Here is a 134633-nt window from a genome sequence, read left to right on the forward strand (position 1 = left end):
TCAGCGTTTGCAAAATTGGGCGAAGGAACGAGGAGTTGTATTGCGACGCTGCGCTCCGTACCATCCTGTGGGAAATGGCATGGCTGAAAGAATCATTCGGGATTTGAAGCAGTTCATTTCAATGTATCCAGGTTTTCAGGGTGGATGGAAGTGCTGCTTGGAGGCAGCTGTCGCTCATCACAATCGGTCGCACACTGCGAGAATCGGCTGTAGCCCATATTTTGCAGCTTTCGGAAAGGTACCAGGCTTCCTGCTGATCAAGAACTTTGCATTGCAGACCGCCTGCAATTGTGTGAAAAACGAAAAACTTCGGAAGCCTACCAGCGATACTGGGAAAGCATGAAGAGGAACTTTGACCGTCGCCACAACACGCGGATACCTCAGATACAACTGAACGATCTGGTGCTTGTCAGAAAAGGCCTTCCTGGCACAAAGCAGGTGTACATGGGACCTTATCGCGTGGTGCAGATCGCAGTGCAACATGGCGTTCTCAAAAGGGTCGGTTACACCAACGATGATGGTGTGCTGGAATTTGCGACCATTGGAAACGTTTTCATGTATCACCCCAGGAGGGATGAGTCTTCAAAGAGGGGGAGTGTACGTGGAGGTTAGGCAGGGTCGGAGGGAGACGAGGAAGAAGAAGAGGTTATAAATAAAGAAGATGGTCACGCTGGCACGCGCAGATTTCGATCAGCGACTGACGTTTGCCTGCTCTGAGGGTTTGGCCAAGAATTCAGTAGTTGTGATTGATTTTGGTTATTCTTTTTTTCGTAAGCATTTATATAGTGTCCTAATTGATTAGCGAGTGTATTTTCAGATAGTACGACCAGGCAGATGCCGTTTTTCTCACCTAGACCAGGGGCTTTCCTCTGGTCTGCTTCTCTTCCTTCGCAGGAATTGCCAGTGGACTTGTTCTTACGCAATGGTATCTTATCCGTTCCTGTGGCATTGGTCCCAAGCAACGATGGTATTATACGGATGAATAATCCAAAAATGATTCAGACGGAGTTGAGAGCCGCTACAACTCACTACCAAAGCATCACAGAGGTCAGGCAGTTCGGCAAGGGTGGCATTCTTTGCTTCTCGTCTGACCAGCTCTGTGTTCGAGACCTACTTAAATGCTCGGTATTCTCTACCAACCCGGTGAGCGCATTCATTCCACCTCACCTAGCTTGCGTCAAAGGCCTCGTTCGGGGTGTCGATGTCAACTTGACCCCAACTGAGATATTAGATATGTTTTCAGAAGCAGGTGTGATAGCTATCTATAGATGTAGTCGAGTTGTGGACAAGAACAAGGTCCCAACGGAGTCCGTCATCGCTACATTTGCCGGGTCGAATCGCCCAACCGAAATCAAAGCGTGGCATTTAATATACAGAGTGGAGCCACTATCACCTCGTCCCCTACAGTGTATTAAGTGTTGGCGTTATGGGCACACAGTGAAAGGGTGCAGGTCAGAACCTAGATGCAGAATTTGTGGTGAGACGCACAACTCAAACGACTGTAACAGTAATGAAGAAAAGTGCTGTCTTTGCCATGAAGCACACTGCGCTGATCAACTAGTTGGCGCTGATAACTGCTCAGCCAAAGCACGTGAAATCCAAATCCTTGAAATTGTAGACAGGAGGCGATGCTCCCGAAAGGATGCCATTGCTGAAATCCAAGCCCGAACTCAAGGGTATGCAGGAGCAGCTGCCCGCCATAACATAGCAATGGAAGCATCCTTTTCCCTATCAATTGCGGACATGATCAAGAAGGCTGTGGATAAGGCTATGCAACGCCTTGCTACCACCCTATGTGAGTCGCTGTCGCACATTGTGAATAACCAAATCGCGTAAGTCTATGGAGCACAGATAGATATAAGTACGGCTGTAAAAAACGCTGAGTCTGCACACCCGACAAGTGAGGCAGAATCTGAGATAACTCTACCGGATGCACAGTCTGCAGAGCCCTCTGGAGAAGGCGTTCAGAGGCAAAGCGAAGGTGCACAGGAAGCTTCTCAGGACACACAAGATATGGACATAGATCTCGAATCCCTAAAGCGTTCTAGATCCCCTGTATCGAAAAAACCTGGCTCGCCAAAACATGCAAAAAGCAAGAAATACCAGAAATACAACCTTTCAAAAACCGTTTTTCTAAAAGAAAGTATTTTAGATAAGGTGATTGCCGAAACCATTTTAACGAAATCATAGGGACTCTTAAAATTATACATTGGAATTGCCGATCTCTTCACTCAGCCATAACAGATCTGTTATACCTGTCTTCCAAATTCGATCCGGCTATTATTGCATTACAAGAAACTTGGCTATCCTCACATCATGTATTTCACCTACCCAACTTCCAAACCTTTCGTCTAGACCGTCCATCCAAAGGTGGAGGTTTAGCTTTCTTTATAAACAATAAAATTAGTTTAAAATTCAAAAACTCATACAAATGTATGTCTTCTGAATGCGAAATTTTCCGTTAGATATTACCTTGCCAGGATAGTTGCCTCTCTCGCTAATAAACGTCTACTTTTCTGTAGGCGTTCAAGACACGAGATTGTTAGATATGACTGCTAATTCAGGCTGTAAAGAAAAAATTACAGTTGGCGACTTCAACTCTCACCATACCTGCTGGGGTTTTAGAACAGATCAGTGTGGACAACGGTTGTGGGACTGGTCGATAGACAACAACTTATTGTGCCTTAACGCTAGAACTCCCACATTTATTCGAGGTCATTCACGCTCCGTCTTAAATTTAAGCTTTGTAAGCTCGGCCATTGCTAGTACATCGTGGACAGCCCTTGATTGCGCCTCAACAGTGACCACTTTCCAATAATGTTCGAGATCGCTTGCCCCGTCAAACCATCATGCTTCCATGCCCGAACCTATATAAATTATGCAAAATTTCAACACGACCTAAAAACTGCTTTAGACGCTCCTTCTCAGGATGGAGATGACACTAAAGCTATGAAAATAAGCGCAGTAATCAAAAGGGCATACAAAAACGCTGAATTTGTTGTTAAATCGGCGAAGAGAGTACCCTATAGCCCCTGGTGGAATTCCAACTGTTCACGAGATCACAGACGAAGACAGGCAGCTTGGAAGAAGCTAATACATAATCAATCCCCTAAGAACTGGTCAGATTATAAATTTCTTGCCGCTGTATTTAAACACATGGCGGCCCAAGCTAAAGAAGAATATGATAAAAGACATTTCGATTTTCTCTCGAAATCTAAAAATAAGAAAGCTTTATTTCAATACATGCGATCTCGCAAAATCCTGCCGTCTACATTAAATACTGATTATGAAAAACTGTCATTGGAAGAAACGAAGAACTCTTTAGAGTCAATTGGCAGAGGTCTAAAAATTAGATTTTTTTCAATTATGCCTTTCAACTGGCAAAAGTCTGGCATAAACACTGACTTCGAAAACGTAACGCTGTCTGAAGCATCAAAAGTCATTCGAGATCTACCATCGTCAGCTCCTGGTCCGGATGGGATCACAGTTCCTATCATTAAAATTTTATTCAAGCTATCCCCTGGCGACGTCCTCAATCTTATAAACTACTCTTTAAAGAATGCCTGGGTACCGTATGACTGAAAAATAGCTAAGGTAATCCCATTAATAAAAAAGCAAGGATTAGGTTTTACCATAGAAAATATCAGACCCATCTCGCTAACATCGAACATGGTGAAACTCATAGAGAGGGTTCTAAAGGGCCGAATAAACTTCTGGATGATGAATAAGGTCATATTGAAGCCAAATCAAATTGGTTTTCGTTGTGAATGCTCAATTTGGTGCGCCCATGCGGATTTAGAGAGTCGAATACAGCTTGCTCGTAAAAGGAAACAGTACGCCGCATTAGTAACTCTCGACATAGCTAAAGCGTACGACAGTGTCGAGCACTCTATTCTACTGACCACCTTGCAGAGTCTAAAGTTTCCTCAGTATATTACTGAGTGGATAGCAGAATTCCTAAAATCAAGGGAATTGTATTGCGTGAAAGATGGCTGTTGTTCGCATAAATTCAAACAGAAACGTGGTGTTCCCCAAGGGTCCGTCCTATCTCCAGCATTATTCAATATACTGATGAGCTCTATTCCAATTGTTCAGGATGTCAGTGTCTACATTTATGCAGATGATATCGCGTTCTTCGCTGCAGAGAGCGACATTTACTCACTACATCAAAAACTGCAAAGATTATTAAACACTAGAAATTTGGTTGCAATCCATTTCATTGTCATTGAACATCAGTAAAAGTGCGCTCTTGGTGTTTCCTATAGCAGATACAGTTTCAATTTCTGTATTGTATAATCGGGAACCTATTCCACAAGTTCATTCAGTCAAGCACTTAGGAATTATTTATAATGAAAAGCTAAATTGGAGCCCACACATTGAATATATAACAGCAAAGGCACAACGGGCGTTAGGTTTATTACGCAGGTTAAGCAACAGAAAATACGGGCTGCGCAGACACAAATGTTAATGATATATAAAATGTATGTGCGACCAATATTGGAATTTGGGTATGTATTATTCTCGGGCGCCGCTGGTTATAAAATTAAACCGCTAGTAATGTTAGAGCGAGAAGCCCTGCGAATATGCCTGGGACTTCCCAGGTTCGTGGCGAATAATATATTGTATCAAGAAGCGCGATTGCCAACACTCCTCTGTCGATTCCGCATTCTAACGGCTCAAACCTTCTTAAAGTTCTACAGTTTACCGGCGCGAAGATCAGAGTACGCATTTATCAGCGACCCTGACTCTTTCTTTCTTGCACATTGGCCTCGATTTCATACCCCTCAGATAATTTTTGTTAAAAAGAAACTGGACAGCATAAATGTAGACATTAGCACAGTAATTGAAACTAATTCCTCAGCCATCAACATTAGAATAGAGTACGATGAAATCTTCCCCCCACAAGCCAAGTTGCAATCTCTTAGATTTTTGACCACTACTTTAAACGATTACTTGGTACATGCAGAAACAAAAAATGTAATAGCTACAGATGCTTCTGTCAACAATGAAAAGGCAGGCATAGGAATTGCGTCTGATTTCCTCGGCTGGTCTTTTTCAGTCAGGCTTCCAGATTTCACTCCTATATTTGAAGCAAGCCGAGCTAATAGCTATTATTTTAGCTCTTCGTAAAATTCCTACGACCGAGACCAGTGCAATCATCCTAACAGACTCACTTTCGGTGTGTGCAGCTCTGACAACCTCTGAACAATCTCGTGCCCTAGCAGCGTTCCACACATTAGCACCGCCGCATTTAAAACTCCTCAAATTAGTGTGGGTCCCAGGTCACTGCGGATTACAATTAAATGAATTGGCAGATGCTTTGGCACGAGCATCACTCGATGGACCAGTAATTTCAGTACTTCCCGAGGTAGAATACTTATCAGGGGTTAGATATAGGAAATTCGCTATTTTTACAGATAGTTTAGAAAATATCACACAATGGACCGATTATCAGCACCTCAAATTTCCATGGAAAGCCCAGTGGAGTCCGTCCAAAAAACTTGAAATTATAATCTCCAGATTCCGGTGCCGCGTCCCCCCATTAAATTTTTATTTACACAGAGCTGGTCTGACACTTTCCCCCCTTTGTCCGTTCTGCGAAGAATCAGAAACTGTTGAACATTATTTTGGCTCATGTCGTAACTATGCATTAATTAGGAAACGACTTTTAGATATTCCATTTGCGAAGCTAGGTTTAAATTTAACCACAGAAAATGTTCTAAGTTTTGGTGCCTCTGTTTTGGGAAATTGCCACAGAGATGCATTCGATGCGGGGTGTAATTTTATTCAAGACTCTAAACGTTTTTCAACATAAAGCCCCCGTTAACAGATACTCAAAAAAAAATGGGTCGAAAAGTAATTTTCAATTCTGGATAAATCCGTGACATACCAAATTGACCGTGTTTGGCAAAACCAGCTGTCTGGTCGGCTCCAAAAATCAAGTTGTAGCTATTAGTGTCTTCTTTGTTGTTGATTCTTTTTTCTCACAATCTAAATCTTTGGTTCTTTCTTTTTTTTTTAATTAGTGTCTTCTTTGTTGTTGATTCTTTTTTCTCACAATCTAAATCTTTGGTTCTTTCTTTTTTTTTTAACAATTCACTATACAAACCCCCCCCCCCCGTTTTTTTTTTTTCATTGCAAGCTATAATGCAGTTACCGTCCATATGACACTATATACTCTCTTGGCCAATCCCCCAGAGTGGGTACGAGCCATGGATTAGAGGATACAAACAAACAAACAAACAAACAAACAAGAAGATGGCTGACACCCCAGCCTAGTACTGCGTATTATTACAACTCAATTCTTGGCCTCTCCCCCGCTGTGGACATGAGTCTCAAGAGAAGTTTAACACGAACAAGAAGAGAAGATAGAAAGGAGGGAGATTCATCTGGAGCGTAGCCAGGAGTGGCACACCGGGCTCATTCCACCTCCCCTCCTCCCAAATTTTTTTCGCCATGGCATACAGAGCGAAACGCCCTCTCCCCCCACCCCCAACCCTTCTCGAAAGGAAATTCTGCCTACGCCCAAGAGGGGCATGGCGAAATGCCGTCTTGTCTGCGCCGACGTCAACACCCGCGGTAGACGTTTGATGAGGGACTGATCGCATCTACGTGCGTGGATTTGCGTTAGTTGAAGGACAGCATTAGTTGAAGGTTGGGAGAAACTGGAGTATGTATCTTATTGAGAAACATTTAAATGAGCCCATGAATCAGCGTGTCTTGATAACGGTGTTATGCGCACGGTTTGTCTTTGGCGCGTGTTGGTCTAGTTGCAGCGCGCGCCGCCAATGTTGTGATGGCAGCACCGCCGCTACGAAGGCGTGCGCCATCTTGAGAGGATAAGGAGAACGCCGATGGCAGCAACGTTATGGCACCCAGCAGCTCTTTTCACCAGAAAAAAGGCTCGCTAGTGGTGACCAGCAACGAAAACCGCACCGCTCAGCGGATACATCCGCACCAAGAGTTCAACAATGGCATTGTTATGAGCGCTCAGCCTCTCCGGGATAATCAGCTGTTCGAAGTCAGGATCGACAAGAAGGTAAGCGCCCCCACCACCACCCTCGAGTAGAGTTACTGCACCGCACTTGATCGGCATCTCTGAAGGGTCAGCTTTCAGCTGATGCGCGTTTCGATTTCCGAAGCGCACGCGCACGCGATTTCCTGGTGGAAGTTTACCACCGAAGCTTCGACGAGCTGGTCATGTTATAGCTACCGGCGCTTGGAACGGTGTTTGCGGCGACTCCAGAAGGGGGCGAGAAAGTAAAAAACAAATCCCGGGTCGATCAGCTTTACACCTTCATCGGTGTGTAGTCGCACTTGTGGCTAGCTTTATTATCTACGCGTGCTTTGATTTCCACCAATATGGAAGACTGACTCCCACGACGGTGCCCACACTGCGCGCAATTTCCCGTTGACTGCGCCGAAGGCCAACCATTGCTTTTCGAAACTAATAAACGCTGATGACAGCGCACCCAGTGGGAAGAGGGAAAAGAATGTGTTTTCGAATAAACTGCACATCATTTGCATTTTAAATAAGCACTTGTTGACGTACATGGAGCGACGTGACGAAATGCCCTGCGCGCGACGCGTCTTGTGTTTCCGTCTAGGAATAATTTGTGGAGTCGGCGTCGGAAAGTTGTTCCACTGGCTCGCGGTGAAAGGCTCTTTTTCTCTGCTGCTGTGTTGTTTTCCTCGATCGTTGTATTTTATTTTGTTGCTCATTTATATTAGCCAAGGTATCTGTTTATTCTCACCCTGCAGATACTATTTGAATTTCATGTGGCTCCGCGCCTGAATCTGTCAGGGGTTTTTATTTTTGGGTGTTTCTCCCGGTAATGTGCCTCTCTACATATTGTAGTCATTAATTCCTGATCTTTTACGTTTTCTCCACGCTAACGTCCACCTACTGAAGCCCCTTTATGTGTGATAAAATTTATGAGCAGCACATTTCTTACCTAATGATTCCTGCTAATTAACACGTACGAGGTGTTTTCAAGGAGGAAGGAAGCAGCATTTTCTTCTTTTTTTTTATGAATTGCTGTACATGGCAGGCCATCGTAGTTCAACGTATAACAAGTACAACAGCCAGTGAAAAGTAACTTTTGGACCCCCTTTAAGGGAGAATAAAGAATGCAAGGTAAATAGCTGCATTCTATAACTTTAGTCACGTTTGTTTTACAGCATGTAGAGGGTTCAGAAGCATCTTAAAAACTGCAGTAGGTTCGAAAACTGAACAGATAAAATTTTCTTTGCAGTATGCACCCATATCGCTAAGGGAGAACAGCGGCGATATTGTTTGTACTGCATGAAAATGGCTGTGCCCCATATTTGCAGTGATGTCTATAAATTCTAGAAAAGGCAAAAGACATCTTATGTGATCCATTTAAGAAAATTCAATCTGCCTGGCTGTAAGGAATCTGTACTTGGAAGCAATATAACGCCGGAAAAGTGGCACACGCAGCATGGTAACGTAGCGTCTTGGGCATATTACTGTGTCATACTATCTGTGTCACGTCTTTCTCGGTCCTTGTGATTCTGTGCACTATAAAACATCAGTGCGGCACATACAGGCAGCAATATTAAGGAGTTACTTGGTGTAAAAATTTAGTTATGTGAGGGCCTGTGAATGTTGGCTGTAGAAGTGGCCTGGATTGTAGGGCACTAGTGGGTACACATGCCAACATAATAAGGGGCTTTAGATTGTGAACCAATTCTTATAGTGATCAGAATTTCGGGATTGTGATTGACTTTGTTCCGCTTCCTGTGCAAATGGGCAAACCACAATGACAAAACTTCATCATGATCAAAACTGCACCCTGCGGCATCGGTCAAAATAGCAGGAGGAAATGCAGGGCTCATGGTAAATATTGAACTTTTTGTTGGCTCAAGTGTGAAGCCAAAAATTGATTGGTGAACTCAGCAATTCGATGTTGGACATCACAGCTCTTAGTTTCATGTAGTGCCCAATGCAAATCATGAATACACTCAGCATGTGTACATGTGTGTATGGTGCCTGTGATCCAACAGTTTCTATGAAGGTTCATGAATTTTTCGCATATGACAACTGCAGAATGAAATAGAATGAATAGTCACTTCATAGGAGTTATTGAGCCAGTGTATCTTGTGCTTGCTGAGCTTTAAGTAAACTTTTCTCTTGATGAAATAGTTTCCTGATGTCTCAAAAATTTGGGGTGACGATGCAGGTAACTCCCTACCCCTTGTTTTATTGGGTGGTTTAGCACTTTGTATTCTGCGTCTTTGAAAGCGCACAGAAAGCACTGAATTTGGAAGATAGTCCCATCGCCACAGATATCTGTGAGCACCCAGTACGGAGAGCGAGTGCTTTGTTTTATGCTTGATAAACCATGGCCTGGTAGCTCTTTGTCAAGCATGACAGCCATGTGTTTCTACTTTATGGGGTCAACATTAAAACATAGAAAATCCACTGAGCATAGGGGGCAGGTATGCCATTGAAGAAGTAGGAATTCCTATTTTGGTGCCTCTGTGTCCACTTATGCAACTTGTCCCAGCCTTGTTCCAACAAAGGCAAATCATAAAAAATGCCTGCATATGAGCTGTTGGTGGTTCGTCACCCAAGCCTTAGTTGGCCAAAATTATATGCTACAGCGTCTAATGTAGGCCATATGTTGCTTCAGGAAGCCAGCACCTTCGATAACCAATCAGCGAAGCACATCATGCAGGTGCAGTGATGGAAGTGGTGCTCTAATTGCTCTAAACTGCTCCAAAAGAGAAATGCTGCTGGAACAATTTTTGTTAGATATTCCTTCAAACCTACTCCCAAATGGCACTGATCTAATGACAATTACAAATTTTTACTGTGTGACCGACTCACAAGTCCTACTAAAGAAACTGAAAAAGAATCTGTGTGCTATCATCCCAGTGTGCTACAAGCATTATTGGCCTTTTATTTTTTTTCAGCTAGACATGCTAGTGAAGTGAAATGTGAGAATGTGCAGGATTGTTTTTATCTCATACTGATTGTCTACTGCCTGTTTGCAACAGTTGTATGGGACTGTGGTTAATTCTAAAATGTGGCACTCAGCTTTACGGGTTTGATTTTATTTCTGCTACAAATACCAGCATTTTAAATGCGTAGCTTATTTCACAACACATTTTTGACAACCATTCATATTTTTAATCATTTGCTTCTTAAAATTTATTAAATTGGTGCATGGCAAATTTTTCATCTACTCATAAAACTATAGCTTCTCTAAACAAATACTTTTTTTCGCTTCGAAAACACTTATGGCTGCTCCAAAGGCATATTTTTCCTGCTCCAAAGTATGCTCCAAAAGCAAAAAGTCATTTCCGTCACTGCAGGTGTCAACATGGAGTGGTTCCATAGAAATCGGCGTGACGGCCCTGGACCCCGGCACACTCACATTTCCGTCGAGCGCCACCAACCTCCGCGAGGGCTCTTGGGTCATGTCCGGCACGGGCGTGCTACAGGACGGCAAGACGCTGATCGAGGAGTATGGCACCGACCTCGACCAGCTGGGCGAGGGCGACCGTGTTGGCGTCATGCGAACGTCAAGCGGCGAGCTGAAGTTCTTCGTCAATGGCCGTAGCCAAGGCGTGGCTGCAAGTCACATTCCACCGCATGTGTACGCTGTGGTCGACCTGTACGGGAAGTGTGCCCAGATATCAATCGTCGAGGATGGGGATTCTCGTGAGTTGACTTCATACCTTCTGTTTCTCATCATCATCTTTAGCTTGTGGAAATGTGACGTGCCAGGGCACGTTGAAATTGAGAAAAGTGCTGCGTGGCTTTTTGTACAGCCTAGCGAGAAAGGACTAGGTGCAGCAGTTCACGAACAAGTCTTATGTGTATCAACACACTGATATAACAACTCTGTGCGAATTTCTCATGCCCATTGCTTCACATTGGGTAGCGAAGACTAGTTTCGCACAACTTCTCTTTGTGAAATGCACTCACTGGTCATTGCCTAGTCAAACTAATATAAGCCAGTTTGCAAAACATGAAACTCGTTGAACAACATTTCTTTCTTGTGAGGATTATTTTTTTTCCCTTTAACTTGAGAAGTGTGTGCGCAAAGAGAGACACACTGGAAGTCCTGGAGGAGTTGTCACTCATAAAATGCTGTTATACGCTTAGAAGGTTTGAAAACTTTCGTGCAAGTCTGCTGCATTAGCAGTATGTTGGAAGATGATGGGAAACGAAGAACGCAAGTGCTAAAAAGATATCTTGAACATAAGAGGGGGACAGAGAAATTGACTTGAAGGGACACTGAAGTCAGCTATTAAGTCAACGTTGATTGTTGAAATGGCTTCCCAGAAACCACGTAGTGTTACTTTTGTGCCAAGGAAGGACCTATTCTGAAATAATAAAATCATGTTTTAGTGCTCCGCGTCGGGTTAGCGCACTTCAAGTTACCCGCCTCAAGAAGCGAACCGACCCGACCGCCTCGCATCACTGTTGCCGTGCTCAACGTTGCTTGGCTCTACTGCGCTAGTAGCAGCAGACCAAAAGCAGCGGGAGCCACAGCAGCAGCGGCCATTGATCAATTTGCCACCATTGGCTTCGAGATTGCTGACACTTTCGTTTCAACTGCCCCCCGCTAGATAACACCACCTGCCCGTGTAACCAAGCGAAAATAGAATTTTTTGAACCACTCGCGCCATAGTAGCGTCCAGCGGTTTTTTCTTTTTTTTTTTTCATGAATCAAACAGAAACGAACAAGCAGCATTTTATTGTGTCTCTTAATGCACGGAATGTTCTTTATTAAGTGCAGTTAGATCAATTACTAGTGAATAATTGTAGGCGGTTCGTCTGATGTCATCGGGATCATTTTGAAAATGTCCTACTGCAGCGCTTGTGTACTTGTGCATTTACTTTCATTTCTCGGTATGTAGGGCACTGTTGTTGATACTGTTGTCGTTTTAGATGTTGTCATACATTCAGATTTCACTCTGACGTAAATTATTCGACTTCAGTGTCCCTTTAAGGTTCACATCTTCTGTTACACACAGTATGAAGAAACTTAACAGATGACATTAATGAAGGTGTGGGGTAAATTATTTTCATGCTTCAACTGTAGGGTTGTAATTATGACACGGGTGGAGAATAATTGATGCTGATGAAAAATCGAGGTGCCGCTGGTAGGGACGTAACCTACAGCGTTCAGATAATGTCTCCGATGTGTTGTGGCTTTCGCCCTACTGGCAGCAAGCTCATTTTTCGGCCACTTCAATTCCTCTCCATTTGCGTCATGACTACTGCACTACAGTTAAAACACAGAAATAATGTTCCCTATATCTTTCTCAGTTTGTTTGTTTGTTTCATCAAAAGGTGTGTTGACTCACACCATGTTGTTGTTTTTTTTTTTTTTTTTTTTTTTTGCAGCACTGTCTGCAGGTGACAACATAAGCTGCGAGAATATTGTCACCTTGGGGGCAGCTGCCTGTGCAACCCCGTCTGACGATCCCCTGCGATTCCACACCCGGTGCGGTTCATTGGTCCAGCTTTCCAACGATAATCGTACCGCAGAGAGGCGGCGGCCTTCGGATGAATTTAACAACGGCGTCGTTATGACTCACAGGTCGTTGCGGGACGACGAGTGGTTTGAGGTGAGACTTGTCAAGGTTATTGTTATTTGCGCCTGCTATTCCCATCACTCAAAGTAGCTTGCTTTCTAAAAATGATTTCGGCTAGAATACACTCGCACCTTGATATAATGAACCCATATATAAAAAATTTTTGGTTATAATGAAATAAATTAAGAATATCTCTGTCATATATACCGTGCTGCAAATATACGTTTATAACGAATTTTCGGGTACGACGAAGTACTTTCGTGGCAGGTGCGACTTTGTTATAATCAGGTTTGAGTGTATTCCCTGAGTAAAAAGAGAAGGTGTGACGCAGCTGATGTTCGTATCTCGGGTCTGTCATTCGAATGTCTGCTCGTTTGAACAAGCTTTTTTGATTCAGTTTTATGGCAGTCTCTTACTTTAGATAACTGAATACAGCAAACTACATTCTGCACCGCTACTGTGGTCTAGTGGATACGGTGTTTGAGTGCTGACCCGCAGGTTGCAGGATCGAATCCCGGCCGAGGTGACCGTATTTCTATGTAGGCAAAATGTTAGAGGCCCATGTGCCTAAATTTAGATGCATGTTAAAGAACACCTGGTGATCGAAATTTACGGAGCACTCCGCTACGCCGTCTCTCATACATAGTCATGTTGTGGTTTCAAGGTGTCAAACCCCAACAATTATTTTTAGCACCATTCCATGAAGCTCATTCATCTAACAGTGTCCAGGGCAGCCATCCCCGCTGGCTCAAGCCCCGAATATCAGCTTTACCGCATCTGGTGTTTGTAATGCCCATGTTGCTGTTGGCATCATTACGCAGCTGTAGTAAACATGCGACTGTTTACAGTATGTGTGTGCATACAACATTTGTACATGTCTTTAGCTCGTTTCATAATGTTTCGCTCAATAAGAAAATTACAGCACAGCCACCTTCCCACTGCATGCTGCGCATAACGTGGATTTCCAAGATACGTGAGATCTGCCAAATTTTGCAGCGGTGCTCTGCGAAAGCTACACTGGTAGTGGAGTTTATAAAATTGATCCTTTTACACATTTTACAGTATTTATTCTGATTCAAAATGCTAAGGTATAGCATCCTCATACATTACACCTATATAATACTTAACCTATTGACTCTTTCGTTACCACGCCTATTCAAATCGATCACCGATGATCAACACTTTTGGACCATCTATTTTGGCATGTTAAACTTGTTTCTCGTACACCCAGCACTTTTTAGTAGTTAGTTCAGCCACTCAACTTTCAGAATCAATTTGAATTTTCCCATTTTGGCAACATTGTGATTTTTGACAGACCTTCACGCGAACCAATGTGCGTGTACTGTTGGAAAAGTGCACTAGGCTGGCGGACTTGACAGAAGTGCGGGCCCCTCGGGAATATGCGACAGTAACATCAAAGTTCGGTAAAGAAAATAACCTTTGCAAGCCAAATATCGAGTTAAAGTGTCAGCTTTACAATTCGACCATGTTGAGCAGTAATAATTGCCATAAATTTATGCCAGCTATTCAATAGACAGCTCTTCCAAGGAGTCAGGAAAAATTTGGTCGACAAATAATATTTACTAAGGTCCGCCTTGTGTTTAAAGTGTTAAGGTGGCCTTCTCAGCCAGTTTCCAGCAGCTTTGGTTTCGCTTGCATCGTTATATTAGACACAGGGTCCCATCTCATATTACTAGTCGCTGCTATGAAGCCGTCGTCACGCGCACAAGAGTGCGCACCATCGCTGCAAAACACATGCGCTGCTTGAAACTGCCTTCCAACCCCATCTGAATTGAGTGAAGACGAGCTTAGAGTTCGAGGATGACAGCACCTCAGCTTCAAGTTTTGCGGCAACGATGTTTTGCATCAGCCTGAGACATCCGCAGCCTTTCATGGGTTTGCTTTGTTTACATCCTCAAGTCATCTTCTCCGCCGCGAGTGCATATAGCTTCTGACATTTGTGCACAATCTTATAGCTACTGTAGTTACGTGCGAGATTCACAAGTCGCTGGGGTGCGGTGTGGTATGCGCCGGCTGCAGAGCTTTTTGCCATGGCAAGAAGGTCACCGGTACACATCTTGGCCCTAACTACAGAGCAGAGCGAAACATTTCAGGGCTGTGCGCGATATTGTTCTCTTCTTATTTCTTATTTACGATTAGCAAAAGTGCAAAGAAATATGCTTGGAGGCATATATTGGAACGCCAGCCTACGCAGAGTGAGGTGGCTCATGGAACGAGGTGACGCTAGGTGAAATAGTGAAGTTCATCGGACATCTCATTTATAGAGGGATTATTCACATCACGGGTATCCATCTATATTGGATTGCCTGGAGACTTTTATCACAAGACAAAAAAAATTTACTGAGAAAAGTGTACGAGTTTACTTGTGTCTCACGAAACACCATGCAATTCTTCACTGCATGGCACAAGCAACGAAGCAGCACTTGGGTTCTGAGTTTCTTTGTCTATGGGAAGAGAAACATTTTGTACAACATTCATTATTTTTTATAGTATTCCTGGGTCAATTATCTACAAAAGGTACATCTGGATTTTTTGTTTCGAATATTTTTTATATGTAGCCTTTTTTTATTGCACTGTTTACCATCCGGCGACAGAAAATTCCACACTTTTAACATTTTTATGCATTGTAGAATATTTTTGTTGCTCTACAACATATATTTTCGAAAAGAGCGTTTCATTGTGGGAAGTTTGGTATGCTGCAATGCGTGATGCAGTACTTTTGAAACTGTCAAAAACGACCTTCCCGAGACATATGAAAAATAACCATTTTCGTGCGGTAACGAAAGAGTTAAGCATGTCTGAATAGCAATGTTTCTGAATGTAGCAGAATTCAGTACTTCTAGAAAAAGGCAGTTGATCTGATTGGGGTCAACTTTTTGTTTTGGAACAAAAATGGAATACTAGTAAGATTGTTTAGAAGCTGGTTCTTAAAAGGCGGCACTTGTTTGTTTTGTTTGATACATATGCACGCAATGTCCTCAATGACAAGATGTTCAGTCAACAGAGGCACTTGTAAAAGAGAGCAATGCAGTCAATGCTGTGGAGGCTAGCAAGACTTCTAGCAGCAGATGTGCTAACACCTAGAAATAAGTTTCGTTTTTTAATGTGGAATAATAAATAAATCGGAAGTCTTGGTGGCTTAGATATAAACAACTCTGTTAGATGGATGTGAATACATTGTCCTGCATCCCGTTTTATTCTTTTTGCTTCCTTGCTTTTCACTTTGAAGCGTCGTGACGCTTGACGTGCATACTTTTTCCTTGCTCATATGAGCTCTTGCAGCAATAAAATGCAGCTATGGGACCCATGAATTTATAGTTTGCTGAGAGTTGTAGATTATATTGAACATATTCCATAGCCTGTTTTTCTATGCCTTTCATTGAGCAAGATATAAACGTATCCACTTTTAAATGTGTGGTTTGTCGTCGCTGTTTCTAGCAATTTTCTGTCTTCACAATTTATGTGGTGAGACTTCTTGCCGTGCGGTTGTCTTGAAGTACTCCCTATTTTTGGGAACCTGTTTGTCGGTGTGCAGCTTCGAATCGATGAACTGGTCAACAAGTGGTCTGGCTCCATCGAGCTAGGAGTGACGACTCACAATCCCGAGACCCTGGAGTTCCCGGCCACCATGACGAACATGCGCTCAGGTCAGTTTCGACATCGTTGTTAAATGAGAATTTGCCTGTTCACCTTAAATGCAAACGGAAAGAGTCACCGAAAAAAAAGCTCCAACTGGACTACCGCCAAGGACAGACTGCTTCTTTAAACAGACGGAAGTTCTGGGTCGCAGAGAGGTTGCAGAATGATTATGCCGTCATCTTAAAGAACAAAAAACAAAACATTGCCGATTTTGTTTCTTTGGGTGTGTTTTACGTCATTGAAAACTGTCAGGTGTTACCAACGTGCGGGAAAGAGTTAGCACTAGACAAGTATCACTCGGTGTTCTTCTTTATTGTACTATACATTAGTTACACTCTGCAGTTCACTGTTATGAGTGAACTATGCCAGGAACAAATTTTTTTTAGTATAAATTTTGTTTTCACGTCAATGCCCAATACCTATTTTAGTGAAAAGCTGCCCTCCTCTCTTCATTACCAGAGGCAAATTTACCCTCGACTCTTCTGCCAGGTACCATAATGATGAGTGGCTCTGGGATCCTCACGAATGGCAAAGGTAGCAGGCGGGAGTACGGCAACTACAACCTGGATGAACTTCATGTAAGTGGTGACTGGTGCAGTGTTCTTGTCTCAATAATCTGTTCAAGCCATTTAAACAATGGCTTGTTTTTTTTATTTATTTATTTTCTACTGGGGTAGCACTTGAGAATGTAGAACAAGAAAGCTGATTGGTATGTGGGGTATAACGTCCCAAAACTTCCATATGATTATGAGAGACGCCGTAGTGGAGGACTCCGGAAGTTTCGACCACCTGGGGTTCTTTAACGTGCACCCAAATTTGAGTACACGGGCCTACAACGTTTCCGCCTCCATCGGAAATGCAGCCGCCGCAGCCGAGTATCGGTGGGGCAACAAGAAAGCTGCACCATGGAGTGAATTTAATGGCATTACAGAGTTATTGTACAATCTGGTTCTAATCGCGGATCTATAGCACAATATTGGGCATACGGTGCAGTTTGTTGGGCATGCATCATGCAATGGTTGTTGAGTGTATTGCTTTAAAGTTAACCACTGACACAATGCTCGCACAGGGTGGAGCTGTCATTGCAGCAACCATTCTTGGCATTCCTCTCGGATGATGAGGCATTCATCTTTTTAGAGGATGATATGGAGAGGACGGTCTGGAGGCCACAGTTCACATTGTGGTAGTTGTCATCAGGTTGACACATTGTTACCAGCATCTCACTGTTGTGGTAGTACTGCTCTCAACACGCCATCATCTTGCACAGTTGTGAGAGCTTACGCAGGATCATGTTAATTTCACACTAAATTGATGGGGTGGGGGAGAACTCAGAAGAAGTGCCAGCACAATTAAGAAATTCGGAGCCGAGAAGAAATACAGAATCTGCTTTTGTCTTCTTTTTTTTTCTTAGCTTTATATCTTACTATATTAGGATGCAACCGAAGAAGTCCAGAGAGGCCTTGCTCATACAACGGAAACGTTGCAGAGATTGCCTCTGCGGCTAAGGAAATAGTGCCACGCGTGCACTCGGCGTTGTTCGCAGAGGGCCAGCTCATGACATCAGCCCAGAATGCACACCCGTTGGTGGACGCGTGTGTTTTTGAGGGGAAAATTCCGCAGACTTCTAACTTCTAAAGCTGTGTCCCACTACAATTCGCCTAACTTAAGTTATCTTTCGCTTGCTATGCCTGTGGCGCACTCTAGTTACACCACTCGCGAGACTACAGAGACTTGCCCCACCGTGCACTCCTGATGCAGGAGGGCGACAGGATAGGGGTGGTGCGCAAGTCCAACGGCAACCTCCACTACTACATCAATGGCATGGACCAGGGTGTGGCGTCCGGCAACGTCCCCAAAGTGGTGTACGGAGTGGTAGACCTTTATGGCATGACTGTCAAGGTCACTCTGTTGGACCACCACGAGAGCTCTCGCCGGCATGTGGCATCTCCCAGCGACGAAAGCAAGGCCATTAAAGGTCAGAGAGAGAGATAGAGCACTCCTGCTATGGTTCTGAAGCCAGCGTCTTGGCCTTGCTGTGTAGTACACCTTACGAGATCGGGAAAGTGAAAACGATTTTTTTTTTGCCTTTGTCGCTGTGCTGGTTGTAGTCATTGCTGCTTTACTAGTTGCTAGCTGGTTCAGAGGGCCTCTTTTGTAGTCAGCCAGGCACTAAAAAGAGTATGTATAACTAGCACAGTTAGCCACTTGCTTGAAAGACAAAGGTGCAATTACATATCTAGGAAATTAATGACATGGTGGTACTTTATGCCAGCATTCAGCTCCTGTATTGGCTGAGCTCAGCATTTGAAGTCAAGTTTTAAGCCAACAGACATCATTCACCTCTGCTAGTTACAAGTAACGAATTTGCAAAATTGAACTCAGTGTTGAATGTTATGATGTCTCTACTAGTTTTCAACAATTGCTTGACACAGACCAGGCCGAGTGCACAATAATTTGTTGTTTAACAAGAGTGGCGTCACTAGGGTTTATAACCTGGAAGTCGGTCAACACTCTTAAATGCATTCAGATAAGAAACGTCTCTGTTTTTTAAAATATGCCTGCCCATTTTCAAACAACTTGCTGCTATTTTGAGCCTATGGACAAGTAGAACATAACATCTTCGAAGGAAATATCACTCATGAACCACGTAACATTCTTTTTCTTTAAGGTTCCTCAAATTTCGCTCTGATCACAGACTTTGCAGTGCTTTGATGTCCTGGATCTGTAAAGTGCTGTCTTTTTGCAGATGACACAAATGACCGGGAGACTGAAAGGTTGCTGTTCCACCCACGCTGCGGTGGACGCGCTGTGGTTGTCAACGACGGCCGCACTGCCCGTAGGCCCAGGTCTGTTCCTTTGTAGCTTAAATAAATAACCGACTTTTGCACAGAAATATGTTTTCACAAGCCACCTTCTTTACTTATGGAAAGCTCATCCTACAAGGTGAAACGATATTGTTCTAACTGCGATATTTTAAAGCTAAGAATAAAAGCTCAGTAGGTTATACGCAGACAAATGATGTTGGTCTGATAGTTGGACTATATCCAAATGAGTCTTCTGCTTTTTTTACAGACCTTGAATCACCTTTTATCTTGAGGCATTCGTTTAAAGTAAAAATACAGTAAACTCTTAGTAAACGTAAATCTGTTAAATGGAACTGCTGCTTAAATGGAACAAGTGCTTCTGGCAGGATTTGTTTCGGGCTTGTATTGTGCACCCTTAATAATATCTCAGTAAATGAACTCCTGCTTAATGGAACACATATTCTTGATCTCTTCATGTTCTCTTTAATCAAAGTCTACTTTACAAGGAATGTCATACTAATGTGTCCTGTCTTTTGGGATTCAGATATTGTAGCATTGAGTTGGTGCACTTGTGCACAAACTCAATGAGTGGGTGCACTTGTGCACAAACTCAATGAGTGGGTGCACTTGTGCACAAACTCAAGTGAGCACAAAGTCCTCTGGAATTTTGAGTTCAGCCTGCTTGAGCATCTTGTATCTCGTGCAACAGAGCGTAAAGGAACAGCCATGCAAAGCGAGGATGATACACCACAGATTCAAGAACTGGGCATCTGCATCTTTGAAAGCAGTGCCTAACACCTCTTCTATAAAAAGTATTAGTTGTTGCAGCTTGGGCAGGTATTAGTCAGTGCAGTTTAGTTTACAGTCTATCTTCAATACCACGAAAATAGATGTCACAAATTATCGGTTTTGACAAGTTAGATTACAAATGACCTTGCCTTTATTATTGTGTTAATAAAATCATGTTTATAATGAATTTTTGGATATAGTAAGGTTATTTAATGTCAGATGCAACTTTGTTATAATGAGGTTTCACTGAATTGACAGCAGTGCTTTCATGAAAGGCCACAAGTGAGATTAAGAGTCATAAGTTGGTAAATTGGAGCCCATGCATTGTAACAGTCCAATCGCATTTGCCATCATTTTGCCATTCTCCATTTTCTTTGACATTTAGGTAACCATTGTTGACAGAATTGGAAACTGATAATAGTGTTACAACTTGCCATTGTCACTGTAGTCAAACAGAAATAGTCTCATAATGTGCATCTCTTTGATTAGAATGTGCTGTTAGGCTAGTTGGTAAGATGAGATGCAAGACTTTGAGTGCTGATGGCCTGTCTTTCTTTTGCCATCTTTGGTGGCTTCCATCGTTGCTAATGCACATTCTTAGTTAATTTTTCCACTGATGTTATATTTTTGGCTTCGGTCAGGTGCATTGTTGCATATATACATGCGATCCTTTGTGCAGAAGAAACAATTAATAGTGAGCGCCGTTTGTAGTGTGTGGTTGCGTGTGCGTGTGTGTGTGTGTGTGTGTGGAGGGGGGGGGGGAAATGAGGAAGAACCAAGTAGGGCCTAATGCTCAAGATGGCGGCTTTGTTCAGTGCCCTGGATGGCTTCAACAACGCCGTCGTCCTGACAAACCGTGCATTACGTCCGGATGAGCTGTTTGAGGTGGTCCTGGAGCAGCAGGTGTCCAAGTGGACGGGCTCCATCGACATCGGTGTGACCATGTTCCCACCGCACCTGCTTGAGTTCCCCACCACAATGACCAACGTACGGTCGGGCACCTGGGTGATGACTGGCTGCGGTGTCATGCACAATGGCACCGAGGTCATCAAGGACTACTGCCAGAACCTGGACACCTTGCAGGTACAGCACTGACCGCCATACACTTCAATGAAAAGAAAGATCCCTCAGATGTATGACATTTTGGGAATATATACATTGGACAGTAAAGCTGTGCTAGAGGCATGCATACCTGCCAACTTTCCTGATTTGGCCTGTGAGACTCCCGATTGTATGGGCATGGCAATAAATATCTTGAATAAAACTGCTAGCATTGTTTGGGAAATAATAATAATAATAAAATAAATTACTGAGAACATCAGCTCTGAAATTTTCTGATCTCTTTGGTCACTTTGGCTGCAGCACACTGATGTCATGCAGCAAGATTGCCAAGGGGCTACTAGATGACATGGGGCGCAGCAGATGATGTCTTTAAAATGTGATCACTGACGTGTACAAACTTTACTGGCAATCATTCGTATGTCGTTTCAGAGCTGAGGAACAGTAAATTAATACTTACTCACAGGTTTCTTTAGCTCTGTGTTCATCCCCTGCTTTACAATGTGGGGTCTCGGAATGTGAGCCCAGGCTCTCGGAGCGAACAGCGACAGCCGATGCAGTCAGACCAAACCAAACAACTCATTTGTTTAACGGCTTTTACAACTACGAGCTCGCCAGCAGAATCAAAATACATCAATAGTGATAAACACGCTAGAATAACCTTACACAATATTCCACAACAGTTAACAACATAACAAACACAAGGCGGTGGCGCCAACGCTCAACTCACCGCGAGGGCCCCCGGCAGACGACCCGCGGTGTCGTCTGCTGCGGACCCGCCGCAAGAGACGACTGCTCGCTCTCACAGCTACACGCCGAACAGACTCGCTCATTCATCATTCATGTGCCGCCACCGAGGCTTGCCGCCAGGCGTTGGTGGTGGCGCCATTGCGCTAACCTTGATGATAATGGTGGTAATGAACATTCACGAGCACAACACTACCTACTGCTCGATAGTTTTGAACGCTAAATGCGGCCTATGCGAGAAACATATGTGCGCCACGAGGTGCAAATGACTTTACAGATCTCTCGAACTTCAAGTTAGCCAGGTTGGCAGGTATGGGTTTGTTTGCTGGCTAAGACCTCGGCTAAACACAGCAGCACCCGCTGCTACATTCGAGCATGTTCTTCGCTTGAAAGCATACGTCATCCGCACAAAACTTTCTTACTGCGGCAGCAAAGAAGGTGCGTTGTAATGGGCCAATGTCGCGCTTTGAACGAATCATGTACTCAGGTTGGCGACAAAGTTGGTGTGAAACGGACATCGGAGGGAAATCTGCACTTCTACATCAATGGAGTGGACCAAGGCGTAGCTGCTCGCAATGTGCCCGCTCGAGTGTACGGGGTCATTGATCTTTACGGGCAAGCTGCCCAGGCATCGGTGGTGGACCACTCTGGTGAGCCGTCACATTGTATTCCCGTGTTTGCTTAGTGTAGTGGTTCTCAACAGGGGGTCCGTGGACCCTCTAGGGTCCGCAAAGCCATTTCTAAGATTTGCAAAGCCCTCACCCGCTTTTTTTTTACATTTTTTATTCTTTTAGATACGCAACTCTGTTTAAAAGTGATTGTGCCATGTATTGATGAACTGTCCAAAACGAAAGGGCACGCTTGTTTGATGTTTTTAGTAGCAATAAAAGACACCTGTTTCACGCTCCAGTTATGGTAATTTACCTACGCACCCCACCCTACCCCCCTCCAAGGGGTCCCCCATCACTTCAACCAGTCCACAAGAGGTCTCCGGCACATCCATGGCTGATAACCACTGGCTTAGTGTGTTAGGGACCTGCTGCAGACTGAGCTTGTTATTGCTGTTTATCAGCAAAATGTCATTGTAATTTGTTAGAATGAAGTTAGTGTAGTATTCACTGACATAATTATCATTTACTAAAATGTATCCACTAATGAAAAGTAAATCCTGTAGTATAGCAGGAGCACTATTCACTATGTGCTGTGCTTTAAAGTTCTGAGTTATCCAACTCTGTTATCCATGCATGGTAGCTTAATTAAAACCAGTAGACGCTTAAGCCAGGAAAACCATAGGGGAAGTTATTCGTAGTCTTCTGGCTGTTGTAATTATTAGGATTTAAATATGAAGAAATTAAAATAGACGAAAAGTCGACTTACCGTTGGCAGGAACAGATCCTGCAACCATCTCATAAAGCGTCCTATGCTCTATCAGTTGAGCTGCAGCTGTGTTCATTTTCCCTTTCACTCTACCCGCTATTTTTGTGCATGCGAATGTGGTAGTGTTAGCATCTCTCGTAGTCATGACAGCAAGCGTATGATAGCTGTATAGTATCTATGATAGCTGGGGCAACAACTCTCTAACTTTCCTAATGATCTTGATGTGGTAGGTGCACAAAAGTTTGCTATGTAGGACATTGAGTTGCTTTCTGCGAGTAATGACGTGCATCTCATACAATTTTCCAGGTCCAGAGGCAGCGCCTGTGCCGGAACTCCAGTTGTTGGTGCCATCACCGTCTCTGGCACTGACGGCCGGTGAGCCACTGGTCGCAGAGCTGCGCTTCAGCAAGAGGCATGGCCGCAACGCGCGGGTCCTTAACAAGGGGCTGACGGCAGTGCGCCCAAATGCGCATGGAGAGTTCAACTTTGCCATCGTCATCAGCGACCGGCCTCTCGCTGACAACCAGCTCTTCGAAGTGGTCATCGACCAGATGGTCGACCGATGGTCGGGATCCATCGAGGCTGGTGAGTCTGCAGCACGTAAAAAAAGAAAGATTGAATGGCAGAGCTAGGTTTCTGAATTTCAGATGCCTAGTCCTCGAAAATTTTGAAAGGAAGGCTTCTGAGAAACTGGCCTCTGCCACGTGTTTAGCTGGCGCTAATTTGCACATCTGAAGTGCGCGGTCTTTATAGGTGGAGGGCAGACTTAAGAAAGGGCAGTGAGCTTTCGCAGTGACATTCCTGCTAAAGCTCATGAATGTGCTGTAAAGTTCACGAACTGAAGCTCTGTGTGCAATATAATGTCAATGTTACAATTGTCTCAACATTGCAGGCGTCACGGCTATCAGACCCGAAGACCTCGAGTTTCCTAGCACAATGACAGACATCACTCATGATACGTGGATGTTGAGGTAGGCAGCCAGTGTATTATTATTATTATTATTATTATATATACTTTTTTTGCACTTGATGCATTCCAGTTTGATGATATTTTTGCTCAACACCATTGGGTATTTAAGCGTTGTACCATACGTTCAGGAAAGCATAGAGACATAGGGTGCCAGATTTGCTTAGAATTAAGTTTACACCGACATTTTTTTTACATTCGGTTCAGGGAATAAGGCACAAAAACCTATCTGAAAAGTACAGAGATACACCAGCCACTGATTTTTTTACAAGCACTTTGGAGATGTCCGATTATTTCAATCTGCTGGCACTAATGCTATCTTACCCTACAGCAAACATATAATGGCAGGATAAGTTTAGGTAATTTCTATTTGACTCGCTAACAAAACACTTTGCAAACATTCTTATCTTTATGCAGTCCTAATCACTGTTGCAGTGACTTTACAGCAAAGTGCCTGATTGTAGCGACACTACAAGTCCACAATTTCTCTTGTTTCAGAAAACATTTAGCATCTTAAATAGTGAATCATTAGCATAGTGTACTCAATTGATATGATGCACTTGGTGAACTAATGTAGGTTTATAGTGAGACACAGTGCGCAGAACACTGGACACAGGAAAACTGGACGCGAGATGTGTGCTGACACAGCACCTGTCCTGTGTTCTCTCAGCTGTGTCCAGTTTACTTTGTACTATGCCCGACTATGAGCTCGATTAACGCATGCGTATTTTTCAACAGGTTCTTTCAGCTACCGTTCTTGTTAAACCTTATAATCTGACTTAAATATTTGTTTCAACTTGCCCAGTGGCTCAGCCATCATGCGCAACGGCAACACTGTACGAAATGGCTACAAGTGCGACTTGGACCAGCTCGGTGTCGGAAGCCGCGTGGGAATGATGCGCGACTCCGACGGTTGCCTTCACTACTTCGTCAACGGAGAGGACCAGGGAGTTGCTTGCAGGAACATTCGATCACGTGAGCTGCATTTTCAAGGACTTTATTTTGCCTTCTCGAGTGAATCTCATTGGAACTGATAGTGAATCCTATGAAGGGGACAATAACACTCAGTGAAAAGTGTCACCGAGAATACCCGCAATCTCCGTAACTTTCACTTTCTTCTAACACCGAGAGACCCTGGATTTCACCAATGTAGTGCACCACATTTGCCGGTCTTACTTGCTGTTGTAGCTTGGTGGCCTAGGTGTTGCACTGCTAAGCTTGAGCACACGTGTTCGACTCCTGACCATGACAGCTGCATTTTGATAGGGTCAAAATGCTACATCTCCAGTGTAGTTTTAATTTGGGTGCATGTTAGTGTACTTCAGGCAGAGGTGTAGCCATCGGGTGGCACACCGGGCTCGTGCCTTCCACGAAAATTTTTTTCGCCATGTCATAGAGAGCGAAGAATGACCATTTCAAAGGGGTGCCCTCTTCCGAAAGACATTTTTGGCTATGTCCCTGACTTCAGTTGAACAAAATTAATGTATTGGTTCCCTGCTAAGGCGTGCCTCATAATTATGTTCGTGCTTAGGCCTATAGGAACCCGGAATTTGATTTTTTTTTATTATAAGTTTACCAGTCTTCATCACTTTCCCCACATGCCTTGGCTTGTGAGAATACTGAAAAGAATGCCACTGCGTGTCTTTAAATTGTAAGGGCAGGTTGGTGGTGGGATCTCATATTCTCCACCCTACTACTATTGTAGAAAAATTTCATTCTCACATCTATGCCTTTCGATGTCATAGGCTGAACAAATTTCCCATTTGAAAGACGCTATGTGCCCTTCATCCTACTGAGGACTGCAACTTCTAGCATAGTCGCAATTAGCCCGTGAGCTTGCGTATCACAACCCCACCGCAGTGACCTTGCAAGTGTCTAGAAAAAAAAAAAAAGAAAATGTGCCCGTTGGTCGTCTGTACAGGGATGTTACACAAGCACTGCATAATTCTTGTTACAAGCTCTGATAGTGGGAAGTTGACCTAAAATACACAATTAACGGGTGTGGCCTTACAAGGCTTCTTTGGCAAAAAAAAACTTTAAAATTTTTTCACCTTTCTTTACAGTTTATGAGATCCTACACTTTAAATCTGCTTCAAGAATCAGTAGATTGTAGCTTTCTTTGAATGCAACAAACTTTGCAGAATTTGGCTAAACAGCTGCTCAAGTAGAGCCATTCTTGAATTCAACCAGCCTGTCCAAGTAAAGAAGATTCCCCCTCAATTGAAATCGATGCCTCGATGCAGTGAAAGAACAGATGCCAATATGTTCTGGTGGAACTTGATTAATTTCTGTGCCCCCCTCCCCCCCTAATTTCAGCTGTATGGGCTGTGATAGACCTGTATGGCCAGTGCGCACAAGTGTCCATCGTGCCACAGCAACGGGTATCACCTCCGTCGGCCCCACCCGCCAAGGTGGCTAGTCCCGAGGTTACCAGAGCGAGCATCACGCCTGCGCACAGTGTGTGTACGTACAAGGGCCCAAGCCTTTTACCACAAACAGCTGTCTTTGCCATGTGGCATGTGCCTGCCTTGGCAGGCACAGGCACATCACGAGGGTGGACCTGCCATGTGGTATATCTCCATGAGATACACCACCAACTCTGTACCAGCCACATGGCATGTACAGAGTTGGTGATGCACGTTATGGTGACACAGATTCAGTTTAATCGCATGGCAGATACAGATTTGGTGATGTGATTCTGCAACGAGCACATCGTTTATTGTTATGGTTCTATGCTGGTCGGTGCATGACATTAAATTGCTAAATAAGCTCTCGTCAAATATTAGCAAAGCAACACAGTTTACCTTAATTTTGTGCCCGTTTTGTTGTGTTCATTCGTAGTGCACCTAACTTAATAACATAAAGAAATTAATAGCATAGAGCAATTTTAAGCCGCTCAACTCTGTCAAAGTTTGTAACAGTCTTAGGACAAGTTTCTGCACGCTCGAGTAGCCTTTGGGAAGAATATAGTATCAGCTAAAAATAGCATTTGGAAGTTCTTGAATATTTGTAGCGATTGGCTTTCAGCTCGTGCTTGTTCCTTATACGCAGTATAACAGCTAAAGCTTGTTCTTTCTTGAGACCACTCTCGGTGATGTGCTCATGACCGCGCACGTCTTTCACCGTGGCGCAGCTGTCAATCACCAGTTCAACACGTGCTGCGGGAAGAATGTGGTCCTTCGGAATAACAACAAGGTGGCGTGCCGCTCTGCTGGCTTCAACCATGCCCTTGTGTTCAGTGCTGCCCCGTTGGAACTGGAGGAACTTTTTGAGGTGCGTGTAGTGTCAGTGCAGAAATGGGAACATCATTCTGATTGTCGCTCTTGTTGGTCAGTTGTACTGACAGTTTAGAAGTGAAGTGATGGGTTGGCTTTGTTAAGTGGCACTTTGGGACCAAAATCAGCCAATATAGTATAGTGAGTTTTCGCTGACCATCTCTTCATGTTCCCGACATAAGTGTGCACCTATTTACAAGTTTTCGTAGCTGAGGGCTGTAAACTGCTATAATTTTCCTTTTTTCAATAATAAACAAGAACTGTGGATTCAGTCCTTTGAATTGAGGTTGAACTGTGAGCAATATTATGTGCCTTTGCTGCAATTGAGGAGCAATATTTTTTGTTCTACCTGAGTTATCAATGCTTTTTTTTTCTTCTAATGTAAAAAGACGAAATATGTCTTGAGGTAAATTCTGTTGTAATACTTTTATTAGAAAATGTTCTTTGGTAGAATTTTTGTTTCAAGTGTTAATGAGGGCATTTTTTAAGCTCGGTTCAACAACCTGCAACTTTAATTGGACATAGCTGAAAAAACAGCGATTTTTACATTACTGCATGCTACCAAGATTCCCAGTGTATTGTGTGGGTTGTACATTGCTGTGAAGGTCATATCATTGAGCTAATCAGGCCTTAAGTAAGGAAGGAGCTGTTTGGAATATCTTGCAAGCTATATGTTGTAGAAAAAAATCAACTGCACGTTTAAAATTAGCCACAATATACTTGAGTTCCAGCAAAATTTATCAAGAATTCAAAAAGAAGTTATGAACTTTCTAAGCCTCTTACTTTGACAGAAGCTAGAAGATTGGTTTACTGTGTCTGTCCTGTGGCACCATCATCACCATTATTGCTGTATCATAGCTATACTACCTTATCATCAGCTCCTTTCTTGACATATATATCGCTAAGAAAAAGGGAAGTCTGTCCACTATACTGCCCCTTCTTGGGACCTGGGCCTTGTAACCATTGCATCATTTGCACTTTGAAAATAGGGGACAGTTTACAGGAAGTCATGCGAACTTACAAAGAGCTATAGCATGTACGTCTTGGAAGCCACCGAAGACAATATGCTGTAGGAAGTGAAGGGATGCATATTCCAAAGTTGTTGAGTTGTTAGTGTCTGGCTATGGGAGCCCATTGTAATCAGTTGATTACAAGGGGCTTCGATACAACTTCATCTCTCTCTATGTTTTTTTTATGTGCTCTTGTGATGGATAATCTTAAATGTGCAATGGCACACTAAACAGCAAAAGGTAATGCTGTTGGCCTATTTGGTGTTGCATTGTCTGAAGTGAACGACAGTGCATACAACACTGACGAAGAGAGAATGACAACACGAGTAGTAACAACCTTTTTTCTTATTGTGCCAAGGCAGTCAAGAAAAACGTTGTTAGTCAGCACTGGTGTGCGTTGTTCTATGCAGAATTATTCAATCATATGAGTTGCAAAATTCTCCATAAGCTCCATGTATCGAAATCTGGACACGTCATGCCCCCCCCCCCCCCCCCTGTCAAGAGTGAGCAGATTGTCACGCCACCTGGTTATCTTCACGCCCACTATCAATCGCATTATTTGTGTTTTGTGTCGCCGCTCCCAGGTGCCACGAAGATCAGCTAATTATGCCAACTGCGTGTCCTGATTTTGGAACGCAGTTTCGCAACTCGTATAATTGAATAACTCTGTTTCTGTGTTCATCCATGTGGTATACACTATTATTCACTTCAGGCCACACTTAACACTTCTTATGTTCAGGCCACACTGAACACTTTTTTTTTATAAGATAGGTTGGGGCATCTTTACTGTATAGGTTTGGCTGTTTGATGTATGACGCTTTTTCGCTCGTGTCCTTCTCTGCAGCCACCTTGCAACTAATGAGTATGCCTGTTAAATCACTTCTGTGAAAAAATCCACACTTATCTAGTGTGAGCAAGCACTTTTGCAAGCTTTGAAGTTTGAAGAACATGCTCATTTTGGTGTTTGTTTCTGCTGTTAAAAAAATATGTTCTGCGATTCTCTGGTTTGTTTTTTTTTTCCTTACATGGTTAGGTTCAAGTGGAACAAGTGAGCACAGTCTGGGCCGGTGCACTGGTGCTGGGCCTGACGACGCTTGCACCCGAACCAGGTGTCCCGCTTCCCCCTACAGCCCTCCGTCTTCCAGGCCACCAGTCGTGGCTCCTGGTTGGCTCCCGCGTCTTCCACAATGGCACCCTTCTGAGGGACAACTACGGGCCATCCTTACATAGGCTGTCGGTTAGTTCTTGCCTCATTTTACTTAGAACTGTCCTTGCAAGCTGCTCCTGCAGTGTGTAACAACAGATGTCAAATGACGATGGTGTATCGTTGCCTAAGACTCTACTGTATTTTGCTCAATGATAGCCAGGACCATTTGTGGTACCATATTTATCTGTTTAGTCATAGGTGAGTCAAGTTAAGTACTTATGAGCCAGCTAAAGATGTTTTGCGTACGCATTATTCAAGCCTATAACACATCTTCCTAGGGCTACAAGTTAGTGTTAACACTTGGTGTAAGCTAAGTTAGTGTAAGCTAAGTCAAATTATTTAGAACATATTTGCACGCTCACTGTGCGACCATATGGTAACATCAACTGTGATGAAGCAGTGGCTTTTTTGTACATAGTACAGCAGCCAGTGGTATAGCAAAGAGGTGAGTTGTCATGCATGACGGTGCACAAAAAGTGCTTGCATCATATTCTCTTACTAGAAATTCTGTACATGTAGCTATCGACAGTGTACCAGCTAAAATGTTTTTTTGCCTCTTGTACAGGCTGGTGAACGAATTGGTGTCCAGCACTGCTTTGATGGGACGCTCCGTGTCCACCTCAACGGAGAGGACTTGGGACCGGCGGCTTCCAACTTGCCAAAGGTTTGTTCGGCTCTTATGTCTCCTGCCCCACTGTCATGTTTCTGCGTTTTTAAATACCTCTTTGCAGTCACAGTAAATTCTAGCTTAGACTCGGAGGTGGGCTTAGATTTGGGGATTCAAATTACATGCTCAGGTAATTCTGATAGGCTAGTTGGTTGTACGAGGTTGTCTACATTTAAGGTGAACACTGAGTTAGTATTCAGAGCCTCATAGAAGCTGATGCCTAAAACATTGCTTGAAAAATTATCGTGTTTATCTACTTTACAATAAGACATCATATAACAGACTTGTTATCGGGTTTATCTACACCATAATAAGACATCATATCACGAGCATTTCCACCATGAAATGCAGTAAACATTCTAGTTTTACTCACTTGAATACTAACGATGTGTTCTCCCTAGGTGTGGCAGACCCTGTACATGATGATTGAGAACAGCAGCATAAAAGTTTAGGAAAACATGAACAATGGTACATACAGACAATGTTGTGTGTGCAATTACTTGTGTTTCCCTAAAATCTTGCACTGCTGTTCCAAAGAAGAGATACAAATCATTACGGACTTGTACACCTGACAGACCTCCTTGGTGCAGGTCACTTAGCCTGCTAGCCACCATCTTATCCAGCGTATAATGAATGTTTCTTGGTCATGCAGGTTCTGTACGCAGTCCTAGACTTGTACGGAATGCTGGAATCGGTGTCTCTGTGCAGTAGCAGCATTGTCCCTGCCACACACTCGGCGGCCACCAATTATTTCGATTGTGCCGAGGTAGGGTGGCAAATCTCCTTGGAGATTGTCGACTATGTGTGCTCTTCTTAATCACGTCTTTTTACTTGTTGCTTTTGTGTGCAATTATGCACACTTATCAGCCGATCATGGTTCAAATAGGATCAGACATCTCAGAAATAATCCGAGGGAAAGGCCTGTGTGGTGTCTGTGCTTCCTGTCAACATTGCTTTTTTCCCCGACATTGCAGCCAAGCCAAGGCACGCCAAGCAAAGAGAGAGTGGGCCAGGAGTTTCATGAGCAGCACGGCCGCAATGTACGGCTGTGTGCAGGCAGCATGGGTGCATGCCGCACGACTGGCTACGGACACGGCCTCCTGCTCTCCACCAAGCCTCTTCCTCGGTGCCAGCTTTTTCAGGTGCAGTAGAAGCTTTTCTCAGAATACTTGGTTCATATAGAACAATGGACGTGCTGCTCAAACTCGAATAAGACAGCACACAGTGCTCCGTTCAGTCTTTTTAATGCTTTTTTATTGCGCTAGCTCATAGCTAGTTTCTAGTTGATGTGCAAAGGGCAAATTGATCATTTTAATAAACATAGTTGAAGGGTGATACATGCACATCAAAACTGCTCTAACGAGCACATTTGTTCGCTTTATGTGACCATAGGAAATTGTTTTGGTGGGAACATAGTGTGTAAGCTTAGGGCTTGTGGGCAACACGCTTTCCCCTCGCTTTGCTGCTTGCTAGCTTTGTGGTAACAAGTGCTATGCATGCCACTCACTTGGTGGCACACCAGACCCCTAAGCATGAGGGTGCCTCAGTGGCAGCGTTATGGATAGGGGGGTGACAGCATCCAGTGTTCGACACAACATCGAGCAACATCACACAACACAATAGTTCGACTCTTTGGCCCAGTATGGCAGCAATGCAGTCAATACAGTGCCACCACCCTGTGTGAAGGGATGCTGCCATTTAGACGCCTTACCTGTGTTCACGGTTAGACCGAATATAGAGCAACATCACCCAGCGTGATAGCTCCACTCTATGGTGGCGACGCGTTCAATAGGTTGCCACTCTGTGTAAAGGAAAGCTGGCATTGAAGCACCCTACTCTGCATGGCTCACTTTGCACCGTCCATGCAGACACATCGATAAAAGTTGAAGGTAGCCTTAATTTTGCCTGCACAGCACATCAACAGTTCTTCCGGGTGGTTGCTTTTTCTGTTTCGTATTTCTTAGTTTTCAGTTTGATGCCCATGCAGTGCTGCTGCCTTATCAAACTTGGCATGCCTTAGGCTAGAGTGTCACTCAGCTGTACATGTAAACTTGAAATGTCAGTGCAAGAAAAGCGACTGCTCTGATTGTAAGCAATTGCATGGCCTAGCGTACAATAGCAGCAGCTGTGCTATGCTTCATAGGGAAGATGGCATATTCGTTTAGCCTGTACCGGCTGCAGTAGTCATCTGGTTGGGTTTATTGTGTCATTGCTTTTGAAATCGGACAATTAGTGAAATGTAACCCTCGTCTTCATGATCTCGTGTGTATTCTAAATGTGTGATTACTCTTTTTATCTTTTACTTTCTTGCCATGCGTTCAGCGCTAATGTCACTCATGCCAAGTTTTCTGGTTTTGCCGTGAAATTCGGGAAAGCAGCTTTGACTTGATGTATTCGTAACCAACCTTTTCCCAGCAAGTGAAAGCAGATAAAGTTCTCAAATAATGCTCCTAATGAGGCAGAGCTCTTTTGTGCATGATTTTTGAGTGCCCTTAGTAGCTATCACTGTCGAAAAGAGGGCTTACCCAAGTGGTGCTGAGGTTTTCAGTATTTTTCAGAGGCTCTGTATAGCCACATATGGTAGCTTCAATGTCACTAGACCTTCCAGTGTTCCTGCTGAAAAAATTGAAGCAGGACTGGTAGTTGGGCTAGTTTGGGAAAACATTAGGTGTGCTTTGCTCGACTGGAATTGACAGTGGCTTTTCCCCGGGTGACATTTCTCAGGTTCGGATTGATCGTCTGAACAGCAAGTGGAGTTCCTCCCTGCAAGTGGGCGTTGTTGGAGAAAACCCCGAGAAGCTTCACTTTCCCCTGAGTGCCCTGAATCTGCGAAAACTGGCATGGGTGATATCTGGCGACTCCGTCTACCACAACGGAATCAAGGCAAGCACATTTAATGTGGAGGGAGAGAGAGAGTGTGTGTGTGTAGCATGTGCGCATTTCTATTTTTCCTACAGCCTCGTAAAATTTCCCATGTTGAGAACTGCTTCCAAGCTTTCACAATTGTTTATCAGATGAATTGCAGATTGCCTAATTGATACCCTATCTTCTGACTGCTTTCAAGTTAATTCTTCCCTATTCACTTATTTTGTTTGTTTATTTATATATTTACTTATTTAGGGGCTTGTTTGAGAGAGAGAGATAAAGCGTATTTTGTTTTTTGACTGTTTGTTAACAAAGTAAGTAACAGTAAGTAAATTGTACAAACAATTGCAAGTGTTCTGACATGGTTAGAAATTCATTTATGGGGTAGACAAAAAAAAATTTACAAAGTGATGGAGCACTGAAAGGTTTAGGGAAATGTACTGCTCATATGCCCATCTGTACAAGAACAGTATATCCTAATGTTAAAATTACACCACTGTCTAGTTCTCGAAGGTGCTGCAATGGTAATACCACTGTCCGGTGAAGAGAATTGTGGTAAATTTACAGAATTTTGCAGAAGTTTCAAACATTCACTAGACAGTGTTTTGGAAGCGTGGTTAGATGCAGGTCTCAAAGATACAAAGAGAATGGGAAATTTCTGTCATAATGGGCAATAAATAGATGTAAACCCTACAAAAGCTTCCAAAATAGGGGTATTTGCGTGTAAAGTTTACGATCTAACAGAAAAATTCATACCAAAACGCACTATCACGTGTAATCATCGCGCCCCATGGTACAACGCCCACTTGAAAAGGCTGTCTAACTGTAAGAAGCGCCTTTATCGTTCTGCCAGGAAATCGCCAACTGATTCCCGATAGGAAGCTTACAGATTAGCATCGAACGCTTACATATCTGCACTAAATGCTGCTAAATCTTCATTTTTATCCCAAACCTTGCCATCCATGCTTAATAATAACGTTAGAAAGTTTTGGAAAGTCATAAATCCGCCACATGATAACAGTATTTACTTAGAAGACGCATCGGGCAATTCCATTTCCTTGAGTGATTGTGCGGCTGTGCTCAATGATACATTCACGAAAAACTTTTCTGTTCCTTCCACAGTTAATGCTCCTAGCGTGCAGACATATAATTTTCCTGTAATGTCCTCCATCTGTATCGAAGCGCCAGGTGTGGCTAAGTTGATTGCTGGACTTAAATACCATTCTTCTCCAGGTTACGATTTAATAGACCCGAAGTTTTTGAAGAATACAAGTTCATTTAGTTCTATTATTTTAACAAAAATATTCCAGCAGTCACTTGACACATCTACGCTACCCATACAATGGAAAATAGGTAAGGTGGTTCCACTCTTCAAATCTGGCCAAAAAACATCCCCCGCAAATTACCGCCCTATATCTTTAACTAGTACCTGCTGTAAATTACTGGAACATATCATGTTCTCACATCTAGTCAATTTCCTTGAATCAAATTCGTTTGTTACATCTGCACAGCACGGTTTTCGCAAATCGCTCTCATGCGAAACACAGTTAAGGGGAGACGCTCCTCGAAAGCACTTTTTTTTTGTTATTCAACTTAGAGCTTCAGAAATTGGACCACTGATGCAGTTTTTCCTCCTGATTCCAAATCTGTAATCAGTTTTTACATAAGTGCAATAGTTTGGGAGTTGTGTTTCAAGTAATGGTGAAACTTGATAAGTTTTCCGGGAACTTTCGCGCATACTAAATGTTCATGCAGAGAGTTGTTCAATGGCTCCTTTTGCTCCCTATTAGCCATAGAGTGCCGATATCTAGCTAGAAATTGTGCTCCAACTTTGAAACTATGAAAAAAACATCTGTGTAGCAAACTACCCTTTTTTTTCCACTCGACCACCATTAAATTTATTAATAGATATTTACAGCTGATAGGTTGTGCTGATTCAAGTAGATATCGGCACCCTACGCACTCTCCTCAATGTGTGTGCCAAATTTCGTCGTCGTATGACCATTCTAAGTGCCCGAAACACTTCCCGCAAAAAAATGCAAATTGGCCAAAATTGCGAAATGAGAAAAACGCGTTTGAAAGTTTGAAAGTCTGTATTTACAAAAATGAAAAACGCAGTAGCACGAAACTTGTGCTGAACACATACACACATGTCCAGAGGGAATATCAGTTGTCTAAAACTCTCCAGCACCGTAGGTTTTCCCTTCCCGGCTGGTGCGGCAGGACTCTTCCACCCGGGCCCTCTTGGCTGCACTGCGACGGTGTGCCCTCGCCTCAGCGGTCTGACGCACATTCATCTTGTGCATGCGCATGCTGTCTCGGCGGTCGCTGAGGGTAACCAGGGCCTCCGAAGGAAGCACCCCAAGCTCTTCCAGCACCTTTTCAAAGCTCGCGTGGCCCCGGTTGAACCACAGGACTGCAATGGCTGTGGCTGTTTCCACAGCAGTCCGGGAAGCAAACCGGGTCTTTGGACACAGCAGCCATATTTTGCTGTTCAGGGACTCGGCCGCGTTCTGTGTCTTGCCGTGGAGGCACCGGGCAAGCAGCTTCGCATCTGTGAGACGCTTGTAGATTGGGAGGACTGCCAAACCCTGGGCCTTGGTCAGGAGGGGGGTGTGGCACGGTGCAGGCTGGCCCTGCGCCTCAGCACGTCGGTGCTTGCACCACGAGTCTGGGCCTGCAGGACAGAACTTGTGACTTCCAGCACCGTCTGTTGAGCACGAGTGCAAACATGAGGCCCATATGGCAGTGTACATCTTGTGGACATTTCCCCGATTGTTCACAATGGCCACCTGAAAGTAAGTTTGAAGCTTCTGGATGGTGGTCTCCTTCAGCTTCTCCCCTCGTGGAAGTGGCGTTGGCAGCTTCCGCAGGCCGGTGCCCAGACGTTTCGCCACGTGGTTGGTGCACTCCTCTTTTTCAATTGGAGTGTCAGGGTACACGTTGGCATCACAGACCCCGTTGTAGGCCTTGCTGTCTCCATCGCTTAGGAAGATGGTGAACCGCAGGGGTGTCTCATAGTCCACAGTCCTCTGCCAAATGCGCACTGCAGCTTCGGCCTCCATGGCATGCGAAGAACAGTCGCAATTCTTCTCACAAACGGGATGATGAAACGCCTGCCATGTTTCTTCATCGCCTCCCATGTCGTTATGCAAACTGCACGCCAGGCAGAAGTTGGAAAGCACTTCATAGTCCAGGCACAAACCAGTGTCCAAGGACACTACAGTTCCCACACCATTGTGGCTTTTGTGGCCTCTTTTTTGCCATGTGCCGTCAAACATGACTGGCACGTCACTGTTACCAGCCACCTCTTTGGTGACGCTGCGTGCCCTTTGCATGTTTTCACAGACAGCCTTCACTGCCGCACTGTGAATCTTTTTGCCGATAGCATGGAAGGTCTTATGGTGCATAGGGTTTGGCAATCCAACTACTGCACAAAATCGTGAAAGTTGCTCATGCCCGATACCGACGGCACGCGCTGCAAGCACCACTTTCAGGTTCACGGCAAAGGCGTCACGCGAACTCCCGCTGTCGTAGCTTCTGCTTGCACCGCGGCCGCCATCTGACGCGACCCGCTTCGACGAGTACGCGGACGAAAGGATGCTCTCCGAGCACTCCGCATTCTCGCAGTGTAGCTCCAGAAACGCCGAAAGGCCTTTCCGCTTTTTATTCGGTGCCCGAACTGCGAGTTTACTCTCGTGACAAACGGGGCATGCCGCGCCTGCGACGACGGCCGTCAATGCACCCAACTCGCACAGCACTACGCTTTCGGCACGATCGGCATTCGGCCTGACGTCGTTTTCGAATAACGCGATCTTTTTCTGCGATGCACTCACAAAATTCACTGCAGCGTTGATCTCGTCGTCGCAGTTGCCATGGTCGACGTTGCCGTGGTCGATGTTAGGCCTACCGGCCGCTGGCCCGTCGCGGACATTTTCGTTGGCGGTGGCTTTCTTGTACGTCCTCCGCCGCTTCCCTCTGAACTTGTTCTTACTTCTGTATTTCCGATGGTCGGCAACGGCCTTTTTCGGGCTTGCCATCGCACGAAAACAGCGAAAAATAACTCCGGAAAACAGTGAAGCGAACTACGGCAAGAAAACACGGGTGCTGTCAGCCAATGGCGGCCCTGCGTTAGTGGCGCGCGGTTTGAAACGGCGGGAAAAGACTGTTTTTGTTGCTTTTTTTTTAGATTTTTCGTGAACGTACGAGACTTCAAGAACCGGGATCGTGGAGAGTAAGGACAACTCTACACGAGCCAGCGGCCGCAATATGGCGGACAGCTCTCTTCGCGGCCCCGCGAGCACGCGAACAGCAGCCCGTTTTGTGTAAATTTCGTGATGCCGCGCGTCACTGCCGCTCACTCAGACGCGTTTTTCACTGACTTCTGATGCTTATTTCGCTGTGATATTTTCAGATGTCAAAATATAATGTATAAAGATGATAAAGCAACAAAAAACAGAAAAGGTGAAATTTGGAAAAAAAACGCGACTTTTCGACCCGCGTCTCCCCTTAATATCTTTTACTCACAAGCTACATCGCATTTTAGACCAATCATCAAAAGCTGACTGTGTTTATTTAGACTTTTCTAAAGCCTTTGACAAGGTATGCCACAAGCTGCTACTACACAAACTAAGCAAACTCCAACTTGATGACACCATAATGAAGTGGATTGTATGTTTCCTTGATAATCGCTCGCAATTTGTTTCAGCTAATAATCATAACTCTTCACTCAGCCAGGTTTCCTCTGGTGTCCCCCAGGGATCTGTTCTTGGACCTCTTTTGTTTCTTATTTACATTAACGATCTGCCTTCTCTTATATCCTCTAATGTTCATTTGTTTGCCGACGACTGCGTAATTTTTCGGGAAATAACTGCTGACAACGACTCCTACTCTCTCCAATCAGATCTAACTAGTGTAAGCAACTGGTGCAAAGAATGGTTAATGGAACTTAATGTCACTAAATGTAAAGTAATGCGTGTATCGAGAACTACTAGTTGTATGCCTATATATTACCTGAACAATACACCACTTGAAATCGTTTCCTCTTACAAGTACTTAGGTGTTCATATTACCAACAATTTAACTTGGACAAAACACATCGAATACATTATTAACAAGGGAAACCGCATGCTAGGTTATTTACGTCCAAACTTTTTTTCAGCCCCGTCTTCTTTAAAACTTCTTCTATACAAAACACTAATCAGATCAAAACTAGAGTACGCAACACCAGTATGGGATCCTTGCCCCGACAACTTACTCACCGCACTTGAACTTGTTCAGAATAATTCAGCCCGTTTCATACTATCAAATTACAATAGAACGGCAAGTGTAACGGCAATGAAAAGTAGTATTGACCTCCCATCTTTAGCATCACGACGTCGCATTTTTCGCCTAACTTTATTTCATAAGGTTTATTTCCATGCTTCTCTTCATGCTGAACTGCTTTCACAACCTCAGTACATATCATGTCGAATTGACCATAATCGTAAAGTTGAAGTTGTTTCATCTAACACTAAATATTTTGCTGAGTCTTTCATTCCAAAAACATCCCGAGAGTGGAACCACCTTCCCGCCGATGTTGTTTCCATACGCGTTAATCATCTGTTTCGTCAAGCATTAGCTAATATTGTATATTCAGGATAATCTATGTTTTTTCTATTTAAACACATGCTCTGTTTTTTCGATGTTTTGTACATCTTGTTACTCCCACTCCCCTCTTCAATGCCCATTGGCCTTGAGGGTATAATAATAATAATAAATAAATAAAATAAATAAATCTGTATTGCACGCCTTTCCTTTCTTGGAAAGCGCTCTCCACTTGCTACTTTCCTGTGACAAATGCTAGCACATCACATTGTGTCACACTCGTGACCTGGATGTGGTGGTTACACAGAATGTTTAAAAAGTCAAGTCTCATCGCGAGGGCAAAGCAATGGAACTGTGGTAGACACAAACTGAAATGTTGTACAAAGTAAGCCTAGCATTCACTTCTTCAGCGTACAACCTGGTGGAACTCGACAAAATGCTGGTGTAACAAAACAAGGCCACAGCAGTGAACGAAGCGACCATGAAGCCGATTGTTGCTTCAACACAGAGGGAGTGTGTGAACACAGCATGCACAGAAACACACACTACAACTGACTTCTTTGCGTTTCTGCCGTGCATGCAGGTGAAGGTTGGCTATGGACCCAACCTCGATTTTCTGCAGCAAGGCCACACGGTTGGCGTGCTAGTTGATCTGGAAGGTGGGCTTCACCTGTACGTCAACGGTATGGACCAAGGGGTGGCTGCCAGAGACCTGCCACCCATGTGTTACGCCCTGGTTGACCTTTACGGTCAGTGTGAACAGGTAAGGACGACAGAAGGCGACGCACTTCAAATAAAATGGCCCCAGAGGTAGTAGAAACATGACATAAAAGAGTTTTTTTGTCCATTTTTGTTCTATTTGAATATTTTTGACCCATGAAAGTATGACATTTTTTTTCTCTGGCTTGGGTTGCCACTTAACATCACCGTGAAGTAAAATGCTTATGTCGACAAGCCCGCTTGATGCAGTTACTGCAAAACCAAATAACAAAATGCGTTCTTTCAGGGCGAACTGTTTTAGTCCTCAGGCACCATATTTTCTTCATTTTTTGTCACTTTGAAAACAGGTGACGATCACAGAGTCTCACGATCAGGACAGCGAACCCGAGGCCGATTCGAGAGAAAAAGCGGACATAGATAACGGTATGTGGTCACGGTTTTTGTCATCGCCAATTGGACACATTTTTTTCCAAGCTTGTAGTAGAGAGTTGTGATTGTCACCTCCAGTTTTGTCTGATTTAACGATCACAATCTCGACTTTCAGGTGTGAAAGAGAAGAGAGTAAAGAACCTTCACAATGACATCCACGCCATCAAGAATTGCGAGTACCAAAACCTGTGCCTGAGGTTCAAAGCCATGCTTGGAATTCCTGGTGGGTAATTACCAGCAGCTCATTAGCTCCCATCTTGCGCCCTTCGTTAAGATGTCTTGAGGTTTCATTTGACCCTCTTTTGATGCCCAAGTAAAGGGAAAAACTGGAAGCTCATCACAGACAGGTTTGGTCCTTCAAGCACACCTTTCTTCTGAGCCCCCCCGAAACCCCTCTTCTTAGTTATATTGTTATTTAAATAGCCCATAACCTGTCAATAAAGTGTCCTGCCTTGGGCAAATCAACAACAGTGTTCGGGCTTGACTACACCTTTTGTGAGTCATTCATAGATGAGATATTTAAGGTGACAAGGGGCAAAGTGTCTGAAGAAGCAACCATACTTTTTGTGCTATACAGTGCTTGCCGAGTAGACGAACTTGCTAGGATTGCTATCTATTACGTCCTTATATTTTTGAATGAGAAGTGACTGAGGGAACGGTGGTTTGACTCAATGTGTTCTTTTAATTACCAAGGCGTACATGGACTTGCATGCAAATGTGCTCTTCATTCTTAATGCGGAAGACACATTTACCCTTAATATATGCCCTAGGTCAATGCAGAGTTGCACCACACATTAACAAACACATGAAAAGTGTGCTCCTGCTCATGTGTTTATGGTTTTCCTATAAGCCATCCAATGTGCCATTGTTGTTTCTTATGGGAATCTGAGCAATATCGGTCTTCGTGGATGTTTAGTTGTGTTGTGGTTCTTTTTTTTTTGCATAATGTAGTTATTGGGAGAGTAGAATTACGCACAAATGCGGATGTTATTGCATATGTGCAAGAGTCCTTCGCATATGTGCCTAGAATGTGCAAGAACTTGCTTTGTTATCATAGTGAAAGTGTAATTGGGTTTGGAGCGGGATGGCCCTTCACAGACACGCTCATTTCGCCGGAGAAGATGGGCGTGGCTGTCGTTTGCATACAGCAGTGCGGTTCACTGTTAGTAAGTGACCATGTCAGTTTAGCGTGTGTGCCTGTGTGCTTTGTTTCACAGACAACTACTTTGTTCCTGACATGAATCTGTGCTACTGCGAGACCTGCCACAAGATCCGTGGCGACGAGCCCTACCTCAAGGTTGGTGAACCACCCAGGGATTATGCAGTTCCCTTCGGGTGGTGCCGATTCCCACTCAGGTGAGCTGAATAATCAGCTGTAGTACTGAATTACAGTAGGTCAGTGTTTTTTTTTGTGTGTGTGTGTGTGTCCTGTCTGCTTGTAGTCAAAATTGTTAGTTTTTTGAGAATGCAAAGACTTTAAACAATAGCAGAGTATGGAACACGTGCCAAACATGCAGAGGAACAAGCAATTCAGGTTCATTCACACGTTAAACAGCAGTCGTTTGTGTGTGTGCCTCTGTGCATGCTATGTTCTCAACGCTCTGCTTGTGTTGAAGCAACAGTCGGCTTGAAGGTCGCTTCGCTCACTGCTGTGGCCTCGTTTTGTTACACCAGCATTTTGTCGAGTTTCACCAGGTAGCATGCTAAAGAAGTGAGCTGCTAGGCTTACTTTGTACAAAATTTCAATTTGGGTCTAGCGCAGTTCCATTGCTCTAATATTCTGACAGGAATGGCAGGGCTGAAGGATATTTTATTCACGACGAACTTTTCCGCTACTAAAAAGCTTTTCTTTCTGAGAAATCCGTACGGATTTCCTTGTGGCTTTGTGCTACAAATGGTTGGTTGTCTTCTTTCCCCTTCTTGAGCCTTCCTCCGCCTTGCCGATTTCCGCAGAACTCATTTGCAGCTCTTCCCTTATGTTCAGGTCATTAGTCAAGGTTTGTAAAGTATGCCACAAACCAAGCCAAGAAAAAGCAATTTCAGTGATCTTATAATTGCGAAGCGTTGCAATAAGGAATGACTACATTCTACCGGGGAAACGAGCAAGTAAACAAACAATTTCGTTATGTACAGAGGTGAATGTATTGTACTGAAAGGTGTAGTGTCCGAGTTCATGCTGTGTTGTCCTTGTCATTTTTTTTTTATGTCGAATGCAGGGAATAAATTCCATTTTTTTACGATAAAATCCTTGTACAATTAAGGAGGTTGGAAAGTGCAGTGAGACCTCGTCAATTTGAAGTGACTAGCATCATGAGAAATCTTCTAATTAAGTGGGTTTTCAAATTAATGGAAAGTATAAAAAGTGGGATGGAAGGAACTTGACATTATTCAAAGTAATCAGGGCTGGTAGTCCGCTGTGCCAGCTAGTTTGCAGCTCCTAGGGTTGTGTTTTCTAGCAATACCTGGTCACAATTTGGCCACAAAAAAGGGGGAATGCCGGGCCTCGCTGCTGCTGACAAAAAAAAATTCCTTGTGATCAGTTGAAGTGCGCGCCTGCGAAAAATTAAGAGACATCTTCACTGAACACAGCAGCGACACGCGGACAGCATGCCCACTGCACTTTGCCGTGTCAGCGTGGCATGATGGCGACCATTCGTCAATTCTTTTTGGTAAAATAAAGAAGTTAATAATGGACAGTGTGAAAAAATTCACGATGTGTTTTGGCTGGAAAGTATGACCACTGAAGCTGTTGAACCGAGTTTTCGAACTAAGCATTCGAGGCGAAAACTCCGCCAGCAGTACAAGTGCGCAAATGGCTGGCGCAAGTGCACTAAGGCAAGTGAGCAACCGACGTTTGGAGTTTCTCATACATCGCGAATTCTGCCAGACTGTCATTTATTCATTTCTTTATATTCCCGGAAAGAATGGGTAAATCACAACGCATTGACATTGCGAGAAGCATGCAACATGCTGCCCCCGCGTCAGCTCTGTGTTGCAGTAAAGTGCGTCTTGTTTTTCACAGGCGCACATTTCAGTTGATCAGGAGACCTTTTTTTATATATATAATTTTATTCTTGTGCTGGAAGTAGCGAGGCTGGAGTGCTTCACCTGCCATTCACTAGTATTGCGACAGTGCGTTGCTTAGTGGCTCTTAAGGGCCGTCGTTTCTGCAGATTTGCAGCGAAATCAGGATTGGGACTTGCCACACTGCATCCAAAGTTTTCGAATTTACCGGACTGGTGCTGACCACCGCTTCAAATTATTCACTCAAACTAGCATTGCAAAATATGGGACCGCGGAAATACTTCAAATTAACCGAGTTCTAATTAATGAGGTTTTCCTGTAAGTTGTAGGACCAAGCAGATAAAAACTGAAGTTGGAATGTTCTAATTCCATGCATAAAAAAAGTAAAAACTGAAGGTGGTGCTAACTCCGAAGGTTTGTATATCAATAAAGTTGTTGGTACGTTGTCATGCCAGCTGCAGCTGTGATGCATCATCAGGACAGCTGTATTCTCAGCCATTGTGCTGTACCACTATTCAATACCAGTTTGTTAGCACTGGTATTTAAAGTACCTTGAAGCATTTGTAACAGTGCCACTTGTTGAGGTGGTGCAGTGCCAAGCGGGACGAAGGACTTTGTAGACGCTATGCTTTGCCTTACATTACCTCAACAGAAACGGAAAACTACCTAACTAGGCCAAACATACTACTTTGCTAAATGACTCTACTAGTTGGTTGTTGACTAATTCTAGTGAACACTATAGTTTTGTAGTTGACCTAGTTGGCAATACTAGTCCAACTAGGCCAACCAGTTGGCCTAGTTGTCACGTTATTGGGTCGTTCTAGCTGGCAATACTAGTTGGCCTGGTTGATCATGCGACGTGGGATGCACAGCACTTTCTTGCATCTTGTGATTGTTCTTTCGCTTTACTCATAATTCCAACCAACAGGTTGCCATCGAGGCCTGACCACAATTCAGTGCAGCAAAAGTGGCACTTGGCATATCACGGAGTGCCAGTTGCTGCCGTGAGGAAGACCCTGGATCACGGGCAGCTGCTCTCACCAGGTAAAAATTATTTCATGTGTTTTCGATGTATCAAGCTAACTCCGGAATGCTTTTTGTTAAACTTTTCTAATGAGCATAAATCCCTGTGTGTGTGTGTGTGCTAGGAGGAAAGGTGTGTACGAACGAAAGAAAAGAACATTAAAAAAGGAAGAATCAAGTGGAACCTCCTAGAATGGGAACTATGTAAGATGTGCATAGTACGGCATGCAAGTGTTTTGTGCGGGAGTTCATGGTAGTTATGTATCGTAACTTATGGGTGTTGTGTAAAAAGGAGTCTTTCAGCTTCACATCATATCCTTCAACCAACTTGCAATGACGTTCCTTGGGGCACGGTCATGGTGTCCACTAAGGAGCGAAGCCAGACTAGCAATTGACAGTGTGCTGCGAACAAGGCCCGGCTACTACGCTATCGTGTTCTACTCGCGAAGGCAAAGCTCAAGCGCCCTCAGAATTTTTTTTCAACTGACTTGCCATAGACGCTACACATTAAAACTTATATCCACCACTCTCCTTTACTGAAATGGTATCATTGTGAACAGTACAACTGGTGTTGTGTTACATCCGAGTTTTCGTGAACGCTCTTATGATTCTTAGTAGTTCAGGTGTACGCCTTGTGGTGATGCGTTTTATTACGTGCTGTCGGGAGAGAGGGTCGATTGTCAGCCTCCATATCTTTCCTTTTTCATTACAGATAAGGTGTCACTGTGTCAACCTCCCAAGTCGGGGTCAAGGAGCAAGTCGGACAACTTTGAAAGCCACTCCGTCTGCCTCTCCCCGACGCTGCGTTATGCTGGCTGCAGCGCGTTATGCCCAAAGCATGAGTATGAACATTACCTTCTCTCTGCCTTCTTGTGTGGGTCAGTATGGGTGTGTAGCGGTTTGATACGTAGACCACTAGAGAGAAGTTTTGGGACCTTGTACACTTTCCATGTTTCATTTGTCAATTTGTTCTGCTAGATGGGCCCTATTATTCCTTTTTAAACTGTGGATCTCAAGTGAGCTGTATTGAATACTGAGGTGAACACGAAAATAATGATAAAAATGGGTGCGCAGATGCAGAAGTTGCTTGCCTTTAAATGTCAAAACTCAAGCAGACAATAGGAAAAAAAAGACGTTCTTTCTTGCATTTATGCCTGCCGGTGGTGTCACTAATTGCTTCCAGTCACTGCATGCCTCTTATGGAGATATAATGGAAGTTTTACATTCAAAATAAAAGCATATTGTAGCATATATCTAACAGCTATCAGCATCTTAAAATGCAGAACGAGCGGTCTGAAAAAAATTTTATCCAAGACCAAGATCTCTAGAGGCTCTATTTGTACTGTTTCTCAAGTTTTTGTTACTGCAGTGTCATTAAACGACAGCTAAGATTAACCACTGATTACAAAGTCGGGCATCAACTCTGCGCTTTGTGAAGTTGTCACTGTCCCAGCCATGACAGCTGAATGCAAGGACTTGTGTGGTGTTTAGATTTCGGCCCTATTCGAAGCCTAGGATATTGGTATAATATGTTTACCTTTATAAAAAAGCACTGAAAGCCTCAAGGCATCATAAGAGCGGATGTTCAATGCATAGTTAGGAAAGTTAATATTGTGCTTACTGACATCGTGATTTGGCATCATATAACAGTCATTTTCCATGTGAAGTGTGATAGCATTCTATTTTTACTGGCGTGAGCACTTGACTTGAACAGTACTGGAGTGTTCACCTTAGATGCAGTTGACCCTGTACATTCTCGCTTGCATTGACTCGAGTTAATTTGACCGTCTCTTGACAGATTCGTCGACCCAAAGACTAGCCGTCAGATGTGGGCGAGGACTGCCTTCCAGGTTTTAGTCCAACCGGGCTCCTACACAACGCACCCTGCCCGCGTGGGCACCACGAGCCCCACGAGCAGCACTGCGTCGAGGGACCCAACCGAGACGTTTTTGGGCGCTTCGGAACTCGAGTGGAGGACCAAAGAGAGGGGTGCCACGATCCTTCATGCTCTCCTTGTTCGGCTGGAATTCCCGCCCTCCTGATAGACCCCAAAAATAGGAACTCTTGCTTGTTTTTATTGTTGTTGTTTTTTCACTAGTATTTTTCCATTTATGTGGGGACTTAAGTGTCGATTACGCCATCCCCACCCGCATTCATTTACACTGCTGATCACGTCGGGGGGTTGTGCAATTTTCATTGGCTCATTCTTATCCCTGTGCCATCGTCGACGATTGCGTTTCGAACCTCGGCTCTACGTTGCAGCACAGGATAGCCAGTGCATCAGTGTAGATGCTTTCAAATGTATGCGAACAAGCAAAGACGTAGAAATTAATTCGCACGGTGCATATGTACTTGCGTACCCACTTGTAACACATATCTATCGCAGAAATATGTTAAAACGGCTGGCAATGGCTGGCCATTGCCAACCATCTCGAATTTCTGATCATTGCTGTGATGATGTGCTTTAGATTCGTTTGCAACCTTTGCGTTTGTCTCGTACGTGCTGTGCACTAAGTGCAGAGCATGTCACAACGTGGACTCTGAGCGTTTATCTTCAATTTGTGGCAAACGTGTATGTTTATAGTGTGCGGTTGTCATGTGCACATAGTTGCTTGGCATGTTGTCACCGCAAATCTCTTTTGCTGTTCATGTAAGAAGTAGCATTCATTCTTACATGTCTCTTAAAGTTGTCTCGCTTTTGAGTGCCACGCTGCATGTACAGCATAAGATCAGTGTGCTGTGTGTGGTTGTTTATTTTTTGCCCATTGTACTAATAGGTAACTCACTCATCGCTGTGATTGTACCAGCGTGACCACTGAGTTCATTCTGAGAAGTATATGGTGCTTTGCCTGAAGGATTGGGTTTTTCATTACATTTGTCATTGCCAAATGTGTTCTCTACAAATCAGAACTTTGTAGTCAAATGGGTGGAGAAAAGCAAATTGCCATTACGAGCCAACAGCCAAGACATTGTATTATGTATGAAAACATTAACAAAGTGGGCTCTCATTACAAATGCTGCCAGCCTCTACAAAAAACCTTTCATTGGGTGCTCGCATGTATCATCCATGTGTAGCGTGTAGAACACGTCACTGCCAGTGCCGCTAACAGGCGTGGTTGATATAAACATTGCTTGAATGTAAATTTTTGTTAATGTCTCATGTGATAAAATACTTGCGATGACAAAAAAAGCTAAGATGTAGCGCAGTTCTCTCATCCTGCATCTTTTTTTATGCTAATCCTTGAGATTTGCAGCATCAACTCTTCTGTTAATTTTGATTACAAGGTTGCTATTAAACAATCCCGCTGTAATATAGCTTGCGATGATCACTTGTCTATTTACGCTGACAGCCAGATGGAGAAATGAGTAGTGTTCTGGCTGCTGAGGAACCATTCTGTAAAAGATGGGAACAGGGAAGATAAGCTACAAAAAGATTTTATGATAAATAAAAAAAGAGAGTGAAGTTGCGCATTTTCATCTGCTATGCAGTGTGGCGCTTTCCTTTGAATCATGGGCGAACATTTCGACATTATAGCAACCTTTGGAAAACGCACAAAACGCTGCTAAATAATTGTTCTAAAGATGAACAAATTTGTACTTAAGAGGGCTCTGTGAATTTTCCATTCTTAGCCTTTCTTTTTTCTGTTGTGAGCACATATTTGCATCACATTATTTGCGATTACCTTTGTCTCAGTTTTAGTAATGACACAGCACAACCTAAGAGTCCCGTCATGGCATTGTATATACTTGCTGCAATTGTTGTGGGCAAGCGGGCTGACAACATTAAGTGGTCGTTGATATGGGTAGTTACAACTGTATTCCTAGAAATACTGCAACATATTCACAGTGTAGCAGGTTTCTTGCACCATTTTTGGTGTCCCCGACTTCATCCTAAGATGACAGTCCCGTATCTGGAGTCTTCAAAAAGTGATTAAACACCCATTTGTTCTTGAACGTGGATGTCCACTCTGAGTGTCTAGTATAAATGCTGAAACTTTAGGCGCCATCTTGTTGAGGTCTGATGTCCTCATGTGGTCGTGATGAAGTTCTGAAACCTTTAATGAACCTGCCTGCTTCCACTGGTTGCCTGGCATCCCTGCTAACCAAAGAAAGCTGTCCATTGAGGCCAGGAGCGTCTAATGCTAGCAACGGTCCAGCATCTAGACGTTGCAAAATGGCCATTTGCTCATGTTCTTGGTGGAAGTTGTGATGTACTGTACAAAGGGCGTCACCCTTAGTGAGATGTGGAAGGAATCGTTTCTACAAATGTGATACGTTGCTACGAGCAATGCAGTTAATGAGCCGAGTAGATACAGCTGAGCACACGAAGATTTTGTGCGTGGCTACGGGGCAGTTGAATTGTGCTTGCCGGTCGCGCAACTACTATGAATCGCAGTTGAAACGTTAAGGGCCTTTGTGGGATGTTACTGATTCTCAATGTCGTATCGTGTCGTGATCGATTGCTAGGTCCTATTATTGCTTTGCTTCTCATTGCTGTACACCATTAACTGACATTAGGTGTGTTCCAGGAGATCTTCGAACTATTTTTTTTTAATGTATTCTTATTGTGCAAATGCACTCTCCTGTCCAACTGTAAAAAGGTGTTCTAGTTCTCAGCTTGTGATCTCTTGCTGTTCACTTAGTACTGCAAGCAGCTTGCTGCATAGATAACCATGTTGACATTCATCATCAATTTTGATTTTTTTTAGGACGCAACTCCTTGGGACATAACTCTCTCATAAATGTAGCACAGAATAGGCAGGGTCATTTTTTCATGCATGAAGACTGCACACTACGATTTGTGTGGTAATGTGGTTTTGCAATATAGTATTAACATGCAGAGACAGGCCGACACTGCGCAGAAAGTATGTCAAAAGTGTGTTTCACGTAATTGCCACTTTGCTTTATTTGTGTCTGTTAAAAGGGCCCTGAAACGGTTTTGACGATTTTTTACAAACAAATTGGGCCAATAGACCATGTTTCAAGGGTAATTTAGAGACCGATTTGAACCCTCTGCATAAGTGTGTATATTATTACACTATTATATTATTTGCTTTAAATCTGCGAATCGCTCCAGATCGCTGCGACTCGACCAAACGCATTTTCAACTGCCCATACACCAAGCGACACGCTCAGCCCCACTGATGTCACCGTTTCGAGCTGATCTGATTGGCTGTGGAACGCACAGCACAGACTGCCGGTATGGGATCGGTGCGGGATTTATGCGTATGCGGTCTCACGCCACATCATGAAGGCGGAGCTTATCCCCAAGCGCTCGAAGGAAGAGTTGAGAGCACTTGAGGGTGAAAGGCAAAGCGGAGGAAGAGGGTACTTTTTTAGTACTCATAGCTCCCTTAATAATGGGTGTTTCAATTGAACTTTGGTGCCAATTATTTGCTCCAGTAGTGGTCTAATCAAAAACGGAATGTGAAAAAACGGTTTCAGGGACCCTTTAAGTGGCCAACGTACATTGTTTGTCAAGCAAATGGCTTTGAAGCATGCGTCCAGTCTGTGAATAATGTAACAGTGGATTTGACATGTTTCCTTTGTGTATATCTTTTAGGTGCAATGACATACCTATGAAGCCTTTTTTTAATGGGGCCTTAAATGAGACTTTTGAAGGAACAATCGGAAAGCTGCCTTTGTTGGTATCGACGTCTATTTCTCCATTGAGTTCAGTTTTAAAGAACTTCGGATGCAACAGAATCGTACACTCTTGGTAATTTGCATGTGACTGGTGGACATGACGCTTACACTTGCGTTTTATATCAAATAATACAATGCTTGGTAAAGCCGTATTGCAGAGCTGTCATATACACAGGTTGAACGGGTTGTGCTGGTGTGTGATTCAACATGTCCCTATCAGTTGAAGTTTTTATTTTCACTTAAATTGCTAGCGTTTTGACTGCTTCTTTGAAGTTTTTTGCTGAGCTAGACGAATGCCGTGATGTATAATTCAGAGATGCTGGCCTTCCCTATTTATTTTAAATACTGATAAACTCTCATTGATGGCAATTCACCTTAATGATTGTCCTAAATATTCAAGTATATATTTTTATAAGCACCCAATAGTAACAGTGGCTCTGAAAAGTTTTTAAAGTATCTCCACATACTTTTTCAAAACTCTGATTTCGTTTGCAGTTTGTGGCGTTGTAGCACAGTTGCCGGTTGTGGACGTATCTGATTGAACTCGTGCATGGGACATGTACTTACCGATGCAACTGGCAAGCCTTGCTAATGGGCGTTTTAGCTCGTGTGAAACATCGTGCGGATAACAAGGCTTATTGTATGTGGCTGTTTCCTCTTTAAGGACTGGCCCATTTACGATCTTTGATAAGACCTGGGCCATGCTTCGTGAAATGCTGAATTTCATCATTTGCGTTATTTCTGGAGCGCATTTCACAGTGCATGGTCTTTCTGTGTGCAGTATTAGCCTATTTTGCTTGAGCTGAAAAAAAGAGCACCTCTCTCTTAGATGATTCCCAGAAAGAAAATGTGGTTCCTGTGAAGGGATTTTCACTGTTATTGGTTCAGGAAGTGATACCTTGTCATGTTCTCATCACCTCTGCAGGCATTTTTTTTCTCCCAAGACGGGTCGCTTCAACATTGTATAGTAGAGAAATACACTTCTTTCTTTGTCTATCATTGTCACGGATAACATGTTGCATATGTCTAGTTTAACTTTGAAGTGCATTGCGTATTTTTGGTTAGGTACCAGTCGACAGAAGGTACACGAGAAAAGACCTATCTGGCAACTTAAGGCCAGGTGCAAATGATGCAATGGTTTAGCCAGAACCATCACTTACACAGTGGCTTTGTTATCAACACGATGTATAGTATTTTTTGTGGTCTCGCTACATCTTAAAATGAACGGTGAGCCAGACAAACTAAGTGGATGTTGCAGCGTGCCACTTTGATGAACTTGTCATGATGATGATGATATATTTCTCCCAGAGCACAAGAGACTTTATGTGGCATGTATGCGATGCCAATCAATAAGAGTCGCCGCTCACATTTTGGTATGTCTGTTACGGACATCATGTCATTCCGATTCCCCATATTTTTGTAAGACACTACTTTGGTCGCTACTCTTTCCAGTATGCACCTGTTCATGATGTCGAAAGACGTGCGTGTCTAATGCAGCACAGCAAGATATGTGAAAGATTGCTATTTCTCTCCCGCGTGACTTGCCATAGGCCATTTTGCTTTGTGTAACATACTCTGTACATACTTGTGTTAGAGAATAAGAAAAAAAAAGCTAAGTGTATATGTCTATATGTTTGAATCGAATCGCTTGTTTTTGTCTTCGTGATTTTTATTCCTTTCACATTTTACTCTCCATAGTATGTGTATTTAACTCCATGCTGCAAATTTATGGTGAAATGGGAGAGACGAAGCCTATCTTTGTTTATGGGTACTTAGACGTTTCTTCCTCTCTTTGCTACAGCTCTTCTTTCAGTCAAGAAAATCTTGTTAAAATCATATCACCAAGTATGAAATGCACTCGTAAGTTACCTTCAAGATAGGTAAACGCAAATGGGTTCAGGGACGGTCTTCTTCCTCTCTTTTTTTCTTTGAGAATGTGTACAAATGAAAATTGATTTGATGTTCTAGCATTATATGCAGCAATTAAAAGTAGCAACTAAGCTTTTTACACTGCAAGTAGTCATCAGCTGTGCACTGTAGTAAGCTTGTCATTCAAAGCATGCTAATGTTCTTGCCTTTGCCATCATTGAAAGCTTATTTTTTCATCATTTTACGAGTTGTACCTATGTGTGAAATCAGTCTTTTACCAAAAAATGAACATACCTACGCATCCATGTGTTGAAAACAGAAGCAGCATCAAATGATAGAGCAAAGAAAGATCCTGGCCTCTGTCATGCATTCATGTATTGAACACCTCAGCTACTTTCAAGCGTGGTGCTCGTTAAGTGGCATTATTCGAGGTATAAATAAATAAATTGACATTGCTGCATGCCACCACTTTTGACTTGCAAAAAACTGTCATAATTGCCTTACGCATAGCAGTTATTCTGACTTATTATGAGAATGTTTACAAACTTTGTAAATGCAGTAATCATAGCATGAACAATGATTCTGAAGCCACATGCAATGGCTGCATAGTACTGACAGCACTCTGACTCTGCATTAGCCAATTTTGTTATCAGTATAATTTATAACTGCAGGGATGTTCTTCATGGTCTTACAACACTTTGGAATCATTGTGAAAATTTAAATAATGCGTGCTATGAACTCCCTTTATAGTTTTTTCTTTTGTGGTGGTGGCCCTCTTTATTGCAGAAGGATGGTGACCACAACATGTTCTGAAATAAAACGAGCTCCGATTGACAACTGCAGCAGAATAGTTCGGAAAAACGCTCGTTGATACCAACTAGGCAACTTGTACATCATTGCAAAAGCAGGTGCATCTGTTGGGACAGGTGCCTCCTTTCATACTGATATACATTGTGCTATTTTGCCACAGCCAATTGCTTGGCCCACTTAAATGCCACAGTGTATTTTTTTGGTGCTGAGCATTATTTGCACTTATCTAGTCGGAAGGGCCGTTTGTATGTGATGCAAAATGACACATGACTGTGACTGAAACGACATAATGACTCCTGAAGTGGGTCTTTTTGGAAGTTGGGTTTCATGACAGAGAGTGATGGCTGTTTGCTTTTGTTCATATTTTTTTTAATTGACCTGGTGTTTGTGTTGAGTGTGTCCAGCTTTTTTTGTACAGTGAACCGACAAAGGAACAGAAAGTTGAAGTATACCTCTGCACTGAATCATTTATATTTAAGATGCGCACCGAGGCCACGTGAGTGCGTGTACGCTTCGATCACGCTTGGGCGTGTACTTTTGCAGGAGTCAAGCACGTGAGTGGCTTGCTGGGCTTTCCTGGCTCATAGCTTTCACTGTGTGTTTTTTTTTTTTTGGGGGGGGGGGGGGAGAGTCCAAATAAACTCGCATAAAAGCAAAGAGATGCATGTGTGGTTGTGCCTTTGTATACGAACATGACTAATGCAAAATGCATACTTCTGTAGATATTTCTGAACAGTGACACCTGTAACAGTTGAGAAACTGTCAAACCCAATCAGTGTAAATGGCCAGGTAATGGATATGAAAAATAAATATTTTATTAGAATGGGCTCTGCTTCCAGCAAACCTCCGGATAATTTTTCAGTTGTAGTCATTAGAGATTGCAGATGGTAAGCTCAAAAAGGAAGACAGGTGCACTGCCAGATGAGCTTAAGCAACAGGTATTTAAGTAGCACACTCCACTTTCAAGACACAAATCTTGAAAGTGAAGAAACACCAAACTTTTTCTTATGTCATTGCATCATGACAGTGGCTTTATTTACAAGATTCGGCTTGTCTATTAAAGGGATACTGAACAAAATTTTCGCGACGAATATTTTCAGTCAAATTGATAGAGACAACCTTCATTTCAAGCAGAAGCTACGGCAAAATAATAAATTTAATGCGTTTTTTAGCAACTGCCGCGTCTAGAGGCCGCGCTGTGAACTAGAGAAGGTGACGTCAGACCCACCCGAAACTGGCAGTTCAACAATGCCACCCATCGCCCGCGTCTCTCGAATCGCTCATCTTCCACTTCGGTTTTCAGAACCGGTATGAACAGCAACAACAGCGAACAATGCTTCTGGCAAGGCACCTGCGCTTTTGTGGAAGGGAAAAAAAGTAGGATGAGAGAAGAGGTGAAGAAAATGAAGAGGAAGACAAGAACAGGTGTATCCTGCATATTCCTTCCTTATCGTGACTAGAAGATATAGCTCAAGGCCTAGAAAGTCGCTTTACGACACTCCTCTCATACCAAGCCCAGTCCCCCCATGGGGCTGAGGATTTTGAAGAGGTTACACCTGCAGAATTAGCAAACGTAGTCAGAACACTACCCCATTCTCCTACTGGTCCTGATGGCATGACGACGTCGGTGATAAAATCAGTACATAAAATATACCCACTTGACCTACTTGAAATTATTAATCACTCACTTAGAAGCTCTTGGATGCCTCCCGATTGGAGAATGACAAAAGTGATTCCATTATTAAAAAAGCAAGGCGCTGGGTTTACCTTAGATAGTATCAGGCCCATTGCACTTACATCGAACATAGTAAAACTCGTTGAAAGAATTTTATATAGACGTATAGATCGATGGATGTCAAAAAAAAAAAAACTGACACTGAGCCCATGTCAAATTGGATTCAGACGTGGTTGCTCCATTTGGTGTGCGCACGTGGATCTCGGAAGCAGAATTCAACTTGCTCGATATCAGAAACAATACTCCGCTTTGATAACCTTAGATATCACAAAAGTCTATGATAGCGTGGAGCATGTGCAACTGCTAGATTCACTTCAGAATTTAGGACTGCCTCAATACTTTGTGGCCTGGATCCATGCTTTCTTAGGTGATAGAGAATTTTATTGCTCGCAATCTGGTGTCAACTCTTCAATATACAGGGAAAACGAGAGGTATACCGCAAGGGTCAGTACTATCGCCCTTATTACTTAATGCACTACTATGTACCATTTCCATACGGCAAGATGTACAGGCCTATGTGTATGCCGATGATATTGCATTTTTTGCTGCGTCGGCGGACATTCACACACTATACCTAATTCTGCAGACATACATAAATAGCCTGGAAACGTGGCTGGAGGATATCAACCTATGCCTCAATACAAACAAAAGTACAATCATAGTTTTCACACAAAATGCCCCAGTGCGAATTTCACTAATGTACCGACAAGACGCCATACCTCAGGTCGAGTCAGTTAGGTACTTGGGGGTAACCTACACCGAAGCACTTAACTGGAGTCCCCACATAGAAAACATGGCTGCTAAAGGAGCACGTGCCGTAGGGATGCTGCGCAGGCTCAGTAATTATCTTGCCGGTTTGCGTAGAGACGTGCTCGTTATGATATATTGCATGTACATTCGACCGATATTAGAATTTGGCTGTGTTTTGTTTTCTGGCGCTACGGCCTACAAAGTTCGACCACTGATTCTGCTAGAACGCGAATCTTTACGCTTATGCCTAGGGCTACCTAATATATTGCCAACAATATCCCATACGAAGAATCCCGCCGGCCTTCTCTTATGAAAATATTTCATATTCTAACAGTACGTACATTCCTTAAAATCTATGCATCACCTCAGCGGAGGTCACAGTATGTGTTCATTAACCAGCAGACCTCATTCTTTAATAACCAATGGCCTAAATTACGGTACCCTCAAGTAATATTTACTCAGAAGCTTTTGGAGCCCTTAAGAGTTAACCTTTGGGAAACACTTGTGCTCAACACTGCAGATGCAATTAGGATTGAATTTGACGATATATATCCCAAGAATGCAAAAAATTTACCATATCAGTATATAAACGGCATTTTGGAAGATCATTTGGCCAATCTAGAAACATCCATTGTGATAGCGACTGACGCTTCTGTTTATGAAGAGAAGGCTGACGTAGGAATCGTATCATCCTCTCTAGATTGGGCTTTCTCAATTCGATTACGCGACTTTACACTTATTTACCAAGCTGAACTACTGGCAATAGTCCTAGCATTAATTGCGTAAAGTGCCGCAAGATCTATCAGCGGTGATTGTTCTAACAGACTGTCTCTCTGTCTGTACTGCCTTAAGCTCACCAACTTTTTCGCGTAGCTTAGAAACTTTCTACTCGCTCATTCCTACACATGTGCGACTCGTCCGACTAGTTTTGGTACCAGGCCATAGAGGTTTAGCTCTGAATGAGCATGCAGATGCGCTAGCTGTATCTTCCCTTGATTGTCCTGTTTTACCTATTTTGCCTACTTCGGAATATATCACAGCAGCACGCTTTGAAAAACGCACAACGGCCAATAACTTTGAACAATCTCCTTTGTTTGTATCAGACTACCCACAGCTAAAGTTCCCTTGGAAGAACAAGTGGTGTTCATCAAGAAAGGGAGAAATAGTGATTACCAGGCTGCGTTGTCGAGTCCCCTCATTGAATTTTTACCTTCACAGGTCGGCTCTGGCACATTCGCCCTTGTGCCTTTATTGTAATGACAGGGAATCTTTGGAGCACTTCTTTTTGTCATGCCGAAAATTCTAAACTCAAAGGTAAAATCTACTAGAAGAACCCCTACGACACATGTGCGACTCGTCCGACTAGTTTTGGTACCAGGCCATAGAGGTTTAGCTCTGAATGAGCATGCAGATGCGCTATCTGTATCTTCCCTTGATTGTCCTGTTTTACCTATTTTGCCTACTTCGGAATATATCACAGCAGCACGCTTTGAAAAACGCACAACGGCCAATAACTTTGAACAATCTCCTTTGTTTGTATCAGACTACCCACAGCTGAAGTTCCCTTGGAAGAACAAGTGGTGTTCATCAAGAAAGGGAGAAATAGTGATTACCAGGCTGCGTTGTCGAGTCCCCTCATTGAACTTTTACCTTCACAGGTCGGCTCTGGCACATTCGCCCTTGTGCCTTTATTGTAATGACAGGGAATCTTTGGAGCACTTCTTTTTGTCATGCCGAAAATTCTAAACTCAAAGGTAAAATCTACTAGAAGAACCCCTACGACAGTTGGGCTTAAACTTGACCATTCCGGTGATTCTTTCATTTGGTGCCACGGAGGAACCTTTCCTTCCTCCATGTTTGGCGCAGTCGCATTTGGATTCAACCAAAGGGGCGTTTTTACCGCTGTAACAAATTTCTTACGAGAATCTAAAAGAATGGAATGCTAAAAATAAGTAACTTCAGTTGTTTTATGTATAATTTTTTTTCTTTTTGTGTGTTTATTATGTTTTCTTTTCAAGATTTTTTTGTATAGAAATTTAACACCTTTTTACTATTACCTATTTTGCCTAATTAATTCAACCCTCTCTTTCAAGAAGTGAGTTAATTTAAAGAAACAAGGCACCGTCCCAGGGGCGGCGCCAGGATGTTTTTACTGGGGGGGGGGGGGGGGGGCAACCACGAAAAGTGAGTTCCTCTGGGGGGGCAAGCTAGCTCTGCTCCTACTAGGTTTTCAATATATGCTTCCGGGCACTTGGGTGGGCATAGGGGTGGGCAGGCGAGAATTTTGGGGGGGCTCCAGCCCACCCTTGCCCCCCCCCCCCCCTGGCGCCGCCCCTGCACCGTCCCATCCATGGCCTATCCCCCTAGGCGGGTTGCGCCAAGGTGTTGAGGAACCAACCAACCAACCAATCGTGACATCGCAAGCAGCCGCCGCGTGCTGACAATCCATTAAAAAATACAACCAACTGGTCAAAAATATCAGAAATAAACTCCGTTTGTCGAAACGGTGGCTTCTTCCATGTCGAATTTCGAAGTTTCGTCACTTTTACCATTTTTGTTCAGTATCCCTTCAATAGCGCCATCATCACCCTTTTTTCACCCTGGCCTACGCTGTATAGGCGTGACCTAACAAATATGCACTGCCGTGGCTGTGATGTTAGCCTATGCACTCGCGCGCGCAGCCCAGCATGGCGGCGTTTTGTCTCGTCTGTGAAAAGACCCATGCAGTATACCGTGTAGTCTTCTGCGAGTATTCGAATGTATAATGCAGTATTTCGAATTCGCTTCGAATCGAACTTACTGAAATTTTTGAATTATTCAAGACAAACAAATAGATGCATATTAATCCGCATGTAAAGGTGTGTGTGTGTGTTTTTTTTTTTTTTTTGCAACGAGATGCTAAGCCGCAAAACTTCCAATTCACGTGTAACTTTGTAAAAGTGGTTTCACTGCAGTAAAGTTGTGCTGAGCCGTGAAAACATTCATAAGAAATCCGCACTGCTGTGAAGCCCCACTTCTAAGTTAAATGGAGATTCTGAGTTGATTGCACTCCCCAAGTTCGCTGACATTGGTCAACACGCGCACGCATCCCCCTTTTAGCCGGGCCACAATCCGCCCACTCGTGCAGGGAGGGAGACGCCCTCCGTTTTGACCAACCTCGTATCATTATTACTTTTCTTTTTTCATCAGCTAGGCTTTGCGTCCTTGTGCTGCAGTCACACGGGAATACTCGACTAAGTAAACGAGAAATCAAGACCACAACGGCGGGTATAAAACACTGGAAGGGAGATTTGCTAAATATAGAGGAGGGGCTGGTTTAGTTAATAACGCGTCACTAGATAACTTGAAAATTGCGCTTCAAACATAGCCTCCAACCAGAACTGCCTCCAACCAACTCAAGATTGAATAGTTACTGCATTGTTTTGATTTTTAATGTCAAATAATATGTTTTGCAGTGTTTTATAGAGTTTTGTAAACATGATATGTACTACTACTAAATTTAATTGCGTTTACTTTAAGGACGTCGCTATGCGGTGCCCGTCGAAATAGTCTGGTGCACATGACGTGGTCTCGGATTTTTCGCGTTTTCTCCCTGGGCAGTGGTAGTGACAGTTGAAAACAAGATGTTTATGTGCCTGTGTGCCAGTTGTGTGTCCGCGGAGCCAACTTGAGGTGGAAGGCTCTGCGCTTTTCTTTTAAGGAGTCCGTCGGTCACCGAAAGGTAACACTTTCTTCTACAACCTGCCGTCATTCGAAGTCTTCGTACGAGAGTCGGGCATGCCGGGTGCGCGAACAGAGGCGTGCTACACGGAATGGTGCCCGAAAAATATGTCCAACCGCAAACAAACAACGCGCGTGTCGACAGTACATATGTATTAAAAACCAACTCTGGTACTCAGAACGCTTGCAATATTCAAGTATTGTTGTATAAACCGCGTTTAGCCGCTCTGACGCGCTGGCTAAAGATAAATGCGTCTTAACTCTTATGTTCCACCGTGGGAAACGAACCCTCCTTAACTGCCTGTAAACACTAATCATTGCAGCATTGTTAGAATAATGGAAACCTGAACTAGTCTGAACGTATTCGTGTTGAAAAGACAGGGTATGCAAACACGGGCACCAGAGAGGTCAGGACGCCACAAACGCTGCCGGCGTTTTGCGGTGTCACCCGCGTGTTTCTGTATGAAAATTCGTTCATGTAAGCGCACTTGAAGTTGTTCTGTTGCCAGTGAGGTGTAAACAAGCGTATCTTTGTTCAGGAACAAAAAAAAATCAACTGCTAGTTTGCCCAACTCCATCATTTCAATTACATCCAGCGAAACTAAAGGCGGCGCATCGAGGGTGGTCGCTAATCCTTAATAAACGAAAGAACTACTAGACATGTAAAATTAGCACGTTTTTGACTATGAATTTCACATCGATAGGGCCTATTTGGTATATAATTATGATACATACACGTTCTGTTCTTTTAAGTGCGAAGCATTTCTTTGCGTACTGCAAGCTCTTCTGGCGTCTCTCTCTCTCTCTCTCTGTATGTATGTACACACACACACACACACACACACACACACAACCAAAATCAGTATGGGAGGGTAAGATCATAAAGTTTCCTAAACTACGCAAGAGGGAACTCCGGCGCTAGTGTCTATGGGAGGTGCAATGCACGGTGCTTCAGCGAGAATGGGAATTATGACTAGTACATGAATTCGCCTAGTCTTTGTATTCTACGTTCTCTCTGGCGTCGCATGGCTCGAAGATGCTTTGTCGCGAAACAGCAATCGGTAAATGTTCGGCAGTTGCGCTTCACCACCTTCACCTTTTAAATCACCATTTCAAATCAGCTCACAAAGTTCAAAACGGTTTGTTTTTTCATTCGAAAAGAAAAACCGAAACACAGCAGTAAACGAAGCCACAAGTGCGATTTGCCGCCCGCAAGCACGAAGACTAGGCAAATCCCTGTCATACCCATAATTCTGATGGGCGCTGAATGATCGCTGCGCCAGAGTTTTCTCTAGTTTTAGGAAACTCTGTGGGTAGGATGGCTTGACAAATATGACGTGCTCGTCAAGACATGAATAATGCCACAATTTCGTTGTGTACATCATCAAGCACTTCCCAGACAGTGGCACATACCCACAGGCGAGTATGTGCTACTGCTATGTGGGTATGTGCCACAGCTGAATGACAGTATTCAGTGAGGAACAACGAGAACAGATATGGGCAATTTTAATGCCTGAGCATTAAGAAAATGCTGACATTGGCAGCGTTGACCCGATGAAGGCAAAGAATAAATGTCAACGTCTGAGGAATCGAACCCAAGCATTCTGCGTGGCAATCAAGCAATCTACCAGAGTCACGCCAGGTATCAGAACTACTTTTCAAATAAGCCCTAATGTCCATGAAACGTCAATTGTGATTGCAGTGCTGGATTTCCAATTACATAAACATTACATATGTACTCCTATGATACATCCATCACGTCGGGATAACGTCAGTAGACTATTTGCAGGAAAGGTACCGCGCATGAGCAGTAACCACACAGGTAGCGGTCTCTGCGTGGCATTTTGGTTTTGGTTGGAAAACTCGAGCCCTGCCGGTTGCCGGTCGTACATTCGTGTGCCGTGGTTGAGCGGCTTTGCTTTCGTAGTTTGGGTAAATATGCAAGCACACTGCACAATTTACTAAGAAAGTAGTGCGAAATGCTGGGCCGGATAATCCATGTTTAGGTGTGAGGAGGACCTATGAAAACTTCCGACAACGGTGTGTGATTGAATGTGCCTTCTTCGCTGGTTTTTCTGTCATCTAAACAGAGAAATGAGCACGAGCTTCGACAGGCTCCTTCCCGTGAGGCTACGCGCTTAAAAGAGAAAAGTTCGAATAACGACATGTTGGGTTACATAATTCTGCCGGAGGAGAAAAGAACCTATTTTGAAACAGAGGAGTTTGGCACTTGTAACTCGCCGTGGGTGCCGAACTAACATCTATGGATCTTCTTTAGTGTAGCACAACAGCACACAGTCTCGCATATATCAGCGCTTCTAACAGACTGCACAGTACTGCCGTTAGTACGCGAGGATACGCTCTCACGTATTTGTGCGAACCATGAGTGAGATAGAAGCATGGGTAGTTTAATCATCTCAATAATGGGAGCTGCATTTGTAGCCACTTTATTATGTATAGTAGGGGAAACTCCCGTCATGTGAACAAAGCGTAATGTTGCATATTATAGTTGGTTACAACCTAAGAATAAATGTAAGATCCTCATTCCACACAATTCATGCAAACATAAACAGAACGTTTTCAGCACTAAAGCAACAAAAGAAATGCACGTGAACACCTAGACATCGTCTTGTGCATTTTATTTGGCAAAGACACTTCCAACCAAAAGCACAAGCAAAGCTCTCCTGTTTACACGACAGGGGCCGCTCACTTTTCCGCAAATTGTCAATTGTTGTAAGGTACCACACACTGAAGTTGATTTATGTAGCAGTATCCAGGGCTGCCTCCTCGCGAGCACCAGCGCGTCATATCAGGTTATTGCTTCTGGTGTTGCTAATACTCATGTTCCTGTTAGCATCATTGCACAAGTGCAAACAACTGGTTATATAAGTATCTGCAACATTTCAACATATGTCTGTGCATGCAGCCATTTGGATCAATAAAAAATTATAACACAGTCACCTTGACTCCACATGGTTCGCATAACGTCGATTCTTGAGGTACATGAGATCTAACGAATTTTTACTGTTATTTTTTTTTTCTTTGGGCCTTTGTCACTTCGTGTGTTTCAGGAGGATTGTCTATTGAAATAGTTGGTCTTGCTTGGCACGAAGAAAGTCTTCAGTGATATAGTTATGAGCCGTATTTATCGTAACAGCTTTGTGAGTACATGTGCACTACCCACAATAGCCCATACAATAACTGACTGCAGGCTTCAAGATGAGTGACGTCCTGGACATTCTGGACGTGGAACGTCCCAACACTCCAGAGGTCAGCAAGGAGACCATACTGGGCACAGATGCTCGGAAAGTAAGTGCAGCAAGTGACTTTTTAGCCTCACATTTTTTAACCTTCTTCCTTTGCCTTCTTTGTTTCACTGTTTCTAATTAGTTGTCTTCTTAATTATACCTTTGCAACATGGTGTCCTAATTTGGATAATTTGGAGACGTTACTTGCCTTTGTCATTTCTGTGCACCATTGGCTAAGGAGAGACCACAGATGCAAGAAGTTGTATTACTTCTGGTTGAAATAGTTTTATATGTATGATTGCTTTGGCAAAGTCAGTACCACATTCAACAAGATGTTGGTCATGGGGCATTTTAGCAGGAATTTTCATTTTGTTGCCTGTTTAGAAATGCTCGCTGCTTATAGATGGCTATCGCATGTAATCTGAGTGGGTCTTTGAATTCAGTTTGTGGAAAAATATAGCACAACTAACTGTTACAATAATTATGTAAATATTGTTATAATTACAATCAATTGCAGTGAAATAAACTGTAATTTATCTTAACACTTCCACTTGCTTCACATTTGGCCTTCATGTTACAGCATCAAAGTACGTTAATTTCATAATTTATAGACAGTCAATCATAATGCATGTTGCAATAGTGTTGTACTATTCTATAATTTTTTTTTTCATCTCCTTGTGCGGCACAGAACAAGCTTATGCAGAAGCGGAAGCTCATTGAGGCCACCTTCAAGCGACCCGAAGGGATGCACCGGGAGCTCTACGCCCTGCTTTTCTCAGATGCTCGGTACGAAAAGGGGGGCAACAGTGTATTTTCTTATCCATGTACTCATGACACCATTTACCATGGCAGCAGTAAGTTACCGCATGACTGTCACCTTCTGTTAGGAAATAACATGTGAGATAAAATCACAAGTTGGGCTTAATGAGTGTCACATGCACTTTAGGGACACAACTTTCGAGATGGTACCGTAAGTTGTGTTTGATTATGACTGCATGACTACAGGAATAGCACTTGCCAGCATTCTTTTGGCATGGCGTTCCACTGACGCATTTACTGCATCTGAGGACAAGATGCACTGCACCTTGTCCTCAAGCTATACTTACATTGTTGACACAGGTTAGTTGGTTTATAGTGAACGGAAGTCTTTTCGCATGAACGAAAAAGAGGATAGAACACTGTTCAGCCACTACACATGTCCCTTCTATCCTCCTCTTTATTCTAAAGCACTTACGTGTGCAGTTGCATCAGCATGCTAAGTGTACTTGAACATTTTAAGTTTATGGAATACATAAATAAGACTTCACAATGTTGTCAGCCAATCAATTGTAGAAGCCACGTGAAGAAACAGCTGGACAGGAATGCTGCTCTTTCTCTTCTGCGATATACGGCCATTTTGAATTCAAAGCCATGTGCTCCTCTAGACCAGCCTGCAGTGTGATTAACCAGAGGTTGAGTGTGCAACGGCTGTGAGAAATCTTGGTTCTATCTTTCGTTCACAGAGACAACCCGCCTTTGCTGCCGACAGACAGCAGCCAGGGCTACAAGCGCAACAAAGCCAAGCTGGGAATCAGACGTGTCCGCCCATGGCGCTGGATGCCGTTTAACAACCCGGCTCGCAAGGTGTGTCTCCCATCCGATTCATTGTGCTTTTCATAACAGTCGTAGTGACGATCTCTGAGCTGCCATATTTATCTAGCTTAGGTATTTTTTGTTGGTATGGGAACAGGGTCAGCATTGAAGAAAGGCTCAATAAACGAGCCTAATGCATTAGGTTCTTGTTATTCTTTACTTTCAACATGGAGCAGCTAAAAGGACAAAGAGCAGGAAAGGAAGAAGCTGAGCTTATTCATACCACAGCCGCGGGGTGGGCTGAGCTATAGGGCTGAGCTCTGGATTAGTTTTGTTGCACTACACCTTATTGTCGTTAAACTGCACCCCGATCATGTTCTTGTCAGGTAGGGAATGGAATAAGTTTATTCAAGTCTTTTGGGGCATGAACTCTATCACGTAGCAGGCCGCTCCCATGTCAAGAGAGACAGGCCTAGCCCCTCCATCATGTTGTGGGGCAAAATTGAATTATGAAAAAGCATCATGGCAGACCAGCATAAACCTCATTGGTATGTTCAAAGCTCGGATGCTAAGGAAATAGCTGCACCTGTTCCATACTTTAACTTCATTCTTGTTAATGAAGTTATCAGAGGATAATGTGCTGCACACTTACCACCAATATCCGACTTTTTAGTGGTAGTATCTTATTGTCTGTAATGGTTACTTCTACATCGTGAAGCATTTTTATGTAAGACAGCGTAAGGCATTAAGGGCAGTGCAACTCTACACGTATAGTGTCTGTCAGACTGGTGCACACGGTCAATCATAAAATTGCCTGTATAATGAAAAATCTATCATGCCCCAGCTATAGAACGAGACATTGCAGTCTATAGTGTTTATATAAGTGGCTTGCTTAACCGAAGTCTATAGAAGTCAAGAGCTCTTTGGTGTATATGGCATTTGACTGTAGTGTAGAGATTGGTTGAAGATTCCATGCTTCTTTATACTGAGTGTTGACTGGCCATAATCTTCTAATCACCCCTGTTGAGAATGGAAGGTCAGTCTGATTACATGTTCTCCGTGCAAGGCCACACAGCGTTAAGCTGGTCTGTTTGGTGAGTTGCTTTGCGAATTAAACCTGAGATGCGTATCTCCATGACAAAGACTGCGTTCTTTCTTTAGCCAAAAACGAAACACGGTAACAAAGCACGTCTTGTAAACGTATGTTTCAACTCTTCTAGAAAGATGAGAAAAGAGACCACGTTTAGGAGGGTCTCATACTGAGCTCAAGTTTGCAAATGTTTTGTGTTTTGATTAGTAGCATAGTGTTGCCCTTGTTATGTAGTTGGGCATTGTGTCTCATCAATACTTTTAGTTCGGTTTGTGACAGGATGTCGTACATCTGTGTAGGATGGTGTTATGCTGAGCCACTGGCGAAGACTGGCTGACGAAGGCAAGGAGTACCCCTTTGCCAAGTTTAATAAGGTAAGTAGAGTTATAGCCTCGCACTCCCTGCAGCTCACAAAATTCGTCCTTGTTAATTATTTGGGCACTCGCAACAGCTGTTTTCATGTGTTTACATGGAATCATGGCATACACAGATAACACAACCTTCTCTGTTTGATTAACGAGATGTTGACAGCACTGGTTAAAATGTTTTATAATGTTATCTGTATATTTAACTGGTAACTGATGTCATATGAAAATGCTAGGCTTGTGTGAATAGTGATTTGGTATGAACAATTTCGGATCTAATTCAAATTGCATACATCAGGTGTTATAAGGAAAAATGGGCATATTTTTTATGACCCAACCAACCTGTGCAGTATTATTATTATTATTTTCTTTTCAAATTAAAACAAGGCTTGTGCAAATGCCATCCTTTTGGCTCGGAGGAAGTGGGAACGACCTTGAACAGCAGCAGGATCTGGCCTTTGGTAAAATATGTTGCTTTTTAATGTTTACTATGCCTAGAGCATATAAGTCAATGTAACAAGAATAATGAATCAATGTGTAAATAAGAGGGTTTTGCAGCAGTGCAATTTTTTTTGCAAAGGTTTATTCACTGTGTAGCACTCCTCCACTACAATGAAACCACTTTTAAAGGAAGTAACATGTAAACTATTAATTTAAATAGGTGTTTTCTCTGCTTAACACCCTATTGCTGGAGTGGAACCATGTGTAGAGGCGGTTATAAGAGGACTAATATATATTCAGTTAAACCCATTTATAAGAGGCATGCTCTGGGCAGTAATTCCTGTCTCTTACATGAGATGTCTCTAATAAGTAGCGTACCTCATATGCATTTTCTTATTAACCCGTATTTTGCTGTAGGCACACTGGTGTCTCTTATACGCATTTGTCTCTTGCATCAGTGTCTCTTATTAAGTCTCTTATTAAGAATCGACTGTAACACCGATTCATTCATTTCGAATTGAAGCGTTCATATACTTCCACAAGCCTATAAAATACATCTATTGGCCAGTATGTACCATTTTTAGTGCTTGTTTCTTCTCTGCACACTATGTTTATGTATGTTGTTTCGTACAGTACTTATATTCTATCTTTCACCCTGTAGTTTTTTTCTTTAATTCCTTGTGATGCACGTCTTTCTGCCTATCTGCCCATGTACTTCTTGGTTTTCTACAAAACATACTTTTTCGTTGTACAAGTTCCACATATTTTTTCTCCATAATTTACTGCACATGTTTATTATTTGTTATAATACAGGGATCTGTGTCTAAAGGTTCAGGTGCACTTTGTTTTATTTTATTGTTGTTATGTTATTGATTCATTCGTTCATTCGTGGAGCAGCAGGTCCCAGTGCCGACGTATACGGAAGCAGAGTACCAGCAGCATCTGGCAAGTGCACAATGGAGTCGGGCTGAGACGGACCACCTGCTGGAGCTGTGTCGACGTTTTGATCAGCGTTTCCTGATTGTTAAAGACCGCTGGGACACGGGGCGCTTCCCAACGGGACGCTCTGTGGAAGACTTCAAAGAGCGGTACTACGGCATTTGCCAGGTACTACCACAGGCCTGTTTGGACCTATATAGATGCAGCAGTTTGTAGGCTGCCGTAGAGGTAGCAGTAATTTAAAGGGGCCCTGCAACACTTCTTGAGCATGATCAGTGAACGCTGCCAATTGAAAGTAGAGGCTCCCGAGAACACGCAAGCCAAATATTATAGTGCAGCGCACGGCCTGCAGTTCACAATAAATTATCTAAGTAAACTAAAAATTGTTCTCTTGTGACAAATGACGAAGAAAGCTCGAAAATTACGCGTAGAGGGCCTGCTGTCAGCCATTGGCTGATTCGAACGTGACGCGTGGCGGCTATGTCATTGCAGAGATTGCTGTGGGAGGCCGCGACTTGGGCACGCGTGCACGCGCGATCACTCTGACAAAGCCGTGTATGCGAAGAAAAAAAAAAGTGCTCAAGGTTGCGAGGCGCGCTTGACATAGTTTCTTTGCCCATGCCAACCATCCCCGCTTAGCTTCCAGTGCTTTCGTTGAGAAGAGAAAATGCGATTGCAGAGTGCGACAAATCTAACTTCACTTGTACTGGACAGATTCTTAAAACTTTTGTGGCGTTGAATTGCTGGGGCAATAAGCTCTTTTAGTGTATCCAGTGTATGGTTACTTAAAAAAGTATTTCAGGGCCCCTTTAATTGATTGATATATAGAACAAGAAGCTGGTTACACAAATATTGTGTGGATGTGCATCTTCACAGCCATGAGGGTTGTTATGCTGTAAGGTCAGACTTGCAGGTGAGAGAGAGATATGGTATGAAGAAAGGCAGGGAGGTTAACCATAACTCGCAGGTGAAACATGCATTGAAGTAAAGCTGTGCTTTTTTAAAGGAATGCCGAAGAGAAAAAACGATGTTTCTCGAATTAGTAAGGTATACTTTCACAATTAAAAAAAAACAATATTGCAAGAAATACGCTTGGTAAGCAAGAAAACTTGCAAAAAAAAAGTGCGGGTGGCAGCCGAACGTGTAAGTTCCCACACCAAACAAACGCTGTAATGTCATACATTTTGACAGTGTTGTTCTTATGTTCTAAATTGGTAAAAATGCAGTATGTTGCGCTTTTATGGTGCTGTGTACTTAACATGCCAAGTTTCAGAAAATTTCGTTTAATCAATGACATGAAAATGTGCAAAATACATTTCGGAATTCGTTATGTAACGAGCGGAGATGTCAGTGTGAAACTTGAAAATGAGATTTTTACTTTGATTTTGTGATGGCGAAATGAACATTAGTAGAGTTTTCGAAGTACAATTCTTCAAGATAAACCGAGTTGATTGTCGTTCCACTTTATTGTCCCTTAATCGAGCCACAAATGCGAATTCTTCTGATTTTACCCTTTCTCTTGCCTGTTCACCCAAAGACCTTGGCCCGCATCAGGGCTTCTCCAGGACAAGAACCCAAAGGGCGCGCCTTCGATGCCGACCACGAACGCCGCCGCAAGGAACAGTTGCTGAAGCTGTATGATCGCACTACAGAGCAGGTGGGGTGACCTGCTCAAAGGCAGTTCATTTGTGCTAGCATTGCAGTTCGCTCCGATTCGGAACCCGTTGCAGTGATTCGGCCGGTTGGATGGGGTCGCGGTTCCGACCTCTGCCACAAAGTCCACATTTTGATCAGAAGAAACGTCATTGTAACTGTCAATTTCTTGTGGTATAGTTTAGAAATGTTTATGGCACAGCTCCAAGTGCTTAAAAAAAAAAGAGGATTAGAATTGCCTGCTGTGGCATCTACTAAAACTGCTGCGCAAATCCAGTACATTAAAATGTACTGGATGCTAGCTAAAAACTTTCTGCACTGTAACTTTTCATTTCCATTTTCTGCAACATACTTATCTTGATTTCTTATTCCAACCAAATTTAGTCCGCTACTCTACTCACATTACATCTTCACTTGTATATGTCTGCTTTACACCTTTCTACAGCCAAAATATAATAAACGCCTTGCAGTTGATGGCTCATTTATATTCCAACACATATTTACATGACAGCCTTTAGTCAAACTTGGTCCTTGCTCCACAAAATGCCAATACCGTATAAACGCGTGTAAGGGCCGCACTTTTTTTTCAGAAAGTGAGGGCTAATTTTCAGGTTGCGGCCCATACACGGAACTTTTTTTGTGGTGAACTAAAAACAACGTACCAGTTAGTGAACGAAGAGCGTTTATTGCAGTATGCCGCGTGTGCGCTTAATCGTCGTCACTCGACGAGTCCTCTAACACGGAGTCAGAGATAGTGTGTTGCGGAGCACCATCATTCCACAAACAGTCATCTTCGGTGCCATCTAGGCTGTTGGATATCCCAGTGACCTTAAAACTTCGGGACACAATGTCCGTCGACACCGAGCTCCACGTCGACAATATCCAACCGAGAACAGTAGCAAGCGGTGCCCTCTTCAGCCGTCCGGTCGGCGTGTGCTCATGGTTGCCGGTTGCCATCCATTCCGTGTAGAGTCTTCGGAATTCAACTTTGAATGGTCGATTCACGCTCACATCCAATGGTTGCAACATTCCTGTGAGGCCGCCTGGAATCACGGCCATGTCTGTGCCGACACGGCGCAGCTGCTCCTTCACCTTATCGGTAAGGTGGCCGCGGAAACTATCCAATACTAAAAGTGAATGTTTGACCAACAAAGCTCCCGGTCTGTTCTGCCAAACACTTTTCACCCAGTCTAGCACCAAATCATCGTTCATCCATCCCTTCTCTTGGGCTCTAACTATGATGCCCTTGGGGAAAACTTCGTTGGGAATTCTTTTCCTTTTCAAAACAACGTACGGGGGTAGCTTCCGCCCGTCCGCGGTCACACAAAGCATCACGGTGCAGCGTTGGCGCTCAGCGCCGGTGGTCCGCACGGCGACACTCTTCTTGCCTTTTACTTCGACTGTGTAGTTCTCGGGAGAGTCAAACCACACAGGAGTTTGATCAGCGTTCGCTATTTGCGACAACAAATAACTGTGCTGATGGCGCAGGCCGATGACATGCTTGTGAAAACTAAGCACCTCGTCGGTATAGTCTTCTGGCAGCCGCTGGCACAGCGTGGTCCTTCGCCGAAAAGAGAGTCCCTTTCTTTTTATAAACCTTCGCACCCAGCCAGCACTAGCCTTGAAATCCCCGGCCGGTATATTTTTCGCACGTGCCAAGGCTAGTGCCTTTATGCGCAGCATGTCTGTAGTGAGCGCAAAACCATCGTTCCGCACCTCAGTCACATAGCGGAGCAACTCCTCTTCCAAATCGGGATACTTGCACTGTTTTCCTCGGAAAGCGCGCTTTTTGATATTGGTGTTCTGCAAGGCTTTCTTCTGGGCGCACCAACGTCGAACACACTTCTCGTCAACGTCGAATTTTCTGCCGGCGGCCCGTTTCCCGTGCTCGAGGGCAAACTCGATCACCTTCAACTTATAGCCAGCTGTATAGCTATTCAGCTGCTTGCCCATCGTGCAAAAATGTAAACGTCCCGCAGAAAACTAGCTGGAGTCCCAGAGTCATTCAACGGTGCGCAAAACTCGAGCACATGGCAGGCTGAACAGCACAATGACCAAACAACGCACAAATACCAAAGTTGGTGATGCTAATGCCGATATGGATAGCGCGTTTGTATAGAAGTGTCAGAAGTTAAATATAAAATTCTGCTTTAACCTTTAGTTGGCGGGTGTATGAACACTACTGAAAAATTCAAAAATTTTTAGCCAACTTCATGAACATATTAGCATGAAGAAAACCAACAAATTATTCTGATGATGTACTATATGGTGATGATGAGAATTGCGTTCCCTAACGCCATCTACTGACAACGCCTAGTAGCTCACACACGCGCGCGCATTTTAAATACGCATGGGTCAAGGAAAGTGCGGATGCGGCCCTTACACACAACTTTTTTTTTTTTTTTGAATATGTGCTTCTTAAAAACGGGATGCGGCCCTTACACGGGTGCGGCCCTTACACGCGTGTATACGGTAGATCATCATCCATGACGTCACAGAAATAGGATACAAAATTTGATCGGAGGCAAGATGCGAAAATGCTCACGTATTACATTTGGCAAATGCACGAGCCTGATCGTGACAATGCACCTCCTGAAGCCTGTTGAACAGGTGTCTTTAACTAGCACTGTTGTTTTGAAGCATTCCCTGCGGTTGTCCGCAACTTGCACAGGTTGAGGAGGAGCAGACGCTGCTGGGAGAGTTGCGCAAGATCGAGCTACGTAAGAAGGAGCGCGAGAAGAAGACGCAAGACCTCCAGAAGCTCATCACGGCAGCAGACAACAGTGCCGAGGCACGACGTGTCGAGCGCAAGGGCCCCAAGAAGAAGCTCAACATCCAGAAGAGCAGTCGCATCGAGCCGGGGGTGAGCTCTCATGTGCATATACTATTTGAATTTGATTCGAAATTATTTTGTTCAAAATTATCTTAGGGCCTGTCATCAGGTGATACTTCAAAAGGTCACAAAATGCTGCTTCATTAGGGGACACTGGCATACGATGTTCTAGAGAAATTGTAACACACCCCCCATAACTTTGCATGCTTGTGCAGATCTTGCTGTCATATCAGGCCACCCACCCAGAGGGACTTTTTGTTAGCATTATAGGCTCCAATTAGCATTATAGGCTCCAAACATCTGCCATTTGCATGGCAGATGTTTGTGTTTTGTTACCGGGAGTGCTGTTTTTATAAGCTTTTTGTGACACATTGCAGCTTGTTTGAGATGTTGAGGGGACTAAGATGTGGTTATGCAATGATTAGTGGTATACACCGAAAAGTTGAAGTACTGGGTCTATTATGGCTTTACTATATGCAAAAAATGAATTGTGAATGAAAATAGTTCAGTGAAAAATAAGCCCGACTAGTCGCTGTCGTTAGCACCACCCACCGTTAGTGACTGCCATTTTATCATGGTGTGTGTAACATCATGTGCTGCACAGAGTGGTGGCATTGTCTTCTACCAAAGCTTCAGCCACAGTGAATCATTCAATTTCATTGCTAAGCTGAAGAAACTTGAAAAAGCTTTACTGCGTGCACAGCTGACCACTGAACAATATTGTTTGTCTGAATGTTTAGACGCTCGCACAACAAACACCTTGTCTCGTTACGACTAGCAGGCACCGAACTGGTGCCCTATTCTTCTTCGTACACTTGCATGCTTATAAAAAAATATTCAATTGTAAATGAAGCACTTCATCAAATGTGCCGAAATTTCACCAGCTTATTTGTGAATGCACAAAGACTAATGCATGCACCGTATTTACTCGCGTAATGAACACACTTTCTTTCTCGAAAAATTGGAGCGAAGTTTGGGGGTGCGTTTATTACACGTGGTAAATTTTATGAAAACTTTTTCGGGAGAAGGAAAAAAATGCGGTAATGCGGGAAAAAAAAGTTAGGTCGCTTAGCCTTTCGCAATTTACATACACGTACACTGTTTGGAAACAGCTTCTTTGTTGAACTTTACTCATCTTTGGTGGTTGATGGCGCTGTCTTCTGCAAGCTGTCCCCAAGCCGCCTGCGCAGGCCATAAAAACAACGCATTGCAACTATCTTTTGTATTAATCAATCGTTTAAGTGCAGCAGTGATATCTGCTGTGAAATGGAGCGCCCAAAAGCGTGCACTCACTGGGGGGGGTGGGGGGTGGGGGGGGGAATGAAGGGAAAGTTAGAGTGAAGGAAAAAAAAAGTAGGCTAAAAAAGAAGGGGTGGGGGTATTCGCAGGAAGCGCAGGAAGTTTGGCTTGTTTTCATGTGGAAAAACTTCTGCCCCGCCGCGGTGGTCTAGTGGCTAAGGTACTCGGCTGCTGACCCGCAGGTCGCGGGTTCGATTCCCGGCTGCGGCGGCTGCATTTCCGATGGAGGTGGAAATGTTGTAGGCCCGTGTGCTCAGATTTGGGCGCACGTTAAAGAACCCCAGGTGGTCGAAATTTCCGGAGCCCTCCACTACGGCGTCTCTCATAATCATATGGTGGTTTTGGGACGTTAAACCCCACAAATCAATCAATCAATCATGTGGAAAAACTTATTGCTGTTGATCTACAAGGTTCTTTGAAGCGTAAGTGCTTACTTGTGCTGTCATGTTGGGCTGCTTCATATTTTCACTTTGCTGTAAGGTTTACGCTTACTTATATGACTATTGCATAAAGAAACTGATGCTTGGTGTGTGTGTTACTGGTTAGCGATTTTGAAGGTTCACCATTTCAGTTTCTGCGTTCTTGCAGGCGGTGGAGTCGGCAGGCATTCGGTTTCCGGACTTCAAGGCCTGTGGGGTGTCCCTGCGAAGCCACAGGGTGAGGGCATAAGGAGATCTCGTCACTTCGTGTTGCATGCTTTCAAACTAATGTGGCGACACTTGCCATGTATTTCATGTCACCTTACACCTTCTAAGTTCCTGAATTGTGCTCAGAGGCTTGATTAACGTTTCAGGCTGTTCTTTGAAATGAAATGGCAATAATGAAACTTGTGGCACTCTGTTATGTCAGGAGAACTATGGTACACTCATTAAATGGAACTTAAAGTACCCATGTAAATACTTTTTGTTTAACAGGAGTGCTGTTTACGGAGAGATTACCAGGAGTGCAGAATTCAAGTATGAAAGGATTCATGTTAAAGGCAATTGTGCTATTTAAGCAACAATTCGGTGTACTGAAAGTATAGTATACTTACATGCATCAGCAAGTTCCATCTGGAACGTTAGCCGTAATTATCAATCCAACATAAACTTTAAAAAGTATGGTTGACCATTGGGCAAGTAGCTGCTGGTCCTTTACTATATTTAACCAAATGCGACGCGTCTTCTTCCAGATTTCTGCTACCTAAAGTCGACCCTCGTGTTACAATCGAATACCGAAATCCTACGTTTTTTACTTTCTGGACATGATAAAAACTTACCCCTCACGTTACAATCATGGCTGCCTTACAATCGAGTAAATGTGGCAATGTGAAATGTCGATACAAAACAGGACAAGATGCTGTGCTTCTGTTCGTGTGTTTTCTGCGTTTACATTTTATTCTGTGGTGCCATTTCTTGACAATGATTGGTGCTCCCTTCTTTGTTGCACACTTTGTAAGTGTTTAGCTGATCGACAGAGGTGTTACATTGTTTTTTAACACTGCAGGGTATTCACATTAAATTAGCTCTTCGAAAAAGAACATGCATGAAAACTGAGGCTTTTAACTGTGGTAAAGCCAGCTTGTATTTGCTGCTTCTGGCTGATTATTCCTGCGGCTCATCCTCAGATGAAGCTGCCAGCATCAGTGGGCCAGAAGAAGACAAAGGCCATTGAACAGCTGCTCCAGGAACTGTGTGTTGGTGAGTCGCTCTTTAACATTGAATCAGTCAAGGGGCCCGTTTCTATTGAAGGGACACTAAAGGGGGAACAATTGGTCACTTTAGACTGATCAATTATACTTTGGAAACTCTACTGTCTTTAATTTCACCACCATAGATTCAAAAAGTTTTATCTTTAAGCACATGACATGACAGATTTCAAAGTACTTTTTTTTTTTTCATATTGTGCTAACATTGGCCTAAGGAAATTTTGTGAAACCTGGTATTTCATCTCTGGCCTCCTCAGAAAACACTGAATTAATTTTTCTGATTAGGAGCTACTCAGGCCCACTAGATGCCTTCAAGATTTGTGGCGCCACGGTGATCGGTACATGAACACGGACGTGGCTTCGCCACTTGCGTATGCTTTTCTGTGCATTTTCTCACTTACCGAGCATCTTCTCACAGTCAGCGTGGAGTTCTTGGTGCCAAGAGTGCTCCACCAATACGAGAAAATATTTCTCTTCACTGTCCGTTTTTTCCGTTTAAGACACGTCTGTATAAAGGCAGTGGTTAGATGAATCCATGAAAAGCGTAGTTGGCAGGACTCATTTTTTAAGTGTTGAAGTCTGGTATAGGTCTGTGATGAAGGGAAGTGAAGGCAGACAGAAAAACTACATGCTTCCCGTGGCGCGCAGACCCACAAACCTAACGGTGCAGTGCACTACCAACTGCGCTGCAACAGCGGTCGTCATGTCCCCGTCGGCTTTCTTGGGCATTTGGGAATGCATTAGCTAGCACCACTCGTAGCCACGGTGATGAACGTGGAACATTATTTTTGACCAACGGCATCGCGTGGTGCATGATCTCTCCAAGCTTGCAGCTGACCAGTAAATTTTCGCTTGCTACATGAAGGCACCAAAGCTAATGTCAGTACCCTCACTATGAAATTATTGAAACAAAGGAAATCGCCTAAAAGTAGGCTTGGGTGAATAGTGATTTTGGTTGAATAATTTCGAATCAAATTTGAATAGTATATATCACATGTTATAAAAGTAAAATGGGCATATTTGTCATAACATAACTAACTTGCACAATATATATATTTTTAAATTGAAAGTAGGCCTATGGCAAATGACATTTTTGGTTTCAAAGGAAGTGGAAGCAACTTTGAGTAGTAGCAGGATTTGACTATTGGCAGAATGCAAGTGATGACCTGTAAAATATGTTATGTTTTAATGTTTACTATACATAGAGTAATAGGGCAGTATAATAAGCTTTTAAGCATAAAAAATTATGAATCAATGTGAGGATGAAATGTTCATTTAACCTTGAAGGGGCTTCGTGGCAGTGCGGATTTCCAATAGATGTTTTCATGGTTTAGCATCCCTTTACTGCAGTGAAACCACCTTTACAGGAAATTACTTGCGGATTAGTATACATTTAATTAGGTGCTTTTACGGCTTAGCATTCCTTTATTGCAATGAAACGAACTTTACAGAAAGTTACATGTGAATTAATATACATTAAATAGGTTTTTTCATGGCGTAGCACCCTATAACCGCAGTGAAACCATTATTACATTCGAATCTCATTAATTTGAACACACTTAATTCGAACTTCCGGTTAATTCGAACTCACGATGAAGTCCCATCAAAGCTATGTGTATTTCAATGGGCGAAAACGCCCGGTAATTTGAACGCGCAAGCACTTGCGACAATTAATTCGAACATATCGCGCTCGGAAAATGCTCTCGGCACCCCGCCCAATCCCGCGGCAGCACCTCCGACGCCTCAACGCTGCACGAAAAAATAAAAGGAAAGAAAAGGTTGCGGTGGAATTTTCACTCTCTCTCAAATGCGATCTGGAATGTGCCTTTGCCACGCTTCTCCCTTTTTCGCCCCTGCCACGTTAAGACCTTCCTTCCAACACCGTGCGCAAAAAGAGAGAGAGAGAAAAAGTGGTCGCGGAGTGTGGCTCTCTCCCACGCTCCTGTGCCCGGCTTCCCCCTTTCTCGTCCCCTCCACGTAACACTTCTCCTTTCAACGACGCACGCGAAGAGAGCAAAAAAAAAAAAAAAAAAAAAAGCTGCCGTGGAGTTGCTGTGCTTCGGACAGCGGTCCGGAACATTCCTCAAGCAAAGTGGTGGAATACTTTTGAAGATCTCGGTAGCGACCATATGATAATAGAAACATGAATTCCTCAGGTGGGTACACCTCACACCTACAAGCTATTCAAATGGACAGACTGGGACAAATTCGGGAAGCAGCGTGACGAACAGAGGGATGAGCAGGCCATTGATGACATCGAGGCATGGATGGAAAACCTCAATGGCGAGGTGAACCCGAAGTTCTTGCCCCGCCGCGGTGGTCTAGTGGCTAAGGTACTCGGCTGCTGACACGCAGGTCGCGGGTTCAAATCCCAGCTGCGGCGGCTGCATTTCCGATGGAGGTGGAAATGTTGTAGGCCCGTGTGCTCAGATTTGGGTGCACGTTAAAGAACCCCAGGTGGTCGAAATTTCCGGAGCCCTCCACTACGGCGTCTCTCATAATCATATGGTGGTTTTGGGACGTTAAACCCCACAAATCAATCAAATTAAACCCGAAGTTCTGGTTGAGAAGATTGACAGCCGACTAGCCCACCTCTGGGAAGCCAAGCCATCACTGCACGCAAGATGGAAGATGCAACGGCACAATCAAAGGCTTCGTAAGAAGATCGCACAGCTCAGTCGTCAGCTTGAAGAGCATCGCCGGAACTTAAGCCACCAGCAGCGGTACGACATCTGCAACGCAGTCGACGAGTAGCTACACAATGGAAGCACGTGGTGTCTCCTCCGTCACCTTTCGGGGGATACGCAGAGCAAGTTGGCTCAGCGTGCCAACTTGCAGCACCTTTTGCACAAATGGGCAACAGCAACTGACCAGCAGATCTAAACACGCCTGCTTGACAAGTACTTTCCACGACGACCCGAGGTTCAACACAGCGATTACTCTGGCAAGCCAATGCGACGCTTGATGAAGATTTTAATGAATCAGAGATTCGCGCAGCGCTCTACCAGCTTGATGGAGAATCAGCACCTGGTCCCGACAAGGTTAGAAACAAGACTCTACGAAACCTTGACAATGCCTGGATCACCGCTCTTACAGCATACATCAACAAATGCTGGCGAGAGGGTTGCATCCCAGAGGCATAGAAACCCTCTAAGGCAGTTCTAATACCGAAGCCAGGAAAGCCGTCTAGCCTCGATAACTTGAGGCCTATTTCACTCACATGCTGCGTTGGCGAAGTGATGGAGCAGGCGTTCCTTACTCGTATCAACAACCACCTAGAGGACACGGGGGCCTACCTGCCCCCATGGTAGGCTTTCGATCATACCTGCCCACACAAGATGTCATGCTCCAGCTCTACCACCAAATCAAAACGACCCAACTAAGCGGCACCCGAGCCATCCTCAGCCTGGATTTAGAAAAAGCATTCGACGCTGTAGCACATGCAGCAATCCTGAGCCGAATTAACAAGCTCAACCTGGGTCAGCGCAGCTACAACTACATCAGAGACTTCCTGTCGTGCCGCACGGTCACTCTCACAGTCGACAGCATGACATCCGATGAATATACATACCTTAGGAAGCAGTGGCACTCCCCAAGGGTTGGTAATATCCCCGCTTCTTTTCAACCTCGTGATGATGGGTCTCTCGGTCTGCCTTGGCGAGATTGACGTTCTCCAACGTCAATGTGTGCAGATGACATCACCCTGTAGGTCAACAAGGGAAGCGACGGGCAGATAGAATGCGCCTTGCAAGCAGCAGTACCTGCAATAGAGACATGTCTCGGAGACACGGGCCTCCAAATATCTCCGCTGAAATGAGAGCTGCTGATCTACTGCCCTCGCTGCCAGTGCAAGCCAATCAGTGAACCACGCCAATGTGAAAATATACAGTCGTATACGCGAGACGTCTCCTGCATTCCCCGAGTTCCCAAGATACGCATTCTTGGCATCCACATAGCTGCCAACAGATCAAATGGTGAAACTATCCAAAAGATTGAGGGCAAGGTTACAGCAGCTACCCGTCTGATCAAACCAATTACAAAGAAGCATACAGGAATGAAGGAGGACAGCATCATGCGCCTTGTACAATCGTTTGCAATGTCACATCACTTATGCGGCTGCCTTCCACAACTGGACTGTCACCGAAAGGGAGGAACTCAACACCCTTATACGCAAGACCTACAAGATCGCCCTTGGCTTACTGGAGTTTACGAGCACCACTTGTGTGCTACAACTGTGGGTATGCAACACTCTTGAAGAAATAGTGGATGCGCAAGTAGTCTCGCAACTCGAACGTATGCCCCTCACAGCCGCGGGTTGGTACATCATGCAGAAACTCGGTCTGAATTATCACGTCAAACAAGGTCAGAAAAAGGACATTCCACACGACATCAGCGACATGCTGATGGTTGCCCCTATTCCTAGAAATATGCACCCGAACATAACGAGGGCCGACTCCAGGCTTGTGCTAAGGCACTGCTGCGCTCCTTCAGTGAAGAGAGGACAGCGCGCTTTGTGGACGCGGCAGAATACACACACAAACATCGGTTCATGGCGGTTGTCGTAGATGTTAACTCCTGGCTTACCCACGCATATAGTGTCAGTACCAAGTATCCAGACACCGCGGAAAAGGTTGCGATTGCGGTTGTGCTTACTGACCCCATCTGCGAGGCAGTTCTTAGCGATTCACAATCCGCAGTTCAAAGCTACGCGCACGAACGCATTTCTCCTGAAGCTTTACAGATTCTGAGGAAGGCTGGTTGACAGCAATTCAATAGCACTGCGATTGTGTGGTTCCCAGCACATGTCACCACCCCTACCGACGAAGGCCTCCTTATTTCAAACGAGGTGGCACACTGCTATGCACGGGAAATGATCCGCCGCACAGAGTCTGAGACTACCTCATTGAGTTCGGACCTCCAGGTTCAAAATGTTGGAGAGCGCTTAGTGAGTATTAATAATATTACCAAGCACTACCAGTTAGGTGGGCAGATATGGCCCCACCTCACCCTGAGCTGAAACGATGCCAGGCAGTGGTCTGGAGACACCCCGCCACGGTGGTCCAGTAGCTAAGGTACTCAACTGCTGACCCGCAGGTTGCGGGATCAAAGCCCCGGCTGTGGCGGCTGCATTTCCGATGGAGGCGGAAATCTTGTAGGCCCGTGTACTCAGATTTGGGTGCACGTTAAGGAACCCCAAGTGGTTGAAATTTCCGAAGCCCTCCACTACGGCGTCTCTCATAATTATATGGTGGTTTTGGGACGTTAAACCCCACATATCAATCAATCACTCTTTTTCCTCAACGCTGAGTAGTAGGTGAGAACTTTGATCTGGGCCAACCCCTCTGCTTTTCTGCCACCATAAACGCGCCCTTCCATTCTCTCAGTTAAATGTAAAGCTAGGGTTTTCTTGCGTCTGCCGCAGATTTACAGTGGCTGCTCGGCTGCTCACCCGTAGGTCGCTGGTTCGATCCTGGACACGGCGGTCGCTCTTCGATGGAGACGAGATTGTAGGGGCTCACGTACTGTTGCGATGTTAGCGGACGTTACAGACCATCCGATTATCGAAATTTTCGGTGCCCTCTACTGCGTGTTGGCAGCCGCTCTGCGGAGCTTCAACTTCAAGAAACAACAGTGGGCAGTCCAGCGGGCCTGGGACGAGGCAAGGCCTTGAAGTCCCCTCATAGGAGACCTGAGCCTGGGATGTAAACATCGCCGGACTTTCTATAAAGTGGTTTTCATCCAACCATTCATTCAAATTCAAAGCATTTGAATTGCAGTATTCGTTCGAATATTCGTACAAATACTGTAATGTTAGTTCGAATACTGTGATGTTCGTTCAAATATTCAAAGAATTCGAATATTCGCACAAGCCTACCTAAAAGGAGATTAAAGTGAAACAGGAAACAAGTGCATAAATTATACACTGAAAACTCTACTGTTATTAATTTCATAATGTCACAGAATACGTGAATTGATAGAAGAGAAAATAAAGGTCCACGTTTGATGCTTTGGTTTGAAATGAAGTGGAAGCAGCTTTGAATACTTGCAAGACTTGTGCGCCAGTAGGGTGCGAGTTATAACTGGCACTGTAGATTAAGTTTTAAAAAGTGCTATGCTTAGCGCATATATGCCCGCTTTTAAACTTCTAAAATAATAATTGAAGTTGGGGTAAGAGGTGCATTTAACATCGGAAGTGTGGATTTGACACAATGCGGATTTTCTTTCACTAGGTGGTTTCACGGCATAGCATCCATATGCTGCAGTGAAGCTCCATTGACAGTGGGGTTATGTGTTCTGAAATACACATGTATTTATTCATGTTGAAGAATCTAAATTTGTATCGAATCAAATTAAGATACTGTAGCGCTTGTTCATATATTCGGAGCAGGTAAATATTTGCCCGTCTCTATGGTTGAGGTTCGGTTACTTAGATTAAGGGGCACATCATAGAACCCCATGTGATCAAAACTATGGTGTCCATCATAACCATATTGTTGTTTCGAAATGTTAAACCCCAACAATTAATTTTTCTTTTTTCAGAGCTGAATCCAACGCCATCCGAAGAGGTGTGCCAGCACTTCAATGAGCTGCGCAGCGACATGGTGCTCTTGTATGAGCTCAAACTCGCTCTGGCTACGTCCGAGTACGAGCTGCAGACCTTGCGGCACCAGTTCGAGGTGATGGCGCCCGAGCGAGCGGCCGCCACGGCCGCGGCCACAGGTGTTGCGGCACTGACCAGCTCGTCGAGCGGCATCGGAGCCAGTATTGGCAGCACCATTGGCGTCGGTGTGGCCGAACCTGGAGGGAGCTCCAGCACCGAAGTACCAATACGGGGTATCTCGGAGATCCTTGACGTCGGTGCCACGCCTGGAACTCCTAACGTGAGTACCAAGCTATCATATGCACTCTAAAGAAAACATTAGGGAACCGTTACCATATCTGGAAGAGAGAGAGGCATGTGTGTGCCTATCTTTCTTTTTTTTATTTTTCCTATCGCATTGTGAAATGCTTCCTTCCTGACTGTTTCCTTCCTCCATGCCTGGAATTGGGCCTTTATCCAAGTGCTCAGAAGCGCAACACCTCAGATGATGGTTGTGCGTTCATATGCAGGCGACAATTAAATGTGGCATCGTGAAAGCACAAGTCACCTCGATAAAAGATAAGATTGCCAAATCAGAAATGGTTGATTGCTGATAATCCCACAACTGAGCAAACACAAGCTATTGGAAACTGCACATACAAATACGCATGTGACTCGCGCAGCTTCTAGATCCCCATTTCTTTGCACTTGTGCGCACCGAAATTTTTGCATACGTCAAAATCTGCAAGTTATAAAAGCATCACTTAAAACGCTTGCACCCATCTTTCCATCATACAACAGTAATTGTCATTTGGGTTTGCTCGCATTTCTGTCCTCAGAAGCAGCAAGCTTGTTACCTACCTATCAAGAACACTAGCCACAGTGACAGCACGCATGCCTTTCATGACCTAGAAGTACCACGGGTGTGCCATCATAGCACGGCAAGGCACGCAAGCCACCTACTGCGTTTTCAGAAATACACCCCAAAGACGTGTGAGATTAGAAAGCTGTATACCTGGCAAGTGACAAGCCTTTTTTTGCTTTCTAAAAGAATGCTTACATGAATCTTGTTGCCTGGGGTGCAGCGTCTCAGCATTGTTGCTAGAAGCACTGCACGTGCTTACCTCATTCATGCTTTGACTCTGCCATTTCAAGAGAAAACCAAATTTTAACAAGCCTAAATTACCACTTACTGATCTGCATTATAATCAATAAAGCTACCCAAGTACCCCTGCTATACACAGTGCCACGCTGTAAATAGCGTGCTACAAATAGCATTAATGTACAGGTCCTCGGTGTAAAGCATTTGCTGAAATTTGACTTGTGTTTTTTGTATCTGTGTTTTCCAGCGCAAGCGGAGGGCTGCCATCGAGCAGAGCAACCTTTTAAAGAAATTCAAGAAGGCTTGAGACCACATTTCTCCCGACACAGATTGCTCATTTGACACTCACCTTTCTCTCAGAGGGTCGCACATCATGGCCACGCAACTAGGGATTCGGAATGAACATTTCACTCTACATTATTAGCTAAGGTTTGAGAGCTTTGAGGATGCACAAACACATTGTTTTGTGGAATTTAAGAATCACCAGAGGCTTTATCTAGCAACTTTAGCCTGCCTGAACGTACAAATGTTGATTGTGTACTTAATCAGGTTCATCCTACACGTTTTGTCTTATGACAAAAAAATATCAGGGGCCTGTCATTAGTGAAGTAGCTTTGAATGCTTAAGTATAATGCTGAATTCTGATAGTATACCTCCTATCGACCACACTAAGAGCCATTGAAGCTGCGCAAGTGATTTCAATTCAGAACACGCACAATGTCGCCGTGATAGTGTCCATTTGTATTCATGGTCATTTGAAAATGTGTAAAGCGAATGCACAGCTAGCACATAAGCAATTTTTAATCAGTGTTTTCCATCATCAAACTCGTGAAGACCTGCTTTGGGCACATTCATTGCAGTATTGAACTTGTGTGCTACAGGTTGCAAGTTCGATTCCTGTAGACTCCGTTTTATACTTCGTCTTTACATTTTTGCGTTGAGGCATATTGCTGTCTCGTGTGAGTTTGTGCATGCTATTCACTCATGATGCCTTGTGCGTTAAAAAATGTTTGTCAACGATGGTGGGCCGCATCTGTGGGTGAAGCAATTCCAGAGGACATATTTGTAGTGGCATACACTGCAGATGCAACAAATTTCTTAATGTCACAAAATTTTTATTTGTACATTCACTGCTCTACCGGGAGAACAGTTGCGATGACACATGCAGTCCTGGACAAGTGAAACTCAAACAACAAATTTGAAAGTGGGACAGCTTTTTTCACAAAGGCGATAAATCAAGAGAGCAATTTTGCACGGGTAATTACGCAGTTGCAGATGATTACTTGAGCCCCACACAAAGGGTACACACTAAAATCATGTCGACATCAAGTGCACCGGTGAAATGAACGAAAAAATGGTTTGCTTAGCCCCGACTGACCCAGAATAAATACACAATGCCCGTCTTTTTTTCTTTTCTGCCAGAGAGGGCCATCAAGATGACATTACTAACCTGTAAACATAACTGCGCCAGCTCACATATAGAAACCATTAGAACAAAGAAAATGTTTCACCCCTTTTGTGATGGAGCATGTCCTCCCATTAATGACCATTGCAATGACAGCCTACTTAGATAGATGACATGTGGTGCAATTCGAGCACGAAGACCTAACCCGAAATAGGAATGATACATGCAACTGCGACGGACACACGTAAGAAATGCCATCAACAATTAAAAACTGCACGTTGATTGCCTTTTTTCATTTTGTTACGCTTTCTGGTGTTATCACAGATGTTCAAGCCAGCTCATGGAGCTTACCCTGCTGACATGCACAACTGAACAAGGAACATTACCATTAACGCCATTAAAAATTTTCTGTAAAAGTAGTTTGTTTCTTGCATCGCCCATTTACATAAACTGTTGAGATATGTATATCTGCCATGATAATTGTTTCATCCTTTACACTCGGGGTGGTTTACCTAGACTGTCACGTTCGGGTGTACGATTGCTTTCAAAAGATTTCATTGTCCAATAATATCAACACTTGCAGCGCAGTGCCACGTGAATGCTTTGCATACTGCAAGGAAGACAGTCGCCCACAGATGCTTACACTTCCTGTGCTATTCATCTGAAACCTCGAGAAAGCTATTATATTGTTACTGGCACGTAGCAATATCATCTAGGCATAATCATTTTGAACAATGCAAACAAACCTTTTAAACCATAGCTATGCTCTTGGGTAATGTCCCTCCACGTACAATTTCTCGTAAAGCTGAAGGTGTGCAGATAACTGCGTGCAAATATTTGTGAAATCAGTCTGGCACAATTATCAGGGCAAGGCTTCGGCAAACGTTTTGTTTTGGGAACGAAACGCGTATCTTCTGTTGAAAAAAATTGTCAAGTAAGCTTTAAATTGATTACTTTTACATAATTTATATATTGTGAATTGCTTCAGTGGAACACCATGGCAAACACTCAAAAATTTTGTTTCTTTTCCTGCTGTACGATATCTTTTAGTTTAGCCAATTACATGTCTGTGAAAGCTCAATGGAAAACACAGCCCCGGGCCCAACATAGTGAAGGTATACTTGAAAGGTCTTGTAGCTATGAGAAATGGGCTCTCAGTTTTTACAACACTGCACTTAAAGGGGCCCTGCAACAGTTTTCTAAGTCATCATCAAATGGCTTCAGCAAGAGAGCTTATTGCTTTGTGAATCTACTGCTGCGAAAAAATTTTGAATCTATCAAATTGGAGTGAAGATATAGGGATTTGTCACATGCTTCAAGCTCTTTTTTTGTCCTTTCGGACTAGAAAGCGCGCGCAGACACATGGGGGCATCCCGTGGCGACCACGGTAACTACGCATCACTCGGTGCTCAAACAAGCCAATGGCCACAAACTTTCGCCATATAGCGCAACAATTTAGGTATATGACATCGTTTGTAGAGAGAAGAAGGAGCGATTGCTGGCATTCTTTGAGAAACGCAAATTCCAGGTGACATGCAGCGCTATAATGGTTGGCTCACGTCTTCTCAGGAGCTGGGACTACTGATCGGCACAGTTTTCTGACCATGCCGAGACATTGTTACAGGGCCCCGTTACATCTTTCTTCGTCAAACTAGTCTCCTTTCAGAGCCCTTCCAGACCCCATTTTATCTGCATGTGGTATCGAAGGTACCTGAAATTACGTCTTCAGCGAGAAAGCAAAATCATATGGAAAGGCAATTGCAAAAAACAACAAGGAGCCATTAATACGACGACTGCAACAGTTGATGACTAGAGCTGGAATCGTTGCTCTCTGCTGTCTAATTGCAGTTAATACTCATCATATTTACAAGCAAGCATCATATTTACAAGTAATTACTGCCCATCACCAGTTGAACCATTTTATAAGAGCCACTGACACACAGACAAAATGGTATAGGAGAAACCATTGTGCTTACATGAAAACAGGGACTTATCTGAAAATGGGGGCGTGATCCTCTGCTTATAAAAGACAAGAACTTCTTCCTAGTGCAGGTCTCTAATAAGGGGGTTCACCTGTACCGACTTTAATGCCATTTGTCGTTAATCAAAGGAATATAGATACGACAATACACCACATTTAATCCCAGAATGCGCCTTCACTACAGCTACAACAAAAACGTATAGTACGTGTGTTACAAGAACACAGTAGTGACAGGACACAGTTGAGATTGCACAACACACATAAAAAAATCGCTACCCTCGTATGACAGTACAAGGAAAGTTTCCTGAAAATAAAGCAGGGACTGCCAGCATACTCCAGTACCGGCCACAGAGCGCATTCGCTAACATCTTCGGGTTTGACTTGTTTCACACAATAACAATATTCCAGGATTCACGATTAGCTACAGCCACTAGTGAACAAATTGATTGCCCCGCCGCGGTGGTCTAGTGGCCAAGGTACTCGGCTGCTGACCCGCAGGTCGCGGGATCAAATCCCGTCTGCGGCGGCTGCATTTCCGATGGAGGCAGAAATGTTGTAGGCCCGTGTGCTCAAATTTGGGTGCATGTTAAAGAACCCCAGGTGGTCAAAATTTCCGGAGCCCTCCACTACGGCATCTCTCATAATCATATGGTGGTTTTGGGACGTTAAACCCCTCATATCAATCAGAAAATCGACTTCACTCGGTAATAAAGGATCCCAGAAAGTTTATGAGCGTGCCTAGATAAACATCACAAAAATATTCGCATATGTGTTATCGCTTATTGAGCACATCCCGATTTCAGAAAGAATTTTTCGGCATTACGAAAGCTAGGCAACTAAGAAATCAAATTTAATATCAGTACATAGATCAGCGACACGGGCAAGCTGTTATGGCCGCCATCCGGCGCTATAGACACACAACATTTAGTTTCTTAAAGCACAGCAAATGCTACTTTGATATTTTTAAATAGGGAATGACTGTACATGCCAAGATTTGTGTTTTCATCAACAATAAAGATTGATTATGTATATGAGGAATACACACAAATATAAACACTGCCACAAATTTCTAAAATATCGCACAGGAATATACCACAGCCTGCACTGCAATACATATTAAATTTATGGGGGGCGCACCAAATGCAGCGCTAGGAGAGCATTTCACTTCGTTTTGGGTTTTTAATGCTTGCTTGTGTTATTTCTCATGGAAGAAGGTGTTCCCAAATTATTCTAGTGATAGCAGTGTGTATACAATCGCAAGATCATGTTCTCAAAGTTCAAAACTTGGCCACAGCTAGGAACAAGTCTCAGATTCTACGCTTGCGTGACCCATAGCTGACACAGCTACTCTTTTTATCTCTACCTTTTAATAAAACAACCATAAACTTTGGCTCTTTCACCTGACGAGGCATATAAAAAAGGCACTATTCTATGCATTTCACAAGCATGATAGCACAACGCCTTGTGTTGGCAATCTTGAAATAAAGTCATTTTTAATCTAGCATCTTTGCAATATACCGTGCAATAAATATGTTAAATATTGTCGCAATGTTTCCACGAACAGCGGCCAATGACTGTGAAAAGATCTGCCTCTAGCATGTTTTCAAGACTGATGAATCAAAGTCTTGTTCCTGAACGCCTGAACCCATCAAACATCATGGTCAGTAACTTTGACGGTACTGAGCGTTACATCGTATTGGTACAGAGTTGCGGCAATGTTGCGTGCGTGGTTGTACAGGAACACGCCAGCTATGACAATGAGCGTCCCTAGACCGCTGAGGAATGTGACTTGGTTGCCGAAGACCAGGACAGAGAGCCAGATCATGAGCGCCCGCTTGACTGTGTTTGCCACGCTGAAAATTGGAAGTCGGAAATGAAGGTTTGTCAAAGAAATAGTTGAAAGGGTATTGTAACAAGACTACACAATACAGAATGGTCTTGCACACATTTTCCTTACATGAGTAATGTGTGTTAAAGGCAATTTTACTTGAACAGTATTTATGGAATCAACTTTCTTTCTTGTGGTGATGGCTATTTATCATAACTGCATCATTTCACTTTACATACAGTTGCTAAAGGCAATGTTGGCTGTAATGTTAGTGTTCAAGTCAAAACTACATCAGCGCAACACAAACTATGGACGCTGGAAGTGAAAGCATGTGCATTACTTAGCCCTAAATTTCCGTACTTCAATTGATGCATACTGTATACTATAACAAAAAATTAAAGTCTTAAAATTGAAAATTTTTTGCACATCAATGCATTATGAAATGTTTTAGCTGCTTTCTCAAATTTATCGGTTGTTAAAGTTCATGGTGCTCTGTCTTGTTCATTTACTTGTCTAATGTCTTCAAATTAATTTAGCTTGTTTTAAGGGAGACACTGCTCTTTGAAAAAAGTTTTTTTTTATTTCTAAACTGAGTTGGATGAAACTTGGCGAGTTTATGTATATATGTGTTCTAATTTCAAATATGCAATTATTTCACTTGTATAAAGTGCAAATTTTCAAAACACAAAATATTTTATGTGCCTTTTTGGGAGCAAGCTTTTTTTTTGTAAACTAAAAGAGCTACAAAGTAAATTAGCATATCATAATAATCTGGATACAGAGCTGATTGCAGTGCAACAAAAATAGGTGTTCTAAATACATTTAAACAAAAGTTATGGTATGTTGAACATTGTGAGTGAGCCAATTTCAAGCTGGGATTTCACTGGCAAATGTTGAACATACCATAACTTTTTACTGATGGGTTTGCTGCAATAAATCTGCTTTTCTGTGGTGCCCTCACGTGCTGCATAACTCGGCAACACAAACCTGCGTCATGCTTCTATACCAATTCAATTGTCTATTGGTTCAGTCGCACAAATTTCATTTTATGGTCCACGTAAACTGAGCAGTGACCAACCTGTGGGTGACAGGTGAGATGTAGCCCAGCAGAATGTACTCCGTGAAACTTTGGCAGTGGAATGACAGTCCCCCCAGCAGCAGCATGCCTGCCATATTCCATGACCAGGTCTCCCACACTTTGCCAAAGTCCACCAGGGCCAACATGGTGGGCACCAGGATGAACACCGAGCTTAGGCTAGTGTAGCACTGAAGCTCCACGGGTCTGAGGGAGCAAAAAAAAAAGGCGAGGAGTGTGCTGAGTGCAATATATCCGATTCATTGGTTGATTGACAAGGAAAAATATCCACAGAGAATTTTTTTCAGGATAATGAGCCAGCGCAACTGGCAAGAGGGGACAGAAGAGAGGGCACTTTTGTCGGTTGCACTGATTTGCACTTTATCATGTCGTACCAACGTGCCCAATCCTCCAGTCTTCTTCAGAAGTTGTCGAAGTGACAAGTGATGCATAAGTGCTCTGTTTAACTGGAGGTAGGGGCTGTCACTGGAACACCAGCGCCTACACAGTGTCTCATGTTCTCGCTAGCAGTCGTCCTTCAGCCACAGAAACAAGTGTGCAGCCCTCCCCATTGGCTTTACATCTTATACTAGACAGGGCTTTTATTCCACTTCCACGAAATTAAACAGTGCCTTCAGAGAGTGCTTTCTTCTTACATTTGTACAACACGACGGGTACAACGCATTCATGAAGGTCGCATATGTTCCTATTTTGCAAGCATGAATGTGTAGTGTATTAGTTATGACACTTGCCTTCAGAGCGTGAGGACCCTGGTTCAAACCAAAGCACTGCAGTGCAAACTTAGTCTCTTATTTATTTATCTATTTATTTATTTGTAGCACCGATCAGACAGACAAATAGACAGCTTCTTCATAGAGACAGCAGAGAAATGCTTGTGCATTTAGTATTAATTGGTCCATTGACTGGCTGATTAGGCAACTGACTATTTAAATGAACTGCCTGGCACAAGTAATGTCATATTTCTTTTCTTTGCCATCTGAATTTAAGACTGATTAATTAATTGATAAGCAAGGAACATGAGTGCTTTATTAATTGGCTTATTTTTAAACTGGCCCCTTGGCTCAATGATCACTTAGTAAGGAAACATTATCACTTTATCGTTTAGCATTTGATTGTTCAACAAACTACAGATAAGTGGGTTTGATGCCTCCAAGACTTTCAATGTAGCTACAGTGACGCCCAACAAGTCTGAGAAACAGAGGGGAAATTCTTGCAGTGAGAGAAAACTAGTAGTCTAGCATATCCTGGTAACAGATCCAACCACAAACCTAATTTGTGACTATTTGCGGCCTGCGCAGAACTACTATGGATACTCAAGGTTTTTTGTAGCATAGATACTTCGTAACATAAAAATACCAAGCTAAAGTTGTGCTGAAGTACATAATGATGCAATAATAAAGTTACATGGTTTGACATATCAAAGCCCTTTTTACCATCACTTACAGTCTATTAGGTATGCAATAATTGGGGGGGGAGGCACTGCTTTATATTAATTTTGGTCTTATGCTGTTGATATGTACCTATAATACAAGTAGACCAAGAACCGAACCGTATTTTTTGCCACAGATCAAGGCAGTGCTACAGCACATGAATGTTCTACTTTACATTGTTAGAGCTTTTCTTCCTAATCTTTACCTCAGAAGCATATATCTTTTTATTCTGACATATTGTTTACTTCCAAAACTTTAAAAGTGTTAAAGCATCTCATGGAATGCTTTCCATTAATAAGACTCAGTGGCACAGACATAGATGGTGACAGATGTTGACAGAATCACTCACAGAAGCTTGACCTTCTCGTCTGTGAGCAGCCGCTTGGAGAAGACGTTCTGAAAGCTGACCCAAATCATACCGTTAAAAAAGATGCACATAGCACTGTGCGCATGTCACGTGTCAAAGCATTAAAAGGCATCTAAACATAAGCTACAGAACAACAGTCGCTATACAGTCAAGAAGGAAAGAATTTCGGCTGGCAATATTCTTCAGTGTGGTACCATGATTACATTTCCATGATTTACATTACAGTGATTTTTCAGTGACATTGGAGTTGCCAATTTCATCTGCTTCAAGGAGCGCTCGTTTGTGTAAATTTTTCTAAAAAAACAAACAATTATATGTTTTAATGAAGTAAGAGACAATGATGCCAAGGCAAGTATAGGGGATGTTATTAGAAGTAAATTGTAATACAAATGTGATGACAGGACTGGTCCACTTTTCTTTCTTCATATTTACATTGCAATTACTTCTAATAATATCCGCTATACTTCTCTTGGCATCAATGTCTGTTAGTTCTCATTAACTGTGTGCCTAACAAAGAAAACGAGCCACATCAAAATTTACAGTACCTTTTTTGCAACTTCTCACTCTTGCAGGACTTCTCACAGAAGGTTTGCAAACATACAACTGAACATTTTTCTTTTTTACAAATTGAATCTATGCTTTGTAAAACAGGATGTGATAGTGATGAAATCTTAATGACACGGAAAAATTCGTATAAATTTAATAGAAAAATACAACAATAAGTAGCCAGCCATGCGCTCACCATTCCGAGAGATTAGTAGAGAGAGACGCAATGAAGCCTGGCAGGTTGAAGCTCAGCTCGTTCGCGCTGCACAGGGCCAGGCCTCCCATGACCGGGAAGAGGCTCATATTGACCAGCCAGGTGGTCATTTCGCCCAGCACTAGCCGCGAGATGACCACCGTGAACACGGGCGCCGAGCTCTTCACCGTTTCTGCAAATGACACTGGCACGTACCATAACGCCACCAGGCCCAAGAACACCGTGCTAAATCTGCAAACGTACACAAGCAGCAGCCAAGGTAAGTGGACTGAATTTGGCGTTCTTTTTTTTAATTGGTGAAAAACAAGACACATTGATTGATTGATTGATTAATTGATTGATCAAATTACTAGCAACAAAATATTACTGCTCCACTGACTGGCTGTCTAATCAATTGACCAGTTTACTGACTGATTAGCACAACAAACACCATTGCTCAAATGTACAGGTCTCAATCGCGTGGGCCACATGTAGCCCACGGACGTTTCGCTAGAGGCCTGCTGCGCACACGACTGTTCTTGCCCTATTTTCTTTTCTTAATAAGTATGTTAATTAACTACATAGACATGACTGTTCCCAAGAATTTTCACGATACACCCCATGCAGTCACCACGTGTCGAAACATACCTGTGGAACGAAGACTATAGCATTTCAAAATTGACGTCCAGACTTTAGTCATTCTGGAGGTCAGAATTGATACTGTTAGTGAATCCTGACATCAAATCTTCTTCACAAATCACCCATGTAAGATATACAATAAAGGCCTTTTTTCAAATGGCAACGTTAGCTGACATTTTGTTCAAACAACTAAACACAACCCCCCCCCCCCCCCCCCAATGCTGTTTGCGCTGTCTTCTTTACTGTGCTAGCCTTTTGGGAGACTAAGTTTTGTAACTGTGGCCCACAAGCTTAGGCGAGTCTGAGACTGCTGCTTTAGGGCAACAGACTAGTCTGTTTCTTGGGATGACGATAGTTAGAACGCGAAAACAAAACGACGCCACAGAGACAAGAAGGACACGAAAGACACGAGCGCTTCGTGTCCTTCTTGTCTCTCTGTCGTCGTTTTGTTTTCGCGCTATAACTATCGTCATGCCATACCAACTAGCCCAAGCTGCCACACTGTTTCTTGGGGTTACAAATACTGCCCCAATTCCAGCTTTGAAATTTTAAAACGAAAAATTATACCGGAATTCCCAAAAAAAAACTTTTCAGCTATCTTTCAATGTGTGAAGAGAAACAATGGCTATTCAAAGGTGGGCTAGATTTCTGACAAGACTTTGTAATGTAACAAACGGTGTTAGTAGAAACCATCTTATGACGAGAACACAATGTAGGCAAGAACAGGGCTTACCGCAACGACCCAACAAGGACGACATTGTGCATCTTGGGAGAGTTCTCGGGGGACAGCTTTCGTCTGGTGGTCAGCTGCATCTGGACGTAGCCACAGGTGAAGCAGCATAGCATCTGCACTGCGCCTGGAAGAGTGACAAGTGTGCACCCGCAAGGAAGTGTTACGGTATGCATTTGAACATAGACAAGACTGCAGCGACGTCACAAATATCGTCCCGTTTTCCCAACAGTTAGTTCCTCTGTCAGGTTTCACTGCGAACTACGCTTTTATCACCACACATCGGCAGGGAGGCGCTGAAGCATGGTACTCAGCAGATCGAGAAAGAGCGAGCTATTGCTCGAAAGATGAGATGCTTGACCAATCACGTCCCTGCTTGCAGAATGCAGCAATTTTCTGTGAACTCAACATTTGTTAGTTTAACCACATTGACAGGTTGTGGAAGGGACTTTTCACAACATACAACATTTAACTTGCCTTTGCATTTTATATTTATTTTTTTACTTGCTTGCTTTATCATGGGTCTCCCTATGTCTTCAGACTATGAGACCCTAGTCAGTAAACCGTCTCCTTCATTTTATGGGTCGCTACTTTAATAGTAAACTTCAAACTTGAACTTCAGTCACATTGAACAAACTTTGAACTCTCATTCTTCTATGTTGATACAAAGTCAGTTGTAGAAGGGCACTGCAAGAAGGGCAATCCACACATAGTGACAGTTGCATTACCAACAAGGTTATCAGGTTAATGAAAGCTAATATGTGACAAATGACAAATGAAGGAAGACTCGTGAAAGAAATCACAAAAACAGAGGAAGGAATGAATGTGTGTTTCAGCACAGAAGGGAGACAAAGCTTTGTGAGTGATGTCAGTAGCTGTACTGCGACAGTGACAGAACTGTCAGCTGCATTTGCTGTTGCAGAAGTTTCGGGCAAGTCAAATTGCAACTACTGGTCACGTAAGAGCCTGTGATGATGTGCACGAGTACAGCGGGACCATATTTAAAAGAAGATGATGACAAAGACGAGACTTTGCACCTGCTGCACGTAGCGCAGGAAAGACTCCACCAATGAGCACGCTCCACAGTGGAGACTCGAGAGGAGCAGGGCAGACGTGGCCAGAAGAAGACAGTGTCCAGGGCGGCGGAGTAGCGGACAGCCACGTACCTGGCTCATGCTCGCTACGCACTCCCACCTGACACCGCGTCGAGCATCAGGCTTCTTGCCGGTGTGTGGCGTCTTCGGCTTCGCAAGGACACACGATCTGAGCCCAAGTGCATCTCTACAACAGAGTTCGAGCTTTAGCTGGCGAATGCTGAAAGGGCGTTCGACCATTGCCCTCCACCGGGTCGGGCATCTACCATTGTGTCTGCTGTCCTTGCCTCTTCAGTGCTCACCTGCAATATGCCCTCGCCACATGGCCTTGTGTCTACAGGGTCTGTGGCTCCCCCCCGCCCCACAAATGGTGAAACTCTCTTCTTGTCTCCCCTTTGCATGCATGTATTATTCTCGCTTTCTTGACTCTTGTACTACCTGTCATGTCCATGTGCTCAGTAAATATCAGTGCCCGTCTCGTTTGTTAGGAAAACGGCCTCATTTCTTTTGATGACCGTTATGTCATTGTGTTCCTTCACAAAAACAAGGCGCATTTAGCTTCGTGACAGAGCCATAACATCTGTCAGGTGCGCTTTTTTTTTTTCTTTGGAAAAGTGTATTGTGCGTCATCTTAGGCCCACAATACACAAATTAACAAAAGACACTGTTATGGATATGGCTAGTCAGCTGTGCTATTTCCGTGTGACATTGGCACAAGTAAAACATGAACAGGAAAAAACAGTAAGTAACACTTGTTCACTGAAATCACAAGGGGATGCTTCTTTGCCTGTTCTTTTTTTTAAGTATTGCATGGCCACAAATACATGCATTAGAACTAGAATGAAGCCACCGTTACACAAAAAAAAGTTATGTTAGAAGTGCATGAATGCAGCCTAGTTTCTTCTTACTTGTCTATGTTACACATACCATCGTGGAGTGTCAAACTTAAAGTTTCTAGCCTATTAAAGACACTGTATGTGTACACTTATAAAATTGACACTGTAGGTGAATCAATTTGACCTGATGCACGAGATTCAGCCTTACATACCCAGAACTACAGGGTCCCCAGATTGGTACGAAAGGATGCACTTGTTGAGCACCAACGTGGTGAAGCTGAAAAAGTACCAGACGACGAGCACGACTAGCGCTCCGCCGCTGTAAAGTCCACCGCGCCTCTCGAGGACTGGCACGCTGGCCAGCTCCACCTCCCGCGACGAAGGTCCGTGGAAGGGCAGCCTACCGGTCATGGCATCTTCCTTGCAACCGAAGCTACCACGATGGTGCCGACTCAGCTGCTCGCCGTACAGGGAGCCCTTCACCACACAGTCACTGTCTGTTCGACTGGCCTGCTCGCCAACCATGTCGTCTGGTTCTGCATGTGGGAGAGAAGTTTCAGAATGCAAAAAGTGACCATCAACATCAGCAGTGTCAATGCAAGTAATGCAAAAATTCATCATAAGATGGTGTCACCATATGACATCACAGACTGCCGAAATTTGTGACATCACTGTGACATTGCTTTGATGTCACATGATGATCACATGATATCTTCGCTTGGTCAAAGGTGGGCCTGTCAAGAAGGCACTGCATGATCATGTGAAGTGCAAAGAGCTTCCAATGCCATTGATTCGTGAGGCAGTGCAGATCCATGCTGGGTGTGAAAATCGCTTGGGTGCGACCAATACAATCGGCCAAGCAGAAGACAGCTTTCACTCGCCAGTTGTCCGAGTCAAATGCAATAAGAGATTGTGTGATTTTAATTATTGTTAACATGTAGCGTCATTGTGCAAAGCATAGGAAAAGGTGGTTCCAGAACAGCTAAGCTGCTACATAGTACATAGAGAAACAAAATTTAAAGTGTAGCACAGATGAAAAATTCATTTTAGCAGATTTTTGAATGGCAGATTACGTAGTTAATTACACAAGACATTCCATGTCACTAAAACCATATGATGACAGCGACGTTTTAGATATGCTAGGAGGGATCCGGAGAATAGCGTTCACTCAGTGCACGTGTCTGATTGATGCGGCAGAAGGCACAAATGACCCATTACATAAATTTGTGGGTGTTTGCCTTGTCAGTTTTTCTTCTCCTGCATCCACATTTCAGCATCTTACTTTCTTTTATGACGAACCTCTACCAAATGGCTCAACGTGTTGTTCTACACATAGACAAACTTTTTTTATGCTCAAGAATAGACACAAGTTAGATGATTCAATATGACCCTCCGTTACTTGCTGCCATCACTCATTGATAGATTGATATGTGGGGTTTAACGTCCCAAAACCACCATATGATTATGAAAGACGCCGTAGTGGAGGGCTCCGGAAATTTTAACCACCTGAGGTACTTTAACGTGCACCCGAATCTGAGCACACGGGCCTACAACATTTCCGCCTCCATCGGAAATGCAGCCGCCGCAGCCGGGATACGAACCCGCGACCTGCGAGTCAGCAGCCGAGTACCTTAGCCACTAGACCACCGCGGCGAGGCGCTGCCATCACTGAAGTGGTTACACTGTTCTGGTGTCAAGTTCTAGGCCACGGTTTGAAGTTTGATTGCATGTCGTAGTTAAAACAACACAAACCGAAACACTAAAATTAGGCAATCTTCCATCAACATTCTTGGTTTTGTGGGGAGACAATCTATTATATATTGTATACTACAGAATGTGAACACAGAAGTTCTCATTCCTGACAAGCACTGCATTTCTGTTCTCACACATATCCTTAATGAAGAGTGTGCGGAAACAAATTTAAGGAATACGAGCTAGGGACACTCTCTAATTAAGGCTAGAAAGATCCCCAAAACAACTTGCAGGCCTGAGTATGTAGGCTAGCTTGAGTATAGACACATTAAAATTTGTTACTAACTGTAGACTGTCGGCATGCTTTTTCTGATGATGGGAACGAATGAATAATCATTCCACATAAAATTTTAAAACAAGTACTAATCTCTTCGTGGATTGGGTTGTTGATGTGCACCTTTTGTCTTAGCTTTAGGTTGCTGCAAGGGCTTACTTCCACGAGTTCAAATTAGTTAATGTATGTCCTATTCAACACATCATCTCGGACGGCGATGTAATCATGGCTCACGGATCTTGCGCTAAACGATGAAGATTTAACAATCACGAAAAAAAAAAGCACGAGTGATTCTACGTTCGATAGCGAGCTACGCCACTATCGGAATAAGTGCAGTACGCACTGTTTACATTTCTCCAGCTAAAGATAGGCTACAGCGAGTCAAAAATGATACAGGTACGTGAAACCACGTCGTTAATGCGTTACTCCGTTAAAACGCGTACACACAAACTTAATCTTGGCAGTATACATACACAAGTTTCCCGAAACTTCCCAGGTTTGACATGAAACGAAAGTATCGACCAAAATCCCATAGCATACCCTGATGACATGTTGCAGCTCCATTCATTCTACGTAGAAAGAAAAGTCAACTAGTGAACTTTCCGCGGAACCTGTCCACGTTTACGCACGCGGAATATGCAACGTATACGTTTCATAAACGCCCCTGTTCCATGGAAGTCGGCACCTGCGCCACTTGTTAAGCGTACAGAGTGGTACGCGCAAATAACTAACAAAAATAGAAAAAGCGCTACTTTATCAACGTCGGGACCGTTTCAAGGCAACACACGTATTCGTGCCGGTGACGTAAATAGCACACCCCCTTGCATGCGAAAATCGCTTCACGATTTCAAGACTACGTCGACTACGTACAGTGCTTGCCCGGCAGCAAGCTCTTATCACGCGCGTTATCGTTCTCGCGAAATAGCATCGTAAAATCGATCGTGACAGAGCAGAGCACGGAGGAGCAGAGCTACCGCCGCCGCTTAGTACGCTCGTCGTAGATACTTGGTGGATACGTCAACGAAACTGCGAAACCGAAAAATAAAAGCCCTCTGCAGGCCGCCATGTTTACTGAGCGTTGTTGCTAACCTCCTAACCGGAACCCACCGCGCGCAACCGAACATGAAACCAAAGTGATTGCGCACTCGTTTTCAGACGCAGGCTAGGTTGTAAACATCCGCTTGATAAAGTGAAGACTGAGCCTTCGAAAGAAAGCATCTTGTTCTCTGGCAATGCTGCTTAATCTACACAAATTGACGTCACGTGACGTTAGGCTCGTTGGGCCAGTGACTTTCTACGCGTGAATGACGGAAGGCTAGAGGTGGGCGGTCATCAGCAGCAGCTTGGGCAGTTTCGTCTCCGAAATCTGCGGGCGGAGCGATAAGTCCCCCCTCTCTGGCTGTCGCTTATCAAGACAGCGCGACAAAGGTACCGTTGCGCTCCTTGCACGCACAACCAATGCTTATCAGCGATTCGCTAGGCCGACTATATTCGCTCCAACCAGCGGCGTACGGGATCACGGCATCGTGTTACGTCTTCCTGCAGTGCGTGCTGCTTGGATGTCCCGTTCTCGTGTTCGCCGTCAGCACGAATCGAACTATCGTGTTCCTAACGCCACGATTGTTTGATCGTAGGCGCGCCGTTGAAGATACATGAGGCCTCACATTCAATTATGCAAAATGCGCGTACGTAGGCTGGGTTTTTGCAGCAGCTTACTTGCGCTCGTTGATGGGGCGCGTGTTTACATTTCGTTCGCGAATTCGCGATCGATTCATTCGTGTTTTGTAACGTAGAAACGTCCTCGGCGATGCAAAATGGAGTTTTTTTGGGCTAAAGGAAACGCAGGACTTCGTACCCTCGAGCGGGCGTCTTGACGCAGGAAGCTAGTGAAACCTTAATCGCCGGTTACTGGTTTCGCCTCGGGGAACATGCATGCATGCATTGGCGTAGAAATATACGTACAGGAAACCGCGGCGTAATTATCGGATAACTTGTCCGACTGGGTTAATGGGACGAGTTTTTTTTTCTCGCACTGACGAATGCGAAGTCGACGAGGATAAATGTCAACGGCGCTTCTGATGGACCTGTTTGATGGAGCCTTAGAAAACCACTATGCCGCTGCACTGCGTGCCAAAATCTTCCTTTTATTCTTGTTCTTCAGGAGCAATCTGTAAAATTCTGACAACCCACTGGTGCAGACTTTCACTTTCCTTCTTTTGGGACATGATGTTGTGCTCATAGGTATATGTTTCTTGCTTGCTTGCATGTATGCACGTATTTAATTCTTATCCCCATTTTTTTTAAAATTTAATACTTGTATCTAGAGCATACAATGCTAATGCATGCTTTTAATCGCTTCTCGCACATCGCCCAGCTTCATTTACTTTTGTTCAGTGAAATTTATGACAGCGAAATGCGAGGCGTTACTCCGACCACACATATGTATATAATTCGCTAATTACTCTAATTTGGCTAAATCGTAATGAGTACTTTCTACGTGCTCTAGCGTATGCTTACGTGTTTATGTATGGCCTTCACGTATGTTTTTTTTTACAATGGTTGGCATTAGATTTCACCGCACAGCGAAAGTTTTGGGCACGAACGCACTCAACCCATCTCGGCTCTCATTCGCACTCCTGAAAGTGAAGCCCGCTCTGCGGGCTCCGAAGCTGAGCAGAAAAGCCAGCTTTACGACGTGCTCACACGTTCGTACGTGGTGCGGTCGCCGCATGTCCTCTTTTTTTGTTTTGTTTTTCATGCTGTTAAGAGTTATCGATTCGAATCGCCTCTTCGGTTCCTTGTTGTTGTTGTAGGAGCGCTAGACAGGCTGCGAAAACAGGCCGTTCACCCGGCCTGCTGAAAGAAAAGTAACACAGACGAGGTAACTACTGCGGCAGGTACAATCTCCACACCCACCACATTGCACTGAACCACCCCACCTTCACAAAAATGAGTAGGAACGAAGCAATGAGATGCCGCATGTAAGTCAGTTACTTTTTTTTTCTTTTGTGTTATACTGTACATTATAATCATTTTTAGAATATGTGTTACAAGCATCAGCCTATTTTATCTACTGAGACATTGAGGTCCGTAGTGTAGGTTGTGAGAAGTATTGTGTCCCTGATACTTTTTTATTGATAGTTTTTTTTTCTTTTCTATTAATTCATGCCGCACACAAGTAAAGTATATGGCAATGCTAGTGGCACATAGATGCAACAAAAATTGCTTAATATACTGTTGTGAAAACGGTGACGCACCATTTAATAAAAACAGCCGTGTTTGTAGGTTGTGCTGGTGCAGTAATGAATTGGCAAATAATGAGTGACAACTTTTATTCATAGAAAAGGTGAGGGATGAGGGAGGCTAAGCCAAGTAGAGTGCCAGGCCGTGCTGCTCGATCACATCTTGCGCTCGTTCCAGGATCCGTATTTGGATGTCCCTGTTGGTGCTGCAAAGAAAAACTTCCCATTGTTCCTCGGTAGGGGTCATGATTTGGCAAACACAAGTCAGTTGAAGCAGTAGCATAGCTAATAACTAATCGTAGGTCTAGTAACAGTGATAACTGTGTGGCAATTGTATGGTGGTAACCACTAGTATGGTAATGGTGATATGACACATAACCTGCATGTCATTACCAAGACATTTCAGGTGGCCTTCTAATATGAACATGGTGTGGTTGGTCCTGTCTTGGTTCAGCATTTCATTTCACTTTTTAGCAAGGATACTGGGTGCTGTACAATACTGAACTGTCTGTGTGTCACTATCTCTTTTTTTTAATCAAGATCGTTACTGTTGTCATGTTGAAAAATAGTGACCTATTATAGCTTACAAAGTATGCAAAGTAATACACCTGTTTATATATTCATACTGCTGCCATATAAGGCACGCATTCGTTCTGTATTTCACAGGTAGGAGTCCGTTAGTTATATGCCTAAAAGTAGTACTATATATAGTAAACAAACAGAGGGCTCTGAAACTGGCCCGATGCTTGAGGTGAAAACAATTGTAATTTCTGGTGTGCTCTTAATAAATTTCATGTTTTATTTATAGAAAGAATCTATAAGGTGTGTACTATTATATGGAGCTAAAAATTCTCATCATCGCTTGCATTCTATTCAGGTTGACATCTTTATTCTTCCTTGTTTTTCAGAGTGTAATCAAATTTCAGATTATGTGTCTGTATTTATGCTCAGATAACCGCATTTTTCTTAATTTTGGTATATCATTGCTTTGCAGATTTTTCGTTTGCTTAGATTCTCCATTTGTTATTGCACGTGATCATTGAAGAAGAGCTTGTCAGGGCACCTAAAACTATTGACAAGCAAACTTGTGTTGGAAAGAGGTCTGATTTTGTTCTTATAATGCTGATTTCCCAAGGATGCTAAAGGAAAATAACAATTTAGGTTAAAGTGAGAGAAAAATATGTGACAGCATCTAAAACATAACATTATCAACAACTGTCTTTTCGTAATAGAGAAATATGGGATAATTGCAGGAGAAGACTTCATTTTCCTGTGACTTGTTATACCAGTGATACATTCTATTAATAGCCCAGTGAAGGATTCTTGGTTCAATTGTGTTGTATTATCACACAACTATTGCAATAAAGATATAATTGCAGAGCACAGCATAGTACTGATGCATTTATATGTTATTCTTGGAAAAAAAAACTTTTCAATGCTTCCTTTGATGGAGATGGGGGTGGACAAAAGGTCTTTTTTGACCTTCTCTATGCCACCTTTGGAATCGTGTTGCATTGTTCTAGTTGCTGTATAGGCTTTGCTTGCTCACGAATTTTGCTCTAAGTGCAAGTAAGAGAGAATGCCACATCCAGAGTTCCTGTTGTGGACGCAGAAGCATATACAGCGGAAACCTGTGTTCTGCATGCCCTACCTAGTTCCTGCGCTTGCTGTTGTGATTTACTAAAAAAGCCATAGTGCTGGCTGTTTGGCAGTAGATAGTGTGACAAGGGCGTGAAATTCGCAACTCCTCACACGGGGGCAGGTGGCTTGGATTACACGCAAACTCTAAATGAATTTCCTTTTAAACTGAGCAAATTTTTGGCAGGAAACAAATGCTGCAAGGATTAGGGTATAATATTTTGCCTTGACTTATAGTAGGCCCTTAGTGTCCTTGTTATAAAAAGAACACAAAAAAAATGCTGTATGGAGAAAGTGTTACATACACTGCACCATAGCAGAACACCACACCTGCAACACAGACATTGTTTTGTATGTCTCCATGTCTTTATGTTTGTGTCTTTGTGCTACACTGTGATGTCAAGTAACCACCGCCAAGTTGAACAAACCCTCCTGCACACTATAGCATCTGTGGTGATTGTGCATCTTTCTTCATACAGCATTTTTTTCTTTGTGATATTTCCGTGGACGTGCAACACCTACTAGTACACTTATCCATTCTGTTCTTTTAGTGTCCCTTCAAGCATGCACATTCATGAACTAAACTGCGGTCTCACTTGCACGGACTTCCCTGTGTGGTTTGTCTGCAGGGATTCAGTTGAAAGCAGTGGTGACGACGCGGACGGGGGAGTCGCCGAAATGGCCGACTACATCAGGGGTAAGAAGACATACACAAAGTGGGACGCAGACACTGACAACGTGGACATGGACCTGTCACCCGAGGCACCGCACGTGCAAGTGGCCACCAGCCCCGGCTGGTTCTCAGGAACCAAGGGGAGAGTTCTTCGTGTGAGTACTCTGCGCACTTGTGAGAAGCTGACACTGTGCTCCGGGCCAGTAGCCTTGTGAAATCGCTTTTGAGAACTCAATCACTTTTGCCAGACTTTCAAGTGATTTCCCATTTGACACTTTGGCTTAATATTAATAGCATTCCTGGCACAGTGCCAGATGCATTGTCAGCTATACATCATCACCATTGCTTCATCTACTTTTTAAGACTCTGTTGTTGATCACCTAAAATACCAAAACCATATTCACTGCTTATTGGCCTTTGTTCCTTTCCTTGTCCTGTGTCTCACATATTTTACACGCTACATAATTAATTATGTCTTACCAACACACCCAACTTTATACAGTAGTGTATACGTATTTAAGTTTGCATGCAGACTTATTTGTTCTTCTCTGGCATGTTTGAGGTCATTAACATTGGGCAGCACTCATCAGTGCCTTACCTAGTGATGCGGTGCCCTTTTCAAATCTTCACTTCTTCTGTAAATGAAGAAAATTAATAAGTGCAGTCTTGTGAACGGGCTGTACAATTTCTCCACTGAAAGTTATGCATTCAGAGCGATTTTCTGCTATTCTCGTATGTATATATTGATTTGTCATTGTATTACTAATGTTTGTATGGATATTGAAGCATGTGTTGATTGGATGATGCAATGAAAGGGCAACATGCTATGACACCACATCGGCATATTTTTCCTGCCATCAGTGTTTCAGGCGTATTGACAGGCATACTTGTTTTCGTTGTTCTTGGTGACCGTTTTTTACTGTCTCAAAAAAATGCTACAGGGCTGTCAGTTGGTTCAAGGCACGCTTTCACGTATAAGATGCTTTTGAAATTTTATTGCTAGTTCTATTCAGATCACATTTGTGACACAAACAGTGGTGTCCATTTGAAAGCTTTAGGTGAAAAAAATTTTTTGCTTGGCTGGTTGGCTCATTCCAACAGATGACTGGGAAACACAGCTCCAGAACAACACAGGAAGTTTAGTGTCTCTTTTTGTCTCATCCTTAAGTTTAATTCAGTTCGGTTTATTACCTTAAAGGCCCCCTTTTCTTGGAGGTGCATTACATAAGGGGTGGGGTTGTATTTAGGTTAATCATATGCCGTGAATGTAATTTTTAGTATTGAAGTTGATCAATTATGTGATTTTAAGAGGCAGATAATGCAGCGACGGTGATGATGTCCCGAGGAAGGCCATTTCAGTCTGTAAACTTTAAAAAAAAGAAATTAGGATGCAGAAAAAAATATAATGGTGCGCGATGATGAGCTGGCAACCTGAAATAAATGACTGGTTCGATGAGATATGCGTGTTGCTGCTGTTATACAAGGTGGTTGATTGTGCGAAGGATGAAATGATTTGTGATAAAGCGTGAGAGTTGCAGCGGGATGACATAAAAAAAGAGGCTGTAGTCCAGATTTCGCTTTCAAAGATGAAATACTGATGTTGTACAAGTAAGATAAGCGAATGGATCTGGCGGCACTATTTGGTACCGCTTCTAATGCATTGATTAAGTAACGCATTATGTGGTTCCCAATGGCAGGTGCATATTTTAATTTTTTGTCTGACTAGTGATTGATACACAAGTAGTCATTTAACATGTGTGGAGCTTTCCAGTGTTCCGCTATTCTAGGACTTGCACCAGTGATGAGATCGAATGTACAGTGGTGCACATATTGGAAGCCATCACATTTCTTTCAGAGATCAGGTTTCGGTGACCAAAGAATGTGCCTGCCACTCACTCTGAGCGTTCCCGATTTTGCTTCAAACAGGTTCGCACCCGGTTTGTACTATAAGGGCTTTGTGTTGCCATATCCTTCACCACCACAACATTGTGACAGTGTCAGCAGAAGTGTCTTCTTCACTGCAGGTGCTGATAGTGGGAGTCATCTTCCTGGTGGGGCTCATGTGCGGCTATGTGGCGCGCAAGAGCATGCGTGATTTGGGTCAGCCGCCACAGTCATCTTGCCCCATGCCCAGGGGCATCTACTCCTTCAAGGAACGCTTCGCAGAGCAGCTACTCACTGGCGTCGACAAGAAAAATCTCGATAGCTGGCTACGGTCAGTGCGCACATCATTCCCATCGGTAGACCATTCCTCTCTATCTCTCTCTATTTTCTTTATTTATTTATTTTTTGCACATTAAATTACGGGTGTTCTTTTGGGCAATGCAGATGTAATAGCTATATTGCCTTTCCACCAATTTACATTTTTAAGTACCTAGTAGTACCTCTCGTAAACCATTTGAAAGCTATTTGTACTTACAAAAAGTCTCTGTTTGGACACTTTTTAATAGTACTCAAATATTCACACACCCCTGCTGCCATCCCATTTCGTGTGTGTGCTTGCTCCTTCAGGGTGATGAGTGTGCACTACCACATGGCCGGGACTGAGAGGGGACAGCAGCTGGCCATGCGGATTGAACAGGCCTGGAAGGGATACGGGGTGGACAACACACGCACTGAGGTCTTCAAGCCTCTGCTCTCCTTCCCAGACAAGTGAGCTTTTCCGAGAAGAGCAAGTGTGGTAGTATACGAGTCGCAAACGATGCGACAATCTTCAATTAAATTCCTGGGTGCTGCCATCCTAATGCTTTTGCAGGAATTATTTCTAGGCTTCCAATATTATGATGTCCAATCAATGTGGTCATCAAGCACTGAATGTGTTCGTGCAGCCGTTTACATCTGTCTGCTGTAGCCCTGCTTGTTTAGTTGCTGCTGATACAGAACAGCAGTCTTAACAGCGCAAGACAACTGCACTGGAAGGTCATGTCCGGTGATTTTCTCATGATGTCAAAGTAATGATGTTTGCATGTTTCCGAAATGCTCCTGTCATGAGCTTAATATTAGAAATTCTTGTCAAACTGAGCAATAATATTAAGTAAGCAAAACATTACACCAAAACCAAAATTCATCTGAGCAGTACTGTTTTCACTTGATGTGTAAGGTGGCTAAAACAGGAAAGCGTCCAAGGTATCTCGCCCCCACCAGCGCAAAGTATGAAAACTGCAAAAGCGGTGAAGAGCAGACATTAAGCGTAAAATTGACCATACCAGGACAGCCATACCATGTTTGTGGCTGATTGTGCACTTAAAGCACCAGTACAGTAATCTGTAGCAGCTGTCGGCTTTGAAAGTGTCTTTCGAAGTGGTTTACACAGCACATAATTGGGCAGGTTCCAAGAAGTCTAGTTAGAACATTCTCGTATGATGAAAACGCGTTCTTTATTATCTTATACATTGCATATAAGATGACAGTGAATCTGCTGTGACCACTGTCTATGGCTGTTGACACCATGCGTCAATGAGATCATGTTTTGAAGTTGCAAACTGTAAGCAGATTGCAGAGAAAGTGAAAGTTGTACTGAACAGCTTTTGAGTGTGGTCAGTGGCAATGTCTGACAGAGAGCAGGACAAAAAAAAAAAGGCAAATGCAACATTGGCGAAAAGTGGGTAGCCTTTATGATTTTTGTGTTTGCTACGTCTGCCTAACATGCGCAGTTACACACTTGAGGATGAAGTTAATTACCCCTTGTTGAAAGCATAACAGTAGCGTTAATGCATCTACTGTAATCTAGTATTGCAGTATCACAAGCTCCTTCAATTTAAGTGTTTGATCTTTATCTGTCAATACAGCAACACATGTTAAAGAAATAAAATGCAGGGTGCCTTCTCTCATAGGCGTGCACACGGGACGTGTGCAGTTGGGGGGGGGGGGGGGGTGCCCTTGCCTCCTAGTCATCTCGTGGGTTGGGGTTGGGGGGGCATACAATCTGCCCCATACATTGACTTAATTGGTAGGGGGGTTGCTATGGAGAACCGCTATGACACTTTACCTGCTACTTTACTATTTTTTGCACACTTGTTAAACAATACAGAGAACAGAGAAATGACATGGACACTGCGCTGTGTCAAGTGCACTGGAATAGCAGGACGGATTAGCGACATGCCTAAGCCTACGTTCTGTGAACTTACTTGCTTACCTGCTGTGGTGTGTAGCTCGTACTGATGACCTATTATCCGCTGCAGATGTTTCATGTTGCGGGATATTTTTTTATTCTTTTCGTTCCTGCATTCAGGGAACATCCAAATGAGGTGCGAATAATGCGGGGGAACAACATACTATTCAACACCTCCGAGACTGGGCCTGAAGCAGCCATGGCGGTGAAGCCATTTTCGGCCTATTCACCTTCAGGAATCGTCAGGGTAAGCTGTGCTTACTTTGGTGCGACTTATTTCACAAAAGTGGGAAGTATGTACAAGTATTGACCAAGAAGCGTAGTACATTTAATGTCTTGTGACTCCCTTACGGGAGCCTCGTTCAGAATAAAATTGTGAAGCAAGGTTTAGGAACAATCGTATAAAAAATAAGAACAATGTCAAGAAAGCCTAGGAAACAATAGGACCCGTATATGTGATTAGGCAAATAGAAATTGAACACAAGATAGTTTGCAGAAAGTGAGTGCTAAACTCATCTAGTTTGCATTCGTGCTTTGTAAAAATATGAGGACTCTGAAATTTTGGGGTAGAAGAGAGGCGAAGGTTGAACCCCTCCCCTTCCCCGGCTCTGCCGATGTGAGTCATTAGTTTTTTTTTTTTTTATAAAGATAGCCTGGTGACCTTCCATGACCACAGTTTCTGAATACTGATTTCTATGACGGAGACGAATGGCAAAGCAGTTACAACTTGATGGCATGACCGATGCATGCACCGTGCTCCATTCGTACTCAGGGCAAGCCTGTGTACGCCAATTACGGAACCGAAGCCGACTTTGCCCTCCTCAGAAGCAAGAACATTGTCCTCAACAATACGATCGCCATCATAAGATACGGCAAGATACACCGTGGCTACAAGGTAAGTTCCTGGACTTGGGGGGGGGGGGGGGGTGTAGCGTGGCTGCATTTAACAGACATAGGGACATTCTGGGTTACTTGGGGATCAAACAATTTTTTGCAGAAAAAAATATAACTATGATATAATTCATTAAAAATATTAAGACACGAATACAAAACACACTTTGGTACTAGTTCGTTCCTTGTATGAACAACGTATACAAGAGTGGAACTGGCTCTCAAACGATATCGTCCACATAACTTTCCGTTAAAAAATTTTCTGTTCTGTTCTCACTAAAACAGAAAGAACAATAAAAAAATGATAAAGTCAGTGTAATGATTAAAGCTATTCATCATCCTCGCTTGAGCACCATAAACGTCACATGTACGAAAATACTGAAGATCACTTTCATAATAAAACTGTTTTGTTGGGCTAGTTGGTATGCACCTAATGAAATAAAAAAAAGACACGTACTATCGAGGAAAAAAGTTGGGGGCAGAATTCCCTTTCCGTTCTGTCCTCAGTTTTTTCCCTCTATGATACTCGGTTTTTTTGTTTTTTTTTCAGTAAGATCGATATTTCTCTCCGATAAAGCGATCAAAGGCCTGCTGATGCTTGAGCTGCCTCGCCTGACGATTTCTGAAGCCTGATGGTTTTAGTTTATCAGCTGTGACCTAGTCTTACTGGTCCTCTGTATTTTATGTGCTGTTTTTTATTCCAACTTATGTGATCCATGTTTCCCCTACCCGTGCCATGTCTTGTGGCTGTGTAGGTAATGACTAAGTGAGTAACCCTGTATACCTGGTCATTTAACTCACCAAGGTGAAACTAGCCGAAGAGAATGGTGTGGCAGCTGTCCTGCTCTACAGTGACCCCTTTGACAGCCCCACTGACCGGTCAAATCCGTCAAGAGGAATGAAACTGCAAGGGGACGGCGTGGAGCGCGGAAACCTCAAGAGCTACCCTGGTGACCCTGGAACCCCCTACCTCCCGGCCACAGGTTAGTGTTACGATGAAAAAAAAAAAAAAAAGCTTTTGCAGTAGTGGTAATGACAAAGGATACCTGTACGTGATATACCAAAAGAAAGAAAACTGTGCAGTTAAAAAACAAAAACATTTTTTTGTGGTCCATGGTTTGAATTCATGGCCAATGCCTTTATGAGGCAAGTGGCTCAACCATGTGAGTTTTACAGATGGCTGCATTTTACTTTCTTACACGCTTCGTTTTTCATTCCCCAGACGATGTCTACATGCCCCCAAGGAGCGACCGCAAGTCTTTAGACCTTCCCTCAATTCCTGTGCAGCCGGTCAGCTATAACGATGCCCGCCAGTTGCTCAAGTAACCGAAGCTTTTTGGTACTCTAGCCGAATGTGTCTCTGCTTTTTATTTTATAGCGATATCAATTATTTATGCACACGTTTTTAAGTTGTTGCCTTTTGCCATCACTGTTGTTTTCTATATACACAGACCTATAGAAAAATAGTCGTGAAGAAAATTTTATCGAAGCGCGTGACCGGGCGTTCAGACCAGTGGCCATTCAATCTGTGGTGCTATGTAAGCAAGCTCACATGGCCAAATGCGCATAGATATTCTTCCATGCTAGTGGTGAGCTATTCATAGACATCCTTTACAGTTGGTTGTATGCACATCTCTCCACTACTTTAACATCACAGAGGCTTGTTTACTTAATCCCAGAGATAGTGCAAGGTACCCAAGGCACTTTAAAACTGTGTCGCTTCGTCCGTCATTCATCATGCTGCTTTGAGATTGAAGTCCAAGACCGTCTGCATGCCTACCGGAGGAAATCTTTCACTTACATGGCGTAATCGCCTGGAATCATATGCTTATCTCCAGAGGATATCAACAGATGACTCGTAGCTTTGTGAACGTCATGTTCTCATTGCAAAATCAGCATTGAAGCCGTGACAGTACAAGGGTCACATCGCTCGTTACAGTGGCCACATTTGCTAAAGGTGAAAGTGCTAGCCTTTCCTCGTATAGCATCCCGATTTGTTTGTATTACATTCATTGCTTTGACCGTACGGTGGAACTGTGGCTTTTACTTTTTTTACTGCTGTCTCATCTTGCCTTGCCCTGTGTGCTTTGCAGCAACATGTCTGGCAGCATGGCTCCGGTGGAATGGCAGGGAAGGTTGAACATCACGTACAACTTGGGCCCTGGCTACAGCACTGGAGATGACGTGTGAGTCTTATCTAGCGGATGGCACTGGAAAGTTGTGCATTGCCTGAGCCGGTTTTGCCTGAATGAATGCGTTTTCAAAAGTGCAGTAAAATGCAAAGGTGGTGTTTTTTTAAAATCGTCAGCATAAACCTTTTAGGTACAAATTACAAGTTACTGTCTCACTGTGTAATACGAATTTATCCAAAGGCAGTCTATATTCTTGTGTAAGAAATAGAAGGTAACACCGTACTTTTTTGCACATAACCAGTAACAATCAATGGAAAAGTGGGCTATAAAGTGGGAGTTTGGTTAAATGCAGCAGTTATATGCTTTTCTGCTTTTTTAGAGTTATAGTTAGGGGTGAAAATTATATACAGGGGCAGCTTTATGCAAGAAACTGTAGTAGTACGTCGATCTAGGCACGAAGTATACGTGGAAAGATACGATGCTATGTCAATTTGTGTACTTCTCACTGATTAATTTTAATTAAAGTTGAATTATATATCTGTATATTCTGAAGTCGGTCATGTTCTAGTTCATTCTAAAAGTAATCAAATCTCAGGTTTGATACATACCTTTCAATATCTGTATCCATTGCAAGCAAACACAAGTTATGGGTCTCGCTTTGTTTTGGAACAGTACAGAATGGTCTGTCAAAGTAATAATACCTCCAGCAAATTCATCCTCTGAAGCAATGCATTGAATCATGGCACAATATAGTTAAATGAGGGCCAGCTGTCCACCCAGGATTAGTGCATGTATCTGAACGTCAAATTGCAAGCTGATTTAAGTAACACACAACGCATGACACGTCTCTGCAGTTGACATGTACGATTGCACATGTCGTTGGGGTAGAAGATGTTGCTTTGCACTCTTGAGCATCCAAGTGCCTTCCAGCAATTTACGTCTTTCTTTCGTGAATACGCAGTCAGGTGGAGGTGGCGGTGCACAACATCTTGCAGCGCTCCAACATCCAGAATGTCATTGGTGTCATGATGGGAAATTTCGAGCCAGGTTGGTTTTTCTCACTTTCACCACAGTGCGCTATTGCTCCGTTTGAGAGTTCTGTGTAGTTTATGCTTAGTTTTATCTGTCCCCGTCTGTTTCCTTCTTTCAGCATTGGATTTTGTTTTTTGTGACTTGTACTTTACTCTTGTTCAAATAATTGTTTGTAAGGCTGCATGTTAAAACTACAGCGTGTTTTTTTCCCCCTCATCCTCTTATGTTCTGGTTGACATTAAGAGAATGAAGTGGACCATGCAATGCATAGAAACAACAACCAGTGTACATAAAGAGCAACAGAATGGTGACCAAGAAATGGGAAATGTAGTCGAGGCAGGCTAGATGAAGTGCTGAAATTAAGAAGGTTGCAGGGTATAAATGCAATGAGTGCACACTAGGTTGGGCAAACTGGAGATTCTTGGGAGAGGCCTTCATTCTGCAGTGGACTTGAAATAGGCTGGAAATGATGGTTATGATGACCCCGATGATGATAATGATGATGAAGTTGAGACCATTGTTGTAGCTTGTGGCATCTCTACAGTTGTACTTGGAGGTGTAGCAACCACCGCGGGTTCACGCTAGCAGCTGGGGCAGTCTGTAATGTGTCCGTCAATTGTTATGTCCATCGAATACAATTGTGTCCACCTGCCAGTGAGCCACTAGGGAAAGCTGCTATCTCTGAAATGTGGAATCTGAGTTAATGAAACTGGCATTTTCCTTTATTTACACCACTTGGAATATCTATAAAAGCTTCACGCAAAGTGCCTGTAGTAGCCCAGGTATTGCGTGCATCTCTAATTTGATTCTGTCCAAACATTGTTCTGCATATATCTGCAACCATGCAGGCAGATACATTATCGTGGGCTGCCACCACGATTCATGGACCAAAGGTGCAGGCGATCCGGGCACAGGGATGGCTGCCCTCATGGAACTTGTCCGACTGTTTGGAAGCCTTAGAAAGAATGGTCAGTGCCTATTTTCTGAATGGCTTTACAGCTGCTCATTTACGCAGCATTTAGTCAAATGTTTGCTTTTAGAGGTTGCTAACGCAGTGGGGGGTTGTAACTTCTGTGACGTCAGCACTAATCGTACATGGTTTTAATTCTTTCTATTCACAGCTGTTTCTTTTATGGTTCACTGGGTAGACAGATTTCATCTTTGAAGTTCTTCATCACTCTATATTTCAGCTTGTGATATAGCCATGGTTTCATGCATTATTAAAGGAAGAATGGGAGAAGAACAGTGAGGGAGGTTCAGTTTTACAGATCTTTGTTGCAATGTTCATACCACTGTGCTCTTGTTTAAGAAAAATGTTTCTAAGGCTGTGTGTCAAAACTTCTGGGTCTTTATTCCTACATGCTCTTACGTTCTGGTTGACACCTACATATTTAGTAGGTGTCATATATGTATACTGTCATATATGGTGTCATATATGTATATCATATGTATAGGTGTCACCTACATATTTAGCAACTACATATTTAGTTGCTAAAGCAGCAATTTCGTTGCTTCTCATCACCTGGCATTTCTCACAGCATTGTCACCAAAAGATTGACTGATTATTTTGATGCGTATGGTTAATACCATTTTGTTTTTCTGCAGGTTGGACTCCTGGGCGAACGCTTGTGTTTGCCAGTTGGGACGCCGAAGAGTTTGGCATGGTGGGCTCCAACGAATGGGTGCAGGTATTCTCCTTGTTCCTATCGTTACCGTTCTTCATTGCCCATTTATGTGAGTGTTGTGCACACTCTGTGCAGAAAAATCATTTCTTGCAACCACATTATTCGTAGGCACACGAGCAGGAGCTCTATCATCGCACAGTGGCATACATCAACCTGGACCAGGCAGTCTCTGGTGAGGACTTTTGGTCTTGTAGCTGCATGAGTTCAGTCTTCGCACCCTCAAAAGCATATTTCACATGGCACAAATATGTGAATTCATAAATAGGATGCCACTGATTTGGTCTTCTGAGAGTGAGCTTGCATGCTGCAATTTGTTCGTAATTATTTTTTTGTGTTTCAATTACAATTTAAAAATGACAAACGTTTTTCGCACAAAGAAAGAGGAATAATGGGGCTGTAAGTTTGCAAACTACATTTTTTTGTGTGTGGAAAATAGTATTATGTTTATTTATATCAGTAAATGTGCTTACCAACACAAGTAAATAGATAAACAAGACAGGAACTCACAGCTAAAAAAGTGATCGCATTATTTGCGGCTCCTATCTAAGAGCAGTGATAGTCGAACCCCTTTATAATAGACACTGATGTAACTGACAATCGGGTAGGTGTGTGTACATTGAAGTAGGGGTCGATAAGAAAATGCAAAAGTGGTGCCCGGATGAAAAGAGGCTCCTCATATAAAAGAAGAGTTGCTCCCCTGTGCATGTCTCTTACAAAATGGCTCGACTGTACTTTGTCAGGCACGGAAGCATGGTAGTTTGCTTGTATCCTAAAGGTTTCTTTTGATAGTCTCCAGTTGCATAACAGGCGCAGCTAGTACTTGAGAAACTACGATGTCCTTTAAAAACAATGCGACATTGACATGACTTGAAATGTACTGGAATATGTAGTGTGTTTGTTTTTCGCTATGTTGGCTTCCAATGCTAATGTACATTTGTGGACAAATGAAACACAAACAAGAAATGATAAAGTGGAACAGCCTCTGCTAGTGATAACCTGAGAGGACAACTTTGCATTGGTAACTAGTATGCAGTTACCAAGGATTGTTTGAATATCACACTGTGTGCACAGTAGGCTTGCGCAAATAGTTCCTTTTGAGCTCCGAAGCAATTTTGAAGCGAATAGTGAATTTGGTTGAATAATTCCGAATCGAATTCGAATGGTATGTATCAGATGTTAAAGAATGGCTGTATTTATTATGACCTAACTGACCTGCACAGTATGTATATTTTTTAATTGAAATATGGTCTCTATGCAAATGTCTTTTTTTTGTTCAAAGGAAGTCGTAACAACCTTGAGTGGTAGCGGGATTCGAGTTTCGGTGCAATGCTGGTGATAACCTGTAAAGTATGTAATATTTGAAAATTTATTATACTTCGAGCATGTGAGCGGTCATAACAAGCTTTTAAGCATAATAAAATGATAAAATCGATTTGAGGGTAACATGTTCATTCAAAGGGGCCCTGCAACACTTTTTCAAGTAGCCGTGGAGCCACTAAAGCTTATTGCCTCACGAATGCACCACCGCAAAATTTTTAGAATCAGTCTAGTATAAGCGGAGTTCGAAAGGTTTGTCACATACTACAATTCCCTCTTTTGTCCCGACGAAAAAGCTGGGAGCAAAGCAGGGAGGGATGGCACAGGGAAAGGAAACAGGTCATGCGTGTCCTCGTGACCTTCGGCACTTTTTCTCTCTATTCTATTTCTATCTTTGAATACGCGACCTTTCAGTGCAATTGCGCGCATACGCTTAGACAAGCGGCATCCCACAGCAGACCCAGTAACGACCAAGCGCGCCATGCTCAATTCAGCCAATGGCTGCGACAAGTGATTCTTGAGCTTGTGGTCTCATTTGCTGTGGGAATTGAACGATTTTCAGCTGACTTTGAGAATTTATTGCGAATTGCGGGCAGCGTGCTGCGTTATAATATTTGCCTCACCTGTTCTCGGTAGCCTTGACTACGGATCGACAGCATTTTCTGACCATGCTCGAACAGGGTTTTAGAGCCCCTTTAAATTTGAAGGGGGCTTGGCGGCAGAGAAAATTTCCCCTGGGTAGATGTTTTTACGGCTTAGTATTTCTACACTGCAGTGAAACCACCTTTACAGGCGTTTACATGCAGATTAACATATATTTATTCATGAATTGCGAATACTTCGAAATATTCAATAATTTAAATTCGAATCGAAGCTGATTTGAATACTCTTCTAGTCATTCGAATATTGGAAGCATTCGAATATTGGAAGCATTTGAATATTCGCACAAGCTTAGTGCACGGGTGTGTATTGTTTGAGCATTGCACTAAGTGAAGTTATTGTTCGTATTTCATTTTGCACATAATTGTACAATTTTCACCAAGGCTGAAATTCTCTGTAGCCGATTCATTGTCTAGGGCCCTTTAACACATGCCTCTAGTTTTTTTTCAATACAACATGAGAGGCGAATCAGCTGCAAGCCTAGCACATTTTTTTAAAACTGCCTTCCGTCCTTTTTGCACTCCTTAACCTTGGTTCGTAGCTATGAACCAACTCGTCCAGGCATTCTTTCAGCTACATTTACATCTTTTTGTTCCTGTTTTTCTTGACATATGCAGGAAACAGCTCTCTGTACGCCCTGGCCAGTCCTCTGCTGCGTCAGGCATTGAAGGAAGCTGCAGAACTGGTGCCCTGCCACGAAGGCGCGCACACGGAGATGAGTGTCTACGACATGTGGCGGATGCGCAAGCCTCGCGTGCCCAACAATTCGCACGCGCCACCACTGTGAGTGTTCTGCACGTTCATTCAAACCGGATCTTCTCTGTCATTTGTTCTCAAGTGCCATCTCAGATTTGAACCAACAAAAACGAGTTTACTAACTTGTTAGGAAAAAAAAAAACTAGAGCACCACAGTAGAAGGCAGAGTGGATAATGGAGTGACGGTGGTGGCATCCACCCCGTCCAGGATTTGGATCATTCTCCGTGCGACTTGAAAATCAAGCCACACTGCACAAGAGGGGCTGCATAACGACGGCTGGCAATGATTGCACACTCTTTACTCCTCTAGATGTCAGTCATATCTTATTTTCTGAGTCGTGCTAATTCATGCTGCAGTCCCGAAAAGTGTCATCATTGCGCAGTTTTCGCGTTTATTAGAAAGCCTAAACCGCTAATTGCTAGTTACAGGTATGAAGTAAATACTTTTTTAAAGCTTGTTTAGGCTGGGTAATTCTCTCCTTGAAAGATTTTAAACGTTGAATGTGTTTGTCTTTAATCTATTTTTCTACAAACGAGTGCTCTTTTTGCCTCTCTCAGCATAATGCCTCCTGCATCAGGCTCGGATTTCGCTTCCTTCTTACTCAGCCTCGGAGTTGCTTCTGCGCACCTCCAGTTTGTGGGAAAAGATCCGGTGAGTAATATGTGCCCACAATTAGCAGCTGAAGAAGCTGTTACATGTAAACTTCTGGGAGGGTGTTTGAATGGTTATGAAGGCTTTTTGGATGAATGTCTTTAACTTATGTGCCATGCCAATGTACAGTTATTGTCAGTCACCATTTGTCTTCACCTCATTTGGTATTCTTCACAAACTTGCACTAGTATAAGAAAGGGAAGATCAGTGGCCGATTTAGTCAGTTAGGGCAAAGATTTAGGTGCATACTTTGAAACTACACGTCATCGCAGTGGTTCCTACAGATTCTGTGTTCTAAAGCTCTAGTGGCTCACATTTTAGGGGCGAGGCACCCTACAGCCGAGGCTTGTCCGGTGTCATGGCTACATTATATGGGGCAGCACACAGGGAATATTCGGTATGGTAGTTAAGACATATGTGAGACAAAATAAAAAAAAAGTTTAACAGTAGGTTAATATCAATAATAATAGCGACGAAACACTATAAGACACCTACAAGCACAAACCCTTTTTGACCACTCAGCGACCTCAACAAAGACGTTATGAATCTGAGGATCTGGCTTCGCCCACTCATTATTATTGAATTTGTGGAGATGCGTGAATTTTTTTCTTTTGCTGTAAAACAGAGTCATTGAAGCTGGTTTGAATACAATATAAATAGCTGCCTCAAATCGCAACCCTCACACATGTAAAAGAGCGAAGCGATGAAATCGACACTTGATGGGTACAGTTGAAACCACATGCAATGTATTGGCATTTATATTTAACAATTGTAAATTCCCCTTGTATGTACTAGTTGCGATATATAAAATGTCTTATATGCCAAATTACTCATATACAGTAGGCTCGCTTTAAACGGGATCTGAAGGAACCAGTAAAATATGTTCTATTTAATAGGAGTTCTGTCTACTGAGAGATGAACATAGGTGCAGAATGCAAGTACCGAACCAATAATATCGGAGATGGTTCCATTTAAGCAGCAGTTTTGTTTAACAGGTTTCCATTTACCGAGAGTCTGCTGTATAGAACTTTTTTGTGATCTCCTTCATATTCAATATATCCAGGTTTGACCGTGCACAAAACATGATATTGTACAGCAATATTTTCCGGTAGTCAGAAATCACATGTAGGTTATTCTGATTCTTGTCATGTGCCTATTCGGTGGCGAACAGGCATCGGACTACCCAGCTTACCACACGGCATACGACACGTACGAGATGGTGGTGAACCAGACCGATCCGGGCCTGCGCTCTCTGGCCAGCCTAGTGCGGGTGGTTGGCGTGCTTCTGCTGAAACTGGTGGACTCGCTTCAGCTGCCTATGCACGCGGCTGACTACGCCGAGCAGATCCGCCTAGACTACGTCGTCTTTGAAAAGACCTACGGCTCGCTGCTCAAGGATCACAACATTGATCTCGGTCAGTCACAACATTGATCTCGACTGCCTTCCCAGGAAAATGAAACTGTGCTCTGGAATGTGAGCACACATTTGCAGACTGCTAAAGCTAAGATAAGCTCTCAGAGTGTATGAAAACTGTGGCAGTTCGCATTATCTTCGTAATATACTCAGAGAAGAATCACACTTAGTAAATCTTGTTTGTAGGCCAATAAGCTGTGCTTAGTGATCAAGATTGCAGGCGTAACTCCCAGCATTAGTAGTGAGCTGCATTTTATTGGGGACCGAATGCAAAACTGTTCACATTCTTAGTGCTATAGATGCTCTTTAAAGGGTTCCTGTTGCAATTATATAAGCTGTTAGGCTACAACTAACAATATCATTTTCATCACAATTTAAGGGGACACTAAATGCAACTATTAAGTCGATGTTGATTGTTGAAATAGCGGTCCAGAAACCTTGTAGTGTAACTTTTGTGCCAAGGAAGTGCTTATTTTGAAATAAAATCAAGTTTTAGCAATCCGCATCGGGTTAGCGCACATAAAATTACCTGCCTCAAGCAGAACGTCTCACATGACTTGCCATGCACAACATTGCCCGACTTTACTGCATGGCCGCCGTCACTAGTAACAGCAGAATAAAAGCAGCAGGAGCCACAGCAGAAACAACGGCTGCCAATGGCTCCGATTTAGCAAACGTGTTTTGGTTCAACTGGGCCCCGATAGATGGCAAGACCTGTCCAGTTTAAACATTCGAAAATTGAACTTTTGAACCACTCGAGCCATTCCCCATAGTAACGTTCAGTGGTTCTTTTTTCCATGAATCAAACAAAAACGAACAAGCAGCATTTTATTATGTCTCTGGATGCATGGAAGGCTCTTTATTTAGTGCAGCTGGATCGATTTCTAGTGATTGTAAGTGGTTCGTCTGACGTCATCGGGATCCTTTTGAGAATGTCCTACTACGGTGCATGTATTCCCTTGCATTTACCTTAACTTCTCGGCAAGTAGGGCACTACTGTTGATAATATTGGTTGTCATACATTGAGCTTTCACTCTCACGTATTTCACTTTACTCTCCTTTTAAATGAAGCATGTTTTATCAGGAAATCTAGAGGCCATTAGCGTTGACTCTTCTTATAAGTTGTACTTTTTGTTCTCATACTCACCACTGAGCAGTCGGGGCTCAGCTATGCATTTCATGATCCTCTGCCACTTGTGGCCCTTGGGTTTTTCTGGTTGAACTTTGTGCCACCACAAATCTGGCCACTTACATTTTCTTTTTCTGTACTACCTCTATGAAGCCAATGACATTAGTCGCATGAGTTACATCCCACCAACATCCCACCAAAATGATGCCACGCTCCGAAAGAAAGATGTCACTAGAAAGGCAGTGTGGCAGTGTGCTGATATCTGTAGAGACGTGCACAATTAAAACATTGTAACAAATTGCACACTTCATGCGGAACGCTTAAATTTGGGCAACGATTGAATGAAACTATGCTACCAGCTCAATGGGCTTATAAAAAAAATCCTTGAAATCATTTCATTGTTTCTTATCGAAGCTTGGGGTGGCCACAGCTGAATATCAAGCCCTTTTTGCTCTCATGGACACTCCTTGCAACGGAACTTGTAGTGTACACGTATCCCGAAGGAGTACGGCCACTAGCGTGGGTCCAGTCTTAGCAAGCCACAGGGCACGCGTTATCGCCACGATACTGCTCAAGTTCGCAACACTTTCTTGTCAGTGGCAACACCAAACGCAGTACAGCCCTTTGCAAAGGCGCAGCGGGAAAGCAAATGGGCTTATCCACGCCACGAGCATAAAAGTACTGCACAGGGTGCCACGAGCACGCCTCCGGGGTAAAGGTGATTCACGGAGACACCGGGACCAAGGCCCGGTTGCTCGAGCGAGGGCAAAGGCGCTCGCGTTGGCTTCGGAGGGAGACGGGTCAGCGTAGCCTGGCCACGCACTAGGACACCGTACCACCCTTCGGCCGAGCATACGCAGAGGGGCAACAAAAGGTGAGCGTTCGCCTCGGGCGCAAGGCGCCGTCAGTGAGGTCCAACGAGCCCCGAGCGTCGGGAGTCGACGAACGGAAAAGATTGCGTGGCTCACCGTCAGCTGTCCCGGAGAGTATCTGCCCGCTCCCGACGCACGCGCACAAAACCTCTCCGGAGACTCCACGCACAGCACCACAGTCAACATCCGCTACCGGGTGAGGGGGTTAAACGTCATTCCGCTCTCCCAGCGTGGCAGACAGCGGAGGAGGGGAGACATGTCGGGACATGAGAACGGCAGAAAAGGCGGCAAAGCCCGCGCAAGGGCAGCGGGCTAGCCTTAATTCCAACAAACTGAAGGCTTAAACACCTTTATCCTTCTTTTGTATAGGTTGATTGATTGATATGTGGGGTTTAACGTCCCAAAACCACCATATGATTATGAGAGACGCCGTAGTGGAGGGCTCCGGAAATTTCGACCACCTGGGGTTCTTTAGCGTGCTTTTTTGTATAGGTTGCAATTTGCTTTGAGAAGTTAAACCCCATCACGCAATCGTGGTAAATTCATGTGAGTCAAAAGGCTTGTTTAACGTAGATTCAAAGCTTTCATCCTATAACAGCATTCCTTTTTTTGCTTAGGTAGCAGTTTTTTTGTAAAGGGCACACAGTCAATCTATCGCACGCATGTGAATATTTTTTTCAGAGCCACTTTCCAAGTCATTGATCCAGTTTGAGCAGGCAGCGCTGAACTTCCACGACAACTACGAGGAGATGAACAAAAACAAGTGAGGAACCTTTTATGTACTACAGAACAGTTGAATTGAAATTTCTTGAACTTAGCTGGATGCATTTTTAAAATACCGAATAAAGATAAAATATGGTGATTCTTTCATTTCCCGCTTCGTTTTTGTGAAGAATAGGTGTGAGAAGTGCTTTATTGTGTGTAATATTATTCGTTAAGGTGCAATTAAGTTGCATGTATTCCAGTTATAGCATAAGTATTACATTGAACTCATATTTGCGTAAACTAAGTAATGAAACAAAGCTTACAAGCTAATATTTGTACAGAAAACATTACAAAAATGATCATAGTGCATAAAGCCATTCGGGTAGAAACAAATTTACCCACAAACTCCTCTCGTTTACTGCAATGATGATAGTGTACTAGTTGTTGTATGCGAGCACCGGCACATATATGCAGAAAAAGTAACATTAAATCTGGCCACATTTTTAGCTGTTATTGTGTTACTTATTAATGTAGAAAATTGAGCTAGTTAGAACATGCTCACGATGATGAGCCCAGAAAAGGGCACAAAGAAACAAAAAAGTACACGACACAAGTTTTTCTATGTCCCTTTTTTGTGCTGACCCTCATAAGCACTACTCATTAAACCTACTTGAAAAGACCTTGTTCCTCTGTGAAGTGAGGCAAAGTAGGGTTTAATAGACTAAAGTAATTAATTTACTGCTTTGAACAACTAAGTGGTTTCAAAAAGCATTGAAAGTAAAGCGTACTAATTGTCATTCTCATACTCACTTCAATTTGCGTTGTTTGGTGTAGTCATAACCTTTAGTATAGTTCCAAATCTTCATGCTTTCTATGCTGTACAACACTGTATGCACCACAATGAGATACGTGCTTATTGCACAGGATGTAGCAGTGTTAATGTTGCCTGTACTTGGTTTTTGATTAGATTCGCCACTATGTGCGCTGCATGCATGCAGATTTCATCAACGAAATGCCCGCTGAATAGATCCGAATGTGTAGGGAATACTTTCACAGCTATTTAGTACGTGCGGTTGGCAAGCAGAATGCCTTTCCTTACCGTCTTTGCAGGTCGTCTGTCATGGCGTTTGACTACAGTGTGTTGTATATAACCTTTCAGAACATAGCTTTTCAGCCATTGACCGGTTTCAAAGATGTGGCGGTGTAACACTGCCTCCATTTTCTTTGTACAGCTTGTTACTGGCTCTTCAAGAGTACAATGATCGGCTGATGCAACTGGAAAGGGCGTTTCTTCTCCCGGCAGCTTATCCGCACCACCCACACTACAGGTGAGGGTGTGCTAGTTTTTACGATGGATAGGCAGGTACTGCTATTGTTCAGGTTGTTAACCTAACTTATACAACTCATAGCAGTGGCATTGCGACAGCGTAAAGCAAGCATTCGGCAGTACTCGTCTGTAAAACAAAATTTTCTGAAAAATTTTCTGAAAATTGGTATGTAATGTTTCTGGCTTGGACAGTGCACTTCATTTTTACTGATTAGGAACTGGATGAGCCCTAGTATAGATGCTGTCAAAATCAACATTGTCAAGCGATTGGTGGGGGAAATTCAAGGTGGTGGCATCGCCGCCCGCATTTTCTTTTAACGTGTTTCTGCTTGTCAAACTTCTTCTCACGGCAAGCTTGGTGATTTTGCAACTATAAAAGAGTAATTTAAAAATACGAGAAAATGTCTTTTAGTGTCCCCTTTAGAACTGATGTACTTTAATTTCCCTGCATATAGCAAAGAAATGCTCCTTTTGCTTTCACATACCTGCTAGTTCAACATTTATACGTTCCATCGTGAACTTTTAATGCTTATTGGTAGTTCACTAGGAGTTCACACTGTGCGCAGAATCACTTTGTATAAGTCTCATCCTAAGGACGTTGTCTGACCCCGGTTTGGGTTTCGGGATGACAGGCACGTCATCTACGGGCCGGACGTGGACAGCGGTTACCGCAGCGTGCTGTTTCCGCACCTGACGGCGGCCATCTCCAACGCCCGGCAGGACAACCACTCTCCGAGCTGGAACCGCGTGCGCGAGTGCCTCTCTTACGTCGTCAATGCCCTCCGGTCGGCCACCAACGTTCTCAGCAGCGCTGTTGTCAGCTGGCACACTGCTGAGCTCTAAGTGGATGCTGTGACGGTGCCCGGTTCAATGTTCTCTATAACTGTCCATTCCATCCCTCCCAGCTATTGCTGCTTTCCATCCAAGCACACTAACATCACGTGTACATTACAACTTAAGTTATTGTATGTGAACCGACACACATTGCAAGCTTATTTACGTTATGAACCAAAGTTGTAGTTCTCGGACTTCTTTTTATATTCCTTGTGCTGACTACCTTTTTGCATTGCAGATTGGTGGTTTAGAATATCATTAATGTGTGAATAGGATTAAAAAGTATCTTGGTGCAAACAATATTAGGCATGGCAGTTTGAAGCTTCCGGCTGCAAATGGGTACATGACAATATTTCCCTTTTTTAATGCATGCAATGAAGGGATTTATTTGCATGCTGCTACAATTTCCTAACCTTTCAAGGTTCTTAATCTTCACTTAGAGTAATGTCATTGCACTAGGTATAGTGATATGTCTTTTTTTTCATCAATGTTCATTGCATCAAGACATCCTTTTGGCTGGTTTTGCCTCTCAGCATCAGCATTAACATAAGAGCAGAAGTGTTTGTTGTTGTCTAGCATACCAAAGTTGTAGTTTATTCACTGCTCGCATTCTAAAATTTTGCCGGCACCCCGAGTCACAAATTCGCATATTGCATAACTTCTTAGCCATCCTTGTACTTAATGTGACTCTAAAGGGCAGCTATGATTTAGTTAAAACCTGTATAGTATTATTATAGAGTATTGTTTTAGTTTGTTTTGCAGAAAGGAGTTTATTCCTGGTACAAAAAAAAAAAAAAACTTGCTTGTGCCGAATTTTACGACCAGACCAGAGGGCTGGTATGTCACTGCAGCATCACTGATTTCAGTACATATTCACATGATTTCGTAGTAATTATGCAAAAAAGAAAATTATACAGAGTTGAATCTGTGGTTTATTTAGAATGCAACGGAACCTTATTGTGCAAACAGAGCTTACTATACTCTGACAAGTGCACTGTCAAAATCAACAATATTGCAGGAAAATAGCATGGTAATTTCAAAGTGTTATCATTTATTGCCAAGTTCTCGCTCACGATATTGATGACAGTAATCGCACTTTGCTCGCGATGTTTCTCGTATCCGACCGAGCCATCTTACCCCGACATTCCTCTGCAGTGTTTCTTCAAGCCTTGCTGTCGTCATGGTCACCGATATAAGATAATATCTCAAATGAGACATTGACTATTCCTATCACATTATCCAGTGCATTAGCTACATAATCCGGTGTGGCATTTTGTTTACCCTTAATTTCGTCCTGTTCATCACAATGTCCCTCAAGCAATGAATCACATTAGCTGCTCATATATATTACACTTAAAGCATAACAGACGAGCAATACATGTGGTCAGGCTTGTACTGACCGATGCACCTTGCGATTGGAGTGTGTAGATGCATTCGGGCTGAACTGCTGCTAGTTGATGCAAGATATGTGTTGCTTTGTGATTTCGATTGGTCAATTGCTTGAGCTTGCAATAGTTTGTACTAATGGCCAGCAAGGTTTTGATGAGTAGGTTTATTGTGGGTAAGACCAGCATGGCAGTTTCAATTCTTGCAGGTTTTTTTTTTGGCAACACTGCAAGGTGTTGCAGAAAAAAAAAGAAATCTGTCATTTTGTACATAACTTAACCACAAAGCACCATGTTGTGTCTTGGTGAAACATTTTGATTTGACACAGTTTGGAGTTCAGATATCTTGAACACTTTGTAACTACAGAGTCAATGCGATGCATTCCTTCAAACTAAAAAATGTTTTATGTAATGTATTTCCAAAAGTTGGCAAAGTGCATCTTTTATGTTAGCACTTGAAACCTGTTCCTTACTATTCAATCAATTTCATAAAAATTTACAGCCATCAATTTTCCCATCACTTTTAAGTATCATTAGTCATGTTGGCTGCTTTCACACAACACACATTTACTTGCCTGCTCGTTCTACCAGCTGTTTTTTAGTTGTCTCTTTTTAAGATTGTGTTGCTAGTTACTCGAATCAGTGTATGTTTGTCACAACAGTGCCATTTGGGCCAGTTGGTATGTCATAGGGGGATATAATATTGTGCATAAGGGACAGAGCCTCGGGAAAAAATGATGAAACACACAAGGCGCAACACTTGCACCTACAGATACATCAATACTACTTTACATACATAACTGGCTATGGGAATCACAGAGAATCTTGTCTTGCACTTCTGTCAATATTTGTGAGCACTTAAGCATGAATATTCAGTTATGCAACGTCCTTTATTGACCTGTAAATGTCACAAAGCCAGTATTGGCTGTGCAGATTTGAAAGTAAAGGCCTGTGTTGCCCCGTGAAAGGGCAACTTTCCAAAACTAAAGCCAAGTGAAATTGACACTGGAAGGAAAAAAAATAAAAGGTAGTCACGGGAACGAGCACTCTTTATAGGTGAGAATTCGATTGTAAGAATTCTTGTGCAGGTATTGCACAGAGCACTATTCGATCTCAATTGCTATTGAGCGTAATTTCAATTCAGCTTCTTGGTTACGATTGCCTTGTTTGCTTGTGGTGCAGGAGGTAGCCAATTGAGGTCAAGAAATTTGATCGGAATCGTGATGAAAAGTGCGCTTGCAACATCCATATCATATTAACTACTTTGTCTGCCCGCATAAATTTACCACTTATTGTATATGAGGTGAAAGCGAGGGCACTGCAATTGGTGCACATTCCTGCCATTCATCTCTCTAAGAAAAAGAAATGATGCGCGAATCCTTGTGATGCCAAAGGATACAGAAATGGACAATATTTTGATGAAAGAAACTTCAAGCACATTTTGAATGTTACTTTGGCTAACTAAATAAGGAAACCAAAGGGTAAATGGGATGCATGCTTTTGCATTCATCCGGCCTTGAGCACCTCCTATTTTTGTCCCAGGCTGTATTATAACAAGGTTTATGTTCTTTTTCTTCCCATAACCAGGCTTAGTGTGGAGGGTCTTTGGCTGAGTTTATAACGTTGCCTAATGGCATATCCAAACTGTATTTTGTGTATGTGAGTGATGTTTCGACATGCATTCTGGTGACGCACGACACATTTATGCCTTCAGAAACATTTAACTGGACATTGGTGTTTCCTGTTTACGAAACGAACATTGGCACAAACAGGCAGCCACAACTCCTAATGGGGCTTATGACAGTGTGGTCAACTGCTAGAGACATCACACAAGTCATGACAAAATTTTCTTCCTTGACAAGTGTAAAAGAAGTTGGTGTTGCAGCTAATGCCCCTGGCAGGTAGATGGGGCTCTGTTTTCTTGAACCTGTTAACCAGTGTCATCACCGCTATACTTCTACCAGCTGGCGAAGGCTAGAGATGCCGTCGATAGGTGACAGAAACCTTTTTGTGTTCTCTCTAATGATTGGCCACACCGTATAACCAGGCAATCGCAGCTGGTCCAGCCTCAATTTTTAGGACACTGTTCATTGCTAAGTCATTTTTTTGCCTTGTGTTTCTTATTTTATCTTATAGGACACTATTTTAATTCGCTGTAAAGGCAGCTGGTCATGTGGCGGTTTTTCGCAATTATTCTTTGTGTCAAGGACTACTATATATGTAATCACTGCTCGATGATCTGGGCCACAATGTAGGCTTCCTACACTTTTAAACTGTAGCACGTGCTGATTCTTGAGAAGGTTTGTGCAGAGTACTTTTGCAGTTTCTTTTAACTAAGAATTGTCTACTTGTCCAAGTGCATCTATATAATTTGCCATCATTGTCCTAAAGGTACGGTAGCTTTGAGGATGAAAGCGCCTTGACAAAATGAAGCTCCGTTTGACCTGTGGAGTTTTATGTCAATTCTTTGTTCTTCAAGACCTGGCAGGACTGTTTCTTTGTGCGAATTTCAATGGCAGCCTGACACAACCTGTCTGGTGAGTCTCTTGGTAATTGTTCATCCCATCAATACAAAGATGCGTGTTACCACAGCATTAGTGTAATATACAGCTACACTTTATGTATTGGTGTGCATTTCTTTAGTAACCAAGATTTTTAAGTGTTAGTGACAATCCGGTCTGCTGTGCTGTGATATCGAGCTGCGGGAGTTGTCTGTCCTTGCATGTTTATGGCTTGAGGCACTGCACATTCTTCTACTTGATGTGCTCACGTTAGACGCAGTGAGATGGGGATTTCACTATTGGAAAACCACAGTTTGGGGAAGTGTTTTTATTCATTCCACGCCTTCATTTATGGAAGCCTTATATTGCCAGTTACTTTTGTGCATTGCCAGTTACTTTTGTGCAGTTATTCCCAGTTACTTTGATGCAGCACGAGCGTTTGTTGTTTTGACACTGGGTTCACTGAGCAGTCATGCTGCAGCTAATTCATAATTGTGGAATTACAAGCATCATTTTGCACCGTAACGTAGAAGAAAGTTTGGCACTGTTATAAGAGTTTCGCTTAACAAAACACATCTTGGTTCCTTATTTTTTTTTTTTTTACCACCAATGCACTTATATCTTCGGCATTTTCTCGGAATTATGGCTTTTCGTTTTTGCTCACACCATCATTCTCACGCAACTCGTCTCTGCTGAGTAGCTAAGCGTTCGACGGGTAGCTCAAGATTTGTTCCCTGGTTGTCAGGGGTGGTTTTCTAAGCTCATAGCACGGCAGCTATCGGGTTCACTGTGTACCATGTGAGTGGTAATTTTACATTTGTTTTGATTGCTCTGTATCACGCAGCCCCCCGTAGTGTGGTCGAAGCATGAACAGTTACAATTGCATGAGACCAGTGCTGTACCATTCATATACTGCTGTTTGCTTCCCATTTATTTTACCTTTGCATATTTAGTACTTGTATTCACTGTATATGAGTTTTCAGAGATACCGTTAGATATTTCAATGCTTACACCTTTCCCCTTGCTGTATAACCAACCCAGTCAGCTAAGGGCACCGCAGCAAAAGCTCATTTTGCGTGTATGCCGAATGGTTCTTGCCAGCAGATGCTGACAGCCTGTGAGAACGTTTTGGTGGCCTGGGTTTCTTGCGGCCATTGATTTAACATCCCATTGTCGTCGAACGTGTCGACTATAACGAACACGCAAAGCATTGTCCAGTTTTGCTCTTTATTTCTGCAAGGCACTGTTCTACGGTGCTGGGTGTGTTTACCCAAAAGTGAAAGTGTATTGCTAGAAGTGACCATTTGAGAACAAAAAAAACCTTGTTCATGATGTTTTAAAAAAAGATGTGTTACACATGGAGTTTTCGGATATGGCTCCACCGGAGTGTTCTTCATGTTCTCTGGTATGTACAGGGAGATAATGTGATTTACCTGTGTATTCACAAGCTCAGTGTTGTACATGTATGGGTCAACCTGCTTTTAAAACATCTTTGGGAAAGAAAAAGGAACATGTACTCTCTCTCTTATGAGCTTTATAAACTCATTTGCAAGCATATATATAAGTGACAAGATAATACATACTGGAGAAGCATCAAACAAGTTCTCTAATGTACATGTCCAAGCAAACCTGCCCGTTCAACCCCCTTCAAGAAAAAAAAAAAACGTTCATACGTAGACTATCATGCCATTCCCTCCCATTGTTAGCTCAAATGTTATCATTACAATGTAACAAATCAAAAGCTTGAATTTTCAAAGGTTTTATGTTTAGTACAACGTGAGCTAGCAGACAATGTTATCTGTGTGCTGAGTCTTTCACCAATTTTTATGCAATGTAAACATCCAAAGCATGCGTGCCAAAGGCAGCCAATCATTTCAGGACCGAAGCGTCATTCCTTCTTCTTGATGTTGTGCTATCTATCTGGGTGTCATGTGCGAGTATCGCTTGTGTGTAATCCTTTCCACTGCACCTAGATGACGTAGCTTATGCCTTGAGTTTGGAGGAGAATAATAGTCTTCTTGGCCTGAACAAAGCTTTTCGTAGAACATTGAGTTCTCTACGAAAATTACCTGGGAGAACTTTGGTGCTGTTACTATACCATAAAGAATGCTAGTGTGCGCCATCTGTTATGCATTATCTTGCAATGCCTTTAGGCTATCGTGTGCTTTAGTTTCGTTGTATATGCATTAATAACCACAAATTGTTTATCATTTTGTTTTAAATATGATTTGTTTTGAAAATTAAAGACAGAGCAAATTGAACCCAAAAGGATGAAGTTTGGGCAAGATCATATTACCCATTGTGCACTTGCTTACAGCTTCCACAGGCCAGGGTTCTCCGCAGTAATTTTTATAGAAAACTCTGCTCATCAGACAGCTGAGTCGGCACTAGCACATGGCGCATTTTCAAATGCTTTAGCATTGATGACATTACACAAAGAAGGTTTGTATCTCTATACAGTGTTGATCATCACATAGAGTGCTAAGAGGTTGTTTTATGAGTGGTGTTTGAAAGTAGTTCACTGTAGTAGATTGACTCGATATAGGATCCTCTTGCACATATGTGTATGTGGTTGTGAAGCACACGCAATATTTAAACCCAATTTCAGCTTTTCACATCCCATTGAGTTTCACTTTTTGCTTCTTTTTCAGGTTTGGTTCTGAAATGTCAAGATCTATATATGTTTGTGTACATTTTTAACGAAAGTGTTACATCTCACATCCAATGATTCATTCCACATGACCGTGTGGGTTTCCACGTGAAACCCCAAATGTTTCTGTTCATTGTATCAAGAGAGTCCTATACGATCCGAATGAATTTTTAGCTGTTACAAATTCCATACACAGTCTCATATCGATAGAATGTGTGAGATTCCTTCATTCTTATATGGATATTCACATATGCATAGAAAGGTATCTCACGAAACTTTGTACACTCCCATACATTTGCAACATGGGATGAATCTCGCATTGAAACACGCCATTTTCGACGCTTTCATGTGGAGTTGTTGGATGAGAGGCCTGTGGATATTTTTCGATGGGAATAGTTACGAGGTACCTATTGTAGGGGCAGGAAAAAGACAATGGTTGTATCGTTATAAAGTTTTTCAGAAAGTTTACCCTACTTCGTTTCTCCGAATGATGTACTGGGCAAGTTATATCGCTTGCAAGTTGTTTGGTACAATGGAAGGTCTATTGAGAGTAATCTTTTGTCTTTTTTTTCATTCAAAGTTTATTTCTGTTGTTATTACTACTTTTCCTTGAATCTGAATGTATTATGCAGTGGCTTCTTAAAACAAGTTCGGTTGCTGAGGTGTATTATATGCGTCGCATACACTACTGGGCGTTGGCACTTGAAGAGAGGCTGTGAGGAAAACATCTTGGTAGGAAGTGCAGCAACTATTACACATAAGTGTTTGTGTTGTGTGTTCCGTGTAATAGTTGCTGCGCTTCCTACCAAGATGGAGTTCATACCAACTGGCCCGATACAATTGCTTATTGTGAGGAAAAACTGTTCAGAGTGAATTCTTTCCTCGTTATGTGATAGACAACAGTACATGTATGCATTCGACTTTTGTTTGTGTGACTACAGTTTTTTAGTTTTAAAATAATTACTCCCTGTTGCAATTATTTGGAACACACACTCGCAAGATGAATTTTCTCCAGTAAGACTGTTCTAAGAATGATTTTCGTTTAAAAAGTGTCCTAAAATTGTTCAACAGATTTTTTTATGCTGGTGACTTTCTTAGTAAAAGAGCTGTAACCTGTGATACCTGACCTGCCGGTGGCGAGGAAGGGGTGGTGGCAATAAGGATTTTAGACTGTCAAGCCTCTGGAAACTTGCCTAAAACATTTTGTTCAAAGATATTTTTGTCTTTAAGTATTCATGTTTTTTTGTTTAACGTGTGATATACGTGATGGCAGCACAGCCAGTATTATCAAGAAGCAGTGACAGAAATTTTCGAAGTTGTCAAAGTGGTATCCCACACACCTGGCACGAATGAAAAAAAAAATTGTGCATGTTCGAAGTTTCGAAAGCGGACCTTGTGTGTTATTGACACTGCACGGGACGTCATAAGACAAATTAAAATTTTTCACGTTGTGTTGCTTTGAACCTCGGCACTTTGACGTCACTCATGAAAAAAACAGAAGTGCTCCATGTTTTTCTTCTTGCTTTGGTTGCTTGTTGCAGCTGCATTTAATTTCCCAAATGGAGCGAAAACTATTACATTTGCTCCTTTCTGAAACCTTAGTGAGTTCATAAAAAAATTATTTCATTAAATTTTCTAGGCTGCTGTCATCCTTACCGATAGTTTCCTTTCCGGAGTTTAAAGAGCATGGAATTTAACGTACGCAAGAAAAATTGCTAGTCGAAAATGCTGTCACTGCTCTTTTAAAAAGATGATACTGAAAATGTGCTTGCCTGAGCTGATGTGTTTCCCTTTCTCATGTTTAAAGTTCAAATCTCTTCTCTATTATTTTGAAATGGTTATGTGTGTAGTCAAGAGAATGAACTCACAGAGGACAATTGTCAAAAGTTTTTTTACTATTTGTGTTTTACATGGTGTGTGAGGAGTTCGCTCTCTGTCTAGTCGTGATTGTTGTTCTACAGAAGCGGGCCGACATTGCTACCTTTGTTTATGTAATCCTCAACTTCTCAGTTATCTCATTCAAGGTGTGTGTGTTTTTATGATGACTTTTTATTTATATTTGGTATTTTCATCCATGCCTTTTATGAATGGTGGTGGTTGATCAAGGTTCCATACATGTTGCAAATAAAATTCACTTTCTTTACACAAACCATGTCATGTCTCTGTGGAGTGCAGCGGTGATTTTAAATAATCTTTGTAAAAGTCTGTTGTCCTAAATATTTGAAAAATGCATGTAGTATCATACTTTGCTGTCACCTTTTTAAACTTCCATGATCAAGGTGTCGAGTGCCTATAGCTGACACTTTGAGAGGTCTGTATTATTCTTATAGAGCAGTTAAAATGGTTTAAGAAGAGAAGTGCAGCGGCGATGGCGTAGTGGTTAGAGCATCCGCCTCGCATGCAAGAGGTCCGTGGTTCAAATCCCGGTACCGCGCAGTTCCCAACCGGATTAAAAAAAAAAAAATCCTCGTGTTGATGGAACTGCATTAAGAGGCCTGGGGTGCGGCCTCACCGGCAAACACCGCCGAGAACGCACTCCCTCACCAGAGGATTGGCCACCGTGGTGCAGTATCTGGCCACTACCTCCCACATGCTTACGTCAAATAACTCACGGCCCTCAGTCCCCAGCAGCTGCGAAGCAACTGACCACGGCGGCGGTCAGATCTGCAACGCAGCAGAGGGTGCTAAGAATCTCTGGATCCGGACAGGCCGCCATTGGAACCTGAACTTGGCAACGTTTAACGCTAGAACCTTATCTAGTGAGGGAAGTCTAGCTGTACTATTCGAGGAGCTAGAGGGTGTTAAATGGGATATAATAGGGCTCAGTGAGGTTAGGAGGACAGATGAGGCCTATACGGTGCTACAGAATGGACACGTCCTTTGCTACAGGGGCTTGGCAGACAGAAGAGAACTGGGAGTGGGGTTCCTAATTCACAGAAACATAGCTGGCAACATAGAGGAATACTATAGCATTAATGAAAGGGTGGTAGGTATCATAATTAAACTGAATAAAAGATACAAGATGAAGGTAGTACAGGCTTACGCGCCTACATCCAGCCATGATGACGCTTCAGTTGAAAGCTTCTATGAAGACGTGGAATCGGCAATGAGTAAGGTAAAAACACAGTACACTATAGTGATGGGCGACTTTAATGCAAAGGTAGGGAAGAAGCAGGCTGGAGACCAGGCAGTAGGAGATTATGGCATCGGTACTAGAAACGCCAGAGGAGAGCTACTAGTAAAATTCGCAGAACGCAATAATTTACGGATTTTGAATACCTTCTACCGAAAACGAGAAAACCGCAAGTGGACATGGAGGAGCCCTAATGGCGAAAATAAGAACGAAATAGACTTTATAATGAGTGCACACCCTGGAATCGTGCAGGATGTGGAAGTGATTGGCAAGGTACGATGCAGTGACCATAGAATGGTACGGTCTCGAATTCGCATAGACTTGAAGAAGGAACGACAGAAACTGATACGCAAGAAGCCAATCAATCAGCTAGCACTGAGAGGGAAAGTACAGGAATTCAGAGCGTCACTGCAGAACAGGTACTCGACTCTCAGTGAGGAAACCAACCTTAGCGTAGATACAATGAATGAAAATCTGACGAGTATCATTATGGAGTGTGCAGTGGAAGCTGGAGGCAGGGTAGTTAGACAGGACACTGGCAAGCTTTCACAGGAAACAAAGAACCTAATTAAGAAGCGTCAAATCATGAAAGTGTCAAGTACAACAGACAAAATAGAACTGGCAGAGCTTTCGAAGTTGATTAATAGACGTAAAGTATGCGATGTAAGAAGGTATAACATGGAGAGAATTGAACACGCTCTGAAAAACGGAGGAAGTGTCAAAGCATTGAAGAGGAAACATGGGATAGGCAAAAGTCGGATGTATGCACTAAGGGACAAAGAAGGCAAAATAACTACCAATATGGATAGAATAGTTAAGATAGCGGAGGAGTTTTACAGGGATCTGTACAGTAGCCGAGACAACCACGACCTTAATACTATAAGAACTAGCAGTAACCCAGATTACACCCCACCAGTAATGATAGAAGAAGTCAGAAAAGCTTTGGAGAGCATGCAAAGGGGCAAAGCTGCTGGTGAGGATCAGGTAACATCAGATCTGCTGAAAGATGGAGGACAGATTGTGTTAGAAAAACTAGCCACCCTGTTTACGAGGTGTCTCCTGACGGGAAGAGTACCAGAGTCTTGGAAGAACGCTAACATCATCTTAATACATAAGAAAGGAGATGACAAGGACTTGAAGAATTACAGGCCGATCAGCTTGCTCTCTGTAGTATACAAGCTATTTACAAAAGTAATTGCTAACAGAGTAAAGAAAACATTAGAATTCAATCAACCAAAGGAACAAGCAGGATTTCGAACAGGCTACTCAACAATTGACCACATTCATACTATCAATCAGGTAATAGAGAAATGCTCAGAGTATAACCAACCACTATACATAGCCTTCATAGATTAGGAGAAGGCGTTTGATTCAGTAGAAATATCAGCCGTCATGCAAACACTGCGGAATCAGGGCGTAGATGAAGTATATATAAACATTCTGGAAGAAATCTACAGGGGATCAACTGCTACCATAGTGCTTCATAGAGAAAGCAACAGAATACCAATCAAGAAGGTTGTAAGGCAGGGGGACACAATTTCCCCAATGCTGTTTACCGCGTGCTTACAGGAGGTTTTCAGAAGCCTAGAATGGGAACAGTTAGGAATAAGAGTCAATGGAGAATACCTTAGTAACCTGCGCTTCGCCGATGACATTGCATTGCTGAGTAACTCGGGGGACGAATTGCAACTCATGATTACGGAGTTAGACAAGGAGAGCAGAAAAGTGGGTCTTAAAATTAATCTGCAGAAAACGAAAGTAATGTACAACAACCTCGGCAAAGAGCAGCGCTTCGAGATAGGTAATAGTGCACTTGAAGTTGTAAAAGACTATGTCTACTTAGGGCAGGTAATAACCGCAGAGCCGAACCACGAGATTGAAGTAACTAGAAGAATAAGAATGGGGTGGAGCACATTCGGCAAGCACTCTCAAATTATGACAGGTAGATTGCCACTATCCCTCAAGAGGAAGGTATATAACAGCTGTATCTTGCCGGTACTTAGCTACGGAGCAGAAACCTGGAGAGTTACAAAGAGGGTTCAGCTTAAATTGAGGACGACGCAGCGAGCAATGGAAAGAAAATGGTAGGTGTAACCTTAAGAGACAAGAAGAGAGCAGAGTGGATTAGGGAACAAACGGGGGTTAAGGATATCATAGCTGAAATCAAGAAGAAGAAATGGACATGGGCAGGGCATGTAGCGCGTAGACAGGATAACCGCTGGTCATTAAGGGTAACTGACTGGATTCCCAGAGAAGGGAAGCGGGTTAGGGGGAGACAGAAGGTTAGGTGGGCAGATGAGATTAAGAAGTTTGCGGGTATAAATTGGAAGCAGCAAGCACAGGACCGGGTTAACTGGCGGAACATGGGAGAGGCCTTTGTCCTGCAGTGGACGTAGTCAGGCTGATGATGATGATGATGAAGAAGAGACAAAAACATATTTCCTTGCTTGGAAATACATGCTCAAATGACGAAATAAGTCTGTTTATTTGAGAAAATATATGAAATCCATTTTTGTACCTCTAGTCACTAGAAGTATTGCAATCCAAATGCTAATCCTCTTTTCCTGTGTTTGCATTACTTTAGGCACAGAAACCTAAGCCTATCACGGAAAAAATTATCATATGCAAATTTATTTATTTACTATTAAAATGTTGGTGGAAGACAGGGGGGGGGGGGGGGGAGCTGATAAGTCAGCTTGACCGTGTCCTGGCCACCGTACATGCATGTCACAATAAACAGTAACTACAAACAACTAAAAAATGCACACATAATATTTTGCACATGCCTAATGTGCATGCAAGAAAGAAGTGTGCTCACATAGACAAATAAACTTGAAAAATCTTTCCTTTGTCAAAAAATAAAATAAATGATGGCTACGATTTCTTAAATTCTGTTTTAAACTAATGTAAGATCAGTCAGCCAGACCACTTTCACATTTGTTTAATTAATATTGCATGTACACAAATGCGTAACTGGTGTAATTACTAGCAGCTGCTTCTACACGCAGTAGAGATATATAAGGCTTGCTACCTAGCTTGTGCTAAAGTATAAAACTCTAGCGTTTATATGTACCAACATGCAAAAGAGAAGAGAAACAGTTGCGGTTGATGATGAATGTACACAAATGCACATTCACACATAATCTGTGAAGCAGTGAAAAGCGAATCGAAGCCAATCCATTGATGACATCAGTGAGTCAACATTATCTGTTCGGGTTTTAGTCTGTTTATTACTCATAACTGCGTTGTACAAACACTGCAAGTAAGCACATATACTTCCTGGAGCTGCTTTTTTCTTATTACGTAGAATGCCTTGTATATGTATTTACGTATATAAACTCGCACATTTGTTTGTGGATAAAAACAAATGCATACAAGAAGTAAGAGGTAACCCACCAGGCAACAACCACACAAAACGAGGGAAAGTTTGCGAAGAAAGCTTCGGAACGGGTACCATATGTGCAACAATGAACCACATTAAAACACGCCCTGAATGTCGTTACTTTTATCTCAATATTTATCTGCCATTCTCAAATATATATTACAGCTGCAGCTACTATGTTTTCGCTTGGTTACCTGCTGTACAACAAGGAAGTTTAAATAAATCTTGCTCGAGTGGAGGCCGCCTATACATACCGATGGGGTGCAGTGAAGCCGTGGTGACCATCTTGCCACAGGCAAGATACGGTAGCCAAAGTGCACCCACCGCTTCTTTCCGCCGTGGTCTTTAACGATTATGGAGGACATTAAGCGGTAAATTGTCAAGAATAAGAAGTCGAATGGCAAACAAGAATACAGCCGACCTTATTCTGTTTCTTCGAGCGTTTTCCTTGCAATCGTGCGCACCGACGAAACTTTCTCGGCATTCATATTCTTGTTTATTTTATTCTTCACGTGATGGAATCTTATGCATAAGTAGATTTCGACCACTCTGCATGAAATATAAAAGTGGGTTTCCCAAGCTTCCCACGTTAAAGGATATGCTAATAGGGAAAAAAAAAAGATGTACGTATAAGAGAAAGCTGCAGTGAGCGCCCCCCCCCCCTCTCCCACTCTCTAAAATGGGCTTTTGATTTTTGATCCCTTTCATTTTAGCTTCCCAGACAACACTCGACGACCTGAGGTCGTCCTCATATGGTACAAACGTCCTCGGCAGTTTCAGGACGTCCTCATTTGGTCCTCTAGTCGACACTTGCAGGATTATCCCCAAAATGCCCCTTTGAGACCTTTTTAAGGACGAAGAATTGTCCTGATATCGTCTGCTCGAGGACGTTTTGAGGATATGCATGTTTCGTAGGTGCATTCAGCTTTCGCAATTCGTGTTTGGTTAATTTTCTGGCTGTTAACGAATAAGTCCACGGGATTTCGTATGCCTACTTTCGAGTCATAATAGTAAAGTACTTCTCGATCATTAAAATGAGATAGTTACACGAGGAAGCACTTCAAGCCAACACGAGAAAGACGTGTTCTTTTATTTATTATTTATTTATTTACTTTGTAAGTGATCGTAGGCCAAACTTTCTGCCTGCACGTTTTCGTTGGTCGTGATCTACCGCCGACGTGCATACGGAATTATATCGCACTGACTGTGGTCTGACC

General features: G+C 43.2%; 4 protein-coding genes across 8 annotated transcripts; 3 read left to right on the top strand and 1 right to left on the bottom strand.

Annotated features, from left to right (window-relative positions):
* The first annotated feature begins 6821 nt into the window (after positions 1–6821).
* On the top strand, positions 6822–45947 carry Neurl4 (neuralized E3 ubiquitin protein ligase 4). 3 transcript variants are annotated; one of them, XM_075888998.1, is made up of 26 exons: positions 6823–7039; positions 10342–10690; positions 12386–12609; positions 16133–16244; positions 16696–16814; positions 17995–18211; positions 18983–19082; positions 20645–20912; positions 22123–22285; positions 23319–23597; positions 23905–23983; positions 24785–24954; positions 26296–26442; positions 27113–27252; positions 29298–29501; positions 30037–30135; positions 30791–30904; positions 31113–31280; positions 32863–33021; positions 39173–39352; positions 39657–39732; positions 39854–39961; positions 40956–41094; positions 43691–43806; positions 44498–44627; positions 45584–45947. In XM_075888998.1, the coding sequence occupies exons 1-26, from the start codon at positions 6869–6871 to the stop codon at positions 45825–45827; spliced, it is 4275 nt and encodes a 1424-aa protein (XP_075745113.1). In that variant the 5' UTR covers positions 6823–6868; the 3' UTR covers positions 45828–45947. The 3 variants fall into 3 exon arrangements, with proteins under 3 accessions (XP_075745116.1, XP_075745113.1, XP_075745115.1); XM_075889000.1 differs by having other exon boundaries at positions 16726–16814; XM_075889001.1 differs by lacking the exon at positions 26296–26442 and having other exon boundaries at positions 6822–7039.
* A 12231-nt stretch (positions 45948–58178) lies between these two features.
* Positions 58179–82144, top strand: DMAP1 (DNA methyltransferase 1 associated protein 1). Its single transcript, XM_037432353.2, has 12 exons — positions 58179–58316; positions 61527–61624; positions 62252–62349; positions 63066–63186; positions 64525–64599; positions 65929–66138; positions 67508–67627; positions 70295–70486; positions 72344–72412; positions 73362–73434; positions 79983–80323; positions 81372–82144. The coding sequence occupies exons 2-12, from the start codon at positions 61535–61537 to the stop codon at positions 81429–81431; spliced, it is 1449 nt and encodes a 482-aa protein (XP_037288250.2). The 5' UTR covers positions 58179–58316; positions 61527–61534; the 3' UTR covers positions 81432–82144.
* Positions 82145–85675: 3531 nt separating this feature from the next.
* Positions 85676–96303, bottom strand: LOC119181151 (solute carrier family 35 member E2A). Of its 2 annotated transcripts, none has more exons than XM_037432346.2 (7): positions 96166–96303; positions 93482–93805; positions 91343–91466; positions 89974–90222; positions 89214–89267; positions 87417–87620; positions 85676–86363 (listed from the first exon to the last, which is right to left on the bottom strand). In XM_037432346.2, exons 2-7 carry the CDS (start codon positions 93792–93794, stop codon positions 86159–86161), a joined length of 1149 nt encoding a protein of 382 aa, XP_037288243.1. In that variant the 5' UTR covers positions 93795–93805; positions 96166–96303; the 3' UTR covers positions 85676–86158. The 2 variants fall into 2 exon arrangements, with proteins under 2 accessions (XP_037288243.1, XP_037288236.1); XM_037432339.2 differs by lacking the exon at positions 96166–96303 and adding an exon at positions 95836–96147.
* Positions 96304–96589: 286 nt separating this feature from the next.
* On the top strand, positions 96590–120821 carry LOC119181141 (aminopeptidase NAALADL1). Of its 2 annotated transcripts, none has more exons than XM_075889003.1 (19): positions 96590–96723; positions 100805–101003; positions 102873–103063; positions 103360–103500; positions 105080–105206; positions 105732–105854; positions 106656–106833; positions 107073–107172; positions 107944–108036; positions 108944–109029; positions 109863–109982; positions 110620–110702; positions 110808–110871; positions 113294–113459; positions 113991–114084; positions 115256–115499; positions 118181–118262; positions 119437–119532; positions 120164–120821. In XM_075889003.1, the coding sequence occupies exons 2-19, from the start codon at positions 100854–100856 to the stop codon at positions 120372–120374; spliced, it is 2349 nt and encodes a 782-aa protein (XP_075745118.1). In that variant the 5' UTR covers positions 96590–96723; positions 100805–100853; the 3' UTR covers positions 120375–120821. The 2 variants fall into 2 exon arrangements, with proteins under 2 accessions (XP_075745118.1, XP_075745117.1); XM_075889002.1 differs by lacking the exon at positions 96590–96723 and adding an exon at positions 98117–98276.
* The last annotated feature ends 13812 nt before the right edge of the window (positions 120822–134633 follow it).

This window comes from Rhipicephalus microplus, chromosome 3, assembly GCF_043290135.1.
Source record: "Rhipicephalus microplus isolate Deutch F79 chromosome 3, USDA_Rmic, whole genome shotgun sequence".
Taxonomy (NCBI): domain Eukaryota; kingdom Metazoa; phylum Arthropoda; class Arachnida; order Ixodida; family Ixodidae; genus Rhipicephalus; species Rhipicephalus microplus.

Excerpts from the sequence above, each read along its gene's own strand:
- LOC119181151 (XM_037432339.2), bottom strand. The coding sequence starts at position 95,863 with ATGAATGGAGCTGCAACATGTCATCAGG. Across the intron at positions 89,268-89,973 it reads TCTACTAATCTCTCGGAATG|CTTTCAGAACGTCTTCTCCA; the intron begins GTGAGCGCATGG and ends GATTTGGGTCAG. Across the intron at positions 86,364-87,416 it reads ATCTCACCTGTCACCCACAG|CGTGGCAAACACAGTCAAGC; the intron begins GTTGGTCACTGC and ends TCCAATTTTCAG.
- DMAP1 (XM_037432353.2), top strand. The coding sequence starts at position 61,535 with ATGAGTGACGTCCTGGACATTCTGGACGTGGAACGTCCCAACACTCCA. Across the intron at positions 62,350-63,065 it reads CTGCTTTTCTCAGATGCTCG|AGACAACCCGCCTTTGCTGC; the intron begins GTACGAAAAGGG and ends TTTCGTTCACAG. Across the intron at positions 73,435-79,982 it reads GCTCCAGGAACTGTGTGTTG|AGCTGAATCCAACGCCATCC; the intron begins GTGAGTCGCTCT and ends TTCTTTTTTCAG.
- Neurl4 (XM_075888998.1), top strand. The coding sequence starts at position 6,869 with ATGGCACCCAGCAGCTCTTTTCACCAGAAAAAAGGCTCGCTAGTGGTG. Across the intron at positions 29,502-30,036 it reads CATCCTTACATAGGCTGTCG|GCTGGTGAACGAATTGGTGT; the intron begins GTTAGTTCTTGC and ends CCTCTTGTACAG. Across the intron at positions 31,281-32,862 it reads CTCGGTGCCAGCTTTTTCAG|GTTCGGATTGATCGTCTGAA; the intron begins GTGCAGTAGAAG and ends GACATTTCTCAG.
- LOC119181141 (XM_075889002.1), top strand. The coding sequence starts at position 98,245 with ATGAGTAGGAACGAAGCAATGAGATGCCGCAT. Across the intron at positions 108,037-108,943 it reads TACAGCACTGGAGATGACGT|TCAGGTGGAGGTGGCGGTGC; the intron begins GTGAGTCTTATC and ends GTGAATACGCAG. Across the intron at positions 118,263-119,436 it reads GAGGAGATGAACAAAAACAA|CTTGTTACTGGCTCTTCAAG; the intron begins GTGAGGAACCTT and ends TTCTTTGTACAG.